This window comes from Dermacentor andersoni, chromosome 1 (genome assembly GCF_023375885.2).
Source record: "Dermacentor andersoni chromosome 1, qqDerAnde1_hic_scaffold, whole genome shotgun sequence".
NCBI lineage: Eukaryota > Metazoa > Arthropoda > Arachnida > Ixodida > Ixodidae > Dermacentor > Dermacentor andersoni.
The window spans coordinates 399,412,647-399,556,825 of record NC_092814.1 but is presented as its reverse complement, the minus strand read 5'-3'; the positions used below and the strand labels follow the sequence as shown (position 1 = coordinate 399,556,825).

At 47.9% G+C, this 144,179-nt stretch overlaps 1 protein-coding gene across 1 annotated transcript; it reads right to left on the bottom strand.

Moving 5' to 3' along the window:
* Nucleotides 1-64,249: 64,249 nt before the first annotated feature.
* Nucleotides 64,250-143,686, bottom strand: LOC126518596 (uncharacterized). Its single transcript, XM_055064938.2, has 8 exons — nt 143,600-143,686; nt 143,259-143,306; nt 138,272-138,401; nt 133,586-133,672; nt 120,021-120,168; nt 105,138-105,267; nt 95,486-95,542; nt 64,250-67,300 (listed from the first exon to the last, which is right to left on the bottom strand). Exons 4-8 carry the CDS (start codon nt 133,670-133,672, stop codon nt 67,195-67,197), a joined length of 528 nt encoding a protein of 175 aa, XP_054920913.1. The 5' UTR covers nt 138,272-138,401; nt 143,259-143,306; nt 143,600-143,686; the 3' UTR covers nt 64,250-67,194.
* Between the last annotated feature and the right edge of the window lie 493 nt (nt 143,687-144,179).

Below are 144,179 nucleotides of genomic sequence, written 5' to 3'. Positions count from 1 at the left end.
CTCCCCTCTCTAGCCGCGTAGGACAGGCGCGCACGGCCTCGCAGACGCGTGACGCGTAGCCAAGCGCGCACGATTAACCGCGTGTGGTTGGACCTTTAAGCTTAATTCCGAATGTTTTTTTTCATTCTTCTTACAGTGTTTTTATAGTGATCGGTCTTTAGAACAGCACGCACACAGACATACGTCGAAAAGCGCCACAATGTTTTAACTAAGTAATCGCTTTGATGCTTTTCAGGCCCTCTACGTTCACCAGTGGGCGCAAGAGCGTGAATATTTGGGGCACGATAACCAGGGATGGCTTTGGATGTGCAGCGAAGCCTGTAGAGAAATAATGAATCAAGGCATCCCTCCCAGTGTGCTAGACGGTCATTTTCCGGCCGCCTACTACTGGCTTCAGCAAGACTTGTCGCCCGTCCATACGTCGCGCGCCGTGCGAGCGCATCTAGAACTTGGCATCATGACACTAGATTGGCCGCCATTACGAGAAGATATGAATATTATTAAAAACGTTTGGGGGATAATATAATTCAACCATTCAAAGACGCTGCACCATCACGCAAGTTTTGACGAATTGCGTGCTGCGATTGAAGAACACTGGCAGACCCTGGAAATGAACCCCGACATCGTTCCAGCACTCTACGACTGCCGCGCCGTGTTGCTAAGGTCGTCCAATCTACCGGAGACTTTTCTTCGAATTGAGTGAGCCTACGAAAGCACAGAAGGAAGCATTCTTGCTTGTGTAAGTTCAACAAACAGCAAAATAAAGTTGTATTTGTCACGACTCCAACGCATCTTCATCAATACGTCATCGCGGCCGCATGCATGAGAATACAATAGAAAAAGCTAAATCTTCTACACTCAGGGCCGCAGATCAATTGAGGTGTCATAACACGTCTATATTTTCTTTGCGAAAACAAGTGTAAATAAATAAAACAACATGAGCCATTTCACCCTGTGGAGGTGGATGACCAGCGAAGATGTGTAGCACACGACAAACAGGTGACAGAATTTTAAAAAGGTACGAACATATTTAGTTTTGATCAGTGGTCTTCGTGACGAAAGGTACGCACACACGTTTATTTTTATACATTCGGGTTCATTCGTGTTATACATTAACGTTTTCATTTCGCGATATACTGAAGCAAGGAACTTAGACCGAAACCACAGCCCCAACTGGCAGTGGGCCAGTGCCGCCAGCGCCTTCGCAGAGGAAGGGGCAGTGTGGGAACGCTATCATTATGAGCGGCATCGGAGCCAGCCGTGGAAGGCGCGATCAGTGGCACGAGCACGAGGGGCAGTATGGGGAGGCTGGCATGATGAGTGTCAACGGAGCTAGCTGTTGACGCCGACGAGGAACGCGCGACCAATGGCACGAGCGCGTTCGCGCGGTTACACCGAGGTACACGAACGAGCCAGCTGCGGAAGAGCACGACGACGAACGCGCGAGCAGTGACGCGAGCCACTGCTTATGATTAGTGTTTGCTCGCACACATGAAGCTTTCACGGAACCCTAGCCATGAACAGCTTCGCTGTAATAAAAACACAAAATAGGCAGTCGATAACAAATATCAAATAAAGGCCAGCGTGCCCAGCTGTAGGCGTTTGTCGACTTCTCGATGGTCATCGTGGCTTTAAGCAATTATCTGCGATAGGCGTCCATAAGAAATGAAAAATAAAAAAAAATCAACGCCTCTTCCAGTCCGTGAAGATGTTCGAACAGCGAAGCTGTGTTGCATGGAGTGTTACACCATGCAAGTCAAACTTCGCAAGCAGTCTGTATTGTAAATCTTTTGTTTCACCATTATTTCACCTCATTTCCGCTTTTGTGTCCTTCACGTGGTGAGCATGCTTTAGGAGTGCTTTTCTTACGGTATTTTCAGTGGTTTCTATTTTTTTTATTTCTTGCGCCTGAGGTTTCTGTCTGCCGTGCTCTGGCGCCCAACTTGGGGTCGGCCCTACGACGACGAGCCAACTCTCGCTGACGCTCGCGGTGGCAGCTCAGGGGTGCACACTACTCGTGGCCTTCCCATACTTGTAATGTGCGGAACCACTAACACGCTCAATTCATATCGGTCGCGAAAGTTGAAACGAAAAGCAGTGGAAAACCCATTGCCACAGGCATCGACGTGCGGCAAACGATTGAAGTGCGACTAGGTGAGGTGGCGATAAACAGTGAAAACCAGAAACTCAATAAATTTCTTTCTCTAACCTTTTTAATTTTAAATGTGACAAAATAAATTATCAAGTTACTTTAGGGTAATTTTGGCGTTTCGCTAAATAGTTGACTGCCTGATTTTTTTATCCATCGCCACAAATAGCGGGCAGTTTAGTCTGCGAATGTGGGCTTGTGTTTAGTTTTGCGCATTTTTGGGTCAAAATGGCGTCGCTCACTTTTGCGCAGTGGTTTCGCGTTTATCGTCCATAGGCTATTTCCCTTGCTATTTCTTTGCATACGTGTTGTTTTCCTAGCGTGACACTTCACTGAAACTAAACTAGCTCACAGCAGCTGTACAAAACCGTTGCTGTGACTGCAGACTGCTTTTGCTGGCGCACGGCTGGCGTGCTGTGATGATGATGTATGGGGTTTTATGGCGCAAGGGCCAGGTATGGCCAAAGAGCGCCATGTCTGTGGTAATGAGTTTGCGGTGTAATTATGATTACTATGTAGTTGGTGTGACGTGGCTGTAAAGGGGCCTTAAAATGTACGCTCTAAAGTGCGTAAAATCTGTATAATAAAATTATGGCGATGACGTATGACTTGTACTGTGAACATTTAGATGCATTTAAAAAGAATGATACGATAGGTAAAATATTCCAGATTAAAGGAAATGCCAGAGCACTACTGCCTCCTTAGAGCCCTTGAAACACACAAGGGCCTGGAGGCATGTGCTATTCAAAACAATTATCGCAGTGGCATCCTCTGGGGAGAGGAGGCGCTACGAATGCATGGGACTAATAACATGTAAGACCACATCTCTGAGGAAACCTAAGACTGTGTCTGTATTAAAAGCGGTTCTGGACCAAGAAACATTGCAGGATGAAGAGGAATGTGCTGTCGGTATGCTAAGGAAAAATGTCTCTTTCTCTCAGATTCCGCTTCCCGACACTCCAAGAGGACGTGGAGTACGGTCAGCCTCTCCCCGCATCTACCACAGGTTGGAGGCTCACTTCCGGTGAGCAGAAAGTTATGGGTGCCAAACGTGTGTCCTATTCTGAGGCGACAGAATAGGACATCTGTTCGGCGCCATTTTGTATTCGAGGGCCAGAATCCTAACTGTGGCTTTATCAGGTGGACCTTATTATCCGTTTCCGCGTCCCACATGTGTTGCCAGTGGGCTCGCAGCTTCCTTCGCAAGAAAGGCCTCAGATCTGTGACAGGCACCTCAGCGGTAGGGTTAGCGGCTCGCGATGCGATTGACGTGGCCATCTCGTCCGCCAGAAGGTTGCCTTCGATTCCTGTATGGCCAGGTATCCAGCACATTATGATATGCTGGTTAGATGAGTACGCATTACACAAGACGGAATAGAGTTCATTAAATACGGGATTTTTATGTTTGCTGAGTGTCATTAAGGCCTTCACGACGCTTAGAGAGTCTGTATAGATCGCTGCTTTTGGAAGTTCTGATTTTCTTATATGCTTCACGGCAGAGAGTAATGCGTAGGCCTCGGCCGTAAAGATACTTGTTTCCGGATGCAGTACATCGGATTCCGTAAACGATGGGCCGACGGCTGCATAGGATACCCCGGCATTTGATTTCGAAGCGTCTGTGTAGAACTCTGCGCAGGAGTGCTTGTACTGTAGTTCTAGAAAGTGCATCCGGATTTCGGCCTCAGGAGCGTGCTTTGTAACTTTTATAAAGGATATGTCACATTGTATCACCTGCCACTCCCAAGGAGGTAAGAGCTTGGTTAGGTGGATTAAGCGATGCTCGAGGAGTGGGACATGCATTTCATCGCTAAGGTCCTTCACACGCAGCGAGAAAGGCTGTGTTATGGAGGGGCGATTGCTGAAAAGTGTAGCGCACGTCATATCGGTAACGGTGCCAAAACATGGATGTTCAGGATTAGAGCGCACTTTAAGCAAATATCTAAAACTGATGTACGATCTCTGCAGGCGGAGTGACCACTCATTCGATTCGGCATATAGGCTTTCAATCGGGCTTGTTCTGAAAGCGCCCGTGGCTAAGCGGATACCTAGGTGGTGAACAGGGTCTAGCATCTTTAGCGCGCTCGGGGCGGCAGAGTTGTATACCACGGCACCGTAATCTAATCGTGACCGAATCAGGCTCTTATAGAGATTTATTAAGCACTTCCTGTCACTACCCTACGTAGTCTGGGATAGAAGTTTCATTAGGTTCATTGTTTTCAGACATTTTTCTTTAAGATGTTTAATGTGGCGGACGAAAGTGAGTCTGTAGTCGAGTATGACACCTAGAAATTTGTGTTCTTTATTTACAGGTATCTGTTGTCCCGCAGTTCTATACAAGGATCTGGGATAAGTCCTCTCTTTCTTGTAAAAAGAACACAAGAGCTTTTGTAGGATTGATCTTAAATCCATTCCTGTCTGCCCACATTGACACTTTGTTCAGGCCATGCTGTACCTGTCTCTCGCATACTGCGAGGTTACAAGATTTGAAAGCTATTTGAATGTCGTCCACGTAGACAGAGTAAAATATGGCCGGTGGTAATGAAGCACGAAGTGTGTTCATCTTCACGATAAAGAGCGTGCAGCTGAGCACGCCTCCTTGGGGTACACCCGTTTCTTGCGTAAAAGGACGTAAGAGTGCATTGCCGACTTTTACACGGAATGTACGATTGGACAGATAGCTTTCTATAATGTTAAGCATATTGCCATGAATGCGCATTTCTGACAGGTCTCTTAAGATTCCGTAACGCCACGTTGTGTCATACGCCTTTTCCATATCGAGAAATATCGATAGGAAGAACTGTTTATGTATAAATGCGTCCCGGACATTCCCTTCAACACGTACAAGATGATCGATTGTGGAGCGCCCTTCTGGGAAGCCGCACTGATAAGGATCAAGCATTTTGCTCTGTTCAAGGAAATGAGTGAGTCGCCGATTTATCATTTTTTCAAACACCTTACAAATGCAACTTGTGAGGGCTATCGGGCGGTAACTTGCCACTGAGGAAGGGTCTTTGCCTTGTTTCAAAACAGGGACCACAATGGCTTCCTTCCATGCGGTTGGAAGGTACCCTGAATCCCAGATGGTGTTGAAAAGTGTGAGTAGTGTAACTTGGGTGTCATTGTGTAAGTTTTTGAGCATTTCATACATGATTCTATCAGATCCTGGTGCGGAGCTCTTGCATGCGCTCAAGGCAGCTCTCAATTCGGCAATACTAAATGGACGGTTGTAAGGCTCATTCTCTCGACATTTTCTTGTTAATGGCTTACGTTCTTCTATTTGTTTATATTTAAGGAAGGATTGCGAATAATGATTTGAACTTGATACGCTCTCAAAGTGCTCCCCAAGTGAGTCTGCCTGATCTTGCAGTGTATCGCCCTGTGTATTTACCAGAGGGAGTGAGTACGTTTGTCGACCTCTAATTCTATTTACCCTGTTCCAGACTTTGGCCTCATCTGTAAACGAGTTAATACTCGATAAAACGTTCTGCCAACTTTCTCTTCTGGCCTGCCTGCGGGTTCTCCTGCCTTGAGATTTTACTTTCTTAAAGTTGATAAGATTCTCTGCAGTGGGGGAAGCGCGTAGCAGCCCCCACGCTTTGTTCTGTTTCTTACGAGCGATCTTACATTCGTCGTTCCACCACGGGACACGCCGTCTGCATGCCAAGCCACTTCCTTCAGATATGCATTTTGATGCGGCATCTATTATGAACGCTGTAAAATACTCCACAGCCGCATCAATTTCTAAAGAAGACATATCAGCCCATGAGATGCTAGATAGAGTTCGAAATTTCTCCCAGTCGGCTGTATCTACCTTCCACCTAGGAGCTTGTGGGGGAAATTCGTTTTCTTTAGATGTTCTTAGCAGTACGGGGAAGTGATCGCTCCCGTAAGGATTGCTCGTAACTTCCCATTTGAGTTCGGGCAGTATGGACGCGGAAACTATACTAAGATCTATTGAAGAAAATGTTCTGTTTACGAGAGAATAATATGTGGGTGCCTTTTATTCAGCAGACACGCACCAGAAGAGAAAAGGAACTGTTCAACAAGACGACCTCGCGCATCTATACGAGAGTCGCCCCACAGGCAGTTGTGCGCATTGAAATCCCCAAGCACAACGTAAGGTTCTGGCAATTCATCTATGAAGGACTGAAATTCATATTTAGTTAATTTGTAATGTGGGGGTATGTAGAGCGAGCAGACAGTGATAACTTTGTTGAGGAGAACAGCACGAACCGCCACTGCTTCAAGGGGCGTTTGTAGCTGCAAACGTTGACACGCTATGCCTTTCTGAATAACAATGGCAACACCGCCCGATGATGCGAGAGCATCATCGCGATCTCTGCAAACGTAACATACTGTAGGAGGAAATTTGTGTGTTCCGATTTTAAGCGTGTTTCCTGTAGACACAGCACTTTTGGATTGTGTTTGTGGATGAGTTCCTGCACGTCATCAAGGTTTCTAAGAAGACCCCTGATGTTCCATTGAATTATTTGTGTATCCATATTGGAGGTCAATAGGTGCTGTGTGTGCAGAAACAGAAGTAGTGATTATGGAAATTACAGAGATTAAATTAGAGAGCCCTTTCGAGGCCCTGTAACGGGAGTTCTGCCCTTTCTGGAGCGTTCGACGGAGCCTCGCCGCTCCTTAGGCGCTTGGTGCGCCTTGAGGATAGGTGTTGTGTCCATTGCCTCTAGTGAGGCTCCGGACACGTGCTCTTGCGAGCGAGAAGTTTTCAGGGTGAGTCCCGCCTTGGAGGGCAAGACCCCTGCGCCCACCAGCCCGGAGGTCGGTGGGGCTCCCTGAGGGATTTGGCTGCGCCGGCTGTTGCCAGCGCTGGAAGGGACCTGGGAAGTTGAGGCAGCCTTCGGGGTCGATGGTCCTTTCTCCTCGGTTGACGGAGCAGCGCTAGCTGCAACCGCCGCGGGGGCAGACGGCGTAACTGCCGACTCACTGACTGCGGGCCGGACAGCCGCCGGAGGCCGTTGTGACGCTGCCCCCTGACGCGTCACATCGGCAAAGCTTTTCTTGGGCAGGTATGAAACCCGCCTGCGTGCCTTTTTGAAGGTGATATTTTCCTTGACTTTAATTGTAACAATTTCCTTTTCTTTCTTCCAGGATGGGCACGACCGCGAGTACGCGGCGTGCTCCCCAAAACAGTTTACACAGCGGAGAGCGTTCTCACAAGTTTCAGTGGTGTGTTCTTTGGCACTGCATTTAGCACAAGTTTGGCGGCCTCGGCAGCTCTGCGAGCTGTGGCCGAAGCGCTGGCATTTGAAACATCGGAGTGGATAAGGCACGTAAGGCCTGACACGGAGCTTTATGTACCCGGCCTCGATTGATTCGGGCAGGACACTTGAATTGAAGGTGAGAATTAGGTGTTTGGTTGCAATTTCTTTACCATCGCGCCTCATCTTTATTCTTTTCACATTAACAACATTTTGCTCATTGAAGCCCTCTAGGAGCTCTGCCACTGTCAGCTGAAGCAGGTCATCATCTGAGACAACGCCGCGTGTAGTGTTCATAGTGCGGTGCGGAGTCACTGTCACTTGAAAGTCACCAAAAGACACTAGATTGGGTAGCTTTTCGTATTGTTTCAGGTCACGGAGCTCCAAAAGGAGATCTCCACTTGCCATCCTTGGTGCCTTGTAACCTGGACCAAGAGCCTCAGTTAAAGACTTCGAAACTAGAAATGGGGAGATTGTGCGTACTTGTTTATCTGATTTTTCTGAATGAATGACGTGAAATCGTGGAAAGTTGGGTCTTTGTCGTCCAAAAAACTGAAATACATCTTCGGTGCGCCCTCTTTTCTGAGGGCGATCTGGGAGGGGAGGGAAGGAACTAGCCATAGAATAATGTAATTTTCGGCAATAACGCCAACCACCCACCGTGGAGCCCTACAAGGGGACGCTACAGGGACTGTAAAAAACAGGTCCTGTAAGCGCCAGCTGTACGTTATCACTATAACCAAATATGAGATACCCTAGGTTGGCTATTCACACAAGGTTAACCCTTGCTGCCTGGAAAAATTGGAAGTGAGTGGAAGCTAGGAGAAGACAGGAAAGATGGAAAGTGAGGGAAAGACGAAGGTTGGAGGGAGAGCGAGAGACAGGAAAAGGCAACTACCGATTTCCCCCGGGTGGGTCAGTCCGGGGGTGCCGTCTACGTGAAGCAGAGGCCAAAGAGGTGTGTTGCCTCCGCCGGGGGGCCTTAAAGGTCCGAACACCCGGCATCAGCTCAACCCCCAGGATCCCCCTTTCCCCGGACACGGCTAAGCCGCGCATGGCTACACGCGGGAGGGTCCAACCCTCGTGTGCTCGGGTACGTGGTGTCGCCACACACCAAACGCCTGCTGACGCAGACGCCCCTGCGGGGGCTGGCGTGCTGTCGCCTTTCGTGAGGGTGAATGCGGCACCTCAAAGAAGATGATGATTTGGAATTTTTATGGCGCAGGCAGCCGTGCAGGCTATAATGCGCCAAGCACATGTTTCTCGAATTAGCTTATTTGTTTAAATGTGATAAAGTGTTGTAAATGGCCAATAAAAATATTAAACCTGAAATGTTCTACAGTTTATGTAGGGTTCCTGTGGATTTTATATAGTTAAACGTATCTTCATACGGCACGAGTGGTTCATAGCTCAATAAGAGCATGGGGTGGAAAGGGATTCTTTTTTTCGTAAAAAATTTTGAAATATCTTTGTCTCGTAAGAGCGTAGGTTAGGGCGTGTTGGTATTCCATAACTGAGGTTTTTTAGCGCACGAAAAGGGACGAAAGACAGTGGCGAAACGAGGACACAGCGCTTTGTCTCCATTTTTCTAAGCCGGGACAAGTTATTAAAATGTATAGCACGTTTAAAAATTCACCGCAGTGTTGACATGTTGGTTGTGGTTTGTTATTTATTAGGTAACTATGGGTCAGCCTTGTGTGGCCAATTATTAAGCGACATAACATCACCTCGTAAAATCTTTGTGGCGACAAGTGCGCCATTCTCGTGAAACAGGTTTTATGCAATGAAGTTTATGTTCTTGCTGATCCCAGTTTCTGCCAGTGTTTTACAACTGCTATATTTAATGTGGCTTTATAACCTTGCCAAGGTAGCCCAACATAATGTAGCTCCAAATCTTTGGTACCGGATGCCATAAAATCTGCTCTTTCATACCCGGGGATTCCTCCATGACTAAGAATCTAGCAGAAAGTGACGTTTAAAGCTCTCTTATGACATTTCGTACATTGATTTTGTATTTTCCTCAGTAGATTATTTCTAGATGGTACCCTAGATGCGACAGCTTGAAGAGAGCTCAAGGAGTCACCAAATATGACAGATTGGTCATTTCCTCTTTTCAGGATGTCTTCAAGAGCTAACGAGATGGCATAGAGTTCTGCAATAAACAGAGTAGCCTGACTTGGAAGTCTCATTTGTTTTTCAAATTGATTTGATGTGACTGCAGCGCCTACATTATCATTGCTTTTTGATCCATTTGTAACATATTTCATGCACAAATTAAATTCCGATTCTATTTCAAAATATTCACTTAGTAAGGCCTCACTTGGTGAAGACTGTTTCCGGTTTTTTGTTAACCTGAAGTCGCATTGCGCATGCTTCATCTCCCAAGGAGCAAAAAAAGGTTCATCTTGCAAGAATTGTTTTCTCAGGTCGTAAGATAGGTCCGCATTCAGTTTTTGGTACCTGATAAAAAAGGAAGGAATCATTGCCGGTGTGTTGCAAAAATGTGTTTTAAAGCGCGGCGTTGTAAATAGTAGTCTACAAGGATGCGTTCAACAGGACAGTACCCTCATTAGGTATATGTTTCCAAGAAGTAGTCTTCTGTGTTCCAAAGACAACTGGTTGGTTTTTGCATAGAAGCTCTGTATGGGAGACGTACGAAACGCGCCGGAACACAGACGTAGTCCACGATTATGCACGGGGTCAAGGACCTCTAATGCTGACTTTCGAGCTGAGCCATACACAAAACATCCGTAGTCCAATTGCGACCGGACAACTGCATTGTATGTGCGAAGCAGACATATTCTAGCTGAACCCCATGATCGGTGGGATAGCCGCTTTATTATATTTATGGATTTGAGAGATTTCTGTTTTGCACACGTGTGTGCGCTTTGAAGTTAAGCTTCTTGTCAAAGATTACACCAAGAAATTTGTGTTCATTCTTTACTGTGATTTGCTCCTCTAATATGTAATTTTGGGTCTGGTGTGAGCCTTCGATATTCACTGAAAGGTACACATATTGTTTTTTTCTGCGCAAAATTTAAGCCCATTTTCATTTGCCCATCGCGCATAGAGTTTATGCCCAACTGGAGTTGGCACTCGCCATATTACAAGAGGCGCAACAAAGTTAAATGTCATCGACGTATCAAGAATACATTAAAAAAGACGGATAACTGTAGTTATCGAAGTTCAGTGTTTGACGGAAGCCCGTCTGGTCGGGATGAAACATGGTTAAAAGGTAAACAAAAACCCGGGGCACTTCGCCAACCAAATAAAGATTTAAAAGAAAAGAAGACGTTTCGGCTCCCACACTGGAGCCTTGTTCACAGGTAAAATAAAGGTGCTCGAGCAGCTCGCTTAAATAGTCTTGAACACGTGACGCAGGCAGCGCGCATACACTGACGGCAGATTTCCATCGCTCCTGTTCAGAGTGTGTGGCGTAGTCTGAATCATGAGCGACTCAAGATAAAGGCGTCGAGATAGCCCTTTTTCCCTGGCAAGGACACGTGCCTTCCCCCCGTCGATTGCGTGGCCGCTTGAAGTGGCATGCTCAGCCAAAGCACTGGATTTCACATTTTCTTTTTTCACGTCATAATTGTGCTGTTTAAGACGCCTTTCAAAGTCACCAGTTTCGCCAATGTACACGTAGTCGCAATCCGCGCATGGGACAACGTACACACCTGGGAATTTTTCTTTTGGTAATTTGTCCTTAACATTGACGAGTGATTGCCGTAGTTTCTGGTTTGGAATGCGTGCCATTTGACCATTGTATGAACACAGAATACGGCTTAGAGCTTCACTTGTGGACGGGATTTATGGTATTCCGGCGCGCTTTTGACTAGAGGCAGCATAGGGTAACTGCGGACGTGCCATTTGTCGTTCGACAGCAATCAAGAAAGAGCACGGGTAACCACAGGCTGATAGTTCCCGCCGTACCACGCTTACGTCGGCTGCGTAGTCTTCTTGTCTCGTGCAGATTTTCTCCGCGCGTCGTAGAAGCGTCGAAACCACTGCCCTTTTGTGAGAAGCAGGTTGCAAGGAGCCGAAATGCAAGTAGCGTCCTGTGTGAGTTGGCTTTCTGAAAACTGCGAACGACAAAGTAGGCCCCTTTCTTTCAATCAGCATATCAAGGAACGGAAGCTCGCCGTCGACTTCCTCTTCTACCGTGAACTGGATCGCTGCTTCCATGCTGTTTAGGTGCGAAGTGAACGACTGAACTGCTTCTTTGTGAATGATGCAAAAACAGTCGTCCACGTAGCGAAAGAATGCCTTCGGAGCAGGGCTGAACGAAGAGAGCGCTCGACTTTCAAGTGCTTCCATCGTCAAGTTAGCGGCGGTTACCGATATAGAAGCTCCCATAGCCGTTCCGTGGACCTGTTTGTAGAAACAATTTTGGAACGTAAAGCACGTGTTTGATAAACAGAACTGTAACAGCCGAGCCAGGTCCGGTGCATCAATGGGCGATCTCTCGGGTAGAGTTGCATCCGACTCCAGAGCGGTACTGCATACATCCACGGCCAGTTCCGTTGGCACGCTAGTAAAAAGCGATTTCACGTCAAAAGAGACCAAGATGTCGTTTTTATCCAGTACGACGTCACGGACTTTGTCCATCAAGTCGTAGGAATTGCGTATGTGAGTGGCACGTTGTCCGACAAGGGGCGAAATGACACGATGTAAAAATCCTGATATCTTGTGTAGGGGCGAACGCGTAAAATCTACAATTGGACGCATGGGAACGCCTGGCTTGTGAACCTTGGGGAGGCCATAAAGAGCAGGGGCCGAACCATTATGACAAAGTAATGTGAAGTACAGGGACTTGAGTTCAGGGGGCACCACACGAAAGACATCGGCCAAAAGCTTCTGGTAGTCTCTTTGCACCTTGGGTGTTGGATCCCGGTCAAGTTGAACGCACGTATTCGTGTCTTCTAACAGCGTCAACATCTTGTGGGAGTAGTCGACTTTGTCCAACTGAACAGTAGCGTTCCCTTTGTCTGCGGGAAGGATGACGACCTTGCAGTTGCCGCGAAGCCTCTTCACCGCTTGACGCTCTTCTGAAGACAGGGCCGAAGAAGGGGGGCCCGCAGTCTGGAGAGAACAGACACAACACGAGTGCGGGCCTCATCACGGTGCGCGGGATCAACTTGGCTAACGGCGTTCTCCACGGCACATACAAACTTCTTTTTATCCCTGGCAGCTCCGGCGTTGAAATTGAGGCCAAGGCTGAGGACCGAAAGCTCAGTTTTGTCTGGTTTGTACGAGGACATGTTAAGAACCGTGCACTTCCCTGCTTTGCGCTGAACGTCGCTTGGCTGGGCTTGAAGTCTGCGAATCTTGTTGTCGTGCGACAGATAATCTTTCCGTGCACGAAGGCTTGCTTGAAAATTGGCATGTAGCTGTACGCTTGCGAAATCGTTAGGCAAGCGAAACTCTAGCTGACGGCGAGCAAAGAAAGCTTGGTTCTCCAGAGTTCTTACTTTTTCGCGGCAGTCTTGGATCCGTGCTTGTAAGAGTTGCCACTCAGCTTTGGCGATGACGCTGAGATCAAAGCGTGTCGATACAGGTCTTCCCAGACGTAGTGAACGAGGGATCAAACCCAGAGTCTTGCATTTAGAGTTAAACTTGAGGTGGCCGCGGAACGCTGCCATTCGCGTCGACAGTGATACAAATTGGCGAATCTGCTGAACGATCCGTTGGCCATACGCCTGACTAAGGTTAATGAAGTTCAGTGTTTGACGGAAGCCCGTCTGCTCGGGATGAAACATGGTTAAAAGGTAAACAAAAACCCGGGGCACTTCGCCGACCAAATAAAGATTTAAAAAAAAAGAAGACGTTTCGAGCGCTCTCTTCGAGACGAGTCGAGCGCTCTCTTCGTTCAGCCCTGCTCCGAAGGCATTCTTTCGCTACGTGGACGACTGTTTTTGCATCATTCACAAAGAAGCAGTTCAGTCGTTCACTTCGCACCTAAACAGCATGGAAGCAGCGATCCAGTTCACGGTAGAAGAGGAAGTCGACGGCAATCTTCCGTTCCTTGATATGCTGATCGAAAGAAAGGGGCCTACTTTGTCGTTCGCAGTTTTCAGAAAGCCAACTCACACAGGACGCTACTTGCATTTCGGCTCCTTGCAACCTGCTTCTCACAAAAGGGCAGTGGTTTCGACGCTTCTACGACGCGCGGAGAAAATCTGCACGAGACAAGAAGACTACGCAGCCGACGTAAGCGTGGTACGGCGGGAACTATCAGCCTGTGGTTACCCGTGCTCTTTCTTGAATGCTGTCGAACGACAAATGGCACGTCCGCAGTTACCCTATGCTGCCTCTAGTCAAAAGCGCGCCGGAATACCATAAATCCCGTCCATAGTGAAGCTCTAAGCCGTATTCTGTGTTCATACAATGTTCAAGTGGCACACATTCCAAACCAGAAGCTACGGCAATCACTCGTCAATGTTAAGGACAAATTATCAAAAGAAAAATTCCCAGGTGTGTACGTTGTCCCATGCGCGGATTGCGACTACGTGTACATTGGCGAAACTGGTGACTTTGAAAGGCGTCTTAAACAGCACAATTATGACGTCAAAAAAGAAAATGTGAAATCCAGTGCTTTGGCTGAGCATGCCACTTCAAGCGGCCACGCAATCGACTGGGGGAAGGCACGTGTCCTTGCCAGGGAAAAAGGGCTATCTCGACGCCTTTATCTTGAGTCGCTCATGATTCAGACTACGCCGCCACACAGGAGCAATGGCAATCTGCCGTCAGTGTATGCGCGCTGCCTGCGTCACGTGTTCTAGACTATTTAAGCGAGCTGCTCGAGTACCTTTATTTTACCTGTGAACAAGGCTCCAGTGTGGGAGTCGAAACGTCTTCTTTTCTTTTAAATCTTTATTTGGTCGGCGAAGTGCCCCGGGTTTTTGTTTACCTTTTAACCACTGTAGTTATCGAGTTGAGCTTCACTAAAAATAGTGTAAAACTTAATACTCCAACTTGCGGCACTCCATTCTTCTGTATCAAACAGAGAAAGTTGCTCCAAACATCACCTGGAAAATTCGGTCTTCCAGATAGCTTTTGATTATACCAAACATGTGCCCTTTTATCCCGTATCTGTGCAAGTCCGTTAAAACGCCATGTCTCCACGTCGTATCACACGCTTTTCATAAGTTAAAGAAAACGGAGACGTGATGTTGCCTTTGGACGAAAGATTCACGGATTCTTGTTTCTAACCTGACTAGTTGGTCGATTGTACTGCGATTGGCTCTAAAACCACAGTGGTACTGATCAAGTAACCCGTTACTTTCCAAAAGGTGCACAAGCCGTTTGTTATCCATTCTTTCAAATGTTTTTCCTAAACAGCTGGTTAAAGCAGTGGGACGATAACTGCTCGGGTCAGAGCGTTCCTTTCCAGGTTTTAGAAGTGGTATAACTATCGCCTTCTTCCGTGCTTTTGGAAAGTATCCTTCCGCCCACAACCTGTTGAATAGGTGAAGGATTGTGTCGTATGCGTTCGTGTGTAGGTGTCGCAGCATTTCGTAGTGTATGCTGTCCGGATCTGCTGAATGGCTCTTCCCTAAATTGATCGCATCGAAGAGTTCAATTTTTGTAAAAGGACAGTTATAGGGCTCAGTACTATTCAGTGATATCCGAAGATTTTCTTTTCTGCAGTGGTCTTTATCTTAAGAAACTCATGAGTGTAGTGAGCGTCACTCGAAATTCCAGCAAAGTGCTCTCTAAGTGTATCTGCTTGCCCTTTAAGATCCGTTTCCTCGTCAAATATACGGAGCGTGTATTCTGTATCAACACCGTCAATATTTCCCACTTTTAAGTCTAATTTAGTTGTTGTGCGAGTGTTTATCGAGATCACATATTTCACCCATGATGTTCTTCTTGCTATCCGTCTTTCCCCCCAAGCCTGACTGCACTTTTGCTTCAAAAACAATAAGTTTTCTAAAGTTGGGTACCTGTTTAGTCGAGAACACGCAGTTTTGTTTCCTACTAGCTTTATCACATGCGTCATTCCACCACGGTTTTGGTCTACGTGGAAGCTTCCCTTGTGAAAGTGGTGTGGAGTTTTCAGCTGCATCTAGAATTTGTTTCATTATCGCATCACATAAGTCGTCAATATCGAGTGCGATGACATCGTCAATCGCTATTTCAGAGCTTTCCAAAAAAAGAGCCCAGTCTGCTTTACCCAGCTTCCGTCTCTGTCTTCGTACTGGCATTGTTGGAGGCGCGCCAATCGGCTTGAGTACTATAGGGTAGTGGTCACTGCCACGTGGATTTTCCCTCACGTCCCAAGAAAAAAACACAGCAAGTGACGGCATGCCTCCGGAGAGGTCAGTGCTTGAAGTAGACTGTGTTTTCGCAATAAAATATGTTGGCTTTCCATCGTTGAAAATGTACGCATTGCAGTTGTCTAAAAATTATTGTACCATTTTCCCCCTCGCGTCGGTGTGGCTACTTCCCCAGATGTTGTTATGAGTGTAAGGAGGTTTATTGGACGAGTCCAACAAACAGGCGGTAGCTCTGAACGGGAGTGGCAGGAGAACAATATGCTGGTGTTCGAGCGCCGATCTCGTGCCCTCCGCTCTTGATGATGATCGGGATGTCATTATCTTCCTTTATTCATTACAATTGCCCCCGTCGAGAAAGGTGGAGCCATCCTGCCGATCTAACAGGTGGGGACAAGAGGGTCGAAGTACGGCTTGAGGCGGTCTACGTGAACAACATCACGTCCACGTCGACGACGGTCGCCGTGCAGCGTAAGAGGTTCAATGACGTAGTTTACGGGCGAAGTACGCTCGACGACGCGGTAGGGACCATGATAATTTGGGAGTAGTTTGGACGACAAGCCAGGGGCGCAGGGTGGTACAAGCAGCCACACAATTGCTCCAGGAGCGAATGTTGCGGCAGGAGAGTGGTCATCATCGCGAGCGTTTTTCTGGCGTTGTTGGTCGGCTGTAGTAAAGCGCTTGGCTAGTTGTCGGCAGTGTTCAGCGTAACGGGCGGCTTCCGACACGGGCGTGCACTCTGAGGCATCTGGTGCGTATGGCAGCAACGTGTCGATAGTGTGCGTCGGCTGGCGACCGTACAGAAGGAAGAAGGGGGAAAACCCGGCTGTGACTTGCGTAGCGGTGTTGTACGCGTATGTCGCAAATGGAAGAACCAGGTCTCAGTTTGACTGATCAGATGCAACATGTGTCGCAAGCATGTCGCACAGTGTCCGATTAAACCGCTCAGTGAGACCATTCGTCTGAGGGTGGTAGGCAGTACACGTCCGATGTACAATGTTGCACTGGTGGAGAAGTGCTTGGATTACATCAGTGAGAAATACGCGCCCACGGTCACTGAGGAGTTCGCGAGGAGGACCGTGTCGAAGCACAAAACGCTGGAGGATGAAAGAGGCGACGTCCTGTGCTGTCGCCGTGGGAAGAGCAGCGGTTTCGGCGTATCGTGTAAGGTGGTCGACAGCAATGATAGCCCATCGGTTTCCCGCCGTGGTCAAAGGTAAAGGTCCATAAAGGTCAATTCCAACGCGGTCGAATGGGCGGTCCGGGCACGGAAGGGGCTGTAATGAACCTGCGGCAGGATGCGGTGGTTTTTTTCGTCGCTGACACTCGTGGCAGCCGCGAATGAACTTGCGGACAAAGCGAAACATTTCGCGCCAGTAGTACCTTTTGCGTAAGCGTTCATAGGTCTTGAAGACACCGCCGTGAGCACACTGCGGGTCGGAGTGAAAGGACGCGCAGATTGTAGAGCGCAGCGTTCTGGGGATAACTAGGAGCCACTTCCTACCATCTGGCGAGTAGTTGCGCCCGTACAAGAGGCCATCACGGATACTGAAGTGTGAAGCTGGCGTCGCAGTGTTCGAGTGGTCGAAAGGGTGGGTGCCACGGATAAAACGTCAAGAAGCGAAGCGATCAAGCGATCGTGGCGCTGTGCAGAGGAGATGGTGGCGACGTCCAGAGCTGACAATGGGTGGTCTATAATGGATATGGACGCAGTTTCGGTGGATAGTGGTGACCGCGACAGTGCATCAGCATCGGCATACTTGCGTCCGGAACGATATATAACGCGGATGTCAAACTCTTGAAGTCGAAGAGCCCAGCGGGCAAGGCGACCTGACGGATCCTTCAACGAAGACAACCAACATAGTGCATGATGGTCCGTAACTACATCAAACGTGCGGCCATATAAGTAAGGGCGGAACTTGGCAAGCGCCCAGACTATTGCCAAGCATTCTTTCTCGGTGACGCTATAGTTTGACTCAGCCTTGGTGAGCGTTCTGCTGGCGTATGCGACGACATACTCTGCGAACCCAGGCTTTCGTTGTGCTAGAACAGCACCGAGGCCAACACCACTGGCGTCTGTGTGCACCTCAGTTGCGGCCGTAGGATCGTAGTGGCGCAGTATAGGTGGTGACGTCAGGAGACGACGAAGGGTGGAGAAGGCTTGGTCACACTCAGAAGACCATGACGAAAGATTGGAAGCGCTGCTTAAAAGTTGGGTCAAAGGCGCAATTATAGAGGCGAAGTTGCGCACAAACCGACGAAAGCAGGAGCATAACCCTATGAAGCTTCGTAACTGCTTTAGAGTCGTCGGTTTGGGGAAGTCGGTCGCGGCACGTAGTTTAGCCGGGTCCGGAAGCACGCCGTCCTTTGACACGACGTGACCGAGAATTGTAACTTTTCGCGCAGCAAAGCGGCACTTCTTGAGATTTAGTTGCAGCTGAGCGGTCTTCAGACACGTCAGGACATGGTTGAGGCGTTCGAGATGGGTTGCGAAATCTGGTGCAAAGACGACAATGTCGTCGAGGTAGCAGAGACACATGTGCCACTTCAAACCCCGCAGAACCGAGTCCATCATGCGCTCGAAGGTGACAGGCGCATTGCAGAGGCCGAAGGGTATGACATTGAATTCATATAGACCGTCAGGCGTGACGAAGGCTGTCTTTGAAGGGTCGGCCTCTGCTAAAGGCACCTGCCAATACCCGGAACGCAAACCTTACGATGAGAAAGAACTCGGCACCTTGTAGGCAATCAAGGGCATCGTTAATTCTGGGTAACGGGTATACGTCTTCTTGAGTGACCTTGTTTAGGCGCCAGTAATCCACGCAGAAGCGAATTGATCCATCCTTTTTTTTAACGAGAACCATAGATGATGCCCACGGACTTTGTGAAGGGCGAATAACGTCGCGTTTAAGCATATCGTCAACCTGGTCTGTAATAACTTAACGTTCCGCGGTGGAGACACGGTAAGGGCGTTGCCGCACTGGCGAGTTGGAGCCGGTGTCGATGTAGTGAACAATGGTAGAAGTTCGGCCAAGGGCACGTTGGGCAACATCGAAAGAGTCGCGGAACTGGTAGAGCAGCTGGAGAAGAGCAGAGCGTTCAAATGGTGACAGTCTGTCTGCGATCGATGAATCGAATAGGTCGGCAGCTGGTACATCAGAAGGATTAAGAGCACTGACGACGTCGAGGTCGCGTCGAGCTGAATCTTGCTGCACGGAAAAAATTTGGCCGATATCAATGGGTTGCACACATCCAAGGGATTCACCTTTAAGCAGTTTGATGGGATACGGAAGAGGATTTGTGAGGCAGAGAGCGCTTGTTCCATTCGAAATAGAGAGGGTCGAATAAGGCAGAAGAAGTGGCTTCCGACTTAGAAGGAGGCGTGATGGTTCACAGAATGCAGCTTCATCACATATGCTGTTGCAGAACACGGGGAGCCAAACAGCTGCTGTCGGCGGAACTTCTGTATCTTCTGTTACGACTAGTTTGTGCGCAGCTTGATGAGCGGGGTTGTAGGACTGGTCACACAACGGGAAGAGCTCAAGTTCAGATTGGGCACAATCAATAACGGCGTGATTATACGATAAAAGTCTCAGCCAGGTATGATGTCGTGCGAGCAGGATGAAAGGACGATAAACTCAAGAATGTAGTGCTCTTTAGCGATAATAAGTCGAGCAGTGCAGGCAGCTATAGGACGAACAGGGTCTCTATTCGCTGTACGTAAGGGCATCATCTCAAGAGGCGTGGTCACCTTCCGAAGCTTGCGGCAAAGTGTGGCGTCTATAACAGAAACGGCAGCACCGGTATCGACAAGAGCATATGCACGGGTGCCTTCTACAAAAACTTCGACAATATTCGACGGCAAAGTTCGAGGACTTGAGCATTTCGACAGCGCAGTTCTTGCCTCACGAACTGCGGGGGCTAGTTTCCCTCATATTCAGGGGCTGGTCGACGCATGGGCGACAAGGATCGGCGACGGGGTGAAGGTGAGCGACGAGACGTGGGTTGCGGATAGTCACGTGAAGACGTGCTTGTTTGGGGACCCGGACCTTCATAACGAGAGCGGGGACGATCCATGTAGTTCTGCGAACGGGCGTCTGAGTATCCTGGCGCGCGACGGCGGCAGAATCGGGCGATATGACCAGGGCCACCGCATGCAAAACAGATCGGCCGGTTGTCGCGCGTTCGTCAGGGATTTGCAGTGTTGAGAGCAGCCCATGTCACGGACGGCTGAATCGGGGCTGCAGCATACGACACACCATGGGACGGTGAGGGCTGTTGAAGCTGCTGCCGCTTTACTACCTCAGCGTAACTAAGAGGCCCGGCGACAGGTTGCTGCTGAATGGGCACCGGCATGGCCTCGGAAATCTGTTCTTGGATGAAATGTCGAAGCACGGGAGCCAACGGGATTGGTCGCTGCCGTTGCTCCTGCTGTGGGAGCTCCTGACGCTGAGCAAACGGCAGGAGAGACAACCGACGGGCCACCTCCTCACGCACAAATTCTTTCATTTGTGCGAGAAGGTATGACTGGTCAGGCACGATTTCCAGTGCAGCGAGTGGTTGACTGTACGTGTGAGATGATCGTCGGGTGAGAGCCCGCTGCCTTCTCAATTCGTCATCGCTGTGGCACAGAGTTACCACTTCAGACACTGTGCCAGGAGACTTCACAAGAAGCATTTTAAAGACATCGTCGTCGACGCCCTTCATAATATGCTGTATTTTGGCACTTTCACTCATTGAAGCATCGGCGCGCCGGCAGAGATTGATTATGTCCTCAATATAGGCGGTAAAAGTTTCATTTGGTTCCTGTGCCCGTGTGCGCAGCCGTTGCTCGGCGGGTAACTTCTGCACGGCAGGGCGACCAAAAACGGCAGATATTGCCTCCTTTAAAGCGGGCCAGTTCTGAAATTCCGATTCGTGGTTCGTATACCACAGCTTCGCCACGCCAGCCAGGTAAAAGTTCGCGGTACTGAGCTTAGCAGCGTCATCCCACTTGTTGGGTCCACTAACTTTTTCGTAGGTCGACAGCCAGTCCTCGACGTCCTGGTCTTCCGTGCCCGAAAATACCAGGGGGTCTCGCTGGCGAACCGGGCCGGGGCAAACGGCGGCCGGGAGAGATGGCGGCGGTTGGGCAGCGTCAGCTTGCATGGTCGAGTGCAACGTACGGGATCGGAGTTCCAGGGTGCCGGCGATGTGCGTACCCAGCACAATCCACCAAATGTAAGGAGGTTTATTGGACGAGTCCAACAAACAGGCGGTAGCTCTGAACAGTAGGTCGGGAGAACAAGATGGTGGTGTTCGAGTGCCGATCTCGTGCCCTCCGCTCTTGATGATGATCGGGATGTCATTATCTTCCTTTCTTCATTACATGAGCATTAAAATCACCCAATAAGCACCCAATCACCCAATAAATCACTATAGCGACTCCTGCGGGGGCGACTGAAGACTGTCCCCTATCTTTGCGAAAGATACTATATCGGCGCAGAGGTTGTTTATGGCCACCTTTCAAATGAGTTTCTTGCAAACACATAAGAGAAGCCTCAGCATCCTCGAAAAGATCGTCAATGTCATCAATATTAGTTCTTAAACCACGGCAGTTCCACTACACAATAGTAGCCATACTTGATGATGTGGATTATTAACTACTTAACGAAGAAATGCTATGTAGAAAGTCACAAAGATGACATATGTAAATGAGCAATAAGCTTGCGAAAATGCTTTTTGGGTCACGTCTCCTTGGGAGGGGCAGTGACCGGAAGTCTACCTCTTTTTGCTTTCCAGGGGGGATAGCCTAATTTTCGGTTTGCCTACCAGATGTAGGCTCTTTTGTTTTATTCGTGTCCGGCGGACACACTTCCATCATATCACCGCCCTTTTGGCGTTCATAGTTGCTGGTGCTTGGTGAAGGTACCGTTTTCTTGGAAAGAAAGCGGTCCTTCGGCACCGACGTTGAGACTTTCCTGGCCTCTACCGCGTACTGACTGCCGCCAGCCCCAGCAGACGCATCTGGGCCTCTTGGAGATGGGTACGACGTGCGTCTGTTTTTTCTCTGGATGAGGGCTTGAGCGCTGACACCTTGTCCAGCAGCTCCACCTGGGTTCCAACTGACACCATTGGCGGCGCACGCCCTCTATGTGCAGCCTTTTGCGTAATACTTCTATCGGCAAACGCGACTCTCTTTTTGGTTTCAATGTATGGTATGTTCTCCCGTACCTTCAATGCAATCACTTCTTTTTCTTTTTTCCACTCGGGACAAGATGTGGAAAAGGCCGCGTGCTGGCCCACGCAGTTTGCACAACTCGTTTGTGCACGTTTCATCACCATGGTCGGGTTGACCGCATTTAGCATAACTTGCTCTTCCGCGACATGACTGGGATCCGTGCCCATATTTCTGACACCGAAAGCACCGGCGGGGATTGGGCAAATAAGGCCTCACTCTAAGGTAAAGGTAATCGGCCTTAACGGCACTTGGAAGCGCTATGGAGTTGAAATTTTATTCGTCTTGCAGCTAGAACACCCTGATCTCTCAAGGCTTCTTCGATTTCCTCGTCTGTGCATTTTAGGAGTTCTGGATCTGAGATCACACCCTTAGCGTAGTTCAGTGTAAGATGTGGCGAGACAGACACACTGTTGTCGCTGATGTTCTCAAGTTATTTAATCTGTATGCTATGCTCAGCCGTCATAACTTCGAGCAAGAGGTCTCCAGAATTCATTTTCTTTGCTTTGTAGGTCTGACCAATACACTCATTAAGTGCTTTGGGGATGAGGAAGGGGGACATGTCTTGAATTTTTCGTTCAGTTTCAGACGTAATGACAAAAAAATTTGTAAAGCTGTCACTAGGTTTATTGAAGTTGATTACGTCGGTCCGATGCCTTTTCGGCATCCGATCAGGTTTTGCTGAAGAGGGGGTTCTACCCATGAAAATACATATACGTTCGGCAGCTAAGCTGGCCGCCCACCATGGAGGCCAACGCGGGAGTGTTTTAAAAACCACTAGCCTTACGTAACTGTTACAACCATATGACCATGACCAAGGAAGGCCACGTCCATATGGTTAACCCTAGCCGCCCGGAAACTTGGAAGTGAAATGATGTAAATAGGAGACAGGAAAGATAGAAGAGTGAAAGGTAAAGTAAAAGATTGAAGAGGGGGACACGAAAAGGCGACTGCCAATTTCTCCAGGTGGGTCAGTCTGGAGGTGCCGTCTATGTGAAGCAGAGGCCAAAGAGGTGTGTTGCCTCCGCTGGAGGGGCCTTAAGGTCCAAACACTCGGCATCGGCTCAACCTCCAGCATCCCCCTTTCCCCGGACACGGCTAAGCCGCGCACGCCTACACGCGGGAGGGTCCAACCCTCGTGTGCTCGGGTACGTGATGTCGCAACGCACCAAACGCCTGCTGATGCAGACGCCCCTGCGGGGGCGGCACGTCAAAGAAACGCGAAGAAACACTGCGCTGTGTATGGCTGCAAAAGCAACCCTTTCACGGCTGGTGTCTCACTTCATCGCTTTCCCCTTGATTCGGCAAGGTGAGTGTTTGAACTGTTGTACGATTGTATTCGTGGGCTGTTGTAAAGTGCCCATCATACTGTGATACAATCTCACCAGCAGGTATAGAAGTGTGTCATTTGAGAACTATCAATTTAAGCGAATGAATTATTCCACTTCAATTAGCTCAATCTGCAATTTGTCACCAAAAACAGCCTATTGTAGTCTAGAATGGTTTTAATCAAGACATGTGAAACGTGGGAGCGGCCCGCTTCGTGAAGACTCACGACCTGCAGGACTTCATTAAAGTTTTACCATACCATACCATGTGAAACGTCATATTGCGTTTTGCTGTTTCTATAAGTAAATGCGATTTCAAGTTCGTATTCACGTTGGCTAAATCAAGAGAACGTTATTCGCGATGATTTCAATAAAAAAATTATTGTGAAGTCAACGTGTTCGTGCAGGCAGGCTTTCACATGGCTACTTTATTGTCATGTTATGTTACTGTCGGAGAAATGTTTGTTGCTTCTGGCAATTGCAAAGGTGCGATTAATATTACTCAAATATTAACCAAGTTACGGCATCCAGTAGATGCGGTAATTTGCGCGTGCGATATGAATTTTTTTACGAATTGCGTCGTTCTCCTGTTTAGAAGGCTGATGCAACTCCCGAACGTTTTGATCAAATCAGCACAGAGACATTGTTTGCGCCTTGTTTAATTATCTGAAGGCAATATATATTGCTTGCTAGAAACGTTTTTGTTTTATTATTTCAGCGTTCAGGACATGCCAGGTTGTTCATTCGAAGGCTTGAGATGGACGAAATCTTGTTTTTTTTTCAGTTTTCGCCAAGCTGGGTATACGCTAGCAATGTGTAGTGCTCGTGTTCTGTTCTGCTAGGACACGCTACAAGCAAATAGAGGAACGGAAGGTGTGACCGAACATCAGGAAGCATCATAACAAGTTGCTGTAATTTATTGTTCCTGACTACATTATTTTTAATGCTTGATGTTCTTGTTTATTTGCTCGTTTTTTTACCGGGCAACTACTTTTTTTTCCTTGACTGTAAGCTAGCAGTGCGCTTCTCTATTCAGGCTCAAATCCTGGGTCCTATTCTGTAACTGCCATGGCTTAGAACAGAAGACTCCAGCGCATTTGCGAGACAGAGCAGTTTGCTCCTTACACTTTAAGGAGTCCTCTTTCTTGCGGCTAGGTTACCTAAACCACGATGCATTGCACACACTTCTTGGCGGTAAAGGTAACAGCCGTGAGAGAACCAAGGTCTTGACTGTCTTACAAAGCCGCTCTTCCCACTTTGAGGGATGTGTTAAGAAACCCTCTTTCCTATTTAAGGCGTTGCAGGCGTTCTGCTGAACTATCTGTCTATCTGTGTCATTCTTCTTTGGTGGTACTATTTCTGATGAACCTCATGCACTCATCATTAATTCCTTCATTTCCCGTGTTTGCAGGTGGCTACAGTAGTTTCTTGCCACGTCTTATTCTAACCCACCACCTCTTTCACACTTCAGTCTACGTTGCCTTCTTGCGTGTTAAATCCTAGCTCCCAGTGTCCAATGTGAAGGTGGGCACACCCGTCACCATCCGTCCTTTTTGTGGAATATAAGCTGTTATGCGATAGTTGGCCGTCCCTTAAAAGTATTAGAAATAACGTTGAAATGTAACATGTCTCCCGAACACAGGGGGCAATGCCAGTCTAGGCTGTCTTTCACGTCCATTTTACGTTTTTGCCGAGGGTCTCTGTCACATTTTAATTTTATTTTCTTTAGTGATGTTTTGGCTCCTTACAGGTTTCCCTGTTCCAATCTCAATGCCACTGTCTCGTCGACTTCTCACTTTGTTCATGTTATCTCATGCGTACCCGGCGCGGTGGCTTAGCCGCTATGGTGTTACGCTGCTAAGCACGAGACCACGGGATCAAATCCCGGCCGCGGCGGCCGCATTTTGATGGGGGCGAAATGCAAAAAGAAAAAACGATCATGTCCCATGCATTGGGGGGCACGTTAAAGATCCCCTGGTCGTCAAAATTAATCCGGAGTCCCTCACGACGGCGTGCCTCGTAATGAAATGGTGATTTTGGCACGTAAAACCCCAGATTGAATTTTTTACCTAATGCGTGTCCTGCTGATTCTTTAGCAGGTACAGCAAGAACCAGTGGCGTAGTAACAGGGAGGGGCCGGGGGGCCGTGGGCCCCAGGTGCGAGCTGGAGGGGGGGTGTCAAATATGTCTGAAGACCCCCCTATTTCCGTCGGCTTGACTGCGCGTAAATGGTAAAGAATGCTCCGGCAACCAGCAGCCCGATCTCTAGTACCCGATGTTCAGTGTCGCAGAATTGTCGGCTGCAGCTAATCAACATCCTACGTAATAACTGCACGAATGTGTGGGCTAAAAATTTTATTTCCTAAGTGGTCGCTAAAGTATACTTGCCTTAGAGGAACGTTTTATGTGCGGTCCGCTTGTGTGGTGCGCTGATGCTCGGATCGGGCGTAGCTAAACATAGTTTGGCGATGTGGCTCATAAGTACCTCTTCTGTTCAGTCCGCGCTGTGAAGACGAACAAAAAGAGCAGCAATAGAAGGTCCCCCCTGTGGGCGCTGAACGAGCGCGCCCGGCGCTCGCGTTTACGGCGAAGCGTGCCTCGAGAACGACAGTGCAAAATTCACAGGTGCGGCCGTCTGCAGACGCGAACGGACTGCAACACTTTGGCACTGCGGCCGCCCCAGTATGGCAGTACCCAAAGAAATATGAAAAGGTGCAGCAGCGACGTCGATATCTCTATCCTCTCCATTGCAAGTGCAGACCAACAGTAGCGCAATAAGCTTTCGCTGGCACGGGCTTCATCGCGGCCTTCTCTTTTTTTGCATAGTGACGCCAGTAACTGACACAAAGCGTGCTCTATTCCATTCTTAACCTTGTGGCGGTGCCGCAGCTCGGATAATCACGTTTGCCAATAGCAGGAGGAGAACGAGGAGGAAACAAAGAGAAGGCAGGGATGTTAAACGGAAATGCGTCTGGTTGGCTACCCTACTCTGGGGGACAGGAAAGAAGGAATATAATGAGAGGGCTAGGGGAGGAGGCGGAAAGCCGGCGGTGAGCTCGCGCACACACGCGGAGGGCCTGAGCAAGTCAAAGGCGTTCAGATAGGCCAGTCGCCCTCAAGGATGACAAAAGTGCCTTGACAGCTTTGTGGGCCAGCGAGCGATAGGGACGGTCTTCAAGTAGCACCTGCACGGACAACGGCCGGTCGTCCAGTCGTCGCAATATTACAGATAATGTTGCCCTTCCCGACTGAAATTGATGACAGTGGCACAATAAATGTTCGATGTTCTCTTCGCCGCCGCAGACGTCGCACGCAGCACTGTCGGTCATTCCAAAATAGTGTACGCCTTCGTGAAAGCCACTCCCAACCACAGCCGCTTGAAGTACGCAGCTGTTTATTGTGCACCTTCAATTTATTTACACATGCATGTTTATTTAGCCTGCTCAACGGTAATATCACTGATCCTCCCAAGAGCACATTAAGGCACGGCTTTTGTCACGTACCACACTAACCCTCACAAAAGGTTTTTGAGCTGTGTGAATTACAGGCGTGACTGTGTCTATTTGCCAACGTACCGCCCCCCCCCTCTTTTTTTTTAAGCAGAGAGGGATAGAGGTGAGCTTTCAGGAAAGAGCATGTCCTGAATTCTTGGCCATTATCACCTAATAATTTTATTGGAAGAAGGGAATGCTGAAAACATGTCCTTTGTTGATTCATTCAGTTCCATGTACTCACACTTGTTTGTACGTGCCATCCCCACAGGACAAAGGGGCACTGAAACTATTTTGAATGTTGTGTACAAAGCCATCGAGTTGGTAGAGCAGGTGCTTCTGATCATCAAGAGACAGATTTAAGTGCTTTGCGTAAAGTTGATAACTTAATATTGGGTTTTAAACATCTGCATTGCTAAAGACCACAGCGCCACCACTTCTTTTGTTTTCAGCTGCCTCTGCTCTTTTTTAAGAGGAGGCTTTAGCTCGGCCCCAACTCCGAGGCCGCTTATTCAAATACATGTAAAACGCAGAAATGCTTTCCTAGATAACCCTTGGGCCAACTTTAATTAAATTTGCGGCATTTGACATAAATCAAAATTACGCTTCCAAAAGTCAATAGAATTTAATTTATGACCTGACATTTTTTACAAACATTTTTATATAATTGTGTGTTTAAAAAGATGGAAGCCTCAAGTTTATAAATTTGTCGCTCTGCATCAAAAATAGATATTGCCGTTCTGTAAAGCGCATCCATGAGAATACCCAAAGGAGACAAATTTGATACATTAATTTATATCTTACGTGAATTTGTTACAATGTTTAGAAGGTGTTGCAAAAGTGCTACTCACGTATTAGTGGTGGATTTGAGAACAATGTATAATACATGAAATTTGTCCGATTTAGATGTTATGTTAGATGTAATTGACAGAATTGCAATTTCGTTTTTGATTGGTGAGTTGGAGTTGTAAACTCGACAATTTCATCTGAAAATTTGCGATTTTTCTCAATTTTTGTAGAAAAACAACGGCCCATCAAAAAATCCGCTTCCTACAGTCAATAGATATTAGCTTTTAATTTTAAATGCGACAATCCTCATCAAATCTAGTGCCGCGGTTGCCGATAAAAACGATTTCTCCTGTCCCATGTATTTAGTTAGGAGCCCACGAGCTAAATCTTCCTCTAAAGTAAAACGAGTGAGTGATGTCACTCAAGTGAGCGATCCGATTGGCTCCCCATGCGACGTCATCGGTATGTTTTAAAGAAGCAGCCCCTTTAAGCTGAATTCCTGCTGTATCGTCTTATTCTGTGAACTTCCTTCATATTGTAGGCAGCTCACGATCATGTCGAGAGAGTAGTTGGTAGACAGGAAGCAGCAGAAACCCTGACCATGCGTTAAACTCGCGTTGGCGGGTTTATCGCCAATGTCAGCTTTCTTTGGCAATGTTTCATTGTCTTGTTAAATTACCGTAATGTAACTCAAATTTATTTTGAGATTAATCTTCATTGCTGCGCTTAATAAAAAGCAATTCTTTAAAACATACTTCGCATGACTTACTTCTGGCTTGCAGGCTCTGTGACTGTACCATGCCGCGGAAAAAGGAGCTCTCTGGCGCTCAAAACCGTCATTTGGCAACAGTGGGGAATAAAAGAACCTTAGTGACACTGAGAAAATAATTCCTAAGCTTTCTAGCTATTTTGCCAGGGACAAGAGCCCGGCCCGTAATCCGTCGACCAGTGAGGCCAGTGAAGGTGACCAAGCAGATCGTGCGCTCAACGAGACTGTGCTGAAGCAGACGCAAGCAAGGCACTCTCGTCTATGGATTTAAAGTCAACAGCCTCAACCAGCACGTTCAAAGAACCAACTTTATCGCACACTGCGATGAAGCCTGTTTCTCCAGGGATGAGCAGCCCGACCGAGACAGACCAGCCGTTGCTTGCATGTCTATGGATCCCGCTGACTGGATTCCCCTGCGCGCAGCCACTCCACTTTTGGGTGACACAAGCCCGGGATGTGTGTGAAAATGCTAGAAACATGCACCCACTAGAAGAGGTACTTTCAGCCAACTGACGCGGCACCAAAGGGCTATACCACCGCCACTTCAATAAATAAATTTTCTATGCTCACCGCACCAACGGCGAAGTAGTCTTGCGTGAATAGCTGCTGTACAGTCCCTCCAAAGGATCCGCATGTTGCTTTCCTTAAACTCTGATGTCGGCAAGAAAGGACCTATTTTCGGAGCCAGACGGGTTCCGTTCATGGAACAAGGCATATGCGAAGACACACGAGGAAAGTGCGTGTCATAGACAATGCGTGCTTGACCTGTGCAAGCGACGTTCTCTTAGAACCTCAGTCATTCGATCCCTTGAAGAGCACTACACGGAACGGGCAACTTACTGGAGAAATGTCCTTCAGCGCGTAGTTGCTGTTGTAATGTTTCTGGCAGAACGAGGGCTCTCTCTCTCAGGGGATCTAACGATTTAATCGGGTCTCTCTAGAATGGCAACTCCCTTGAGTGTCTTGAACTGATCGCCAAGTTTGATCCTTTCCTTGCTGGCCATATAAATATATTTGGGAACGCTGGCAGTGGCAAGACATCCTACCTCTCCTCAACCATTGTGGATGCTCTTGGAACTGAAATCCAAAAAAAAATCACTTGCGAGATTGTCAGGTACTTCTCTCTTTCGGTTGATTCTACACCTGATTCGAGTCACAGGGATCAACTTACAGTGGCAATTCGCTACGTCGCTAACGATGAGCCTGAACATTTTCTCGGGTTTTTACCCAGTCACAAAGGGGAAGATCTCGCGAAGTCAACGATCGACTTAAAAAATCTTGGGAGTTCGAAGGCTGTCGTGGCCAGTCATACGACAATGCGAGCGATATGGCTGGCAAATACTCCGGCATGCAGGCTAATTTGAAAAAAAATCAACCAGCAAGCAAATTTTATCCCTTGCGCTGCTCACTCTCTTAACCTGGTCAGGGCAGTTAGTTTTTTCGGGCTTGTACAGCGTATACACATTTTCTTTGCTGCGTCTACTCATCGCTGGGCTGTACAATAGGCTCGCTTGAAACAAAACGCAACAGCAATAGTCCCAAAGCAAGTCTCAGACACGCGGTGGTTAGCGCGAGCGAATGCAACGAGGGTTCTCGTGGCAGGCTCTAAATAAATCAAAGCCGCCTTTATGGAACTATCCAAAGATCATGATGAACTAGCAGATAGAAACGAAGCACGAGGCAAATTCTTTGCTGAAGGCAATGACAACGTTGGAAACCGCGCTGTTGGCTAAGTTTTGGGATAGAGTTTTGCAGCGCTTCAACGCCACCAGCAAGGCACTTCAGTGCCCAACACTGTCATTGAATGCTGCCGTAAGCCTGATGAAATCGTTGTGTGATTATGTATCCGGCTTAAGAGAGAGGTTCGCTGACGTTGAAAAGCTTGCGAAGGAAATGGCGGACAATGCTTCGTACAAAGCAAGCACCCAGTGAAAGCGAAAGCAATCGACACGATGCGACAGCGCTAGAGGCACGAGAACGCCAGAGCCACAAGATCCTTCAGCTAAGTTCGGCTGTGAAACCTTCGTCATGATTGACAATCTCCTGCACGCTCTCACAGCTCGCTTGAGCAATTACACCGAAGTCTGCTCGCAGTTTGCAGTTATTACAGATTGTAACTGCTTTTCCCCAGCGCAGAGGCGCCTGCAGGCAATCGACCTCGTGAAAAAGTATCCTTCTGATCTGGCTGGCACATTTCCTGATGAGCTTGAAACAGTTTATTTCATTTGCGAGCAACGAAGGCTGTTCTTCTGTTGCAGGCATGCTGAAACTTCTAATTCGTGAAAAGCTTGAAAGTTCATTCCCAGATGTTCATGTTGCTGTTAGAATTTTGTTTGTGCTTGATGATCACAAATTGCACGATGACTGACATCCGCCTCAGCAATTTGTCGCTCCTGAGCGTGGAGACGGGGATCCTTAGGAGGATCAATGTTGAAGATCTCGTCAACAGACTGTCCCAGCAAAAGGACCGAAAACGCTTGTAGAAATGTACATACCTTTCTTTTCGTGAAAGATGAATAAAAAGAGAAAACATGTTAATACGTATACACGCCCCATTTCAAGGTTAAATTTCTGCGAAACGCATAACCTATTCTACACTGTGTTGAAGTAGAACATTTTTGTAAAAATGTAAGGTTATTCCCCAATTTAGCAGAACAAAAGGCCTGTGGAATATGAATGTGCTTCCGTCTCTTATAAACGTGGATACTGCCTGCAAAAATGCAAATGCATTACCTGTTTAAAAGTGAACGATCTGTGCATAAATGAAAATATGTATGATTGTTTATTCGAGAGCGTTATTAAAAACATTGACCCCTTCTTTCAGTATAAACCAACTATACCGACAAATCTTAATGCTTTCTATGTCTCTTCGTCTCCTGGTTTAATTCTGATGACAATCTCTCCACGTGCTCCGCGAGAAAGTAGTCGCCCAGGCGATGTTCATAAACACTTCGGAGATTTTTCGAGTAAATACGGCATGTATTCTTTGTAGAGAATTCTAAAAAGCGTCAAGTCTCAAAAATGACGCGAGGGTAAAGCGGGAGGGGGGGGGGGGGGAACCCCTTGTTTTGTTTCTTTAACCGGGCCCTCAGCACTGATATTCCGGCCCTGGCTATGGACTACTTCCACACGTATTCTACTGGAAACTGCACTTTAACCCACCCATTTGGAACATTGCCTACGCCTTATCCATACACAACGTGCCTTGCTAAGCTCACCAAAGACACCGGAGAAACAAACTAAGAATCTCGTAATATCCCCTTCAATCACGGCGTACACGTTTGTAAACGCTACTTATTTTTTCTATTACTGTGCAATGATGGCAAGGAATAGATAATGGACATTAAGCTTTGAGTAAATTGAACATTCTGCTTTCTTAAAGTACACCCATTTCACTTCTGAGTGAAATGTATCGCTTCACACCATGGGTTTCATGAAGGCACTGCTGTCTGACGTTGGAAGTGGCACGCTTCGGTAGTAATGGGGAAAGATTATTTCTTCCCTTGTTGTAATGCTTGAAGCCGATAACTAACCCGTGCATGTAAGTCGAGCCGGTGATTCAATATATTTAATGAAGAATGTGGTGTTACTGACTGTGCAATAAATGAATATTTAATCACTGTGTAACTATTATTGGTCGCTATAAAATGCACAGAGACATTCATTCTCCCACCTTGCTTTCTATATGAACTCTCCAGCCTCCTTGGGATAAAATTATGTAAGTTTCACACATTTATCGACAGTCAATCGTAACTCGTGACTGAAGGTATTTCAGGAAAATACATGCAAAAATGAGCGTTTAGTAATTACCTGTGACACTTGCATTTAAAGCAGGAAAGTGAAAGCTTGCGACTCATTTCCCTTAAAATTTTCCTACCTTCACGAAATTTTTCGACCATATCTCGTGCGTTGTCTTAGGAGTCCAGGAAACATCCATACTAGCGGCAGTATGACACCCTGGAACGCTTAAATGAGTAGCATTCTACAAAGGTTGCAATGAACGTACACAGAATAAACATATATCGCTCGTCACTCGGAACATTGTTTCGTACGTTGAATAAATATTGTTACGGGTAGCTGAAGCCCAATGCTATATACAATTTATTTACAGGCACGCTAACGGAAGGCCAAAATGGCGACGCTATATCAAGCGGGCCCACGTCCTCTTCTTCCTCCTCAGTGCAGCCACACTGTGGCGGCTGTTCCGTAGCATCACCCCCGGCAGTAGAAGCACCGCCCCGGTGCTTAACCTACACATCCGCGGTTAAAGGTGTGTGGTATGGCTTTAGTCTCGCCACGCGAACGATGTCACTTGCAGCCGACGACGACGCTGAGAGGTCGGCGGGGATGACTTCATACGTGACATCAGTCAGTTGTCGCACCACACGGTATGGGCCAGTGTAGCGTGACAGCAGCTTTTCGGAAAGGCCCACACGTCGAATGGGTGACCAGAGAAGCACCAGAGAACCCGGAGTAAAGTGCATGTCGCGATGGTGGCAATCATAGAAGCGTCTCTGATGCTCCTGTGAAGCCTCGAGACGGGTGCGGGCGAGCTGGCGCGCGTGGTCGGCTTGAGCGATCGCGTCGCGGGCGTATTCAGTAGCTGAACGTTTGGCCGAGGGCAACAAAGTGTCTAAGGGCAACGCGGGTTCTCGACCATATAGGAGATAGAATGGTGAATAGCCAGCGGTGTCGTGACGCGATCGTCACATATGGTAAGTGAAGATCCCAATCGTGGTGGTCGGTCGCGACGTACTTCGAAAGCATGTCGATGATGGTCCGGTTGAGGCGCTCCGTGAGGCCGTTGGTCTGTGGGTGGTAGGACGTGTTGAACTTGTGCTTCGTCGAGCAGGAGCGGAGGATGTACTCGACGACTGGCGACGGGAAAGTTGCGGCCACGGTCAGTGAGTAATTGGCGCGGAGCACCGTGCACTAAAATGATATCATAGAGCAGAAAGTCAGCAACGTCAGTAGCACAACTTGTCGGGAGGTGATTGCGTACTGCGTAGCATAATCAGTAGCGACGGCGACCCATTTATTTCCGGAGCCTGAGAGAGGAAACGGTCCAAGCAGGTCTAGACCAACACGGAAAACGGGTTCCGGTGGGATGCCGACCGGCTGGAGACATCCAGCTGGAGGTGTGGAAGGCTTCTTTCGGCGCTGACAGGGCTCACAAGCGGCAACGTAGCGCCGCACGGAGCGGGCGAGACCCGGCCAAAAGAATCGACGTCGTACACGGTCGTATGTGCGCGAGACGCCCAAGTGTCCAGCCAAGGGAGCGTCGTGAAGTTGTTGGAGGACAGTCGAACGCAGGTGCGATTTAATTACGAGCAGAAGATCAAGGCCGTGTGGATCGAAATTGAGGCAGTATAATGTCCCCTCCTTAAGGAGAAACATCCGGAGAGAGGCGTCGCCAGGCGTTGACTCCAGATGATCGATAAGGACTCGTAATGAAGGATCGCGGCGTTGCTCGTAGTCGATTTCAACAACTGGGACACATAGAAAACGCAAGCGATGGCGTCCGCATCAGCCGGTTCGTCGACGGGGTAGCGGGACAAACAATCGACATCCTGGTGCAAGCGTCCCGTCTTATATACCACGGAGAAGGTATATTCTTGCAGGCGTAACGCCCAGCGAGCGAGTCGTCCCGTGGGGTCCTTAAGCGAGGATAGCCAGCAGAGCGCGTGGTGATCAGTGATGACACAGAAGGGGCGTCCGTACAAGTATGGACGAAACTTCGCAACAGCCCACACAAGAGCGAGGCACTCGCGCTCTGTGATTGAATAATTCCGCTCGGCGGGTGATACAAGTCGGCTGGCATAGGCTTATAACGTGATCATGTCCACGCTGGCGTTGTGCTAACACTGCTCCTATGCCGTGACCACTGGCATCAGTTCGAACTTCCGTTGAGGCAGACGGGTCAAAGTGGGCCAGAATTGGAGGCGTGGTAAGGAGAGTAGTGAGCTGGGAAAAAGATGCGGCATGGTCAGGTCCCCAAGAAAATGGGGCGTCTTTCTTCAAGAGGTCGGTAAGGGGACGTGTGATGGTCGCAAACTCCTTCACAAAGCGTCGGAAATAAGAGCACAGCCCTACGAAACTACGAACGTCCTTGGTAGACTTCGGAACAGGAAAGTTCGTAACGGCGCGAATTTTGTCCGGATCAGGTCGCACGCCTCTGGTGTCCACGAGGTGTCCAAGGACGGTGATTTGGCGGCGAGCGAAGTGACATTTTGACGAGTTCAGCTGGAGATCGGCGCGGCGGAACACGTCAAGAATCACTGAAAGACCTGAAAGACGGTCTAGATGCGTGTCAAATGTGGGCGATAAACGATGACGTCGTCCAGATAGCACAAACAGGTGGACCACTTGAACCCCTGAAGCAAAGAGTCCATCATTCGTTCGAAGGTGGCGGGCGCGTTACAGAAACCAAAAGGCATCACCTTGAACTCATGAAGACCGTCAGGGGTAACAAATGCAGTCTTCTCTCGGTCCATGTTGTCGACGGATATCTGTCAGTAGCCGGACCGTAAGTCGATAGAAGAAAAATAGGCGGCACCGTACAGGCAGTCTAGAGCGTCATCAATACATGGCAAAGGGTACACGTCCTTTTTTGTGATTTTGTTCAGGTGGCGATAATCTACACAAAAACGCCACGTTCCATCCTTCTTTTTGACAAGTACGACGGGAGAGGCCCAGGGACTACAGGAAAGCTCGATGATGTCCTTTGCAAGCATCTTTTTGACTTCCTGTTGGATAACAGCTCGTTCTGACGCAGAAACACGATATGGACGTCGGTGAATAGGGTTCGCATCGCCAGTGTTTATGCGATGGGTCACGACGGACGTTTGACCTAAGGGTCGATTGTCAAAGTCAAAAATGGCGCGATAGCCTTCAAGAACGCGGCAAAGAGCTTCAGCTTGAGCAGGTGTAAGGTCAGAGGTAACCATCTTCTCAATGTCGACGTCAGTACCGTGCGATGACGTCACGGTATGGGCTGAGCTGTGACGATTTTCCACTGTGAATGGCTCGATCTCATCATCCTGCAAAGCGCTAATTATAGCCAATGAAATCCCCTGAGGCAGAACTTGCGCGGTTAGCGCGAAATTGACAAGGGGAAGGCAGGTGCGGTTGCCAGTAATTTTTAGCACAGTGTGCGGCACGGTAACACCATGTGTAAGTATAACTGCCGGAATTGGTGCGACCACGTAATTACCGTCAGGTACAGCTGGTGAGGACAACAAGTCGACGTGTGTCACAGAGTGAGGCGGTAGGCGGATAAAATCCATGCAGCTCAAACGGCTTGGAGGCGGGTCCACAGGGTCGGCAAGAAGAGGCAAGTCAAGGCGAAGGGAGCCGCCCGAAGAGTCAATGAGGGCAGAATGATTGGAAAGGAAATCCAGACCGAGAATGAGTTCCTGAGGGCAATGCTCGATGACGGTGAAGAGAACGACGGTGTGTCTCTCAGCAATGATGAGTCGGGCAGAGCACATGCCAACTATAGCGACAGTCCCTCCGTCGGCGACTTGTACAACTCGGTTCGGGGCGGGCGTCAGAACTTTCTTGAGCCGACGGCGAAGAGCAGCACTCATAATGGACACATGCGCCCCGGTGTCAATCAACGCGCACACAGGAACATTGTCGACGAGAACGTCCAAAAGATTCTTGTTCGTGGGTAATGTGAAGCGAGGATTTCGTGCTAATGTCGTCATTGCAGCTTCTCCTCCAGAAGCTGCACTGTCTAGTTTTCCGGTCGGGGGTGCGGCGAGTAGGTCGGAGAAGGAGCACGGCGTGACGGGGGTGAACGAGATTGACGACGGGAGGGAGAAGGCGAGCGGGAGTAGCGGGGTCGTGTCAAAGGTGTCGCAGGGTCAGATGATGGAGCGGGCATAGAAGGGGCGAAGGAAAACGATGCGCTAGAGGGGCGAGGGTGGTAATCAGGAGAATAGCGTGTCGGAGGAGTCCAGCGGCTGCGGCAGTGGCGAGCGACATGTCCAATGCGTCGGCAGTTAAAACAGATCAGCTTGTCGTCCACGGTTCGCCATTCGGAGGCGTTGCGCTGTCCATAAGAGTAAGAGCGCGGTGGGGACGTGCGTGGAGAGAGAGGTTCCGAGCATACGGAACGAATGGAGTGCAGGCCGACGTTGGACAACTCTTGACGGACGACGGCCTGAATCAAGGAGATTGTCACCGAAGAATGATCAGGTGATGGGAATGAAGGGGCCGCCGGTTGTGCCGCTTCGACCTCACGACGAATGATGCGGGTCAAGTTGTCATGTCGCGACGGCTGGTGGAAGAGGTCGTCACAGGATGACGTAGCAGCTGTGTTGGGAAGTCGCGTGATGTGCTGGTATACCCGGAGGCTTTTAGCATGCTCAAGACGGCGGCACTCTTTCAGGATCGTATCGATGCTGGTGACGTTCGTAAACACCAGTAAATTGAAGGCGTCGTCAGCAATGCCTTTGAGGACGTGATTAACCTTATCGTCATCAGACATGGTCGGGTCAGCCTTGGCACAAAGGGCCAAGACGTCGAGAATGCACGACACGTAGGACTCGGTCGACGTCTGTACACGTGTGGCAAGGGCTTTCTTGGCATTGACTTGGCAACCGAACGGATTGCCAAAAAGGTCGAGGAGCTTCTCTTTGAAGAGATCCCAGCTCGAGATCTCCTCTCCGTGAGTTTGGAACCATGCAAGTGGAGCTCCGTCGAGGTAGAAAAGAACGTTCGCAAGCATAACAGTCGGATCCCACCTGTGACTGGTGCTGACACGTTCGTGTAAGTGGAGCCAGTCGTCAACATCAGGACTGCCGACTCCGTTGAAAACACCAGGATCCCGAGGGGGGGAAACGGCGACGTAGGTCGGGGCTGCAGGCGGAGACGGTTGTGTAGATGAAGTGCCGCCAGCAGGAGCCGAAGTTGCACTGTCGCCGTTGCGACCGCTGCGAAGCTCGATGACGGGTACGGGGAACGTCCACCTCCACCAAATTAATGTTACGTGTAGCTGAAGCCCAATGCTATATACAATTTATTTACAGGGACGCCAACGGAAGGCCAAAATGGCGACGCTATATCAAGCGGGCCCACGTCATCTTCTTCATCCTCAGTGCAGCCACACTGTGGCGGCTGTTCCGTAGGAATATAAACACCATGCCCCCCATGTCTTACCAAGGATACCGGGGGAAAACAACCAAATGCCATATATAACTTTAAAAAAAATTTGGATAAACCGACCAGTCAGTTACTGTTTTCAGAGTACATAGGCAATCTAGAGAGTGCAAATTTTCCATACACATCACCAAAAAGTGGCCCTCAACTTTTTTCAAAATACGAAGTATCGGCTGTGTTTGCTCCTGCCGGGAAACAAGTAATAGTGTAGCTCTTATTTAGAAATATCCTGAAAATCAAATCATCAGTCAGAACTAATACGTATATGTCTTTAGAAAAAAAAAGCAGGTCAGTGTTCTCTTGGTATTGAAATGGCTCTGCGAGTTCGACAAAGGTCCTTTTCATGAGCATATCTACTATAAGTCGTGATTACACAATTAAATTCTACAGTTATACCTGCAAGAGGTCTGATTAGGTTTCTGATGGTGATAAGATTCTGAGAATGCAGCGCTGCAAGAGACAGAGATTAAATAGTTCCGGCATTTGATAATCCAACGCTTTCTTGCTGTAAGGCACACCAGTCGTTTTGGCGTAGCTGATTATGATACCTTATCCGGAGCTCCCCCTCACCGCAGAATAAATGTAACAAACTGATTCTTTTTTTAGAATACGGATATAGCGGTCCCAATAAACTAGGCATGATGCAAGTTGCGCAAGCTTGCAGTTTGTTAGTGCATAACAAGCCTAGCGCCAGGCGTTATCCGCAACGCGAGCGTGTAGGGCGAATCGCGCGCGTCATCCGCTACAGGGCGTCAGGCACAAAAGACCATCGTCTTTGTGCAGGCACGGATATGTGTAGTAAAAAAAGCATTACTTATGTGGTCACTCTACTAAGAAATAAAATGTAGCTTCAGCTGTAGTTTTAAGGGACTTTCCAGCGTAAGCCGAAAATGCCAGTGCCCGCTTTCAAAAGAAGGGGAGGCGGGCAAGTGCCCCCCTTGCCCCCCAGTAGGTACGCGTATGGACAAGCCCTAGTTGTGGTGCGAGAGTTTAATGCCATCCACACCAGTTGGGGGTATAAGAACTGTAGGAAAGGCACTACATTATGGACCATCATTCAGAATAAAGGCCTCTCACTTATCAATGACCTCGACCACCCCACACGCATAGGTAACAGCACTCAGCTGAACACTAACCCACATCTAACCCTTACGAGGAACAACCACAGTCCAATAATCAGACATTGCTGGGTAGTGACCATTTCATTATCAGCTCGGAAATTCCCATTCACAACCTAACACAACAATCCAGACGTTCGACTGAAATCGTGGATTGGGACAAAATTCGTGTTATCAGAACCTCAGCCCCGGAATCAATAGCACATCTGGACTCATAGGGAAGTGTTTCTATCATAGAACGCTTGTACCTTTGTCTCGCTTTGTTTATTTCCAAACTCTGGGAGCTGCCGCTCCCTTGTTGCGGCAATGGATGAAGAAGCCCTCGAAGACCTTCCTGGAGCCAAGCCATCACGTGGGATCGCGTCCAGGAAACGTGGAAATGCGTCAAGTGACACGGACAGCGAGGCAATCGAGTTGTACTAGGACAGCGTCGACTCGTCGGACAACGATTTCACACTTGTCATGAGCCGAACCACAAAAAGAAGACTACTACGGAGGTCTTCGTCACCAAGTGTCTCCACCGTGAAGACAAAACTACAGCGCTGGCCGTACACTATGCTCTTCATGCCTGTGGACCCAGTGTCCAATCTGCGACTCCTAAACAGGCAAGTCCTTTCTGCGTTTCTTGAGGGAATCGCGCCAAACGAGATAAAGGACGTGAGAATAAACGCACGGAAGAATGTCTTTGCAGTAGATGTTCTACACCGTAGTGCACTGCAAAGCCTGCGGCACGTAACGGAAATCGACAAAGTACAAGTGCGATCCATGATACCTACAGGCTGCAATGGCACTGTCGGCGTCATTTATGATATCGATATATCTATACCAACCGACGACTTACCGATATTAATAAAGCCAACTACAGAAGGCACTCTTATCAAGCACATCACAAGACTTGGCAACACACGTTGCCTGAAGCTGTGGTTTGAGGGAGACAGCCTTCCCTCACACGTCAAAGTTGGCCACGTCCGCCATCCAGTCCGCCCATACGTACCGAAGCCCCTGCAATGCTACAAATGCTGCAAGATGGGACACGTAAAAGGTGTCTGTAGGAATAACCTCTGTGCCCACGGTGCGCTGAATCTCATTCAGCAGATGCCTGCCGCGTAACTGTGTTAAAGTGCCCTAACTGCCATGGTACTCATGAGGCCTCATCCAATGATTGCCCGCGGGTGAGGAACGAGCGAGCAGTACTCAAACGTATGGTACGGGACCATTCAACACACAGAGAGGCTGCCGCTACTCTCAGGCGACGACGACATCGCCACCGAAGAGCATCACGAAGAGTTACATCTACGGAAAGATATACAACATTTCCCGGCAAAGCGGCTACCGTATCAACGCCGACTTCCACAAAGACAGACACTGCGAAAACGAAGAAAGGGGCAAGTCGCGCACCTCCTGAAGAGTGGCCTACACTTCCACGAGCACAACCTGCATCAGAGTCGCATCAAATTGCGCCGCCCTCAATGACCTCACGAACCGCGGATGCGACGACGACTGAGGATCGCCAAGTCATAGTGATGCTGAAGTCACTTATGGACGCCATGCGCATTCTACAGAACAGCATGAAAACCCCGTCGGCACAGAGGGCACTGCAGGTGCTGGACACTTTGAGTCCGGTGCTTGCGGCTCTAGGGTAAAACTATGGCCCGAGAATTCCCATCGTTTCAAGAGGAGGTCAAGAATGCATCTGTCTTTCAGTGGAACGCCAGAGGGCTTAGGTCACGCATGTCCGACTTTAGACAGTTTGTTTTTACGCATCAATTTCCCATTATCGTGATTTGCGAGCCCAACCTGTCAGCTCCTATCAGACTGTCCGGGTATGAGTGCTTTATGTGCCCTACCCACGGAGAGTGCAGCAAGGTTGTTGTGTTTATACGCCGTGACTTGACTTATGTACATCACCCAGTGCCTCCTGACGAAGCAAATCAATACGTTTGCTTAACTGTGAAGAAGAAAAAGCTCACGTTCACAATTCTTGGAGCCTATTTAGCTCCAACAAGCCGTCTAGATTGTGAGCGCTTACGGGGAATTTTGACATCGACTCCACAGCCATGGGTGCTCACAGGTGACTTTAACGCCCACCATTACCTACGGGGAAGCTCCAAAGTGAACTCTAGAGGCAGAACGTTGGTGTCCTTTGCCTATGAACTTGAATTTTGCCTGTCAAATGATGGAAGCCCTACTTATCAGCGTGGATCAGCGTATAGTAGCTGCTTGGACCTTACCTTCGTTTCACGTTCGCTTTCGAGAAGAGTGCACTGGTTTTCGGATTTAGAAACGCGGGGTAGCGACCACATCCCAACCTATTTGAAGATCGAAGGTTTGACTAGCTCCAAGTCCTCCAGAACCGTCCAGTGCACCGATTGGCCTAAACACAAAATAATAATGGAAGACTGTTGTCGTGACGGCACCTCCCATAACCTACAGGGCACGATAAAAGATGCCATACAAACAACCACGCATTTGCTTTCGAATAGTTCTTCCCGCACCGATTTTGACATCGAACTAGCGAAACTTCAAGCAATTCGCTGTGGTGCAGAGCGAAGGTATAGACGCACGAAGTCCAGTTATGATTTGATATTGGCTAGACGAACACAAAAGAAAATACAGCGTCACATGAACAAGCTGGCTTCGCGACAATGGGTATCCTTTTGCGAGTCCCTGGATCCGCGAAAACCTTTGTCGCTTATATGGAGGACTGTTCGTGGCCTTCGCACAACCTCTGGTCAGCGCCACCCGTTTAAATCTCTGGCACTCCATCTACAATGTAGAGATATTGACGTCGCTGAATCTTTCTGCAGAAAGATTGCTGGCGAAGCAAATGCCGATGGAACGGGTACGGGAACGCTCGACCACCCACTGTTCTCACGTGATCCCCGCATGGAATGCCCTTTTTCTATGGAAGAACTAGAAGCTGCGCTGGCTTTGTGCGGGCGTTCTTCAGCGCCAGGGCCTGACGGCATTACATACCGTGCCCTGTGTAACCTAGGAGACCAAGCTCGGAAGGCACTCTTGCTCCTGTACAACGACTCCTGGCAGGCGGGTACGGTTCCACAAGAATGGAAGTCAACTTGCCTCATTCCACTTCTCAAAGCTGGCAAGTCGCCTTTGGACATTTCCTCATACCGTCCGATCGCTCTTGCCAGCTGTGTCGGAAAAACAATGGAAAGAATGATTTTAACACGTCTTGAATGGTACTTAGAGTACTATGAAATCTACCCAGATGCTATAGCCGGATTCAGACGTGGCCGTTCGTCAACAGACAACGTTGTTGACTTGATAACATTTGTGCAACACCAAAAGGCCTGTAAGCGACTATCTGCTGCTCTGTTTCTAGACGTTAAAGGGGCTTATGATAATGTCACCCATGAAGCCATCCTTAGCACGTTAGAAGCCGTCGGACTTGGTGGTAAGATATATATGTGGGTGTGCAGCTACTTACAGAGGAGACCATTCTACGTGCACACAGAAAATGGCCCGACATCCGAGCATTACGGTAGCCGAGGAGTCCCTCAAGGCGGAGTGCTTAGCCCAACTCTTTTCAATCTCACCCTGTGTGGATTAGTTCACAACCTGCCAAGCACCGTACGACTTTCCATCTATGCGGACGACATCTGCATTTGGGCATCAGGTGTGACACGACTTCAGCTTCGCGCTCGGCTTCAGAAGGCAGCCACAATGACATCTTGCTACCTTCGTGAACAAGGACTTGAACTTTCATGCGGGAAGGGCGCAATGGTGGCATTCACGAGGAAGCGAATGTCTGCTTACGGCGTATCTATTAACGGGCAACTTATACCATACAGCAGAAGTCACAGTTTCTTGGGAGTCGTAATTGACAGAGACCTATCTGGGCCTCCGCACGTGAATTACGTGAAAAAGAGGCTGACTGCTATCTGTCACCTGTTCAGGTTCCTTGCAGGAAAAAGTTGGGGAGCATCTATACAGGCTATGTTACAGCTGTACATGGCGTTGTTCGTTAGTTTCCTGCGATACAGCCTGCCTGCAATATCCAACACCTGCAAGACTAACGTGTGTACGATTCAGAGTATTCAAGCCCAAGCCTTTAAGATATGTCTTGGCTTGCTTACCACGCAGTGCATCAACGGCTGAAACCATTGCCCTTGCGCAGGATTACCCAATCACGACGCACATTACCGTTGAGACAATGCGTATGCATCTCAGGCATTATGCTAGGACCCCTTCCCACCACTTGGCGAGCCTCACTGCTGCAAGGCCCTGCTCGACATTTAGTGGTATTGTCAGTGCACATCGTTCGTCGTTTACTTCAGGGTACGCACCTGCGGCCAAGCCAGCGTTTCCTCCATGGTGTTTGAGCCGTCCACAAGTACATATAATGATTCCAGGTCTATAGAAGAAGACAGATATACCGGCCCTTGCTCTAAAACAGCTGAGCTTACTTCTTTTGCATGAGAAGTACAGCAACCACGTGCACATTTATACCGATGGATCGACTACGTCGTGCAGTTCTGCTGGTGCCGTGGTTATACCAACGCGAGGAATGACACTGCGGTTCAAGACATCGCATGTCACGACCTAAACGGCGGCAGAACTAACAGCCCTGCGTCGAGCACTGGAATTCATTGATTCTGAAAGACCTACAAAATGGGCTGCGTTCTGTGATTCAAAACCGGCATTACAGTGCACGCAGTCAGTTCTCCGACACGGATGCCATGACCAATTGACATACGAAGTCGCGAAACTTTACCATCACGTCCAACAAAAAGGTCACGAGGTCGTTTTTCAATGGGTACCTGGCCATTGTGGAATCAGTGGCAATGATTCCGCCGATAACGCTGCTCGCACAGCACATCAAGAAGAGCACAGCGTTCCAATTCCGCTTTCGAGGACAGACGCCGCAAGGCAGCTTCGACACCTGGCACGCAGTCTCACACTGAACGAGTGGAACTCGCCAAACTTACGACTTACACGACTGCATCGACTAAAACCTTCCCTGCAACTCCGACTCCAATCGGACTTCCTCGACGTGAAGCTACGCTTCTCTGTCGCCTTTGGTTAGGAGTTTTCATCACAAAGGCATACTCTACATTAATTGGAATGACTGACAGTGCAGCATGCGAGGTCTGTGGCACCGAAGAAAACATCGACCACCTGCTGTGCCACTGTCCACAATACACTCCAGAGAGACAAGAACTTGCCAAAGCTTTCCAAAAACTGGACAATCGGTCGCTTTCTGTGCAGGTGCTGCTGGAACACCGCCCCCATCGCCCGTCGGCCCATAAAGCGGTGAAGGCGCTTTTGTGCTTCTTAAGGACGACGGGCTTGTGCGACCATCTGTGACTTTTAATGCAATTTCTGTTGGACCACACACGTCAGCGAATTCACCACAATTTCCTTCTTTCCTTCCCTCCTCTCTCTCCCTGTTATCTTTGTTTCCCTTTCCCATTCCCCCGGTGTAGGGTAGCCAACCGGACGTTATTCTGGCTAACCTCCCTGCCTTCTACTTATCTCTTTCCCTCCTTTCCTGGACTCATAGGAACATACCTTAACCCAGGATGTGCAAAAAGCTACACCACAGATACCAACCCCGTCAGATACGTACAGACGTTGTGGACAGCCGCGTCCTACACCTATGGGAGACGCATGCTAGCATACAGAAACGATGGCTCGCTAACAGATCCCTCTAGCAGAAGATCGCAGCACTAATTAACGAAATAAAGGCTCACGCAAAGCATCTAGCTCAACAGAAATGTTGAGCTATGTGACAACTATGAGACCGAATTAGTGACAATCTATGGCTTAAAGATACTTGGACTTTCCTTTGCTGCCTGCTCAATCCCGACCATACTAAACCTAAAAGAAAGAACGTCCACAGGGTCCTACATAAGCTCCCCATGCAGGACCAAGAACCCAACAACTTAAGGACGCAATACCTCACCACCACAGAACGGACATCCCCACCCGAGTACATAGGCCTGCCCAACCCTAGATTACATGACGACATCTCACCATGGAAAATCGGGGCGGCCATGCACAAACTCCGACCATCAGCGCCCAGCGCATACAAAATCACGAACTACTGAGTAAGTTGGACGACCGTTCCATCCAGGCAGTCACGTCCCTCTTCAACGAATGCTGGTATAAAGGGGAACTCCCACCACAATAGACGCATGCAAAAGTCACGTTCATTCCGAAACCTGGCAAACCTTTAGACTTCAAATATCTCCGACCAAGTTCCCTGACCTCCTGCTTGGGTAAACTGTTTGAACACGTGATCCTTCACATACTATAAGAATACATCGAAGAGCATGATCTATTCCCACACACCATCATTGGCTTCCGCAGCTATCTGGCCACACAGGATGTAATGCTACAACTTTGAGAGAAAATCCTCCACCCCCGTCATGCCAAACGCATGAGGGCTATTCTTGCACTAGACCTCACCAAGGCCTTTGATAACGTACAAGATTCGACAATCCTGGATGCTCGATCCAAACAGAATGTTGGCTGCCGCACACATGCCTACATATCGGCCTTTCTGAGCCACCGTACAGCAGAGCTCTCTCTTGAACAACTCTCCTCAGACTCCTTCTCACTAGGCAGCAGAGGAACACTGCAAGGATCGGTTCTCTCTCCCTTACTGTTTAATAGTACTCTAATGCCCATGGCTAAGGCGCTGGCACAGGTACAGAACTTATCCCACTCACTCTATGCCGATGACATCCCTCTATGGACAACCATACGTAATGCCGGGGAAATTTATTTATTTATTTATTGATACTGCAATCCCCACCGGGATTTTAGCAGGGTGGGATACAACACATGAGAGAAAACACAACATAATGGCAAACAACATATACGTACATGCCTAGGTCACAGTCAAGAAAGAACACAAAAAAAATTTAAGCAAGGCATTTATCAAATGCGCAAATGAAACAGAGGAACACTCAACGCATATATCATATAGACAGTCACTATAAAATAACCAATTATGTTTCAGCCATCAAGAAGGGATGCGAAAGCTGACAAAGAGTCTGCCTGAACGATACAGCTGCTGAGGTTATTCCAGTCTCTGACTGTTCGTGGAAAAAATGAATACTTGAAAGAGTCATTATGAGAACGAAAAGGTGTTATTGTTAGTTCACGTCCTTGGCGTGTTGAATAAACGGAAGAAAATGTAATCCATTCGCTAACGTCAATAGAGGAGACACTCCAGGCAGGAGCGAAAATAGTGGCGGAACAGGCTGAAACAGTAGGCCTAGCTTGCTCTCCAACCAAATCTGAACTTCTCTTTCTACATCCCCCTAAATGTCGCACAGACACGAGTCCTCCCCCCCCCCCCCCCCCCCGCCTTCCCCGAAAATACAAATCCTCCTCTACAACCACCTCATCCCAGAAATAGACCAGGTGCGCATTCTGGGACTCGTAATACAAAACATTGGTAAGAACCAACGCCTCTTCAAAACTTCAGGCCTGCGCGCTGCCAGATGTCACGTGAGCAACGTCACATCCGGTAGGCGACCGCCTAGCCGCGCGCGAGAGAGCGAACCAAGCGCACCCCGTAGTCGGCGCAGCAGTGCCCGCGCTGGACCAGCAGCAACCAGCCCAACGTTGCTTGTATCGTTCTGGCGTGGTTTTGCGTTTCTGTACTGGGTGCCGCATGCATGCCGTAGAAGTGCTGCGTCCCGAAATGCCAGGGAAAGTACGACGAAGACTTGAAAATTTGTGTTATTTCCTAAGGACGACGCCCAGCGAAACAAATGGCTGCGTGCCATACCACGCAAGGACTACCAAGTTACAACTTCTTCAAGGGTAAGGATTGCTTTATTTAGCTTGTTGTGTACCTTCACGCGCGCTTTTACGGTGCACAAAGTTCATTGTCAGTGCGAACACAATGAGCGTTAGGCCTACAATCCGTTGCACCGCTGAGAGGGACGAGGCGTTGGAGGGACTCTTAGAATGCGCCCTACGGCTGACCGACGAAAATTGTCGCATTCATATTTCGCACAGAGGTGGCGTACAGCAGGTAGAGTTGGTTTTTACTAGTTTTATATCGTATATTTGCCAAATTGTTTGAGATTAATAATCAAATATGAAGGATGTCTTACAAAGAAAATGTCTAAGTAACGCCAGCTCTCGCCGTTGAGTCGAATCAAGAGCTCTGAACGTTTCGCTTGTCTGCTCTCATTCTTCTGCAGTTGGGAAGAAATAGCACTGCGCCTCAAGCTGTAGAGAAGTTATTTTTCAGTCGGACATCGCCGCAGACATCTCCGATCTACTCTGTCATGCAAGTGCGCTATCGATTTGCCGTAATAAAAAGGCTGACGACTAAATACTAGCTAAATACTAGCTAGTGATACCAGCGGTTTTTGGCGGGCCAACTGTTTCTGCTATCGGCAGGAAAAGTAAATTGGTCACGGAAGCGGATTGAAACCTTTTTCTTGAAACCAGACACATGGCCATTGATTCACGTAGTTGGTGACGCTAAGCTTCGTTGGCGATGCTTTCGGCTCTTGTCATTTGATCAATTCGGTGTTAAGTTGAGCAGCCGTAATATTTAGATTCACTCTCATAGTTTATTCGCTTAATCTGCCTGTTGTACGTTCTTCCATGCTCTTCAGCCGCTATGATTTTCGCGGAATGATCTTGCCGAGCTTAACGACAAGAATAATAGTGAAATAGAAGCATGCCTTTTCGATCTTTTAGCACACGCTGAGGAGCACATGTGTTTTCTGTGAAAAGTGTTCGTTCAGCCTGTGTTTGCATCTCGGAAAGAACCTAATTTGCCAGTACTAGAAAAACTACCTTGAGCACATATATATAATATGAGTACTATCCTTTCGGAGACACTATGATATCGCTTTCTGATACAGTCCCCTGTTCCCGTTTTTGCAGGTCTGTCCGCTGCACTTCCACGAGAGCTTTATTATAAAGGAGTCTGTATATCATGACCAAAGGACTGGAAAGGTTATCGAGACCACTTTGCCGGTACCACGACTGAACCCTAGTGCTGTGTCTTCACTATTCAAGAACTGCCCATCACACTTGCCCACACCAGTGTTCCAAAACAAGAGAGGAGCCACAAGATGGACTGCAGCGACTAGAGTCCTCCCACTGGAATCTCTCTTGCAAAGGCATTGGCGGATTCATTGTCATCGTATAGGACGGAAGTTGGCAGGTATCAGTTCCAGACTTTAACAGAGCTGAAGGCATGTCTGCAGGGATCCTCGTTGCCAGAGAAGTGGTCAGTACTGCATACTTCCTCGAGTGTAATGTTCCTGTTGTTAACTGGAGGCACCATACCAAGCATTGAAGCTTCTGTTGTGATCAGTGACATTATGGGCATAACTGTATGGCATCAAAAGGTCAAACTTACCAAAGTAAATGACTATCCTGTCCCCAGCAGAGTTCAGGATATCAGATGCATCCTAGAAATTTTAGAAAATTTGTCTAATTTTGAAACACAATCTATTATTCCTGAGGATGTGGTAAAAGCTGTCGACACCCTGCTCCAGGTTTTGAAACAGCAGCTACCAGTGGAAACTCTAAGTGTCCTTCAAGCGCTGAAAAAGCAGCTGGAAATAGTCACAATGAAAATGCCCAGATATTCACCCCCATTTGATGGTTATTGCTGGTCTTCTCTTTACAATATCACAACACGCTTACAAATTCCTGCGACACGCAAGTGTTATCACACTTCCTCATCCTGCAACCATCAGAAAGCTTTGTGCATCATGTGAGCTGTCACCGCAAGGAGAGACGGGTGAATATTTTTTGTCTTACATGAAGAAACATGTGAAGTGTCTCCAGCCTCACGAGCGCATACTGATATCGATGCTTGATGAAATTCACTTGAAACCATTCTTCGATTACAAGGGCGGCAATGTTTGTGGAGCTGCCTTTAACTCGTCTGACGCTGCCACGACGGCCCATGTTTTTATGCTACAAAGTTTGGTTTCATCTTTTAAAGAGGTGGCTCACATCCTTTCTGTTACAACTATTGACGCTGCTATGTTGCGTAACGCCACCTTTCAAGTCGTGACTGGTTTGGAGTTGCACGGGTACAAAGCAGTATGTATTGTTACTGACAAGAATGCTATCAATAGAAACACAATGTCAAGCTTTCGCAGTCCTCCAAAGCAGCGGTTTGTCTATCCACATCCCTGCGACCCGACGAGACCCGTTTTACATTGTTGACACAGTCCACCTCTTGAAATGTGTGCACAATAATTGGATAAACAAAAAAATCATGGCACCAATTTCTATTACCCAAAGTTTGATATGGCTATACGATTGACAGTGGTCATATCATGTGGGCTTCGTTTGAAGCACCCAGCAGACAACACAAACTGGAAGAAGAGTGTTTGTTAAAGTATGGCCACCAGCCAACCTCAAAAGCTTTGAATCCGTCAAAGTTAGAGCGGCAAAATGTGAAGATTGCACTATAAGTATTCAATCAATTTACTGCAGAAGGGCTTCTGGCGCATGCCAATGACATTTACAGAGCAGCAGAAACTGCGAACTTTATCAACATTATCGTTCGCTGGTGGTCAGTGGTAAATGTCAAATCTTCGAAGGGCTTCCAAAAACGTGACCATTTTCAAGAGCCAGTGGAAGCAATGGAAAATGACGAAAGAATCCAATTTCTTGAGAAGTTTGCGGACTGGCTAGAAATATGGATTGCACTACGTTTTGACAATGCCGTTTTCACTTGCGAAACGGTTAGTGCCTTGCATCTTACGTCGTGTGGGCTCATGGAATTATCTCGCTACTGCCTTGAGAAACTTAACATGCGCTACGTGCTTCTGGGAAAAGTTCAGACCGATCCACTCGAGGCGAAGTTCGGTCAATACAGACAACTTGCGGGCGGCTAGTACCATGTTTCTACTCGACAAGTGTACGAGTGTGAGGCAAAACTTCGTTCGCAAAATTCGCTGCCAGTTCTACCAAGTGAAGAACTCAGGCTTCCTCAACCGAGCACACGACAAAAGCAGAACTTTGATAAAGCCTTCAGCATTGAAGTCACAGATTCTGGCCTGGATGCTTTGTGCAGTCTTGATCACTGATCACTGGCTTCAAAAATGTCAGTGATCACGTATGTAGCTGGGTATTGTGCTCATGCTGGTTGTAAGGCACTGAAATGTGAAGAATGTAAAAGGAGCCTTGTCTATGAAAGTGAAGGAATCCCATGAAGAAAATAGCTTCATCGGCGCCCTTAATATGAGTAGTCTTTATTTTCCAGCACCAGTTGTTGTAAATGATGTGATGTTGCACATGCGGTAATAGAACAACTTTAAGGAACACTGCTTTAGGTTCTTGAAGTTGGAACACCAGCGAACTGCTCTGATATGCTTAACAACAGAGGTCTTACCAGAATTTGAAGACTTTGACACATGCCTGAATGGCCATAGACCTGAACAAGTCATCGATCTATTGCTGCATTCAGCAGCAAACATTCTTCTAAATAACATATGCAAAGGGAAAAGCGACCTTCTGTCAGTGTCATCTCATAATGCGGAATTCAAAAAAGGAAGCTAACTGTCATGTCCAAAAGTTACGTTATTTTCATGGCTTTCTGCTCTTTCCTGCACTTTTGCCTGGGTAATTTGCTGTGCTTTTTCTGTTTTTTGGGATAATTTAATATTTGCAGTTTAATACATCCCCAGTCAGTGTGTTGCTTGTATTTCACTGTGCATGTACGTGTTTGTATGTGGAGTGTTTATTGCTTTGATTTGCTTTCGCAGTGCCATATTTTCGAAAGGAACCAAGTTCCTAATTCTAGGCGCTTGCAATTATTTTCAACAAATATGTTTTGTGCTTATTCTGTATATTGCTCGAAGTTTTGTGTTTGCCGAGAAAAACGAATTCTCCTTCTACATGTATTTAGATAGGAGCATCCGACCTAATGTTTCCTCTTAAGGACGAGGTCCACCTGCAACGTGACCCCCCCCCCGAACGAAATTTCTGGCTACGCCACTGGTCCATACCCAAACACGCTCGCCGGGCTGGTACTCGACGAAGCGTCGTCGGAGGTTGTAGTGTCGGCTGTCGGTCCTCTGCTGGTTCTTGATCCGTAGGCGGGCGAGCTGTCGGGCTTCTTCGGCGCGCTGGAGGTAGGTAGCGACGTCAAGGTTCTCCTCGTCAGTGACGTGCGGCAGCATGGCGTCGAGCGTCGTCGTCGGATTCCTGCCGTAGACCAGCTTGAACGGCGTGATCTGTGTTGTTTCTTGCACCGCCGTGTTGTAAGCGAATGTTACGTACGGCAGGACGGCATCCCAGGTCTTGTGTTCGACGTCGACGTACATTGCTAGCATGTCGGCGAGGGTCTTGTTCAGGCGCTCCGTGAGACCATTCGTCTGTGGCTGGTAGGCAGTTGTCCTGCTGTGGCTTGTCTGGCTGTATTGCAGAATGGCTTGGGTGAGCTCTGCTGTAAAAGCCGTTCCTCTGTCGGTGATGAGGACTTCTGGAGCACCATGTCGCACCAGGATGTTCTCGACGAAAAATTTCGCCACTTCGGCTGCGCTACCTTTTCGCAGTGCTTTAGTTTCAGCGAAGCGGGTGAGGTAGTCCGTCGCCACGACGATCCACTTATTTCCGGTTGTTGACGTCGGAAAGGGTCCCAACAAGTCCATTCCGATCTGCTGTAATGGTCGGCAAGGAGGCTCGATTGGCTGTAGTAATCCGGCTGGCCTTGTCGGTGGTGTCTTGCGTCGCTGACAGTCTCGGCATGTTCTGACATAACGGGTGACGTCGGCGGTCAGGCGCGGCCAATAATACCTTTCCTGTATACTCGACAGTGCCCGGGAAAATCCGAGGTGTCCAGTGGTCGGATCGTCGTGTAGGGCGTGCAATACTTCTGGACGCAGTCCTGACGGGACAACAAGAAGGTAGATGGCGCGCACTGGTGAGAAGTTCTTCTTTACGAGTAGGTTTTGAAGCGAGAACGAAGACAATCCTCGCTTAAATGCCCTAGGGACAACGTCGGTGTGCCCTTCCAAACACTCGACGAGGTTTTTCAACTCCGGGTCTGCTCACTGCTGTTCAGCGAAGTCTTCCGCGCTTAAAATGCCAAGGAAGGCGTCGTCATCTTCGTCATCTTGCGGCGGCGAGTCAATGGGGGCGCGTGATTGGCAATCGGCATCAGAGTGTGTCACGATCCACCCCGGGTCGTGAACAAGGGAGGGCTTCTGACACCCTCCGATAGACGGACGCCCCGCAGCGTGGTGGTGCTGAATGATTACTGACCGGCGAGCCGCCGTGCTCGTCGGTGTTTAATGTGGCTCAGCGACCAATGTTGCCTGCCGAGCTTTAGCAGGCCGCCGAGCTTGGCGGGCGAACCAAGATTATGTCCGAGGGGGCGTCACATACTTGCTACAACCCCTCACCCCCAGTTTGTTTGTTAAATAAAAAACAAACGTCCAAGTTCAAACAAACGTCCAAGTTCACACTATGAGGCTCTGCCTTCACCCTAGCTGGGTCGACGGTGCCTGCTATCCAGGCGAGTAACGGTCTGGTGGCCTCCGCCGTCGAGTACTCCGCCTGGGCACCGGTGTTGACGGGTCGGCTGTGGCAACGCCGGGTGCTGCCTGAGCCAGCCTTGCTCCATCCGGGGGGTCCGTAGTGGTCGGCCTCGTGAGTGGTGCCGAGCTCGACACCGGTCCAACGGGTGCCGCACCACTGGCTACGGTTGCCGCCTCCGAGGTAGGTGGTACTCCGCTAGAAGCGACTGGTGCTGCCGCTAGTCCTCCTGCGGGCTGGAACTCAGTGGCAGTTGAGGGTGCTGGCCAGGTCCCGCGGCGAGGTCTGACATGGTGGGCGTGTCTGTGCCACATGGCCCCATCTGGCATGCGGACGAGCAGCGATGAGGCGCTGGCAGGAGACACCACCTGTCCGGCAGACTGTCCGGCTGCTGCTTGCTGTTCGTCCTCCCACTTCGGCATACACGTGCCAGGTGCCCAGTTTTCCCGCACGTAAAGCATTGTGCTTGAGAGAACTGGCACAGTGAAGGGGAGTGGGCACCACCACAGCGACCGCAGGTACTGCCCTTTGTCGCGAATTTGTTGACCGCCGCTTCCGCCTGGCCATCTTTGTCCGGGTGTGCCAGGACGGCTCCCACACCGTACGGCGACGCATCTACGGTAAGGACTACAGGCTTAGCAGGATCGAAATGCACCAGCACTGGAGCCTTGGTGATTAGCTCCTTGCTGCGCTGGAAGGCCTGGTCCTGCTCCTTCTTCCAGACCCATTGCTCACCATCTCGAAGCAGAAGATGGAGCGGCTGTAGATGCTGCGACAGGTTCGGCAGAAAACTCCTGTAGAAGTTGATGAGGCCCAGGTAGCTCTGAAGCTCCTTCTTGTTCTGGGGCTTAGGTGCCTTGAGCACCGCATCAACTTTGCGGGGAGCCGGGGCTAGGCCTGCCTGGGAAATGGTATGTCCCAAGTACTCAACGCTGGGGGCTAGGAAAACTTACTTTTCCAGCTTGAGCTTGAGGCCGGCGTCCTGTAGTCGTGCCAAGACGTTGTGCAGGTTCTGCAGGTGGTCCCCGTCGTCGCTGCCAGTAACCAGGATGTCGTCCAAGTACACCGCCACGTGCCTCATGCCCTTGAAGAGGTTGTCCATCTCCCTCTGGAATATGGCTGGGGCTGAGGCCACGCCAAACGGTAAGCGCGTGTACTGAAAGAGTCCCAAAGTTGTCGATATAGTGACATACTTCCGGGAGGCATCCTGGAGCACCAGCTGCTGGTAAGCATCTCTGAGGTCGAGCTTGGTAAACTTCTGTCCACCGGACAATGCTGACCAGAGATCTTCAATCCGGGGCAGCGGGTACTTCTCGACGGTAGTGACGGGGTTGATGGTAACATTGAAATCCCCGCAGATTCTGACACTGCCATCTCGCTTGAGGACTGGCACGATGGGAGCGGCCCATTCAGATGTCTTTACGGGCACCAGGATGCCCTCTCGCTGCAACCGTTGCAGCTCCTGGGTAACCCCGTCCTTCAGGGCGAACGGCAGTGGGCGAGGCTTGAAAAAGCGTGGCCGGGCTCCCTCAGGTACATAGATGCCAGCCGTCGTGCCGGCAAATGTGCCCACCCCTGGCTGGAACAGGGACTTGAACTGGGTCAGGAGGCTGGGGACGTCTTGCACCAGACCGCACCAGACCGGCTTGTGGTCACAGACCACAAGCCGCTGTTGGGGCTGCTGGGGCCTGACAAGGCAGTTCCTGTGCAGGCATCGCCTCGAGTGGTACGCTGGGCCTTGAGGCTGGCAGCTTACAGCTACCAGCTGGTTTACCGTCCGGGAAAGGACCTGGGACCTGCTGATGCCCTGAGCCGCCTGCCCCTGCCAGAGGTGCCTGATGCTGTTCCAGAACCTGCTGAAGTGTTCATGCTGGAACACGCGCACCCGGAGGTGCTCTCCAGATCTGCGGTATCTCAAGCGACCAGCCGGGACCCAGTCCTGTCTCAGGTGGTCAAGGCGGTGTCCCGTGGAGAGGAATTGGGGCAGCAGGCCTATAGCCACAAGGCTGCTGAGCTGAGCTTGCAGCAGGGCTGCCTACTGTGGTGTCCGAGGGGGCGTCACATACTTGCTACAGAGTGTTTTCGTCCGTACTTTTAGGTTACAGTGATATTATATTCTTGCAGACTTAGGCTCCACCACGCCAGCCGTCCTGAAGGATCCTTTAAATACGCTAGCCAACACAAGCCGTGATGGTCGCTGACGACTTTGAACGGCCTACCATATAGGTAAGGGCGAAATTTGGCTGTAGCCCAAACGATGGCGAGGCATTCCTTTTCGGTTGTAGAACAATTGCCTTCCGCTTTTGACAACGGCCGGCTAGCGTAAGCTATCACGTGTTCATGTCCATCCTTTCTCCGGACTAGGACAGCACCGAGGCCTAGGCTACTGGCGTCAGTGTGGATTTCGGTATCGGCGTCCTCCTCGAAGTGCGCAAGTACGGGCGGCGACTGCATGCGTCGTTTGAGTTCTTGAAATGCGTCGGCCTGCGGCGTTTCCCACTTGAACTCGACGTCACATTTAGTTAGCTGTGTCAGCGGCTCAGCGGTGCGTGAAAAGTCCTTGACAAATCGCTTGTAGTCGGCACACATGCCAAGAAATCTACGCACTGCCTTCTTGTCGACGGGCTGCGGGAACTTGGCGATGGCAGCTGTTTTCTGCGGGTCGGGGCGGACTCCAGACTTGCTGATGACGTGGCCTAGGAACAGAAGCTCATAGTAAACGAAGCGGCACTTTTCTGGCTTCAGAGTACTTGATGATGACTTGATGGCCTCTAGTACTGTCGCAAGCCGCCTAAGGTGATCGTCGAAATTTCCGTCGACGACGTCGACGTCATCCAAGTAAACAAGACAGGTCTGCCACTTCAATCCTGCTAACACCGTGTCCATGACGCGCTGGAACGTTGCAGGCGCCGAGCACAGTCCGAATGGCTTGACCTTGACTTTGTAGAGGCCGTCTGGCGTAATGAAGGCGGTCTTTTCGCAGTCTCTCTCGTCAACTTCTATTTGCCAGTAGCCAGGCTTGAGATCCATCGACGAGAAGTATTTTGCGTTGCAGAGCCGATCTAATTCGTCGTCTATCCGTGGTAGGGTGTATACATCCGTCTTTGTGATCTTGTTCAGTCGACGATAATCGAGGCAGAAACGTAAGGTTCCGTCCTTTTTCTTCACCAAGACAACAGGGGATGCCCACGGGCTTTTCGGCGGCTGGATGATGTCGTCGCGCAGCATTTCGTCGACTTGTTCTCTTATAGCTTCACGTTCTCGCGGCGAAACTCGGTAAGGGCTCTGGCGGAGTGGTCGAGCGCACTCCTCGGTGATTATGCGATGCTTGGCGACTGGTGTTTGTCGAATCCTCGATGACGTCGAAAAACAGCCTTTGTATCGTCGGAGAAGACTTCTGAGCTGCTGTTGCTTAATCACGGGGAGACTTGGATTAATGTCGTAGTCTGGTTCGGGAACCATGGTCGTCGGGGTAGATGCGGCGGAATACGAGAGGACAAACGCATTAATGGTTTCCAGAATTTTCTCGATGTACGCGATCGTCGTGCCCTCGTTGATGTGCTTTAACTCCTGGCTGAAGTTTGTCAGCAACACTTTAGTTTTCCCTCCATGCAGTCGAGCGATCCCTCTTGCGACGCAAATTTCACGGTCTAACAGTAGACGTTGGTCACCCTCGATGACGCCTTCTACGTCGGCAGGTGTTTTGGTGCCGACGGAAATGACAATGCTGGAGCGAGGCGGGATGCTGACTTGACTTTCGAGCACGCTTAAGGCATGGTGACTACGAGGGCTCTCCGGCGGTATCGCTCGATCTTCCGACAGCGTTATCGACTTTGACTTCAGGTCGATGATTGCGCCGTGTTGGTTCAGGAAGTCCATGCCGAGAATGACGTCTCGTGAGCACTGTTGGAGGATAACGAAGGTGGCAGGGTAAGTCAGGTCATGAACGGTAATTCTTGCTTTGCAGATTCCAGTCGGCGTGATGAGGTGTCCTCCAGCGGTCCGAATTTGAGGGCCTTCCCATGCAGTTTTAACTTTCTTCAACTGGGCGGCGATGTGTCCACTCATTACGGAGTAATCGGCCCCTGTGTCCACTAAGGCGGTAACTGCGTGGCCGTCAAAAAGCACGTCGAGGTCGGTGGTTCTTTGTGTGGCGTTGCAGTTAGGTCTTGGCGTCGGATCACGGCTGCGTCGTGTTGAACTGAAGCTGGAACGTTGCGTCGTCAAGTCGTCTTTCTTCGGTGTAGCCTTGGCTTCCTGACTTCGTCGGCACGGCGGCGTGTCGTTATTATGTCGTCGAGATGGTCTCTTCGGCGTCTTCGTCGGCGGCGGAGGATCTTCGTCAGTTCGACGAACAGCAACCGCACCTCCATCGGTTGCTGCTTTTAGTTTTCCGGATATGGGCTCGCAGACCGGCCCCGGGCTGGGCCAGTGTATGGTCGGCGCTGCGGTGACAGGTAGCGGCCTGGTGAACGGGACGGTCGTCGAGGGCTCCATTGAGTGGCGGCGAGGTAGTCGGCGATATCGCGAGGTCGTTCGCCAATCTGTGGTCGCGGCGCGTTAACGGCGAACCCTCCCAGTCCCATTTCCCGGTATGAGCCTCGGCGGTAGACGTGACCCGCTTCTCCGCAGTGGTAGCAGAGTGGGCGGTGGTCAGGAGCGCGCCAAATGTCCGTCTTCCTCGCGTAGCGGCGCTGGGCGACGGGCGGGCGTAGAGTTACTGTATATGCTACCAAAGGTAGCATATACCTGCGGTAGCATATACAGTAACTCTAGGCGGGCGTGCTGACGGCGGCGGCAGTGGACGACTGAATTGTGGCGTTAAAGGTCCCTGGCGCGGTCGTGCAGGGGGGCCTTGGGGGCGGGCGACGGCGGCGTAGGTCGTCGCTTCCGGCTGGGGCTGCGGTGATTCTGGTTGCAGCTCAGGAACTCCAAGGGATCAATCAAGCTCATCTTTGACGATTTCGGCGATTGAGGCTACTTGAGGCTGCGACCTAGGGTACAACTTCTGCAGCTCTTCCCGTACGACCGCTCTGATAGTCTCGCGCAGATCGTTGGTGGCCAGTGATTGAATTCCTGTGTAGTTGGTAGAGTTCGTGCGGCGGTTGAATTGCCGGTTCCGCATTTCGAGTGTCTTCTCGATGCTGGTAGCCTCGTGAATAAACTCTTCTACGGTCTTCGGTGGGCTTCGTATCATTGCGCCAAAAAGTTCTTCCTTCACACCACGCATGAGAAGGCGGACTTTCTTCTCCTCGGGCATATCCGGGTCGGCGTGGCGGAACAGACGGTTCATTTCTTCCGTGAATATGGCAACGTTCTCGTTAGGTAGCTGCACTCGGGCGTCAAGCATGGTTTCGGCCCTTTCCTTGCGCACGACGCTTGTAAAGGTGCGTAGGAAGCCGCTACGAAACAGGTCCTATGTTGTAATGGTCGACTCCCGGTTCTCAAACCACGTTCTGGCGGCGTCTTCTAAGGCGAAGTATACATGCCGCAGCTTGTCATCGGAGTCCCAGTTGTTGAAAGTCGCGATTCGTTCGTAGGTCTCCAGCCAGGATTCCGGGTCTTCAGTAGCTGCTTCGTGGAAGGTTGGTGGGTCCCGAGGTTGTTCTAGGATAACGGGGTTGTCTTGACCACGATCTTCTTTGTCGTCTCAGGTAGAAGTCCGTGCTCTGGGGGCAGTCCTTGCAGTCTGCGGCTAGCACGCTGGTCTTGGGCAATGTTGGTTCTGTCCTCGGGCTTCGGGCTTGGATCGCGGCTTTGCGGGGGCGTTCGGTACATGAACGCACAAGCACCTCCACCAGATGTCACGTGGTAGTGACTGTGAAGAAAGCAGCGAAACTGAGAAAGACGAAACTAGCGTTTCATTGGGCGAATTTGTGCCCTCAAAAACAGGCTACACTCAAAGAACGGCGACAGCGGCGAACGCAGTCGGCGATCGTCGAAAATCTCATCAGCGGGTCAAGCGCGTCGGTTTTTATACAGCAGTCGAATGTTCCAGACTAATCGTTGGGACCCGCGTGCCTTCTACAAAGTTCTACACCATTCGCGTCACGCGATGTAATCAGATAACACAAGGTTCGGCAACAACAGACAGCGAATAGAAGCATCGATAACTTTCCAGAAACTTCGGATACATGCAGGTGCGTCCCGCGCTGTGCGATAACATTTGTTAGGTGGCGAAACGTGGTCGCCCGATAAAGATAAGTACACGTGTCAATATGAGTCGCTCCAATACCTGGAGCCTTCTCAGACATCCCATCGACCCCAGTAAATCAAAAATGCAAGCGAGTATAAACCAGGTGAGAGCGGAGCACGGCTTCGTAGGCACAGATGACGAGCTCATTAGAGAGCTCCAGGAGACATATCTTGGAAAGGCAGAGAGAGAGAGGTGTTTAAGGAGTACGAGGGACCTCCCAACCCAGATCTCGATGCCCCCATCACCACGACAGAGGTTAGAGCTTAATAACCTCAGAAAGAGATCGGCCTCCGGTCCGGACGGGATAACCAACACAGCTTTCAGAAATCTATACGATAAATCTATCATCACACTAACCCAATACATGAACCAAGTGTGAGAGAAAGGAGAACTTCCAAAGACATGGAAACAGGCGGACGTAGTCTTTATTTCAAAACCAGGCAAAGTACCCGTCTTGAACAACATGCGACCAATCTCCTTCACCTCGTGCGTAGGGAAATTGATGGAGCATGTTGTTCAAACGAGACTGACCAGGTACATGGAGGAGAACGATCTCTGGCCGCATGAAATGTTTGGGTTCAGGCAAGGGCTCAGTACAGAAGATGTCATGCTCAGCCTTAAGCATGACATCCTAGACCGATGCGACTCAACTGACACCAAGGCATTTGACAACGTTAGCCACAAGGCTATCTTGGCAGGCCTCGAATAGGTAGGTGTGAGACATAGGGCATATGCATACATCAAAGACTTTTTGTCACAGAGGGAGGCGAATATAAAATTTCTGGATGTAAAGCCCCCTCCTGTCACACTTGGGAGCAAGGGGACCCCGCAAGGGGACCCCGCAAGGGTGGGCGCTATCACCCTTCCTATTCAACACAGCGATGAGGGGTCCCCCGGCGGAACTCAATAAGATTAAATCGATAAGATTTAGCACTTACGCGGATGATATAAACATCTGGGTTAACAGTGGGAGTGACGTTGCCATCGAACTTAAACTACAGATAGCGGCGGATACGGTGGAAGAGTATACGGCCAGCAGAGGCTTGGCGTGTTCGCCACAGAAATCGGAGCTATTAATCATTGAGTGAAAACAACACAGGGGACACGCTGGGTGCAGCAGACCCATAAATGTTTTCGTAAACCGAACTGAGGTTCCCAAGGTGGAGGAAATCAGAATTCTGGGCATGTATATCGAGAAAAATGGATACAACCTCACGACAATCAATAAGTTAGAAGGATACGCGGCTCAGGTCACAGGGATGTTTAGCAGAGTTGCACTCAAAGAGGACAGCCTCCTTTAACTTATGCAAGCCTTTATTACCAGCCAAATAGCGAATGCCACACCGTATTTTGTGTTTAAAGAAGAAGAAAAAGAGAAAATAGGTGCGATCATTAGCAAGAGCGTTAAGAGAGCCTAGGGCTCCCAAACTCGACCTCGACAGACCTCCTCAAAATAAGGGTTCACAATACGCTAGTTGAGCTCACTGAGGCAGTACGAGTGTCTCAGTTGGAAAGATTAGGCCAGTCCAAAACAAGGAGAAAAATCTTGGAATGGGTAGGAATCCAATGAAACAGGGGTGCCCCCATTGGAAAGCAGAACATTCCGTTGTACGTGCGCAAACGCTTCCAAATTGCCCCCTACCTAAAAGTATGCATCCTATCTACAACAAAGAGAGGAGAGCTCACAGGGCTAAGGCTCTAGTAAATAAACTTAAAAACACACCGGTGCATAAAGTAGCGTACGTGGACGCCGCTTGCGGCACTGAGCACGTGCTGGTGGGCGAGTTTGTTATGCATGATTACAAAGAATATTGTTTTTTGGCGCCTTCTTTGTAATCTTGAGGCAGAGACGGGGCTGCGGTATCGACGGTAGTTGATAGCGACGGGTACATTAAAGGGCCCCTCACCAGGCCCCATAGCAAATTTTGCTTATATGCTGGAAGTTTTTACGTGTTCTCTAGGGAGCGTTCTGCCGCGAAAAAAATGTTTCAAATCGGCTCATTAATAGCCGAGATAGAAATATTTCAGTGCTGCGAACCCATGATTTCAGCAGGCGGGCTCCACTGCCAAGCAAGACGCCCTCCACTCGCCCCGTCTAGCCTACGCAAGCGAAATTCCTTCCCTGCGTTCTCCCATACCGGACCTGGAGGATCGCGTGACGCATACGTCACAAGCCCCGCCTTCATATATTTTTTTTCGCCTGGCTTTTCTTTCCGGCGCTACGCACTTCCGCCGACGGCGTCGCGCGCGATCTGCTGTCTCGTTCGCGCAGCGCAAAATTTTGTGCACTGTGCACAAGGAAACATGACTAGCGGTATAATTCAGTGCTACACCAATACTGAGGCAGAACAAGTGGATCGCGGAGCATGATCACGCGCTGTAACACTGTAGAAAATGGCATAGTTTCAGCACCTGCGCACGTGACCACACGACCGTGGGAACAAGCAGACGAAGCGGAAGTACATCTCTCTTGCTTCGGTGCGAGGTAAAACAAAAAACACGCAGACATTGCGAATGTTTCTGAGTTTTGTTATTTCTCTAAACTTCAATTCGTCAATTCAAGCAACAGATCGCACAGATAACAGATCGTCTTGAATAATTCTCGAAGTCACGTGTCACCACGAGCGACGTCACACTGCGGACACGATTACGTCACCGTCCGGCTTGGAGCGCGGCGGCCGCGAGAAGGAAAAACGGCGTTCGGTTTGAAATTTCATGTCTATCCGCGGCGCGTAGCGATGTAATAGTTTGCAGACACAATCGGTTATCGCGCAATGTATGCTCTGCGCTTCTCAGCTCAGAATGGCCAGACCTGGTGAAGGGCCCTTTAAGATAGCGTGCTCCACGTGCCCGAGGGACCTGTACAGCCGAGGAGGTTCCAGTAGCGCTCCCTTGTGCGGGTACACAAGCGGAAGTCATATTATTCTATAGCAAATTAGCTGTCCCAAATTTTAGTAAAGGAAGAATCTCGGAAGAGGCCCTCCAAATTCTACTCAAAAACCCTCCTAGGAGGTACATAACTTTTATTTGGGTTCCGGCCCATGAAGTAGTCCCAGGTAACGAAGCCGCTCCCGAGCTCGCCCGAGCACTCTACCACCGGGCAACTCCAGAGCAGCCAGTTCCAGGGATCAAAGATAACATTATCACGTACAGGGAAATCGTAGATCATTACAAAGCCGAAAGAAGGATCTTTCCGCCTATGCATCGGTCTCTCTCTCTCCGGAGGACGCTCGCATTTGGCGGCACCTCGAGGGAAACAATTATACATCATCATATTGGATCTACTTCACTCAGACGAAGGAGTATAACAGCGCCCTCTGCAAAATTTGTAAGGAGAAAGGCACGCTAGGCCATGTAATATGGGAGTGTGCTGGCTTCTCAGGGTCCAAGGAAAAGATAGACAGTAGAGAAGCCTGGAAGACCTTGCTCCAGAGCGAGGCCGAAGGCGACCAGCGTCGAGCAATCCACCTGGCCGTTGATGCCGTGAAGACTCACCGTCCTCAAGGCGCGGGGACTGCTTCGTCCACCCACCCTCCCTACGTGTAGGGTAAGAGGCGGGCACCCCAGCTCGGTGGAATAATAGTTTTCAATCAATCAATCAATCGCCTATCGCTTTGATTGCGCCAGGCGCTGGCAGTGGAGCTCCGCGGAGTGCTGCCATAGGGTGCCTCGACGTCAGCACCGCGTCGCGTGGTATCAAGGCACCCTATGCTGCCACGGGCTTCCGTGTTCCCGCTAGCAGTGGCTGCGCTTGTTCATATTCTGGCGCACCGCCAAAATGGCTGCAGTGAAAATGCATGTTTTCTTCACCAACGTCATGCACAACGGGAGGGCAATGGTACACTGCATCTGCGCAGTTTTCTCTCTCAGCTTGCGAATGGATTAGTACTGAACAGAAACAGTGAACCTGGACAACTATCTCAGAAAGGTCTTCCACTGGTCAAGAAGGCCCTCAGTGAAATTCCACGAGACGTGCGAAAGGACGGAACACAGCAGTGGCCAGTTTGGAACGAGCGCATAAACAGGTGCAGGGCATGCAAAGGGAGCAACACCTTTATTTCTTGCTCGAAGTCCCCAGACGTACGTGTGCCTGAATAAAGAAACTGTTTTACACATTCCTACCAGGCTTAAGCCACCTACCGACCAGCCTGTTCGGACCATTGTATATCACTGTATGGCTTCTTGCAATAGAAAAACATCTTGTAAACGCAGCTATGGTTTAGTTCTCCTTAAATATTATGTTCCATTTCTGCCTAGTGTTACAATATGGTTGATAATAAAAAAAACATTACTGAATATGTTCACGGTGTCTGTATCTATATTTTTGTTTAAATCCAAGTATGCAGCTTGTTTTGCCGTTTTCCTTACGTTTTCTGGAAGTGGGGGGGGGGGGGGGGCGGAATTACTGGGTTCAGAAGTTTGCATACAGTAAGAGAAAACTTTCGGCCTCAAATTCGACACCTATGAAGCACTTCCAGATTTGTGAACTGAGGTAATTCAAGAAAATTTCCATTCTAGAGGAATGGTACTTAAAAATTAGGCAGATACATTTATCGGTCCATTCAGTGTCTCTTAAAAATGTGTTGAGTCTATTGTGTGGTCCAACTGCTTTCTTTGTGTCAATATTAGTAGAAGGAGCTCTGGTGCTGCGATCGTTTAGCTGCCATTCCAATTATGGGTAGTTAGTGTACTAAAATGAAGGTGGGTACTCAGTCACCGGCACGTGCAATGCATTGCTTTGAAGTTGAGCGCATACAGGTCCCGGATGTAAGCGATGGCGCTGCAGTCACAGGGGCTGTATGGTACGCATTTTGTTGAAGCCATTGTAGTGCAAATAAACACAAAACAGATGACCAGACACCACGTGAGCTACACTTTCGTGCGTTTTCGTTGCTTTCTGGGGCGACAGAGCAGGATCTGCTTCGTGGCTACAGCCGTGCGGAGTGATTTTCTGCAGTCTGATAATATAAAAGATTCTGCTAATATGGAAGCGAACATGCTTTATAAGTAAGCTTTTTATATATATTATATATAAGTAAGCTTTATAAGTAAGCTTTATAAGTAAGCGAACATTTTATAAGTAACCTGTAAAGCAGTTGCTTGGATGTATCAGACTGACCAAAGTATATTTAGTTTCTGAACTTCTGCGTGCCCGCCACCTAAGCCTCAGTGTGTCTGAACCATCTTATCTAGTAAAAAAAAGAAAAATCATGCCACTGATATGCACTTTTATGGTGGATTTGCATAGCAGAAAAAAGTGCAGAGCAAAACATCAATGAAGTAAAAATGCAAGTGCCGAGATAAATGAGCATTCGGCTCTAAGCTGTCAGAACATTTGTCTCATACTCATCACAGCCGGCAATTCAGCGGCTACACCAACATGCAACTAGCCCGTCTACAAGTGTTGCTCAGTAGCTATTTCAGTAACTACTTCCGAGCACGGAATTAGCAGAGTACGGCCTACATTTTGATGGAGGCGAAACGCAGAAACACCTGTTTACCTAGATTTATGTGCTCGTCAAAGAACACCACATGGTGAGCGTCAGTCTGAAGGCTTTCCTGCGCATTCTTTTTAATAATAAACTGCCTTATTCAATCAGTTTCCTTTTTCATTCTATTGTAGAAATCATGCCTTCAAAGTTCTTCAATATAGCATGGCTCAGCACAAATTGAACGGCCTGGATATTTTGGTTATTGCTGCCAGGTTAGCTACCAAATTCGAGAAACAGGAGCGTACACACTCATAAGAGGTTTATGTAGCTTTTACAGTCGTCTTCACAGCCCATAGACCTCAGACTCTGCCCAGGCGGCGCTGCGGAAAAACCCGTGCACCAGCGCCCCCATCGGAGCGTTGGCGCGAACTGGGTAGTGCAAGGAGAGCTGTCCGCAAGCGAAGGTGCATAGGCCACAATGGACCCTTCTCTTTCGTTTGTGTTGAGGCACGGTTTCCTAAAAATCAGGGAGCTGGAAAGCGTCTTCCGCCCATCCACGCTTCGGAAAGGAACCTCAGCAGGGCTACGTACGTGTACAATATAAAATAAAGTCTCAAGTTTTATTTCGGCGTGCTGCAACTCGCAAGTACAGAGAGTATCAGGTTTGTCTATAGGCATATCAGCATAAAAATCTAAGCATTTCAAATTGGTTCATGTTGAATATGTCCTGAACGCAAGACTTAAGTATCTCCTATATTTTTATGTATTTTATCGTAATGTTTTGTCTCGCAATTATGTACAGAGAGTAAATCCTTTCATAGCATTTTCCAGGGCAGCAAACAGAAAACGTTTTCCAAGGCAGCAAACAGCGTGCGATCATAACGAAAGAAAGCTTCCTACAGTGCCTGCGCGCTGCATCTTTCTCGCAGGAGCTACAGCATCGCTCGTACCTTAATTTGAACTTTTCGCAGACGCTTCGAGCAACAAGCGCGCACAAATAAATGCAAATAAACGCGTCATTTTTTTTCTTTACACACGTGCGTTACTTCGCAATTACTTGTCCAGTGATCCTACAGCAACTTCATTGCTCACATTTGAAAAACGCGTGTCGAGCAGGCTCAGCACATTGCGAAGCGTGCTTGTTGTATCGGCGCAGGACATACAAAATACCGAAAGTAGAAATGAGCTCGCGATACAACGATGCTCTAGAACAGGATTTTGAATTCATAAACGAACCAAAATGTTTGGTTAAGCTGACCTGCCAAATCTCTCCCTTCTACTTGTTGAGTCAAGCGGAGGCGGACGTCTGTTAAAATGTGGAGATATCCATGGCACATAAAAGGATGGTTCGCAACGTTGTTTTTTCGGTTACCAACGAAGTGGCGGCTGCATATTCTTGAGTTTCCGCTTGCTTACCACGGTCCTCCGTCAGGGCTACGCAACACAATTACAGAAGAACAAAATTGTCGCACTTTCTCATGCGAGCCGCTGTGTTGTGGGGAATGCAAGTAATTCGATTGCCCAACAGGTTGAACGGCCCGTATCCAGCGCTCTCGCCTTTCCCCTTCATACGATCGCGATGGAAATCAGTAAAACGGAACGTTGTTCATCCGTCCTTCACGTTCATGGCAGTTTACAACACAACAGTAGCGTCGATTGCGGAGTTTCTTCGTAGCGCGCGGAGCTATCGCGGTTGCCGTCGTTTGCGCCTTCAGTCTGAAAAGTGGGCCAGCAAGCGCTTTATGGCAGTTCGGCGGCGTGTCCGACTAGCTAGAATTTCATAGCTCTCTGTCGGGGTGTTAAATGCGCAAAACGCTCGCAATATGGACCAAAATCTAGTTAAATCGTTGTTTCGCAGTCACTAGCTGCAAAGGCAACTTAGCAAGGGAGTCTAGCTTCGCACTACTCAATTACAGCCTCTTCGCACCGGTAGGTGGCGCTACGCGTCTTGCCAAACTCCAGAGTCTGACGTCCATACGCCTACAGTGCAATCTGGTGCCTTCTGCATAAAGCGCCTCAAAAGTGAGTGCTCCCTTAGTACACTGCCCTTATCTAAATAATGTAATATGTGGATTTGTCTAATATTTGTATTTGTGTTCTGACGTTCTTGTGGCGAAATTTATAAGGCTTTGACTTTCTAAATTGTCAAGCAATAAGTTTTCTGAACACAGAAAGGCAATTAAGTCTCTACACAAATGTATAATCTTTCTGAACAGTCGCTTTTAAACCACACTATTTTGTTGAAGATGACCAATTTGCAAAGGCACTTAAAGCCAGAAAAATTAAATTTAGGCAAATCCATGCACTACTATAGTAGTACTAATCATTTCATACTGGGTGAACCGCCACACAGGTATATGCACCTCCATGCACTACTATAGTAGTACTAATCATTTCATACTGGGTGAACTGCCATACAGGTATATGCACCTCCCAGACACGAGCACCAGCAGTCCCTCCAGGAACTTATGATACTAACTCTAGCAAGCGTTGGTGATGGGTACTCAGATAGGCATCTATTTCGGGAAATTTAGGTATGCCTGACGTCACGCTGCTTATTTTGCGATGCTCCAGTCAGCGGAAAAATGCATCAAATTCGTTTACTGCCTGTTCCGACCTAAAACTAGCACTGGCCTAATTTTTTGTATGAGACAAGCTTTCCTTAGTGATGCAAATGTCGGTTCAGAAACTGACTTGCCCCTCTTCTGAATTTATGTATTGGTACATCAGCAGGTAGTCCAACTAAAACCCACATGACATTTTCACATTAAGCGTTCTCGCACAGCCATCTTCAGCACAATCACAGTAAACTCTTCTCTCACTAAACGCTCTCATACAAGATGAAAAGAAAGTATACAAAAATAGAATGTTTTCCTGCTCCTCTAGCATTAAACGGATCAAAGGAAAGGAGAGGTCAGGGACCTTGCGTCTCTCTGCATGCGATGTGCACAAGTTGCACATCCACGCAACAAACAATGCAGTTATAAACAGCAAGCACATACTAAAGCCATCAATACCACCTTCAGACTAGCATACCTAACACGTGTACATGTTACTGCTGAACCACTGCTGTGATTCATAGTGTTGAGGGGAAAGCCTTTCTTTTCATTTTTGGTATCACGAATTCCGTAAGATCTAAATTTTTACCTAATGCGTGCATGCCTGCGCAATTTTCATTCGACTCGGCATTGCATAGAGAACCATTCGAAACTTATTGACACTGAAGCATCGCATGTCTTTTTTACATTCAATATAGCCAGCAAAATACCAAAAATTCCAAACCACAATAATTCATCAGTAGGACTGGAGAAAAATTACGTAACACCAGGTTCACAATATCTGCTTTTAGCGCTGCCACAATGCACACACTGCGACACTGGAGCTCGCAGAAGACATTTTTTTCTTGCAGCCATAGCTGCCAACAACTTTATTAAAAATCCATCTAGCAGCCGCTCAAATATAATGTCCACAATGCACAATAGCACTGGCTGCAAAAAATATGGGCACGGTATGCAACACTTGTCAGAGGAGCTTCAGGACTTGTATGCCTGCCGCAAGTGGTTCAAAACCGCATCGATGGGATTCGCTTGGAACTGTGGGTGGTTCACAACTCGCTCCAAGTGCTTCATGTCCTTCTCCCTGCACAGAGCAAGAGGAAGGCATGCCTGGCACACTGATCGAAGCACAACAGGATTCACGAGAAAGGCCTAAGAGGACTGCACCTCACTTCCATGGCATCTAGAGCATTGGCATACTGTATAGGGTGTCCCAGCTAACGTTAGCCAAGCAGTCCAAAAAAACAAAGATGTGAAAAAAAAAAACGGTCTATGATACAATTACAGTAAGACCGGCGCTGTTCAGTTATCATGGGTCTGCGAAAACTTTAGGTCTCTAAATCCTATCTTGCACCATGTTTAATTTTTTTATCGTTGAACAGCTTGGCTTACATTAGCTGGGACGCAGTACATGCGGTGCCTCGACATCATACCACGACTGCTGGATAAAAAAAAAAGTGCGGCCTGCCGCATCAGGCGGGCTGCAATGGGAGCGAATGTGACAGCCGTAGTTGCATTCCCGGCTGCTTGACAGGGCCGAACGGCGCTAGTTGTCGGGGATGGGATGTGTCGGCTTCCACGGGCGACGGCGTTCCAAGCGTGTTCCTGACGCATTTTCTATGCCGATCCCAGACAACATTCCCCGAGTGGTGGCACCGCGGCAAATGAATGCATTTTCGATGCATGCAGAAGGTAGCATCTTTTTTTTTTAGACCCAGCGACGTCATTATACATTTCTGTACAAGGTACAAACTCCCAGCAAACGTTTATGGTGTAACTCGCCATGTCACAGTGTCCATAACATACATTTCCAAAATCCGTCGGTTCTTCGTTTTTACTCGACTGCTTCAACCAATGTTCCATAACAAAGGCAGTTAGGTATAATAAAGTACCAAGCTAAACAAATCATTGCTATATGACAACAACCGACAGATTTTTCAGACCCAACAAAAACCTAGCAGTCCTGGAAAAAAAATATGTTGATCACACGCACTGCAGCAATCAATATATAGCGAAAAATTCTGAATCCGATATCCAATAGGCTATGTAATGGTGAGAGCCTTATGGAAAATCATCCACGTCCCTGAGTTAACCTTTTTTGTTGTATGCCTCTTGACAAAATGTCGGGATGGACTGGCAGGCCGACAACGGGAAGCAGTTCGGATTGCTGTGGGTTGCCACAGAGCTAGCCGTTGCCAACGAAGCTGTGCAAGGTGATCAGGATGGTCAAGTTTTGAAGCATGAGAAGTTTCCAGCAAAGTGGCATACTACGACCACTTACAGCGCACGAGCAGGGACAAATGGGCGGATGGTTCAGCATATATAATATATTCATGGTTTCATCACTGTAACTTGCATTCACCCATGAGAGTTCGCTCTAAACGATATGGCTCCATATCTCGGGGTCCGCGCTATCGTATGGCGTAACCTCCAGAATGTCACAGAAGCAAAAGAGACTGTCCAAATTTTAGGGCAAAGCAGACGACAGTGGATCTTCGAAACGCCAACGAGCACAGGACAGCTCAGCTGGTAAGTCCAATCATTTGACTTGTTGAACCTCGCGTGAGCCATCTGCGTACATTTCTTAATGAGATGGCCTCGCTGTGGTATACTGTAAACATGTTTTCACAGTGACTTAACTGTCGCAAATTATGCCAACTATTCATACTCACAATGCAAATGTTTATTGCACAAAGGAGCATGTTCAACTGCAGTCACGCGTTCTGCACGCATTCGCCATGAGGGTTGGAAAGATTTTAAATGGCTAACATAAAGCGACGATGAACGCGGGTGCAACATTCAATTCTGTTTAAATTTTTGCTTTAAAAATTTGCCAATACGGACGCCAGCGTGCACACCACATGTAAATACAGTGCTTGCTTCTACATTGATGCCTGCATCACGGCCGCGCTTGGGTACTCAAATAACACATGTACAGAGAAGACACATATACAACATTACTGCTGTATGTTGTCATCTTCCCTTACATGTGCCATGTAAAAACATCGAAGCGATAAAACTAAAGATATGTATAGTTTCTGGTGCCAATGCTCGATGTGTTCTCACTACATATTTTATGTATTATAACTTATATGCAATTTTCGTTTAGAGCCCACGTCGACGGAGCCGATAGCTCTGCAGACCGGTACGACAGTGCCCGACAATGTCCCAATCAAGGCTCTACAAGTACCAGAACTTCGGTGGACCCTTCCTTGAGTGCCGATGGGCTGGCGTCGCACCAAGCAAGCCGAGATCTTGGATACATTGCCGACGGGACTATCGACCTGAAGGTACTGTGTGATGACTAACGCTTGGCATTTTTGAAATATCCGTTTGTTCCACCAAAGCAAGCACACCTGCTCACGCAAACGGTGCCGAAATGGAGATCACCAAAAACGGCTCAGCTTTCGAAGAGACTGGCTTGAAAAGCACAGTTAGCTAGTTTACAGCAAACAGTTGAACGGTGGATTGTGCAAGGTCTGCATCCTATTTCCCCCAAAGACGCAGCGCTCTTCTTAAAACAAAAACATCTTCGTCAAGATGGCTTTCAGAAACCTGTGCAAGGCGTGTGGGAAAGAAGGGTCCCTCCATTCTCATGAGCTCAGTGTTGCTCACAGAGATGCAATGATGTAAGCTTCTTCAGATCAGCGCTAGGAAACCTACCTAAATCTATCCCCACTGTTGTTTCTAAAGCAAACCGAACACTGTTCAAAAAGGACTGCACATGCTGAGAAGTATCGTGGAAACAGTTCTCTTCTGCGCCAGGCAAACAACTGCCCTTCGGCACCACCACGACAACTCGTCAAGCGATCACACAAACAAGGGCAACTTCCTGGTGATTTTGACTCTTCTAGCTAGGCACGATCCTTCGCTAAAGCAGCATCTCGAGGAAGCGCCATGCAATGCCACGTTAACATCCAAGACTACTCAAAACGAGGTGATCAGCATAATGAAAGATCTGATTCAAGTAGAAGTTGCAGCGCAGATTCGAAGCAATCGGATATTTTTCAATCATGGCGGACGAAGTCAGAGCCATACGCCAATCATGGATTTCTTGCTTTGTTTGCGGTTCGTAGATTCTTCGGACGACATTCAAGAGGTTCTTTTCGGCATTGTTGAGTTCCAGCGCACAACTGGAGCATCAATAGCTGAGGCCATACTGGGTTCACAATTTAAGCATCAGCTGGATGTCGCGTCGGTTCGCGGACAATCGTACGATGGAGCATCATTGATGTCGCCAGCGCGCGTCAGCACGCAGGGGCGAATTCCAGAGAAATACCCTTTGGATCTGTACGTGCACTGTCACTTTCATCGATTTAACTTGTGTGTCACTGTAGCATGTCGACTTTTAAGCATCAGAGCTGCCCTTCACACTATCAACGAGGCATCTCGTCTTTTTCGACGCTTCACCGAAACGATCCGCCTTCTTGAAGTTCATGATTTCTCAGTCTGGCAGCGCAGTAACAGGAGAGTTAAGGGGCTCTGCAAAACAGATGGGTGGAATGGCATATTGCTTTGAAAACCATCCATACGCTTTTCGTATCCCTTGTAGACTGCCTTGACGCAATGGCAACATCAGAGGCTCATGGCTTTGACAATGACCTCTGGCAGTTCAACTCGAGATCAGTTTCCAATGCTTTGGGCTTATCTTGCAGCTTACAAACGTCCGACCTGATCGCGACGTTCATAATGCTCAGAAAAGTATAGGTCTTTTATCAGTCAAGTAACAAAATTTCAAAAACAAGATGGAGACACTGTTGACGCCTACAATACGATCGACGCAACCATCGCTCGTCTCAAGTCTGTGCGTGAACAAATCGACACAGAGTTCTGCAGTTGGTTTCAGATGGTTGAACAGCTTGCTAAATCTGTCGACACAGAGCTCACGAAGCCACAAATTGCGGGCTTTTAGCGTAACCGCACGCACATGGCATCGTTGGATGCTAGCAAATACTACCGCCTTAACGTTGCTGTTCCCTTTCTCGATCATGCCACAAAAGAAATGGACACTAGATGCCCCAAAATCGACTGAGTGAGGTTTGCGCTGCTCCGGCTCTTGCCGTCTGCTGTTGGCTCAGCTGATTTTGAGAACCTAAGACAGGACTTGCTCTTTTGTGAAAAGATAAGCCGTCACCGTCGGCACTCATAATGGAGCTGAGAATGGTAACACTTTTGGGAGCGAGATGAATACACTGACAGACAGCACAATATTGGCAGTTTGATCAAGTCCATGGATGAAGACGTGCTTCCGAACATCAAAACACGCTTGTGAAATGGCGGGACCTTACCATGTACGAGCGTCGAGGCAGAGAGAAGCTTTTCTGCCTTGCGCCGTACTATGACTCACACGATCGACGATGACAGATGAACAGCTGGCGGGTCTCCTGACGAGCCACGTCTAGCAAAGCATGGGCACTGAACCAGAAGTCTCAAGCAATTTTATCACAATACATCGCCGTAAGAAGTTTCAGAAGTCTCGCTACGATTAAGACCTGATGGAAACTCTACCACTCTACTACTGAGAGCAACGCACATGTTTGTAACTGTGTGAAAGTTATAATGGTGAAACCGAAGATAACTTAAAAAAAGTTACTCTTTCCGGTCTTTGCTTCAGTGTTGTGCAGTGCTTTGTTTCTTGGCCTAATCGGGCTGGAAGGTTTCGAGAAATGCTTAAAGGGAAGCTGAAAGGTTTTCCAGAAAAAATTAGTAAAGAGCAGTACTCCGTGGTTTTCAACCCTCTGAATTCAAATATCGCATCGAAATTGAGTGAAAGAAAGCGCAAACATATTTTATTTCGACGAAAAGTGCAGCAGTAGACACGCCCAGCTCGCGCGCCTCGTTTCCGCCTGTGATTGGTCAAGCGCCTCGCGACGTCAACAATGGTGTTCGTCCGGACAGACTGCTGCCGCTACACACGAAGCACGGTGCAAAGTAGTTTGGTGGTGTTTTGCCGAGACGGTCATGGAAATTTTCGAGAGCTTGCGTTTCCCTGAAGAGTTCGGCGTTAAGTCCAAACTCTACGAGAGCGATTTTGCGCACGACTGTGACGGGCGACAGCTTCGAGCGACAAAACGGGCCGTCGCTTGAACAAATCGCTCGGTGTTGTCGCTCGATCGCTCGTTTCTAGAAATCTAGAACTCATCGCTCGTCGCCCCGAAATGCTATGAGCGACTAGCCAATTGTGCGAAGCCGAAACTGGATGTACATAACTCAAATACTGCTGTTTGTCGAACGGAACGAGCAAACTATTGAATTTTACACGTGCAAGAGTAAGAACCTAGTGCAAAACCTTCAGAAATATTTTATGCTCCTTCAGTTAAATACATCAACTTAAGTTGATAAAGCATGCGTCACGCTAGTTTCGGCGCGTATATTGCTGCCCTCATTCCGGGAAGTCGTCGCTCAAAGCCGTCGCTCACGTGGAGTTCGGCTTGCAGACGACGAGTGAACGCGACAGCCATCGCCTCGTTTGTAGCGCTGTCGCTGTCACATGCAAGATCAATTGTAAGGGTTTTAAACTTGTACATACTACACGTACGTACATACTACACGTACGTACATACTTGTACATACTACATGTACAAGCCGATTGCGAAGAGCCGGCCTCTCCAAGAAGCAAAAAATGCTGGTGCAAGCACTGCTTTCCACGCGAACGAAGGCGAAGTGTTAGCATCTCCTTGTGTTGGAAATGTTCTTTGGCGAGTATGTTTTTTGCTAAGCTGCATTCAGCGTTCCAGTGAGTAGTTTCCGGGCAAACAACTGTAGTGTTATGTTCCTGCATGCCTCCTCGTAGAACGTAAGCGGTGATGCGATTTTCAGGATTTGTGCGCTGCCCCAAAGCTGTCGGCAATCTACACACAGACGGTTTAAACGCTGGAAAAGTTTACCGGCTGTTGTAGCACGTGTAGTATAGAAGCTTCATCAGCGCGCCATCCGCACGCTACTCGTAACCAGTGAATTCCGTCGGCTACGTGAGATGGTCGGTTTCTTATGTGTGCGAGAGAAGGGGGAGTGCAGCGTCTTGGCGTGAGCAGGCTTTCCAACACATGCAAACTTCACGCTTGCACTGTGTTATGGTAGCTGCATGCAGGCTGTTTCACAACACACGTGCGAATAGAAAATTCGCGGCGCTTGGCGATGAAACCTGCGTCAAGGGTGGGCGATAAATATGCACCTTCCGTTCAGCGTGCTAACTATTTTTTTTAGGAGAACCCAAAGCACGCATTATTGATAAACTCCGGTAGTAATCGTCACGGAAGTAGTTAGAGCACAACACTTGTTCTTGAGCGCTTGAAGTTGTTTCGCTTCACCGCAGCCTCCCACTTAGCTGAAAGCTTCTTGTCTTGCAGGAACTAATGGAACATCGGAACATCGTCGCGGCCGCTGGTGTTCGTGCAAGCGTAGGCTGCACAGAACGCCGGCATGATCGGCCTACAAGTTCAAATGATGCTGCGCACGTCAACTACCACTCCTATATACACACAAATAAAGGAATGTAGGGTCGAGCGAAGCAGATTTGGACGGCACGCACGCAGAAATAAGCCCGGTCAGGCACGGTCGCGGAGGCTGCGAAGGAGCGGAACACCAGTGTTGACGTCACTACGCTGCCGTTTCCGGTCTCCGCTCGCATCGTCAGCGTCAGCAGCAGTGCGCGGCGCTCGACGGGGGGCGCAGCTACAGCGCAATTTTAACCGACGATTGCGTCGCTCCTAAGTGAAAAATCCCCCCCAAAATTTTACCTTCATGGTTTATAAGGTTCCCGCATCCGCATATGAGCGTCTTATTGAATTCGACAGACTCTTCAGCTTCCCTTTAAGCCTTGCGGTTACACGTTGGGGTGTACATGTTGCGTGTTTAAAATTATTGTGTGTGTGTAATTATTTTAGCAATTGTTTAAATGGATTTTGGATATCAATAATAAAGTAACCACGTGCACCTCAACCGTCCGGTATTGAAGTGTAGTAACGGCTTTGAGACTTGAACTTTTAAGCATTGTGTAATCAGTGCCGCATTTCAACACTGAAGACATAAAGCATTTGTGTTGTCATATATGCGTGCATGTGCGTGTGTCTAATGGGTCTTCTTATTTAGTAAAAAATATGGGGTCACTAAGAAGCTTTGCAAAACTGTCTTTTTACGAATGTAATCTACATTATCTAAGCATTTAAAAAATAAACAAAATACTGCCATGCGCGGCCTATTTTGCCATCAAAATGTGACTGAATTTAGAGACACCACTTTCTAGGTACTTCGAAAGAAGAGACGTGCCTGCACTTTTGATCATGTTTTAAATGACGACACAGGCCACGCATGGCTGTAATTATTGTACTCTCCGCATTCTTATAACACGCAGACTAAGCAATGGCCATAAAATATACTATCTCGGAAACATCCTTATAAGTGACCCTTCAATAGCGTCAAGCACCATCTCTCGTCTGAAAGCATGGACGCCAATTTGTTTGGGTGTGGACGCCCCATACTCAGTTGCACGTTGGGCTTGCTGGTATATCATGATGGAGGCAAAAGGCGTAGCGCATCAGAACCAGGACAAAAGAAGAACACAGACCGCACACACGTTTGGCGCCAAACGTGTGTCGTCTGTGTTCTTCTTTTGTCCTGGTTCTGATGCGCTATGCCTTTTGCCTCCATCCCATACTCAGCTTTAGCTATCAGACTTCCCATAAGCTGACCCCCCCTCCCCTCCCCCATCGGAAAAATCCTTTACCGCCCCTGGGTGCAATAATATCAATCAGTGGCAAGCTCCCTGGGGGTCTGTTATCAAACGCCTCCACAACACTGCGACAACTCACAGTCATCGATTGCACCATTGCTTAGAAAACAAAAACGATGACGCGGACACTGCCATATGAATTGCAGTGAACGTCCACGAATTGTAAACATGCACTACTGCTAAACAATGGGCCCTCATTGATGCCAGATTAATTAATAAATAAATAACGAGTACAATCAACTAAAAACGTTGCGTTATCTGCGGTTTTTTTTTAATTCATAATTTATTTATTAGTTCAATGGCATTTTCGTTCAAGGGCATAGCTATCCGCACAGTCAAAAGGGAAACGCAGAAACAAAAGTTTTCATGCCATGAGACATATGCATGCATAAACGAGGACGCTCATGCACCTTTATTCTAAGCGGTAACAGGAAACAGACGTGTATAACCTCAAAATAAACACTAGAGTTTAATATTCAACAGCGCCTATGCTCCTTGCACACTAGAACCAGTGGGGCAACAACGCAACTAGCGCAGTCTCCAGTACGAGCGAGCGAATTACAGCGAGAACCAGTGCCATAGCAGTAAAACCAGCATCTCGTCTAATGTGACCCAGCTCATATCCAGCTATCTCACTGGTGTTCCAGTGACTCCCAGTGATTGCCAGCGTCCCCAGTGCGATCCAGTGTCAAAAAACGCGCGGGTTTCACACTGGATGATGCTGGTTTTTGCCATAGGAATGTGTCTGTGACGCGATCGTGTGTGATAACAGCAGAAAGGTGATAACGATTACCGATTTATTGTACTCCTGCCCGGAAACACTACAATCTGTTCCTTTCCCACCTGGGTCAATTCCGAAGGTACTGCACTGAATAAACTCTGTCTACCCGAAGGTGCAATGTTATGTATAGCGCCTCAAGGTGCTAGCTGTCACAGGGAAGGGTGCAGTAACTGGTGTGCTCTTCTCTAATTGTTGCTGTCAAATGGTGCACACACAAAGAGCCTCAAAGCGCTATTGCTTGCCCTAGGAAAGGGTAAGATTGCTATTCTCTCATTCTAGACATGCCTCTGCGGCCTAATGGGTAGAGTACCAGACTACTGAGCGGGGGACCTTGATTCAGATCTCACCACCACATGGGTAACTTATTTGAATAAGCGCCGTGTGAGCCAAGAAAGGGGCATATCCAGCAACCAATTGAAAAGTACCTGGTAAGAAGCAAAAAAATGCTTCGCATTAAACAATTCCATGTGGTGTAAAATACACGAAAGAAGAAAACTTATTACGTGTACATCGCGGCAATACACCTGCCCACAATCCAACCAGTTGCGGCGTGGAGGTTAACTAGACGATGACGTTAAAAACGTGGGGAGACAGCTGAAGAATGCATCACATTCAGTACTATTTTACTGCACTTTACTCCAGAATGCTCGCTAAGTACTTTATGCTCGGTCGTGCGCTAAATTGTGACAAAATTAGCCAGCATTTTCGCTGTTTCACGTCTATTGTGACAAAATTAGCCAGCATTTTCGCTGTTTCACGTCTCGCTTTCTCAAACATGCGTCGTCGGGCAATATGCAAATTCACGCAGAGTTACATATGGATAGTATAAGGATCCCTTCTCAAACGGGATATGGTATGCCACCAAGCTCATTATTTCTAGTCTTGTTCTGCGCTTATTATCGGCCACCCAACCGTGCCAGCTATCAGCCTCGGAGATAGTCCATAAATTTAGTTGGGATCTTCCGAGACGTGCCACGTTTTGCCTTTTAAGCGCACAAATTTACGGTTAGTGTTAAGCCGCTGTCAGGAGAGAGCGTGCGCACATCATCGCTAACTACATCTTCAGAGACCGCCTATGATACGGTGACAGCCAGCCCACTGGTTGTGGTTAAAACTTGTGGCTGACAAATCTGAAATGTCCAAGTCTTATACACCCAGGCACTGGCATCATTCGACGAGCACGTACTAAACATAACGGTGCCTCGTAGTAAATGAATGCAGCACACACAAAAAAAGTATCCTATTTGCATTGCTGAACATGACAGCATTAGCTCTGGTTGCGACTGTAAGCACGATGCAAGCAGAGATCGCCTAGGAAATCTCCAACAACGCTCCACGATCGAACCAGGCCTGGCCACACACACAAAGCTTAAAGGTTGAGGAACAAAGACGAGAAGGAAAAAAATTACATCCAGCACGCTTGTTGGAATTTAAGTCAAGCGAAGCTTTGTTTGGGTGATAAACGAGTGTTCAACCCGATACTTATGTCCTTTACCAAGGTTAACGCAAGATCACGGTGAAGGTCACATGGAGGTCTTTCGAGAGTTCAAAGCAATACTTAACGAATCAAGCGGGCTGTCCTGCAATTGTTCAATGCAATGTTTCTTTAGGGCACATCTGTATGAAACATATAATGTATTCTCCTTAGAGATAAGGTTTTGCAGAGATACAGTCATGACAGCCGTAGGGAGAAGTCACGCTGCTAGTTGCTCGGCATCACACGACGACCCGTTGACTACTAGTTCGCAAGTGCGAATGTGCGTGCTCTGCAATTTTATGAGTACAGCACATCGTGTCCGCTTCGTCGGCTTCGACAAGATTGTCAGCAGCTCATAGGCGCGTTGGATTTTCTCAGGACCATGTGTGCATGCCTTCTGTGCAGAACGCGGTGTTTTTACAGGTTTTCCTGGTGAATTTTCTCAGTGCTCCTCCTGGATTTTGTGCCAGTGACTGTTACGATCTAAAAGCAGGATAAGAGAACTTCCAAGCCGCTCCCGCATTCCTGCGGCGAACTGCTTCAGCTTCGTGAAGGTGTCAGTATACAACCCACTGGACGCTGTTGTGAGACATGTTTGACGAACAATACACGGTTGTAAAGCGGCGGTTGCTTGCTCGATGCAGCTTGACCACAGACCACGACAAGATCAAGAAACTCCTGGAAGAATGCGTGTTACAGCTGCTCCTAGCCGCCCAAGTCGACTGTCAAACGAACCAGCTAATTGCTGGACCATTCAATAAGCCAAGATGCGCGTCAAATGAGACAAGTTTGAACCCTCCTGTCAACGACCTGTTCCCTCCCGTCTCTGGGAAGTGAACCGTATGTGCCTGTGGATACTTCTGGCATCGTGTTTTGTGAACTAAATGCCAGTGTGATTCCATGCGCGCTAGACCTTAAAGGGCCACTCACCAGGTCTGGCCATTTTGAGCTGACAAGCGCAGAGCATACATTGAGCGATAACTATCATGTCTGCAAAGTATTACATCGCTACGTGCCGCAGTCATCTGAAATTTCAATCCTAACGCCGTTTCCCTCTTCACTTGCGGCCGCTGCACTCCAAGCCGGACAGTGACGTAATCGTGCCCCTGCGCCTACGTAATCGTGTCCGCAGTGTGACATCGCTCGTGGTGACATGCGACTTCAAGACTTATTCAAGACAACATCTGTGCGATCTGTTGCTTGAATTGACGAATTGAAGTTTAGAGAAATAAAACACACAAACGGAATGCCTGCGTGTTTTTTGTTTTACTTCGCATCGAAGCAAGAGAGATGTACTTCCGCTTCGTCTGCTTGTTCTCACGGTCGTGCGGTCACGTGCGTAGGTACCGAAACTATGCTGTTTTCTACCGTGCTCCAACGCCGTGATCATGCTCTGTGATCCGCTTGTTCTGCCTCAGTATTCGCGTAGCACTGAATTATACCGCTAGTCATGTTCCCTTGTGCACAGCGCGCAAAATCGTGCGCTGCGCGAGCGAGACAACAGCTCACGCGTGATGCCGTCAGCAGAAATGCGTAGCGCCGAAAAAAAAAGAAGCGAGGAGAAAAATAAAGGCAGGGAAAAAAAATTTCACAGGTACCACTTTTGCATGTTGGCCTTCAAATCTTGTAGATAATGGTGTGAGCAGCCTGGAGTGTGCCTGAAGAGTAATGCTAGTGTGTCCATTATCATATTGTTGCTGCTGGGAGGATGACATCTTAAGCACATATTTTTCATACAACACAAATGTTTCCATCTTTCCCCTTGTGGCTCAATCATAGCAGACCTGTTTACTTTTCAGTTACTTTGTTTATTTTTGTTACATATCAGTATTATGTACTATCAAGTTAGTGGGAATATAAAGCTATTTGATGTATTCATGGAGAATCCTAGCCGATCCCTCGTCCTGGGTACGTGCCATCTGTCACAGGCAACAGTCATACTAGTCTCTCTTCTTGTGGTAAGAGTATCCCAAAGCCCATTTTGTATGCTTAGAGCAGTTGACATTTAGACATCAATGCCAGCTCACAAAGCATCTCGCACGGCAATCAGCCAGCCACCTCCGCAGGTGGAAAATTCTGCAATTTCCAATCATACCGTTTCTGTTGTCCTTGGCAGAGATTTTGATTGTACACAGCGGGTATAAATTGTAGGACCATAAAAAAAATGTGACAGTGGCCGTATATGGTTGAAATTACAGTAGATTATGACCAGCATTAGCTCAAGCCCGGCTAATGGTCTGCGGTATGTAAAAAATTGAAGTGCTGGTTTTCATATGCTATAGCTGCTGTGTGCATTAAGCTTACAACTGCCTTCTTGGCAACATCACCCAGGATTGCCCATTCCAAACACTCTGTCACATGCACTTTGACAGCACCTGCTTTGATCTACTTAATTGCATGTTAGTAAAGATGGGTTTAGCTCATGAAAGACTGACTATGCTGCATTGGAATGGAACCAAACCATTCTTGAAAAGTTCTCGAAACCAGCCTAGCAGGTTTCGAAAAATTTAATCTGACAAGATGACTATATAAATGTTATTTGAAATAAGTGATTCAGTGCTGACGTGGTTTGGGCATGCATTTCAATGTGCTTGGCCTTCATAATCTCTAGTAATAGTGATCCTGCCAAATTGGCAAGGGTCTTAAATGAATTTCTCAGCTCAACTATTTTGTTGTTGCCCTATGTTATCTCTATAGGAAAAGTGCACAACAAAACTCTTGTGCCGTCCTGTTGTCTTAACACCCTATAATTGCCTTAGGTGTAGGGCCATTTGATATTCATCAATACAAACACAGGATTTAGATGCCTTTAAAGACGGGTCCCTCGTGCTTACATGCACAGGAGCACTAACATTAAACTTTTGCACTGAATTTTTTTATATTAATCTGGTTGCACATCGCATCTTTTATGACCACACCATGCCACTGAAAGCTGGGTGTGCTTTGAGCGATTCTTAATGTGTGCCAGGACCTGCTTCACTAAATAAGATTTTTGACCCCTCAAACATCTAAATTAAAATTAATTCTGGTGTTCGATAAGTCACAACCGCAATACGATTACGAGGTATGCCATAGTTGCGGACTCCGGCTCAACTTTCATTGTCTGATGTTTTTTTATAGTGCACCCACTCCACAATACACAAGCATTCTTGTATTTTGCCCCCATCCTAATGCAATCGCTATGGCCAAGATCGAGCCCATGACCTCAGCAGCACAATGCTTCTCAGACATTTCTTTGCATTTAGCACAAACTGAGTCTACATTACAAGCTTTTCTACTGCCACTTCTCATGGAACATGGAGCATCACCCCCACATTCCAAGTGGCTCCTCCCATCACACGTCAAATGTGCACCAAGACAGAAAGGAACGACCAATGTTGTGCAGGGAAGTCCAAACGTGCTCGGTTCTCAATGACCTGTACTGAAGGCACTGGACAGTGGGCGTAGTGCTTGTGAAAGAGAAGACGACGAGAATCGCTGGCTTCCCCGTTTCACCATAGTGCCGACCTGCCTAAACCTAGCGCTACAACCTAGAACTAGTGCTGCTAGGCAAACACCCCGTTGTCTTTGGTGGAGCTGCTGGGTTTCTCTTCGACATCCTGGAACTCCGCAGTCAGACGCTACCACCAGCTCTTTCAATAGATGAACCGGGACCGTCCCAGGCTGCTGCTCCCGTGCCCCCGCCCATCGTTTGCTCTGGTGTCATCCGGCAGCGCGATCCTGCCATATTTAGCAGCACAGATGACCACAACGTGGAAGACTGGCTCGCCGAATATGACCGTGTAAGCACCTATAACAAGTGGGACGACCACGCCAAGCTCACAAATGTCATCTTTTGACTGACGTGGCAAACCTATGGTTTCGCAATCATGAAGCCGATCTTACCACCTGGTCGGCTTTCACGACAACTTTGGCAGAGGTCTTCGGCCATCCCGCCATTCGCCGACTTCGCGCTGAGCAGCGCTTGCGTGGTCAAATTCAACACCAGGACGAGACTTTCAACAGTTATATTGAAGACGTGCTCTCGCTTTACAAGCGCGTCAACACGTCTATGGATGAAGCAGACAAGATCAAGCACGTCATGAAAGGCATCGATGACCATGCCTTCCAAATGCTCGTCGCGAAGAGTCCCCGGACGATTGCCGAGGTCATACAGCTCTGTCAGCAGTACGACGAGCTGCGCAAGCAGCGTGCATCAACACGCGCTGCTCAGCAGGACTCCGCGGATCTATCTCCGTTGGATTTCAGCCGCGATGCTGCCGACATCTGTTTTAATGCCAGAGATAAAGCAGTTCATTCGTCAGGAAGTCGCACGCCAGCTCTCTCTGGCGAACGGCGCACCCAAGCCGTCGACAACCTTGGCTCCTTCACTTCGTCACGTCATTCAGACGCAAGTTGCCGCGGCGCTACCATCTGCCCCTCCTCCGCAGCCTGCAGCCGGACCGCTAACTTACGCTGACGTCACACGGCCTTACGCTCCTCCGGCTCCTGATGCCTACCTGACCACCAGCACCTTCCATGTGCCGCCGCCACCTTCGCGTCTGATTTTCGTCCCTTACTCGGACGCTGGAACCCCTGTTGTCAACCCGTGGCGTACACCTGATAACCGGCCAATATGCTATTACTGCCATTTTCCAGGCCACGTAGCACGATTCTGCCACCGTCGCAGCCACAGTTTACATGACGGTGGGGGCGCCTCAAGCTACAGGCCTGCTCGACTTCCGCGTCGGGACCCACCTAACCTTCCTCCGGACTTGTCCTACAGTTGCCACCCCTTCGATTCACGCCTGTCGCCTTCCCCACGTCGCCAATCCATTTCCCCGATGGTTCGCCGACCCAGCCAAGCCCGAGAGGAAAACTAACAGTCGCAGTTCCAGAGGCAAGAACTACGTTTACATCAAACATTTCAAGGCCTCATTCTGCCCCGGCGAAGGAAATTGAACTGTCCGTAGACGGCATCACCGTACACGCACTTATCGACACCGGAGCTGCCGTTTCTATTATTAGTGAAAAGCTTTGCCGCAATTTGAACAAAGTGACCATTCCCCTTACCTCTCTTTCTCTGCGTACGGCAACTTCACATCGCATTCAGCCTTCAGCGTCGTGCACAGCCCGGGTCGTCATTGAAAGTGTTATGTTAACGAATTTGTCGTTCTTCCTTGTTCCTCGCACGACGTTATCCTTGGATGGAATTTCCTATCTGTCAATCAAGCTCTTATCGACTGCGCTCGTGCTGAACTTACGTGCTTTGACCCTGACGACCATTATTCTCCTAAAGTTGTTGCCGCCTCTGAAATCAATATCAAACCTTTCTCCGCCACTCTGGTCCCTGTGTTAAGTAACTCTGCTGCAAACTCATCTGTTCTGTTTACGCCGTCGGCCACTTGTGCGCGCCGCCGAAACTTTCTGCTTCCGTTTGCTGTCGTCACTTTTTGCGAAGGTTCTACTGCCCTTTACGTGTGCAATCCTTCCGCCTGCCCATCTTCCCTACTCCGCGGCGAGTGCCTGGGTACCTCTGAACTTTTCGATTGTGCTCTCTCGGCCACCATGTTTGGTGATACGGAATCACTTCCGATTTGTGCCGTCACTCCTCCCGCCGCGACCGATGCCCCTGTAGACGTCTTCGCTCGTGCCGTCGACGCAGAACTCACACCTGCGCAGCACACAGAAATCATCAAGCTCCTCCAACGTTTTCGTGCCTCATTTGACATTGACCAACCATCCTTGGGTCGAGCGTCCGCAGTCGTTCACCGTATCGACACCGGTCAACAAACACCATTGCGCCAGCGTCCATATTGTGTGTCGGCTGCTGAACGCCGTATCATCGACCAGCACGTTGACGACATGCTGGAGCGTGGCATCATCCAGCCCTCTAACAGTCCATGGGCATCTTCGGTTGTCCTCGTTAATAAAAAAAAGATGGCTCCATTCCGTTCTGCGTCGACTATCGCCACCTTAACAGAATAACGCGCAAAGATGTCTATCCTCTGCCATGCATCGACGATGCCTTGGACAGTCTGCAGGGAGCAGAATTCTTTTCCTCGCTGGATCTGCGCTCCGGGTACTGGCAAGTGCCAATGGCCAAAAGACAGCTTTTTTAACACCTGATGGGCTATATGAATTTACCGTCATGCCGTTCGGCCTCTGCAACGCGCCTGCCACTTTCGAACGAATGATGAACACCGTTCTTCGAGGGCTGAAGTGGAAAACGTGCCTCTGTTATTTAGATGACATTGTGTTTTTTTCCACCGACGTTGCGTCGCACCTCAGCCGCCTTGCGCAAGTCCTTGCGTGCCTCTCCACTGCAGGCCTGCAACTAAATCTGAAGAAATGCCACTTCGGCATTCGCACGCTTACCGTTCTTGGCCACGTAGTTTCAAAGGACGGTATCCTCCCGGACCCCACGAAACTTAGCGCCGTATCAAAGTTTCCTAAACCAATCACCATGGAAGAGCTTCGCAGCTTCATCCGCCTTTGCTCATATTTCCGACGATTCCTCCGTAACTTTGCCTCTATCATCGCCCCCTTGACCCAGCTTCTCACCGGAAGTTCTGACCTCTAAGCCTGGACCCCGGCATGCCATGACGCATTCCAAGAACTGCGACGCGTTCTCACCTCTCCTCCAGTACTGCGACACTTCGATCCCTCTGCTCCAACTGAGATCCATACAGACGCTAGCAATGTCGGGCTCGGTGCTGTTCTTGCATAACGCAAGGACAGCTTTGAAGAGTACGTCGTCGCGTATGCCAGCCTCACCCTTACCAAAGCCGAGGCAAACTACTCGGTTACTGAGAAGGAATGTCTGGCCAACATTTGGGCTATAGGAAAATTTCGTCCTTATGTGTACGGGCGTCCATTTGACATCGTGACTGACCATCATGCCCTATGCTGGTTATCTTCACTAAAAGATCCAACTGGTCGGCTTGCCCATTGGGCATTGCGCCTACAAGAGTACGACATCCACGTTGTTTATCGCTCAGGCCGAAAGCATTCAGACGCAGACGCTCTATCCCGGTCACCCCTGCCCTCTGGTCCTGTCCACTCGTCTATTTCTACGTGCAGTGCCTTCACCCTCAATATTTCCGACATGCCATCAGAGCAGCGCAAGGACCCATGGATATCTTCGCTTATTGACTTCCTGTCTAGACAGTCGCCAGCGCCGATCTCTTCGACGCTCCGTCGTCAAGCCGCACACTTCATCATTCGGGGTAACTTGCTGTACCGCCGCAATTACAATTCGAGTGGCCGCAAGTGGTTGCTTGTTATACCCTGACACCTCCGCTCCGACATCTGCGCTATGTTCACGACGACCCACAATGCGGCCACGCTGGTGTATTAAACACATAATCTCGCCTCCAGCTTCGGTACTACTGGCGCGGTATGTACCGTTTGGTTCGCCAGTATGTCCGGTCATGCCTCATATGCCAAGGACTTAAGACGCCAACTCAACATGCCTCCGGCCCCTTGCAACCCTTACCATGCCCCGCGCGCGCGCGTTCGACCGCGTCGGCATTGACTTATACGGTCCGCTTCCCAACACTCCAAGCGGCAACCGCTGGGTTATTGTTGCTATCGACCACCTTACGCAGTACGCTGAAACTTCAGCCCTTGCATCTGCCACAGCAAAAGACGTCGCCAGTTTTATCCTTGAACACCTGATTTTACGCCATGGAGCACCTCGAGAATTACTGAGCGACCGTGGTCACGTATTCCTCTCCGACGTCATTTCAGCATTGCTAAAGGAGTGTCGCATCATTCACCGCACCACCACGGCATATCATCCTCAAACTAATGGGATGACAGAGCGTTTCAACCGCACCCTTGGCGACATGTTGTCCATGTATATTTCACCTGACCACTCGAATTGGGATCGCATTCTGCCTTTCGTCACCTACTCTTACAATACCGCCACGCAAAGCACCACTGGGTTCTCCCCTTTTTTTCTCCTGTACGGACACGAACCTTCATGCACTATGGACACGATTCTGCCTTACCGACCAGATGCTTCGGAGTGGACGACTGTTTCTAGAGCGGCTGCTTACCCCAAAGAATGTCGCCAGCTCGCTCGTTCGTTCACATCCCAGGACCAGTGGCGCCTAAAGCATCGCCACAATTCATCCACTACGGCTACGTGCTTTGCTCCTGGCTCGCTGGTCTGGTTGTGGGTGCTGTTGGAATCTCAGCGCTGACGCCCGTTATTGCAAATGGGTCGCAAGCCCCAAGGGTAGCGTTGGCCTGGTGGCCTGGGGCACAACTGGAAGCATCCGAAGGTCCCGGCAAAGCATGAGTCGACTGGTAACAGAACAACTTGTTTATTCTAACATCGCAAAAGAGCGGGCGGTCAGGTCGACCGAAGTGGAGGGACAGGAGAGCACGTAACTCAACGGAAGAAATCGGAGCCTCTCTCTTGGCGTCCGGGGGCAGCTGCTCTTATACTTTCGCAGTTGAGGGCAAGAAGGAAGGCCTCGTGACGAGGCCACGTGACGGCGGGCACGGACACGCTGAGAGACATGTTGAGACGAGTGTAGTGACGCATCCGCCAACCCGGCGCCGGTCAGACCTCCTCGCTTCACACTTGGGGAGCTCCTCTCCCCGGCTGCCGCGCTTTGACAAGCGTGGGCACACACACACACACGCACACATGAAGACACGTGGCACTGAAACACGCCTGGACGCGCTTGGCGGGGAGGCTTTGCGGCAGCTCCGAACGGGCCAAAATGTCCGCCGCTTTGAACGAAGCCCCGGCGTCCGTTGCATCCGCGCCGGCTATACCGCGCGCCGTAGGCGAAACGTAACAGTGCCCTCTACCCCTCCAGGCCTTTCCTCCAAGCTGCTCTCCAAGTACCACGGTCCTTATCGGGTACTAAAACAAACATCCGCGGTCAACTACCTTATCGAGCCAATGGAAGCGTCTTCCGACCAGCATCGTCGCAGCCAGGAAATTGTCCACGTCTCCTGGCTCAAGCAGTGCCATGACCCCCGTGTTCTCCTACCCTTAGGTCGCCAGGACGGCTCCTCTTTCGGCAGGGAGTGATTGTACTGAAGGCACTGGGCAGTGGGCATAGTGCTTGTGAAAGTGAAGACAATGAGAATTGCTGGCTTCCCCGTTTCGCCATAGTACCGACCTCAGTCACCTGTTTAAGCCTACCGCTACAACCTAGAACTAGTGCTGCTAGGCAAACACCCCCGTTGTAGACCTAATAATGGCATGGCTTACTCATGAACAACTGGAGCATGCATCATTTTTTGTGACCTACCATGCAATGATGTCACCAGATCATGAAGCCACGCTGCCTTTGGCACATTTTTAAATGTTTGCATTAAACATATATTTGTTGTGCATAGAAGAAATTTGAAGTTTCATGGTGTAATTAACTGAATGACAGCTACACACGCATAAGAAAAATTTGTGCCAGGACTACTTAAACTCTGCAGTGAAGCATTTTTGTTACATAAAAACAGGGCAAAATTATCATTGCTAATTAGATATTGTACTCTTTGTTAGTAAGTTTATTGTTTCTTCGTCATTATAAACGCAAATAGCGTTCTGCATCATCGATCTTTCACGTGACCTCTGGCCTGGATTTTAAATTTTTACCGGTATTTTCGAGTGCACGGCGGCACGGATTCATCCGTTCGTACACTCAGACTGGCTGCTTCTTTGTTTTTAAAACTAGTTTCTTGCGCTTCGATGTCTCGCATTATCTAACTTGGGGTGAAGTTACGTGTTTGCAAGCGAACATGTAAGCCCGGAAGTTGGGTTACGGTCGTGAGCCATTCGGAACACGTCTGCATCGAAACGGGAGCTGGATTTTGCTGCGGGCGGCTGACAACGGCAATAACGGTGAGTCGTTTAACACCGCTGCTTGAATCGTTATATAACATCCCTCTCAATACCTTCCAGGCGGGCACAAGTTAACGAACTAGATCCTGCATTACATATGGGCAGTCAGGATCTCAGTTGCTGTTTCCTAAATAAACCTTTACTTGCGAGGCTGTCGTTATACACACACAAGCAGGAAAGAAAGAGCGATATCGGAACGCGCGTCTCATTTTTCATCTTATTGTAGCCGTGGTCGTAGGTGACTGAGTAGCCTTATCAATATACATATTAAACTTTTTTTTCGAGTCCGCCGGCAACTTCTTTCGTCCACAAAACCGAATAATCCTTTGGTAAAATGAAGTGAAAGTACAGAATTTAATGCATTAAACAGTTGCAAGCATGATAATTCACCCATATTTCGTACTTGATGGTTCCAAATGTTCTTGCTGTTCAGTTTGGATTACCGTAGGGCATTTATTTTCGCAGTAGTGAAGCGGTGCATCACGTTCGTGCAGAAAAATAATGCATCAGTTCTAATAGCTTCATGACTTTCATGCATTTGCTTGTGGAACCAGCAGTGTGATCTCTTCTAGTGTATAAATGAACGCACAAATGTTCTCATTTGTGATCTTAATAATACATAAGCTGTTGACATGCATTGTAGTTAGGCAGACATCAATTTTATGGACAATAGCAATATTTATTTAATACGCTGCTTAAGCACCCTAGAACAGACAGTGTACATTTGCATGTGTTCTGTAGTCGCAAATCATTACAATATATATGTCACCCTTTTTGCATTTCATATTGCAAAATTTTGCTTTTTCAATTTCTGATTCAGTCAAAATTTCTTTTCCAGACATGCAGTAATGAGGACGGCACCAGTATAAAGCAACACACTCCACGCACTAAACAGAAGCTGCTGCCTGCTACAACAAGGTCGTTGTGTGGACGTTGGCTACTACTACAGTCGCCGACCGATTTTCCGGACTCCAAAAATTCGGACATGCCCGATTATTCGGTCAGCTTCGCAGCACCGCCGTTCTCCCCATAGACCATAATGTATAACAACTGCCGAAAGTTCGGACACCTTGCAACCTCTCGTCTGATTTTTCGGACACTCCTTGAGCCAACTCGATCGAGGGCATCATGCACCGACTCTGACCGGCGCATAGTTCCACTTGCTGAACGCCATTTCTGTTTTGAACAGAGCCTCCTTGCTGCCCCACGAAGTGGCGCTACTGGAACTCCCCGCTCATCATCATCATTTCTGCCTGGTTCGATAGAGTGGCCGTACAGCAGTTCCGGTTTCAGCTTAGTAAGCCATGTCAAGACAATCCAGCACCTGATTTGTTTCTTTCGCGCACGACGCTGCGAGCAGGCCGCGTTTTTCGTTTGTGCTACTGGTGTCGGCACGGTGGTGTTTGCTTTGTGTGCTGTGTCGAGGTTTCGGTGTTCCAACGCGGCGTACAGAAACATCGCGTCGAGTGTCTAATGGCGCCGACAGTGCCCGCGCAGACTGCGCTGGGGAATGCCGGCAAGCGGGTGCCGGGAGGCCTAAGATTTGTCGCCTTCCGATGTGCTCCCTACTGACGCGGAAAATGTTCTGCCGAGACCTGCGCAGTGGTTGCATTGCGATTCCGGACACCGTCTCATTTGACAGTTTCACAGGTGCTGACACTGCTGTACTGACATGCGCAGAACTCGACGACGGCGAGATCATTCGTCAGGTTTCCGCTGCACCCATTCTCTATGCTGTACCGCCGGACGATGACTCCGAGTCGGAAGATGACGCACCATGTGCTACGCTGCCGTCGCATGCGGAGCGTGCACAAGCAGTGACTGTGCTTTCAGCCGCCTATAGTGACCGTGCGACCCTCTCCGAGATTCAGGCTTATCTGATTGCGCGTAAACGGAACAGCGTGCAACGGCGCACACACGATTTCTTCAAGCCTAATGCCGAGCCCGAATAAGTGCGTGGAAATAAAGGATTTCATTTTTTTTTCTTAATCTGCTTTTTCGGACACCTGTTTATTCGGACATTTCCGCAGTCCCCGTGAGGTCCGAATAAACGGTCGGCGACTGTACAAGGTAAACAACACGTGGTGTTCAGAAATAAATATGTTTGATATAAGCTGTATTGGCTTGGTGTTTGCAGCAGATATGAATGTTTGTTCATATTTATGGTTCGGTATAATTGGTTCGAACATAAAAGAAAACACACATGAGTTTGGCTAATCTGTGCTGTATCTCATGTGTCACACCGTTCTGCCCCAACAAAGTCTATGCCAAGCACATCTTGGTCATCACAGGAGCTCCTATCTGCACCAACAGGAAGGGGCTGGGAAGCAGTCTCCCGCAGCAAGCATTCGCTCCTGCAGCCAGCACAGCGACATAGACTCCCAATTTTCATGCACCGTGATTCATGCTCCCCGTTCACCCTTTCCTGCTGCAGCCATGGGCATATTGTGCCTCAGGCCTTTTTCGGCCGTGATTAGGCATGAACGGAGACCAGCATACGTGCTTACATAGACTGATGCGTATGAAGTTGGTAGCCACATGGTTGGAAAGGCCCGCAAAAGTAGCCGATGAAAGCGATGCCCACGAAAGCGACTTGTCCATATTGAGACAATGTGAGACACCAAGTGTGAGCCACACATTAGCGGCCCCCGAAAGAAAAGAAACGTGCAGGTTGGAAAGGAGTGAACGGCTAAAATCCAGGGTAGTCCATGTCGCTGTGTAGGCTGCAGCAGCAGATGCCTGCGTCACCTGATTGCTTCGCAATGCAATTTGGGCATTTTTAACGGCGACTGTCGCTGCAAACAGGTGGCACACTGTCCAATCTGTTTCCGCTGCTGGTTGTCGCTCGTTAACCTGACCACCACGTGTGACGACGACAGTGAGCCGTTTACGAGCTCGCGTCAATGATTCCAGCGTATCTCGACACGCACAATTTTATTTCTGCTATTGCACAAGAATGTACACTGCTTGGCTTCTGCCAATAAAGTCGCACGTTCCGTTCACTCACTTGTGGCTTGTTTATATGGGCGTCAGTAGAGGCTCTTGGCAATTAGAACGCACCAGCTACGCGGCAGCGAAGGCATTGAGGCATGCCGCATAGCCGGCAGGACAAGCACGGCGCGTACCAGCGCACGCGACCGGCGAAAAGCGGCCATATTGGATTTTGTTCTAAAAAAAAAGTGTACTTCCGCTTCCGGACTGAGCAACGTCATCTGGCGTCCACCTAAGTAAGTTCCATGCGCTGCCGCTGCTTATTTTCGAACCACTGTGAAAGGTACAGTTTCCCTTCTCTAAGTTGGTTCTTTATTCTATGGCGACGCCATTTTGCCTGAACCATCGCTCAGCGTGGACGTGATCAGTCAAGATGCCAAAGCGTGCACGGAAATTCCGTACAGTGCATAAATTTGGAAAGCGTAGAAGAAAGCGCGTGGTGCAGCGAAAAGATGCACCGGAACTACCAGTGACGTCTGACGACCTTATCGGACCGGCGGACTTGCAGACGCCGCGGAACAGCGGTGCAACCGAGGAGCTGTGTGCAGCACAACGGGAAGAGGCGATCGTGACGGCTGACGGCGTTGGCGCTCGGCTTGTGCTACAGAAAACGTCGGTGCCGCTCGCGATGTCGACGGCGCACCGTGAACATACAGCGAACATCCCTGATTGCGGAGCGGCGGTTGTCACGGGCGCGTGTGCTACGGAGATGTGCACTCGGCCGGACTGCGTGAGAATCGACACGGCGTATTTCACGGTGGTGGAGCGAGATCAGATCGAGCAACAAGCACAGGAAAAAATAGCGGAACTCTCCTCAGTTTCAGCGACGGAGCGCAAGGTGAAGTGCCTAACAAGTGAACCTCGTCTGGAAAGTGCATCGACAAAAACGTACACCATCGTCGACCTCGACATTGTAAACTGTTTACTAAAAGTTGCTGGTTGCCGAGTGTGCCGCGGAGTGGTGACTATCGAGCGGGACTCGCGGGAGTACGGCATTGCCGTGAAGCTGAAAGTTCTGTGCAGCAACTGCGGCGAAATTGACACGAAATGAAGCTCACAACGAGTTGGTGGCACTGCCAATTGCAATCCTTTCGAGATTAATGTTCTCGTGGCACGTGCCGTACAGAGCACGGGAAACGGGCAGACGGTGCTTAACGATATTTTTGCCGCTATCGGAGTTTCGCACAGAGGCCTTCACAACAAGACCTATAAGCACTATTTGAAATCAAAGCTAAATCCAGCTGCAACAAGTGCCTGCACTGAGAATATGGCTAAGTGCGCCACTTCAGTGAAGAATGTATACCGAAGCCTGAATTTTGGAAATGCAGGTAATATTGCAGTTTCTTTTGATGGCACTTGGCACACTCGGGGACATTTTTCTCACATTGGAGTGGCCACAGTGATAGAGCTTTTTTCAGGTTATGTTTTGGACTACGTTGTCCTTTCGAATTTCTGCCTTGGCTGTGAGCTTGGCTCTAAAACCAGAAACGCCAGATTATGCTCACTGGAAGTCGCAGCATTCACGCCAAAAGAACACGCCTTCCAAGGCAGGCCAGATGGAGGTGGAGGCAGCACTAATTTTATTTCAGCGCTCGCTTTCCCTTCATGGCCCGAGGTACACAACCATGCTCTCCAATGGTGACAGCAGATCATACAGTGCCATTGATGAAGCAAAAGTCTACGGCTTCATACCTGTGGAAAAGGAAGACTGCGCAAACCACGCATGGGAACGGCGCTGCGGAATATTGTGCAGAAGCAGAAAGGGGAAAATGGTGAGCGCATCAGTGGTAAGGGCCGCCTGACAGAAGACCTCATAAATAAGCTGACAAGTTATTATGGTTGGGCGCTCAAATCACATTCGGGAAATGTGGATGGGATGCACACAGCAGTGTGGGCTACATATTACCACGTAACCTCAACTGACGAGAAGCCCAACTATAGCTTTTGTGCCCACGGCCCTTATTCATGGTGCAAATATAATGCAGCAATTGCAAAGAACGAGCCCCCCCCCCCCCCCCCAAAAAAAAAGCAGATACAATCTGCCATATGCTGTAAGCAATGCACTGCGGCCAGTGTATGAGCGCCTCTCTGATAAGAAGCTCTTGCAGAGATGCCAGAGAGTGAAGACGCAAAATGCCAATGAATCGCTGCACTCGATCATTTGGAGCCTGGCGCCAAAAGAAAAGAATGCATCACTGTTTGCTGTTGAGGCTGCCGTGGCAGAAGCTGTTATGCGGTTTAACCTCGGAAGCCACCAGTCTAGCTCGCACATACTCAGTGAGCTGCACGTGCAACAAACTTGCACAGGCAGTAGGCGAGCATCCGAGAAAGACAGCCGCCGTGTGGCCAGCGCAGACAGAAAGCGCACATCATCGGCAGCATTCCAGGAAGCCGTCAAGAAGAGACGCAAAGAAAAGCCTGCTTCTGACTATTCTCCAGGAGTATTCTGATTCATTGTAGTGGTGAATTCTATAATTTTGTCCCATAAAAAGTATTTTTCACATTGCTAAATGTTTTTTGAGTTTTTCTCAGATCATGATTTTCGCACGCGCGAAGATTTGGGATGTGCACTGTGTCTCTGCTAGTTCTTCGATTTGCACGATTATTTTTTTTTCCTGAATGCTAAACAGTCAAAGAGTGCAAGAAAACTATAATATAGTATGCTAGTGCAATGCAACTTTTTCAAATCTTGCAAGAAGTAACAACAAAATTTTCTTCCAAAGTTGCTAATTCAAATTTTGATAACTTTGGCTAATATGTAGATAGAGATACAAAACTTTATATGTGCACTCTCCAAACATTCAAAAACATACCCAGTTAATTTTAGGTCTCTCAGTACAATAAATTTCTTGAAAGTCACATCCCAAATTTATAATACTAAAGATTGCGTAACTTTCTTTTCATTAAACACAGAAAAAAACTGATTACATATTTGCAATCAGCTCACTAAACTGAATATAAGCTGTAACTTTCAACTCTCTTGAGTTAATAACAATAAAGTTCTGCTCGTGCACCAGGTCCCCCTTAACCGAAATAGCGCGAGATCGCCCACTTACCTGTCAAAAACGTAACTCAGAGAGAGTGCGATGAAAGGGGAAAAAACATGCAGTATTTATTCACTTCGCATGACAAAAGTGCTATTTTTGTTTGAAGCCACGTCGGCCTAGCAGCGACGACAGCAGCCTCAAACTAACTGAAGCTGCAAGCCAGCTTTTCAGCCAGCCCCCTCTACTTGGCAAACACTCGATGGCAGATTCCTCATTGGAGTTACGTACTCTCCGTGCACACACGCGGTAGAGCTGCAGAAGTCGCGGGGCGCCTTTTTCATTGAGGGGTGCTGTTCTCGTCACGACGATTGCATTCACGAGGCTGACATAACGCGCAGCTTCTACCCATCGGGCCTGAATCGCCCTTGCTGTAGCTTTCCTTGTCGTCCTCATCACTGTCGGTAGTCGACACTTCGGCAACAACAGAGGCAACAATGGCGAAAAGTCAAACCTCGTAGCCGACATCTCTTTGCGGTCGCAGCAGCGCCGCCGAGCAACTTCTTCGCATTCCAAATGCCACACACCAAAGTCAACAGCAGATCCCTGTTGCGTGCCAGTGCTGACTTCTTCGTGTCACATTCGATAGCACGAACGATGTCTAATTTTTCTTCTATGCTGAGCACCCGGCGTCTTTTTTATTCGAGCTTTGGCATGACGCGGATCCTTGGTTGCACAATGCCACAACACTCTCTGACACGGTGCCGAAATGATGTTGATGTTGATGTGGCTTCACGAGCAAACACGCAGGGCATGTGGAGGCCGTTGTTCCGATCTCTGAGGCTTCTTGTTCTGCCGGGCCACCTGATGATGATAACGCACTGCCGTGTTTGCACGACAAAAAGTGGAAACGCTACGTGTTAACCGATACATACACAATAAGCTGGTACAGTTTATGCGGATACAAAACTAATTATGTTCAATGGCCGTTCAGTTGGGGATTCGACTTCACTTTTTAAACAAAACTACCATTTAAGTGGGTACGGTTTAATGAGGTGTTACTGTACTTTGTTTTAATAAGGCACATTCTTTCAAGCATGTAATTGCTACCATACATGAATGTCTTTCACCATCTGGTATCTGTTTCTACCACTGCATACTCTCGAAGGGTTAAAATAACAACATTACCCTGAAACAGTCAAAATTCTTGCGGGAGAACTCTCTGCACCATGGGCAGCACACTGCGATGGCCATTGCACTGCCACAGAAGGGCGAGAAGCCACCTAACAAGACGTGTCATTTTCCACATAATATGCTTGTAATACTATGGCATAATGCTGCAACCAGTCATATAATGAATTAAAAATATCTCTCCATAGCACAAAGGCACTATGGTGCAACTCCTTCCCCATTCGTTTCCAAAGAAAAAACTATGGAGGCACATAAGAAATTATTGTGTAAATGCGAGAGCATTACTTATCGGCGGGCGTGTTACTGAGTCAAGTCACTGTGTTGAGTGTTGCATATATGAGGTCGCAACAATGCAAGACGACAAACTGCATCTCAGCCGAGTTCTCATTGAGGTAGTGTTTCCCGCACATTGCATTGAGTGTTCTTTCTCGATGACACCACCTTACAGTACAATGACACCCCTTTGCCAAGCGATGACAGTACTTTTCCAGGCATAGTTCGTAGGTGAACTCCACCTCATACTCCGGGGGGATGTCATAGTCGTCGTGCGACGGGTACCTGAAGGTTGCATCTTATTCGCGTCACAGCCCCTGGGCTCCAGCATCTACGGGTCCAAGTTGATTGACAGCAGCATGGGTGCACATTGTCTTGCTGCAGCCGCTGAACCTTGCCATGCTCGCTCCACAGCCGCTCACTCTGCCTTTCGCGGGGGCTTGGTTGGTGAACTTTTTTCGCTGCTGTAGCTCACTTGGCATGTTTCGCTGCGTTGTGATGGTCTCATACTTCGTCGGCAGTGAACTGACACCTCTGGCTACGTTTTGCTGCCACGCATAATGACGTAGACGTGAGCAATTCAATTTCAAATGATGAAGACCCCATAGCGGTGGCGCAACTCCTGTGATGTGCCATCTAGTGAATTGCCCACCAGGCAGAGCGCAGCCGCGTGCGCTGTCTCAAAGATATTCAGCCCTGTTGCCTGTTGCAATGGTTAGCGCGCTCGCCTACAGAGCAGTAGCAGTGGGGCAGAAAATCGAATCCTCACCAAGGCCACTTTTTTTTTTTTTTAGTTAGCTGAAGATGACGTAATTTGTGAGCCGTTTTTCTACCACGGCTTTCTTATCACAGCAGGGTTGCAGAATGAGCCAAGTAATGCTTTCGCATTTTAAAAAAAACTTGCAGGTGACTAGAGAAAGCTAGCTTTTGGCTTTCACTCAAAATGTCCACTCCCAAGGTGCACAGCATTCGAGCAATAGACGTGAACAAGACTCACAGTAACTTATTGCTTGCTTGGAAGCTCTTGGATGCCCGAGGCTTTCGTCGTGTCCTCCTGAAATGTAGTGAGAGATTCAGCACAAAATTAAGGACTTCCCTAGAGATGCTACAGTTTTGGAAGCAGATAATTCCATGACTGAGATTCACTGCACAAACATTTTTAAACTCCATATCAAGGACAGGCTTACTCCATGCAAGGAATTTAGCCAGCAGGACATGTCAACGTGTTTTGCTCACAAGAAACCAGGAAGCAAACTCTTCGAAGCGCACCTCCATTAAAAAAACAAGCGCCAGGATGGTAAAATGCTCGCATGAATTCAAGATGATGGATTCGGATCAATATGACACTTGGAATATACTACAGCCAAGCAAGGTGACAAGATTCTCCCAGGTGTGCAGGCAGAGACAAACTCCAGGAGAGCCCCAAGTAAGCAGCATTGTGTCATGCCTTTGGTTCTGATACTACTACTCCGACAGATGTTAATACGATATATTAAGGTCAACGACCAATTGACTATACAGTACAACCTCGTTATATTAAGGTCAACAGCCAATCACTTACAATGTCCAATCTAACTATAACTAAATTGCAGCTAACACTAAAATACCTTGGTTATATCTAATATTATCCCTTATAAAAGTATGCATTTATATCAGCAAAAAGTGCAGTAAAACCTCATTAATTCCAAGTCATCGGGACCACAAAAAATCTTCGAATTATGCGAGTTTTCGAATTAACCGAACACACAAAAAATGTAACCCAGGCAAAAAATTTCGCTTCAGGAATTTGCTACCTTTATTCAGCGATCTTTGGATTACTTAAAGTAATCAGAGATGCTGGTTCGCCACGTCCTGTAGTTCAAGGCTCCAGGGGTTATGTTTTCTAGTTGGCCAACTACGTGCAGCATTTGAGAATTTCCACCGTGGTACTCAACAGAACTGCGGACAACGTTGAGCGATCCGATAACTTCCCCAAGAGCGGGTGCTCGGGAGGGCTCGCTAGCGTCGTCGCTGTCATCGCACATGCTCGCACCAGCAGCAGCTTCACTCTCCAAGTCTCAGTAGCACGTTTGTTGATCATTTTCAAAGTTTAGATACTGGGCGAAGCCGACTGCACCGGATTCGCTATCCTCTGCGCAGAGTGCATTGATGCGGTCGCAATACTCGGCTCCTCCTTCATCAAGTGCACAGGAATAGTCAGCATCAGCATAGACTGTGCTTTCCTTCGAAAAGCCAGTATGTTCAAAACATCGCATGGTCAAAGTGGGTTCCACTTGCTTCCATGCATACACAAGACATATGGCCCCGAGGAGGTCGATGGAGTACTCCTTGCCATTGTCGTAGCGAAGGAGCATGCGCTTGAGCAGGTGGTGGCTGTAAATCTTCCTCGTGTAGTGAATGACACCTTGGTCCATTGGCTGCGAGATCAACATGGTGTTCGGAAGAAGAAATACCATCTTGATAGCTTTCACGTGTGGGGTGTCACCATGCGCCAGGCAATTATCAACAATGAAGAGTACTTTCCTGCCTGTAGCCACGAACTTGCGGTCAAGCTGTGAAACGTAATCTTCAAGTATTGCGCCTGTGACCCAGGCTTTCTTGTTGTGCTGGTAGATAAGCTCATCCCTTGGCGGCAGCCGTGCATATTTGAAGCAGCGAGGCTTCCCACTCTTTCCAACTATGAGTAGATGCAGCTTGAGTTTACCGCACATGTTCGCGCTGAACAGAACGGTAATTTTTTTCCTTGCCCTGTTTTCGACCCTTGACCAGTGTCCTTCGCTGCGAACGTTTTTGTGGGCAGCATCTGGTAAAAAAGGAGTGCCTCGTCAAGGTTGTACACATCGTCTGCACTATACTCGCTACACAACGGAGCCAATGTGCGTTTCTTCCAGTCGTCGACTACGCTCTCGTTTGCGCTGCCGCTCTCACCATAGATGGCTACGAAGGTCAAATTACTGCGCTCTTTAAAACGGCTGGACCATCCATTGCTACACTTGAACTCTTCGTGCCCAAGTTGTAGGCCTTCTCCCGCAGTATCGTTCCATTGACGGGAAGGTGGGCTGCGTTTGCTTTCTGCAGCCAGCGAAGTAAAGCTGATTCCACATCTTGGTAGGTGGGATCCTGTACTCGCAACCGCTTCGAAGAATATGTCTTGCTGCAGGCCTCCAGTACCGTCGACTTGTGCTTCAATATTGTGGACAACGTCGAGGGGCACGCTGTGCCTTTCAGCCAACTCGGTCTCGGAACACGTGTTCTCACCCGCTTCTTGGATCAAGCAGAATTCTGCTACAGCGTTAAAGTCTCATACTTTGGCATTTTCGCTCAATGGCACTTCTGCACAGTTCAGGAAAAAAAAACGCCACGCTAGCTGCAACACCCCTTACCACCGCACACAAAGAAACAGCGCAGACCGGCATTGCAAGCACACACGTCGCCGCAGGCACGAAGAGAGAATGGGCGAGCGGCAGCCAGTGGCAGCGGCACGGAACACGTGCTGATGCTGCGACCACTGCGACTGCGAGGAGCGTGCAGAGTGGGGGACGAGAGCACGTGACAAAATCTGGTATGCCCGCTGCGTTGCAGTGAAGCACGTCTTCTCTGCAGGCGTGCATTTCAGCGGGGCGTACCGTGTACAGATTTTTGTGCTAGCAGTACTACGGGTCAGGCGCTTCGTCTATAAATAATCGCGATTGCTATGCGGCAGCGTCTCGCAGCTCCGAATGGCCGTCGTTTCGTCGTGTTTGCGGTAAAATGGGGATCGGGAACTGCCACATAGTACCCCGAATCTTCGAATTAACCGGGTTGGCCTAGGCCGCCAGTTCAAATTATCCGGTCAAATTTACATTGGAAAATACGGGACCACAGAAAACCTTCGAATTATCCGGGATATCGAATTAATGAGGTTTTACAGTAGTTTGCGACTGGATCCACGAAAAAGAAGCACAATGCCATATATTGGCACCATAAGTCAATGACTGCTATTGCTAGTTGCTCTGAGAAATGTGTCAGTGGCAAAGAAATATTCTCTTAGCTGTAACTAATATTGCAATAGATCTTGTATCTCCAGTTCTATGGTAGGCCATCCACCTTGGATGCGGCAGATACAGTAGAATCTCAATTATATGAATCACTCAGAACAGTACAAAAATTTTTATCACCTGCAATTCGCATCACCTGAAAACGTAAAAAAATCGATATGATCCTGTTACATATAATTACTCGACACCGACATTTGCCACTGAGAACAAGAAATGACTCGATATAGTTACCCTTCTAGTTTACAGGTGAATACGTTCCCGCAAAACACGATCTTTCGGCACCAATGGCCAGTAAATCGCCAAACTGCGATCGCACGATACATTTTCTGGTTGCTAGGTCCCGTGTAAACAAGGGAAGCACGATCAAGAACAGCAGCCGCTTCCCTGCACACTCTGCTGCCCTTCTCACGTGAAAACGCCAGTGTGCACTTAGTTTCTCTTACTACACCAGCAAATCTTCTCCAGGGTCATCACACAAAGTATTCACAGCTATTGCCGCCAATCCTATTGCAACAAGCATCTTGACCCATCTGCTTCACAACCATTTCCATGGCTGCTTGAAGTGTACTGCACGCTTTTAAGAGACTCAAAAGCGCAGGCAGCGTCACCTTTCACTTTGCCGGCATCATATTCCGGCGTTGCCCATCAGCTCAATTTAATTTCAGCTTCCCGTCACCGTCTTAAAACACTACACAATTGCAAAATGACAATGTGCGCCTTGGGTCGTTTGGGCTTCACCAGCTCAACATGGGTTGGCATCTCATGCTGCAGCGATTCGTGCTGAGCAAGCACATCAAAACTTCCTGCTAAAGTGCCCTGCTCGGAGAAGCTGATGACACAGGACGAATTTCAGGAGCGCTAACGTAAGCTAGCCGAAGCCACAAGAATGGTGAGTCTCGGGCCGCTCGTGCACTGCCCAGCTCAGTGCACGTCGGTGCCTTGTGCTGCAACACTTGAAATTTAGCACATTGTAAGCCAATGGACCGGGACTTTTGAAAAATTCATATCCCGAAATCGAGTGATTGCATCACAGATTCTACTGCACTTGGTTCAAATCCCGGTGCTGCCAGAAAGCCACCAGCTTTTCTAATGGGTAGATATGTCCCCCAGGCCTGGTGTTCAGCTACTTGTGGAGGATTGCACTTTTGAAAAGGCACCCTATAGGGATTTCTAGGTGTGGTCTATGTGTGCACCTTGTTCAACGAAAGACTGCCCTGGTGCATCTGCTGCAGCTGTAGGAGGCAGACTAGAGCTGCCACCTGGTGCCTACTGGTAAAATACGTGCAGATGTGCTCCCAGCCTGGTGTTCAGCCATTACAGGACCTCAACACTTGGAAAGGGGTGTTTCTCCACACAGCCTGACAAAATCCCCACCTGTATTCACACAAAGGACAAATACCTCGCTTCGCAACAGGGAGTGCACATCACGTGACAATGTGATGCCTTTTCAGGGCCAAAGGGCTGACCTAGACATTGCCAGGGGATTGGAGACATTTTGCTGAGCTGGTGCAAAATCTCCCCTTTTGCCAGCGGACATAGCAGAGATCTTCCCGACTAGTCTAGCAACTTATCTCGCCACACTTACTGGGAGTACAGAGGGGACCGCTGCTTAGCGGGTGCCTGGCGGTCTTGTCCACTATGCAGTGATTGTTTTCCAGTGGCACGAACGCCTGCTGTTGACACTCGGTGAGGAAGCATCTCTGTTTTATGGTGCAGCTCTTCGGCACCCATTCCTGGGCCAGCATCCCTCGGCAAACTGTACCCATGCCACTGCTCGTGCATTTGTCTTCTACCACAGCTGGCTTGTAGGCGTCCCTTGGCGTAACTGCACGGATGTGCTCATACCACTGCTCGCACGGTCATTGTTATCGTCTTCTTCCACAGCTGGCTCCGATGCCACCAGCATTCCCATACTCCCCCTCCCTCTGCCAGTCGGTGCGGTGATTTTAGTCTCAAATTCTTTGCCTCAATATATTGCGAAATTAAAACATGTAATGAGCTGCACTCAAATTTTGCATCAAGGAGTATCGTAACCATCGGACAACTTTTTTTTCTTCATCCCACTCACCACAGCAGGTCCCATATGCCCACGTGTACACTTGGTCTTCAGAGTACACGCCAACATAACCATCTACCAAGATTGACATCCCCACACAGTCTGTGTGAGTGAGAGAACAGTACAAAGCATCATGATGGCTCCTGACGTCATATTCTCCGCATCAACGGCTTCCCCATGTGAATATCGCTTAATAGGTACTTTGGGTTGCTGCATGGAAAATTACTGCCATGGAAGTGGCCCAGACCCTACAATGACAGGCTTGTGTTATGTCCTGAGGGTTCGACGAGATTTGCATGGCACAGGTGCCTTTCCCAGGACCGTTAACCCCTATAGAAAAAAGTGCCGGGCCGAGGGACACCTATGCCTATTTGGATGACCGGTGGGTAACCAGCGGCAGCACGGTTTTGAACCCACATCCTCCATCTATGTTGACAACCACAAGTGCCAGCACCTCTTGACCAGCACCTCTTGTCAGCATTTGTAGGATGTAGTTGTCAATAGATTACAGTTGCCAACCATCTTTCAGACTCGGCAGGTCACCGTAAGTCATTCAAAACATTTGAGCAGCCAAGAGAAATTAATTTAAGGAAAAAACAATTTTGTTGTATTTTACTTTACTAGTATCCAGAAGTGTCAGTTGCACACTTTTCTCTGCTGGTCAAGCGTAATAAAGTATTTTGTAACCACAAATTTCATGTTCACTTCACATGCAGTGTCATAGGCATCAGCAACAGTTCATAAATTCAGTCCAAAGCTCGTGGAAACACACTACGTTATCACAGACTGCCAGAATTTTAGGTACACTTACAAACTTCCTCATAGCTGTCAGCTGCAGACCTATCTCTGACAAAGCACCATCAGATGAAAGCCTGCATGCATGAATTTCAGCTTCCTTCATGTTGACAATGTTTGGCTATTAGGCCTAGCAGTTAAACATGTTCAGGAAGCTGAGGAATTGCTTTGCCATGAGAACTTACAATTATACTCCCAATGCTGAACACAGATTATGCCTAAAAATCAAACAGACCTCCAATCAAAGTTTTGATTGCTCTAAACATTGACCACACAGAGCATGCTGTAGTCGCATGGCTAAATTTGAATAATGAAGTGCGCCCGAAAGATTGGGATCAACAAGATGGCAAGTGTATCGGTGAAGGTTGCAGATATCATCATCATCATCATCATCAGCCTGATTACGCCCACTGCAGGGCAAAGGCCTCTCCCATACTTCTCCAACTACCCCGGTCATGTACTAATTGTGGCCATGTTGACCCTCCAAACTTCCTAATCTCATCTGCCCACCTAACTTTCTGTCGCCCCCTGCTACGCTTCCCTTCCCTCGGAATCCAGTCCGTAACCCTTAATGACCATCGGTTATCTTCCCTCCTCATTACATGTCCTGCCCATGCCCATTTCTTTTTCTTGATTTCAACTAAGATGTCATTAACGCGCGTTTGTTCCCTCACCCAATCTGCTCTTTTCTTATCCCTTAACGTTACACCTATCATTTTTCTTTCCATAGCTCGTTGCGTCGTCCTCAATTTAAGTAGAACCCTTTTCGTAAGCCTCCAGGTTTCTGCCCCGTACGTGAGTACTGGTAAGACACAGCTGTTATACACTTTTCTCTTGAGGGATAATGGCAACCTGCTGTTCATGATCTGCGAATGCCTGCCAAACGCACCCCAGCCCATTCTTATTCTTCTGATTATTTCACTCTCATGATCTGGATCAGCAGTCACTACCTGTCCTAAGTAGATGTATTCTCTTACCACTTCCAGTGCCTCGCTACCTATCGTAAACTGCTGTTCCCTTCCGAGACTGTTAAACATTACTTTAGTTTTCTGCAGATTCATTTTTAGTCCCACCCTTCTGCTCTGCCTCTCCAGATCAGTGAGCATGCATTGCAGTTGGTCCCCTGAGTTACTAAGCAAGGCAATATCATCAGCGAAGCGCAAGTTACTAAGGTATTCTCCATTTACTCTTATCCCCAATTCTTCCCAATCCAGGTCTCTGAATACCTCCTGTAAACACGCTGTGAATAGCATTGGAGAGATCGTATCTCCCTGCCTGACGCCTTTCTTTATCGGGATTTTGTTGCTTTCTTTATGGAGGAGTACAGTGGCTGTGGAGCCGCTATAGATATCTTTCAGTATTTTTACATACGGCTCGTCTACACCCTGATTCCGCAATGCCTCCATGACTGCTGAGGTTTCGACTGAATCAAACGCTTTCTCGTAATCAATGAAAGCTATATATAATGGTTGGTTATATTCCGCACATTTCTCTATCACCTGATTGATAGTGTGAATATGATCTATTGTTGAGTAGCCTTTACGGAATCCTGCCTGGTCCTTTGGTTGACAGAAGTCTAAGGTGTTCCGGATTCTATTTGCAATTACCTTAGTAAATACTTTGTAGGCAACGGACAGTAAGCTGATCGGTCTATAATTTTTCAAGTCTTTGGCGTCGCCTTTCTTATGGATTAGGATTATGTTAGCGTTCTTCCAAGATTCCGGTACGCTCGAGGTCTTGAGGCATTGCGTATAGAGGCTGGCCAGTTTTTCTAGAACAATCTGCCCACCATCCTTCAGCAAATCTGCTGTTACCTGATCCTCCCCAGCTGCCTTCCCCCTTTGCATAGCTCCCAAGGCTTTCTTTACTTCTTCCGGCGTTACTTCTGGGATATCGAATTCCTCTAGATTATTCTCTCTTCCATTATCATCGTGGGTGCCACTCATACTGTATAAATCTCTATAGAACTCCTCAGCCACTTGAACTATCTCATCCATATTAGTAATGATATTGCCGGCTTTGTCTCTTAGCGCATACATCTGATTCTTGCCAATTCCTAGTTTCTTCTTCACTGCTTTTAGGCTTCCTCCGTTCCTGAGAGCTTGTTCAATTCTATCCATGTTATGCTTCCTTATGTCAGCTGTCTTACGCTTGTTGATTAACTTCGAAAGTTCTGCCAGTTCTATTCTAGCTGTAGGGTTAGAGGCTTTCATACATTGGCGTTTCTTGATCAGATCTTTCGTCTCCTGCGATAGCTTACTGGTATCCTGTCTAACGGAGTTACCACCGACTTCTATTGCACACTCCTTAATGATGCCCACAAGATTGTCGTTCATTGCTTCAACACTAAGATCCTCTTCGTGGCTTAAAGCCGAATACCTGTTCTGTAGCTTGATCTGGAATTCCTCTATTTTCCCTCTTAGCGCTAACTCATTGATCGGCTTCTTATGTACCAGTTTCCTCCGTTCCCTCCTCAGGTCTAGGCTAATTCGAGTTCTTACCATCCTGTGGTCACTGCAGCGCACCTTACCGAGCACGTCCACATCTTGTATGATGCCAGGGTTAGCGCAGAGTATGAAATCTATTTCATTTCTAGTCTCGCCGTTCGGGCTCCTCCATGTCCACTTTCGGTTATTCCGCTTGCGGAAGAAGGTATTCATTATCCTCATATTATTCTGTTCTGCAAACTCTACTAATACCTCCCCCCTGCTATTCCTAGTGCCTATGCCATATTCCCCCACTGCCTTGTCTCCAGCATGCTTCTTGCCTACCTTGGCATTGAAATCGCCCATCAGTATAGTGTATTTTGTTTTCACTCTACCCATCGCCGATTCCACGTCTTCGTAGAAGCTTTCGACTTCCTGGTCATCATGACTGGATGTAGGGGCGTAGACCTGTACAACCTTCATTTTGTACCTCTTATTAAGTTTCACAACAAGACATGCCACCCTCTCGTTAATGCTATAGAATTCCTGTATGTTACCAGCTATATTCTTATTAATCAGGAATCCGACTCCTAGTTCTCGTCTCTCCGCTAAGCCCCGGTAGCACAGGACGTGCCCGCTCCTTAACACTGTATATGCTTCTTTTGGCCTCCTAACTTCACTGAGCCCTATTATATCCCATTTACTGCCCTCTAATTCTTCCAATAGCACTGCTAGACTCGCCTCACTAGATAATGTTCTTGCGTTAAACGTTGCCAGGTTCATATTCAGATATATAAGAGGTAAATATATATAAGAGGTTGCAGATATATAAGAGGTAAATATAACAGAGGCTTCCGATTCCTACACGATTTGCCGTAAGCAGCCCCAGCCACACCGAGCCAGCTTGTCGTGCTACTCGACGTAGACCTGTTCCAACTTGCGCTTCTGTCCACCGCTGCTGGCACTCTGTGTATCCACGTGGACCTGCCTGCACTTCTCAGCATAGTGCTGACGATAGACCCTGTGGTCTCCATGCTGGTCCCAGACCTGCTGCTGCATCGCCGCTTTGGCCATGCAGCAGCTGGCTGCAACCACTGCACGAGTGACAGCTGCAGTCAAGCAAAAGGCCACTGTCGCCAGCGCCACGGCTGCCCAAACAAGGCACACCCAGAGTCGCCGCCGGGGGATGGGCCCATCCGTGCCCAGCCAGCCCAATGAACCCAGACGGCGCACGTGCATCCTAGGGTCAAGTTTCATTGCACACAAACTGTTGTCTGCCCAGACAGCGGTACAATGCTAGGCTGAATGCCCTAGACAAACACAAGAGACACCCACCCTGGCTTAACAGCTGTCCTCTCCACCACGGCGGGCAGGGCATCCACCAGGTTCTTGAGGTCCAGAGCTTTGGGCACACATGCTTTCTTCTTGCGGCGCTTGTGTTTTATGATCTTGCCAGCCTCAAGCTCTGAGTGGCACAAACACGCAGATGGCAGATTTACAATCATGCACCAGCAAGCAACACAAATACTGGTCGCATGGCAGCACTGCACAAATGAAGACAGAAGAAAATAGGACATACACTGCATACAGTGCATGTTCTATTTTCCTTGGTTTCTGTCTTCATTTGTGTAGCTACCATTAAAGTTGACCAATTTGCCCAGTTTCCTATTCTAAAGCACAATTGATTTCACATTCCAGTGTTCAAAACATTTCAATGCATCAAGAGGACAGCTGATACATCAAAGCTATGATACATAATAAATGATGACAACTTCAGTTTTTAATAAGATCTTTGTTTTAATACACTAGCATCAAGCTATTTGTAGTGCGAATTTCTGAGCGAGTAACTTGTTTGCCATCATCAGCCAAGGAAATCCATGAACGTGGTGCTCCAACCAAAACCTTTAAGCCTGCAAGTTATCAAACCAATAACCAACCTAGAAAAGAGTACCAATTTATTGTTCAATGTCTATTTACTTGAGATGAGAGAAAGCAATAGCCTGCCTCATTTGTTGGTTATGAATGTTACAAGTTACTCAGAAATTTGATGAGATTTCGTGCCACACGAGAGCTGTCACTGATGTGTTTGTTGATGCATGCAAAGCTTTTGGCACAACTGGGGTGGCACACAAGAAACAGCATGCCCACAAACAAAATATTATGCAGATCCAACACACATTTTTGAATTTATCTGAAGCAACAGCTTTATGAAGCGGTTAATGAAATGCTATAAATTTGCCCATTTCAATCCATTGTTTTTGGTGTAAAGGAAACATGTACCCACCCTGCTATGCAAATGCGACAACTCTTATATTGGCTTGTATTTCTTAATATAATTCTACAAAATTTAAATGTACCACCCGCTTCATGCCCATTGTGAGTATGTGCCATAGTGTGCAAATCATCGTCATCATCATCATGCGACTATCACCTCAAAGAGCTGGTTCACATTGGCACGCTAGAAGTATACGTTCGATTGTGGCCTAATGGCAAAGCATCAGGCTGCTGTGCTGGGGGCCCAACGTTCAATACAAGTGTTGGGTACGGAATTCGTGTTTCTTTTTTTTAGCATGATCAAGACAGCAGCAGCAATAGCACCCAGCCAGCAGCCACATAAGTCTAGGAGGATTAAGTTCTATCGCCAATTGCCCCTCGCACACGCACAGTGGCAGCAACACTTTCTTCTGGGCTCCTGTTCTTAAATCTCTCGAATGTCACAGCATTCCAGCACAATCCACTGTGCTGTTGTGCAGAGCATCAAGCTGCCATGTGTGGATGCTTCAGAGCTGGCGTGCATGTGTAGATTAAAATTGTTCACAGAGACTGTGGCATAACGGATTGCGCATCACACCATGTTAAAACAAACACTTCATCACCAAAATATACTCCTCATGGTGTGTGTCGCATACAATGCCCAGCTTTTCCAAGCGAAACAGTGAGAATTCCAAAATGCTGCAGGGGTCACACATGACAGCATAAGCATAGACGCAGGCCATACCTAGCACTCCAGCAATAATGTGCACTTTAAGATGCAAAAGAAATGCTAAATCAGTTAATAATCAAGTATTCTTTTAAAAACTCCATTTTCATTATATGCAAGGTAAGAGGTTGACTATTAGGAGAGAAAAATGAAGGTCAAACTTTCATGTTTTTAATTTTGCATCAAAGCCCCAGTGCTTGTATGTCTGTGTCGCATCATGGTTTGCAACTACTGTGACACAGTAAACGTTCTTGAATGTTGCTATGGCTTTTTTAGAATACAATGTAGTCCATGTTACAGAAACAGAATTAACTAGACCCAAGCAGACGCTATCAAAATTTATGATGCCACAAAAAGCTGGTGCAGTGACTTCAAGGTGGCATAACTACCAGTCTTTCATTTTATGCATCTTTTCTGGCTTATCAAGCTTCCTCGCATGGCAGTGTTTTTGTTTGGGGGGTTGTAGACATTATGATCGGCCTCGGAATTGGCGTTGCAAGTCTGAGCAATGCTTCCAACTCACTTTCTTCGGTACAGCTAATTGCCCTTTTTATTGAGAAAACTATATCACTTTTGTTCTCGGGTGTGGTATGCCACATTCTTGGATGGCAGCAGTGAAACTACAAACTGCAATAAGGCACGCTTGTCTGGGAAACTTGATCGTGTGCACCCATGGCCAATATGTTGAGGCTGGACAAGCGTCCATCTGGTCCTGGTTATTGCACATGGACGCTCCTCAAGATGGCCCAGGCAGAAGAGATGAGAACGAGGGGGAAGAGGCCACCGGAGAGTACCTAGTAGGCGCAGCGCGGCACAAGATGGCGCTAGCTGCTTCATGCGCATCGGCCACAGTCGCTCCGTAAGAAAGAAAAAAAAAACAAGCAAAGCGGCGTGGTGGCGCCCGTCCCGCACTCAGTCTCTCTCTCTCTCGCGATAGCAGGCTGACGCCACTGAAGCAGCATGCAACCAACGGTACAACACAGTTCGAAGATGGCACCGACAAAGCGCAAAGCTGTGTCGCTTGACACGAAGATGGATATTTTGCAGGACTCTCGACGCAGCTTCAAGTTGAGCGCCCTTGTGAAGAAGTATGAGCTCGCCCAGTCGACGATATCAACCATCTTGAAAACCGGGAGCACCGCGATTGTGAAGGCAAGAGCGGCCATGCCGATCAGCGGAAAAGGGTTAGAGACCTTTTGTACGCCGATGTTGAAGAGGCGCTTTGCCAGTGGTTCATCACAACCCGTGCGCATAATGTGCCTATAGTGGGCCAATACTTGCCACCAAAGTGAAAAACTTCGCTTTTCTTCTGGGACGCCCAAATTTTGAGCCTAGGGGAGGCTGGATTCAGCGCTTTAAAGAGCGACACGGAATCGTTTACAAAAACGTGGTAGGGGAAGCGGCGTCTTTGGACACAGAGGCAAAGCAGCAGTGGCTGCAGACAAAGCTGCCCGGCATGCTGGAGCGCTACGCGGAGAAGGACATATATAATTGCGACGAAACTGCTTTGTTTTTTCAAATGTTACCGTCGAAGACTCATGCTCTTAAAGGAGATCGATGCCCTGGCGGGAAGCACTCGCAACTTAGGGTGACCGTGTTGCTGTGCGTTAGCATGGACGGGAGCCATCGTCTCAAGCCTTTCATGATCGGGCGATCAAAGAAGCCAATGTGCTTTAAAATCAACACATCCCGGTCCGCTATCGCAACAATAAGAAGGCGTGGATGACCCGCGACCTGTTAAAAGAATGGCTGCTCGAGTTCTACAGTATAATTGAAGGCCAAGGAAGAAAAGTAGTGTTGCTACTTGACAACTGTAGCGCACACAGCGTTAACCTGAAGCTAACATCTGTCGAATTGATGTTTCTGCCTCCGAATACTACGGCAGGCCTGCAGCCGTTGGACGCCGGCATGATCGCCAACTTTAAAGTCCTGTATCGGCGGCGCATGCTGGAGTGGCTAATTTTAGCCATTGACCGCGCAGCTCCTGGCATGTCGGGTCATGCAGACGGGCCCCCTGACCTGAAGATCAGCCTTTTGAAAGCCATGCGCTTCGTTTATGGTGCATGGTATGAAGTAAAGCGGTCAACCATACACAACTGCTTCAAAAAGGCGGGCTTTGTGTGTCAGGACGAACTTCCCCAACCCACTGAGACCAACACGGTGGAAGCCGCTGACATAACCGAGCTCTGGGTGCTCGTTCCTACTGGTGACACAGGTAGTGCGTCAATGGAGGAGTTTTTGACTGCAGACAGTGCTGCCTCCTTCTGCGATGAGGCCACCGACGAGGCGATCGCCGAAGATGTGCTGTCTCGACAGACGGCAAAGTTGTGCGATGGTGGCGACGGCAGCAGCGACAGTGACGAGATTGACAGTAGCTCCTTGACCCCGACCACAATGTCCACGCAAAGTGCACTGTCGTCGATCGACTCCTTAATTGATTTTATGCATGCTAAAGGATTGCCGCCAGTGTTCGCGCAGCAGCTGGAATCCATGCACACCGTGGTTGTGAAGCTGAAGCTGCTGCAAAAGCAAGCGCAGATTTCGGACTATTTCGGCGCGCCTAACCCTTGACACGGTCATTGGCGCTAGAAATAAAGTTTGTTTTTCACAGCCTGCTTTCTACATCATCTATTCTTTAGAGCAAGTAGCGAATTCGAGTTCGAAGCTACAAAGGTACGTTCCGCGTCTTTTTTTTTTTATAACTGCAGTCCAGATATAGCGATCATCGGTTATAACGATCATATTTTTCGTCTTTCTCGATATCGTTATAAGTGGACTGCACTGTATAGGCTAAAGTAACGAACGGCAGCGCAACGTCCCAGTCGCGATGGCCATCGGAGACATACATGGACAGCATGTCAGTAAGGGTGCGGTTAAGGCGCTCTTAGACCGTTCGTTTGTGGATGGTAAGCAGTAGCAAGTTTGTGTTTAGTCGCGCACGAGAGTAGAATGTCATTGACAACTTTAGAAAGAAAGTAGCGGCCTCGGTCGGTGAGGAGCTGTCGAGGAGTGCCGTGGTGAAGGATGACATTTTCTAGGAGGAAGTCAGCGACATCGGTTGCACAGCTTGTCGGAAGAGCCCGTGTGATTGCATATCGGGTGGCGTAGTCTGTTGCTACAGCAATCCACTTGTTTCCCGAAACAGACGTAGGAAAAGGGCCTAAAAGATCAACACCTACACGGAATACATGGAAGAATGGTTCTGATGGTACATCAAGTGGTTGAAGGCGACCAGCGGGGAGTGCGGTCGGCTTTTTGCATCGTTGACAAAGATCACACGCAGCGACATAACGGCAGACGTCACGGTATGGACCAGGCCAAAAGAAGCGCCGACGAACGCGGTCATAAGTCCGTGACACGCCAAGGTGACCGGCAGTCGGTACATTATGAAGCTCAACGAGAAAAGTCTGACGCAGATGCTCAGGCACAACGAAGAGTCAGGCAGGGCCGTCCGGGCACATGTTAGAGCGGTACAATATACCATCTTGAAGATCAAACATGCGAAGGAAAGGATCGGGCGTCGTTGAAGTGAGCCGTTGAATAAGGTGTCAAGGAGGCGTCCAGACGTTCGGCTCCAATGTCGCAAAAAGCCGCCAGAGAGAGAACGGTGACAGGTATGCCAGCCGCAGAAACGTCAGGAGGGTCAACAGGATGGCACGACAAGCAGTCCGCATCTTGATGTAACCGGCCGGTCTTGTATACATCTGAATAGTTGTATTCTGGGAGGCGCAGAGCCCAGCGGCCAAGGCGCCCTGAAGGATCTTTGAGGGACGAAAGCCAACACAGAGCGTGGTCAGTGATGACTGAATTGGCGGCCGTACAAAGAGGGGCGGAATTTACCCCCTTCCCAAACGAGAGCCAGACACTCGCGTTCGGTGATATAACTGCTCTCCGCAGAGGAAAGAAGGCGGCTGGCGCAGGCGATAACACGTTCTCGCCCTTGTTGTTTCTGTGCCAAGATAGCTCCAATACTGTGGCCATTGGCATCGGTACGGACTTCTGTCGGAGTTGACGCATCGAAGTGGACGAGAATAGGCGGGGACATAAGCAGCCCAATCAGCTCGGTGAACACACCAGCTTGCTCAGGGCCCCAAATGAATGCAGCATCTTTCTTGAGCTCATTGAGAGGGCACGCAACGTTCGCAAAATTTAGGACAAACCGACGGAAGTAGGAGCAAAGGCTCAAGAAGCTGCGAACATCCTTGGCACATGTTGGCAGGGAAAGTCTGACTGACCATATTTTATCGTGATCAGGGCGTACACCAGAAGAATCGACGAGATGCCCGAGCACAGAAATTTCACGACGACCGAAGTGGCACTTGGATGAATTTAGTTGTAGCCCCGCCTGACAGAAAACAGATAGGATCGTCGACAGGCGCTCGAGGTGTGTCACAAAAGTCGGAGAAAAAACGATCACGTCGTCCAGGTAACAGAGGCAGATGGACCACTTGAAACCGTGTAGGAGGGCACCCATCATTCATTCAAATGTGGCTGGGGCATTACATAAACCGAAAGGCATCACTTTGAACTGATACAGGCCATCGGGAGCAATAAAAGCTGTCTTATCGCGGTCCATGTCATCGACGCCAATTTGCCAGTAGCCGGAGCGAAGGTCGATGGATGAAAAATATTGTGCTCCATGCAGGCAATCCACGGCATCGTCAATGCGTGGTAGCGGATAGACGCCCCTCTTGGTTACCTTGTTGAGGTGTCGAAAATCGATGCAAAAACGCCAAGTGTTGTCCTTTTTAACTAGTACAACAGGCGATGCCCATGGGCTGCAAGAAGTTTCGCAGATGTCTCGAGAAAGGATCTTGTCAACTTCATGTTGGATGATATGTCGCTCAGCAGGCAAGACGCTGTAGGGTCGCCGATGGATCGGGCTCGCATCACCGGTGTTTATTCGATGTTTTATGACAGATGTTTGCCTTAGAGGGCGTTCTCCAAGGTCGAATATGTCCCAGTATGAGGCAAGGAGGCAACGTAGATCTTCAGCACGCTGGGGAGGAAGGTCGGGAGCAATCATTTTTGTTAGGGCATTCAAGTCTGAAGGGACAGGGGGCGAAGCAAGAGTTGAACACGAGGAGCTGTCACAAGTTAATGCTGAAATGTGGTAGTCTCTGGCTGGCGTTATTTGCACCAGGGATATTTCGCGCAGGAGTACTTGTGTACAGAGTCCGAAGTTCACAAGCGAAAGGCAGGACGTGCTGTCCGAAATGGTAACGACAGTGTGAGGAAAAGCGACGTTATGCGAGAGCAGGACATCCAGATTAGGAGATACAATGTAGTCACCGTCTGGTACAGGTGGAATGGGGGAGACACCTATGTAGGTAACAGCACGGTGAGGGAGGTGAATATGCTCTGTGGAACATAGCCGTATCGCAGCACTACAGGTGGGTCAATAGCAGCAGGTAGAGCGAGTTGCACAACAATAGCAGAACAGTCTAATAATAATAATATTTGGGGTTTTACGTGCCAAAACCACTTTCTGATTATGAGGCACGCCGTAGTGGAGGACTCCGGAAATTTTGACCACCTGGGGTTCTTTAACGTGCACCTAAATCTAAGCACACGGGTGTTTTCGCACTTCGCCCCCATCGAAATGCGGCCGCCGTGGCCGGGATTTGATCCCGCGACCTCGTGCTCAGCAGCCCAACACCATAGCCACTGAGCAACCACGGCGGGTAGCAGAACAGTCTATCAAAGCGGAATGTGTAGACTGAAAGTCAAGTCCCAGGATGAGGTCGTGAGGGCCAGTGCTCTAGTACATAAAATAAAACAGAAGTACAATGTCTGGTGACACTCACGCGAGCCGAACACATGCCAATAACGGCTGGTGTTCCACCGTCGGCGACTTGGACCACAGGCGAATGGGCAGGAGTGAGGACTTTCTCGAGACTATTCCAAAGCTGAGCATTCATCACAGATACGTGCGCGCCAGTGTCAATCAGAGCCGTAACAGGTACACCATACACGTTCACATTAATGAGGTTCCGATGTGTGGGCAAGGTCAAAAGAGGATTTTTGCGTCCGGTCAGTTTTGCAGCATCCCCCTCCAGGTGCTGCACCCATTAGTTTTCCGGAAGGGTGCGCCGGAAGGAGCTAGGCGACGGTGATCGGAGAGATGGGGCGATCGGGAGAAGCGGCGACGTGGCGAAGGAGAGCGGCTAGAGCGGGTAGGACGAGAAGTGTTTGCTGGCTGCGTTTGCGGGGCAAACCGAGGAGCAGCATGAGGGCCGTGGGATGGGTGGTAGGACCAGGGGGTCGAATTCTACAAAGACTGGCAGTGACGTGAAATATGGCCGATACAGCCACAAGTGAAGCATATAGGCCTGTCGTCTGGAGTACGCCATTCGGCCGGGTTGCGATACCGCGTTGGGGCATTCAGGCTGCGGGTACGTATGACAGCGCTGGACGGAGTGTAGTCAGGCCGATTAACTGAGCAGACGTTGGTCAAGCCAACGTTGGCCAATTCTTGGTGCACGACGGACTGTATCAATGAGACGGTCACCTGGCAATTGTCAAGGCCATGGGTTGGGGTCACGACAGGAGATGCGGCTTCTATTTCACGTCAGATGACATGGAGGATGTCATCAGAGCGATTGGGCGTGGGCGGACTGCGGAGGTCTTCACAGGTGGACGTAGGAGCCGTGTTGGGAAGGCGGGGAAATGGCTGGGCAATGCGGCGACTCTCGGCTTCTTCAAACCGCCGGCATTCGGTAATAATTGCTTGCACAGTGGAAGAATTCTTGAAGACAAGGAGATGAAAGGCATCATCTGCTATGCCCTTAATGACATGTGCAACATTATCAGGTTTGGACATCTTCGCATCCACTTTGCGGCACAGAGCGAGCATGTCCTGGATGTATGTGAGATAGGATTCAGTGCACGTCTGGACACGCGAAGCGAGGTCTTTTTTGGCGGCGTGCTGAAGTTCGTCCTCGTGGGTCTGAAACCAGACGCATGCCGTGCCCACAAGGTAAAATATCAGATTCGTGAGCATGATGGTCTGGTCCCAGTGGTTGCTGGCGCTCACCCGCTCATATAGTTGAAGCCAGTCTTCAACATCAGTGTCGTCGGTGCCAGAAAATGTTCCTGGGTCGTGGGGTTGTGCTAGAATGACTGTGGGCATGGGTGCCGATGGGCCCAAAGCATCCTCGCCTTGAGCTGGCATTGTAGATGAAGCCAAGGAGCGCCCGCTGCATAAATCTGCCTTGATAATGATCCCGCAACCTCCACCAAAAATGTTACAGGGTGAAAAACAGTCAGACGTGTATTTACAGAATATTTACAATAATTATAGCAGCTGACAAGATGGTAGACAGTGCGTGAAGACCAGAACATTGTCTTCTTCCGACGATGATTAAAACATCTTCGTCAGCGTGTCACAATATATTCAAGGAGCAAAAGCCCCCATATTTCCTCTCTCGTACCCGCTCTTACTCGCGCATGCACGCACACATCCGGCATCTCCGGAAATGCCATGCCCAGCTGTACATACTAGCAATTGTAAATACACTTCCTGGATCCAAATACACTTCCCCACACTTTGCCAGTAATTTAGACTTAGTTGAAGGAGGGCGCTTCCTCGGAATGTTACGGTACACACAACCTGGACATGATAGCATCGGATTGTAACAACTCTGTTATGCGGAAACTCAAACACAAGCCCCTTTTCAAGCTGCCATTTGAGGTCTGTCTTAGTAGGAGCAGCGCAGCTCACTCGGTTCTTTGCCACACTATCAAAAAACAGAACCAGAAAGCTCGTCTTCGTGCATAGTGTATGCCACCAGCATTTCCAGGAAGACATTGCGGTTACATAAGCTGCAGTTCCCGGGAAGCCTGAGAGGCAGTCGGGGATCTTTGTATGCTATCGCATTCTTCTCTCTGTTAAAGATGAAGCTTAAGCATCCTCTCAGATATTTTGACTCCCCAATCTGCTAAAAGTTATCAAATCTGACAAAAAAACTCCACCGACGATTACAATACTCCCTAATGCGAAATTTGGGTGCAGCTGTATATGCATTTTCATTTCACTATATATCGGCTGGCACGGACAATCAGTCTTGTGTGGCACATTACAAGCGGAGAGAAATGTGGCACAACTGCCTCACTAATCAGGAGATCATGAGAAGAAGTTCGTGGCTGAAGCGTGGGCGCAATTCACAGCAGCCGCCGCAGACAACCTCCGCTCATGCAGCACTCCGTTTCCATACAGATGATGCACACTACTCTGGAGCCTTCTTGTAGCAATTATCGCCACAAAGCCCCTCGTGCACAGCATTACGCTTTTCATGCTTTTGGCATACCCTCCTTCTTTGCTTTCCTCCTCATGCTCTCTTCGCTCTTGCTGCTTTTTCTCATCCCCCCCATTGCACCCTCATATTGCACTGTGCTCGGTTCAGGGGTGGGATGCCAACGCTCGCCGCAGGTGCCTAAGAGCTGCACTATAATGGTCACAGTTCAGTTCAGATGGTGCACGATGTTGCTAGTAGAAGAATTCCAATGGAAATATTTACCAACACATAGAAAACCTGTTGATCGAACTGATCAATTTCTTTAGGCACATTAACGAAAGAGTTAACAAGCTGTGTATTTGGATTGCCCTGCCTGGATGGCAAGATACCGTAAAAACCGGAATATAGGTCGAACTTTTTTTCAAAAACCCATCGCGAAAAGTCGACCCTCGACTTATATACCGGACATTGGCGGAAAAACTACGGAAGTCTTGCAACAATGGGCAGATAAAGTAAACAGCCGCCTTCGCCATCGCCATCAGCAGCATGGCGGCGTGGCGACGCTGTGGCACCTGTGACACCGGCATTTTGCGTTTCCATTGTCGCAAAGTTATAATAATTAAAGGCTGCACTTTCATTTTGTTTCAAAATGAGCGGGAGCGGAAGCCGACGTCAATTGACCGTCGCCTTCAAGAAAAAGGCGATTGAGTACGCGGAAGCCCACGGCAACCTGGCGGCACAGCGCGAACTTGAAGTATCCGAAAAGAGCATTCGGTAGTGGCGGAGGCAAAAGCAACGTATTACAACTTGCAGCAACCAAAAGAAAACGTCATTTCGTGCCCGATCGCAGTGGACTGCAGAACTGGAAGGCAAGGTTGCGGAGTCCGTCCGCGAGCTGCGTGTAAGATCGCTGCCTGTGACTGCCGAATGCATCCGTTTGAAAGCGGTAGAGATCGCACGCGCCTATGGACTGGGCAGCGAGAAGCACTCGTCATCCGACTCTGATCAAAGGCGTTGCTCTGATTCGGAGTAGCGCTTGCGCACTTCGTGCCCTTCTGTGTACTGTACACCCGACGAACTTTTAACAGTATCGCGCGACCATCGACCCGCGTGTTTGTCAGCACCTTATCATCACGTCACGGAGCGGCGAAATAGCGAAAGTAAGGGCATGTGTACACATGCGCGTATCTCGTTTGTTTCGCTGCTCAGCGCCATTAATAAGGTGTTGACAAGCACGCGTGTCGATGATCGCGCGAAACCGCTAAAAACTTGGCCGGGTGCACATGCGAGCAGCATTTAAATAAATACTGTCACCATTGTGCAACCCCCCGAGTCGCATTTGTTTCAAGGTAAGGGTGTCATGTCTTTCGGTACTTTTGCCATTGAAAAGGATATTTTTTTTTTCATTTTGAGGATTCGTTAGTTGGGGGATCGACCTATATTCCGGTCCGACCTATAGTCCAGTTTTTACGGTAAGCTGCAGCAGATGCCAATCTAATACAGCAACACAAATGGAGCCTTCGACAAAATAAACACACACACTACACCACTCCCTTACGGCCAGAATGAATGTGCCATCGTCTGCACCTGTGCCTAATGTAAAACGAGTGCTACAAATTGTGTGTCCATCGCTTTAACCCTCCTCCGTACCTCAACATAGACAAGCAATGCAACGCAACACAACCTGAATAATGCCGTCTCACTATGGGACTTCCAATGGCTGATTTGTTTTCTATTGCATTCATAACAGCAACAATTTTTTGCAGATGAATATGTGCAAGTGAACTGGTTTCAAATTGCAATCAGTTACCTCCACGACACCACAGCACAGCAGCATAGTACGAGGGCGAATCAGAAAGTCTTTGCCCCTATTTTTAATTAGCCAAAATAAGGTACATACAGGTAATTACAAATAAGCAGAACCTCGTTGATATGTTCCAGTTACGTACATTTTCTCGGCGCCAACGTTCGAAACCCTGAACACAAAAAATTACCCAACAGAGTTACGCTCATTTTTTTACCGGTTCATACGTTCCCGGAAAACAATTTTTCAGCACCAACATTCAGTACGTCGCCAAACTGCTACCATATAATACGTTTTCTGGGCACCAGATCCCATGCAAATAAGAAAACGCTCGAGGCGCGTGTGATTGAAAACAGTGTTGGGGGTGAGGACTTAGAGTCGCCATCTGTCGGAACCGCCTCCCTTGCAATAGTATGAGGGATGATGGATAATGCAGTGCACTCTGAATAGGTTTGGCTTACTGCGCTCAATAAAAACCACGCAGCAGCCCTCCTGGACATTTCTCTAAGTACTCTCAAAATGAGGGGCGTTTTTTACTGTTAAAATAATCATTGGCAAACTGAAAGCACAGAATCGTTTACACACGCTCTCTCTTCACCGAATATGTGCAGTGAACACCACTGCACATGGTCACCGTGATGGAATCTCCTGAACCAGCTTCTTGCGTGAAAGGTAGGCAAACGGTGAGAGCAAACTGTGAAATATGTTCTTATAGTGGGCTGTCTGAATAACCGAATGGAGCATAACAGAATGAAACCTCAATGCAGCGACCAACTGTACATTCGCATGCATGTGCATGCATGAAAGCATGCATTCGCATGCTTTCATTGCGAGCGCATTTTCGCATTGTGCCGCGAGCTTTAGGCCACAGAATATGAGCACTTGACAACACGCAAGCAACCATTGTTGCGTGGACGCTATCAGAGTTGTTAAAAATAATTTTGTTATAGAGACTTCGATGCGCACCATGACTGTAATGTGCTGTCGCTACAATTCAATCTGCTTTTTCTTCTAAATTCTTGGACGTTTCAATATTATTTCTCAAGTTGTGTCACACTGTATATTTATCAATCTTCTCAGCGTGCAATTTCCCATTGCTTATTTTTGTAATCCAGTACATTAATTCATAACACTAACATGACCATGTGCCATGCTTTTTTTTAATGTGCTTCTTACCGCTCCCTTTCCATTCCAGCAAACTTGCCAGAATCTAGCATCAACAAGTTCATAGACCAAATAAAGCGTGACATTAGTGGCGCAGCGGGTGCGGGCAAGGGTCTCAGTGCATGTTTTCTGCTACTCGCTGAACATCGCAGTCTTGACGCCGTAGCAGAAATCTTCCTTACGTCTGTGCTTGCTGCATACCCGCACTACTATAGCCAATGGCTGTTTGCCGGTTCTAACTTTTGCGAGCCACGCTTCACGCAGCTTCTTGTCCTGCGGCTATGTGTGAATAAGGTCGACACCAGGCTCTGCTGCGTACGTCCAGCACTGCGGCACTGAGCAACAGGCTACCATGCTGCATGTCTCCAAAAACAGCCACTACCTATTAGTGCTTTCAGATGTTGTCAAGCAGATACGCAAGGCAAGAAAACCTCACCACTTAATCACAACCGCAGCACAGGTGGGACTTTAAACTTTCGATGTCAGTTAGCTTCTGCACTTCTGAAGCAGCCAATGCGGCCGCTGTGTCCACATGATCCCTCATGCCACGTCACGCCGACGGTGGCACCAGCTTTTCCAGTGGTGGAGCTCGACCCAATATGGCTGCCCGCCACGACAGCTTCAACCGCCATACTCACCCACCCATCTCACGTGAATACGCCGGCGCACTCTCCGTTTCTCGTTTCGGTAACAACAAATCATTTCCAAGGTCATCGCACGCTGCAGTCACAGCTGTCATTGCCAATCCCATTGCGATAAGCATCTTCGCCTATCTGTTTGACAGCACGTGGTGCCATCAGAAGCGTAGCGCACGCTTTCAACAGGCAATAACCGAAACATGCTGCCGTTCCCTGTTGCAGACTGCGATCTTATATGTTTTCTTGCCGCTAGATCCCATGTGAACAAGAAAAGGCAAGAGGAACGCACGATCGAGAACAGTATATAGCCGCCTGCCGTCAGACGTGGAAATGACGGCGCGCACAGTATCTTATTCCAGTACCCGCAAATCTTCACTCGGGTTGTCGCACGCCGCATTCACAGCTATTGCCGCCAAAGCTATCACGATAACCATCTTCACCTATGTTTTACAGCGTGCGGTGCGTAGTGCCATTGGTAGTGTACTGCACGCTTTTAGTAGGGGATAATCCAAACATGCCAATGTTCCCTGCTGCAGGCGGCGCGATGTGGGCATTACCGGTATGTTTCGCCTCGGCGGCATCCAGCGCAACCACCAGCTCAATTTCGTTTCAGTTTCTTGTCATCCTCGGGACACCACGCAACAGAAAACGCGTCTCGAGCCACCGGAGCACCGGCCACTAGCTCGACATGCGCCGGCGTGTCATGCTGCAACGATCCACGCGATGCCTCGCATAACATAGATGTCAACAATAGTCAAGTATGTCAAATTCTATAGTTACTTCGGACCGTACATTGTTTCTTGCAGCTTTTTCCAAGACGTATGAACAAGGTTCCACTGTGTACGTACTATTCTACATACCTTGCACTATTTTTCCACCTAGTCCCCACATCGGTTCAGACATTTATCCCATCGCAGCACTAAATATGAGATGCCCCTGTCGCCAGTCAGCAATGCACGCAGCCTCCCCGAATGCTCATTGTCATGCAAGTCTTGATAGCCCTTTTGCAAACTCACAATACCACCACTTAACACGTCCAAAAGTGAGACACCTTTCCCCTTATCTGGGCTGCATTTTCCCTGTGGATTTCAATGGGCATTCGTCCCTTGCTCTATAGAAAACAAATCACACTTTGTTGCTCGCATACCGTGGACGTGTGCCCCCCCCCCCCCCCCCCCCAGCCCAACCGCCATCTTCAAAAACTGACAGCAGCACCATGCCGCGGAGCTACCAGCAGATAAGGCTGGGCTGGTCCAAGAAAAGTCCACTTCTGGGAATGGATACATAGACTTTGCATTCATAGCCGTAATTTGGCTAAAAAGAAAAATAGGGGCAAAGACTTTCTTGCTCTTGTACAAGGCCTATGTGTGTAGAAAAGCACCAAAGTGCACTCACTTCTGATGAAGGCCTCATGACGCATATTCCTTTTCTCTTTCTTCGTCTTTGCCATCCCTGCCTCGGCAGTAGAGAAGGCTAGTCCTAACCTATGTCCCAGCTGTTCGCCAGTTGCACCATCCTGCACCTCTGGCTGGCCACCAGCAACCTGAAAGGCATGCACAGAACACAGGCATGAAGAGAAATTAAAAACAAGGCTTTACTAGATTTTTAAAGCTTTCCAAGGCTGCTTGCTAGTCGCGTCTCTGCTTCTTTTACTTGTTGGCACTTGGTGTATAGTCTAATCAGAAGTGCAAAATTGATGTCCTGCTAAAGTTAAAGCACTTAAGCTATGCAACACAGAGCCCTGACGTGCCAGCCTTCCCAAACCTGAGACTGTCTGAGGCACCTATTATATATATTGCGATGGGGTTTATTCTCGTTCACAACGTTGTGGAACGCTAGGTAAATCAAGGCACTGCAAGGGCTGTCCGAAGCACGGGGGTCGCTCGCGATCACGGAACGGCCCTTTGTCTTCCTCTTCAGACGGCACATACACAGGGGCGCGTCTGCTTCATTACAATGCCCCGGGAGCGAAGCGTAGCCATCCTGGCGACTCAGGGCATGGAGAAGATGAGCGGGTCGTAGTACGGTTTCAGGCGGTTGACATGTACTGTCTCTCGCCCACGACGACGCAGGTCTGGTGACACTGTGAGCGGCTCGACGATGTAGTTGACCAGTGAAGTGGCCTCGATTGTACGGTATGCACCGTGATAACGCGCCAGGAGTTTGGAAGAAAGGCCAGGAATGTGGGCTGGTATCCAAAGCCACACAAGCGAACCAGGAGCAAAGTTGTGCGGTGGTTGATGAGCACGGTCATGTCTTGTCTTTTGACGTTCTTGAGTCTCGCTAGTCAGGGCACGTGCCAGCTGACGGCAATCTTCAGCATATTTGGCGACTTATTTGGCAGAGACGAGCAGAGATGACGATAGCAGCACTAGTGAGGATGATGGCACAAGTTCTGACGAGTAGTCGAGTGGCCATGCCAGCTACTAATAAATTTTCGCTATGGAATGCGCCCTCAGGTATCCTTTTTTTTTTATCCTGTCACACGCGATATGCGGGAGTCTACTTCCATTTGAGTCAACTTACAATTGTGTAAATACGGTAATGTAGAAAGTCAAACTGTTTTACACCACTGTTAACTCTGCATGTTGCTCATCCTTGGAATGCATTAGGTTTGCTAAAGCGTCTAACACACGGAATTCTCACTGTATAAATATAACACCCCTGTAAGCCCGCACTGACAAATTGAAATATAGTTTTTTTTCCCCCGATCCATTGAATTGTGGAACCAACTTCCCCTGACATACAAAAATTGACATTTGATAATTTTGTTAAGGCAACCATTGGTTCTGTAGCTTGATTCGAAATTTCTCTATTTTCCCTCACTCACTCACTGGACGGCTTCTTATGAACCAGTTTCTTCTGTTCCCTCCTCAACTCTAGGCTAATTCGAATTCTTACCATCCTATGGTCACTGCAGCGCACCTTGCCGAGCACGTCCACACCTTGTATGATGCCAGCGTTAGCGCAGAGTATAAAGTCTATTTCATTTGTAGTCTCGCCATTCGGGCTCCTCAAGTCCACTTTCAGCTATCCCGCTTGCGGAAGAAGGTATTCATTATCTGCATACTAGTCTGTTCTGCAAATTCTACTAATAACTCTCCCCTGTTATTCCTAAAGCCTATGCCATATTCTTCCACTGACTTGTCTCCAGCCTGCTTCTTGCCTACCCTGGCATTGAAGTCGCCCATCAGTATAGATTATTTTGTTTAGACTTTACCCATCACTGATTCCACGTCTTCATAGAAGCTTTCAACTTCCTGGTCATTATGACTGGATGTAGGGGCGTAGACCTGTACGCTTCAATTTGTACCTCTACCTTTAAGTTTCACAAGACCTGCCACCCTCTCGTTAATGCTATAGAATTCCTGTATGTTACCAGCTAGATCCTCATTAATCAGGAATCCAACTCCTAGTTCTCATCTCTCCGCTAAGCCCTGGTAGCACAGGATGTGCCCGCTTTTTAGCACCATATATCCTTCTTTTGTCCCCCTAACTTCACCGAGCCCTATTATATCCCATTTAATACTCTCTAATTCCTCCCCTGCTAGACTCGCCTCACTAGATAACGTTCTAGCGTTAAACGTTGCCAGGTTCAGATTCCAATGGCAGCCTGTTCAATGGTGGCTTTAGCTCAGGAAGAGGACCTTAGTGTTGAAGCAATGAACGACGATCTTATGGGCATGATTAAGGAGTGTGCAATAGAAGTTGGTGGTAACTCCGTTAGACAGGATACCAGTAAGCTATCGCAGGAGACGAAAGATCTGATCAAGAAACGCCAATGTATCAAAGCCTCTAATCCTACAGCTAGAATAGAACTGGCAGAACTTTCCAAGTTAATCAAAAAGCCTAAGACAGCTGACATAAGGATGTATAGTATGGATAGCATTGAACATGCTCTCAGGAATGGAGGAAGCCTAAAAGCAGTCAAGAAACTAGGAATAGGCAAGAATCAGATGTATGCGTTGACAAAGCCGGCAATATCATTACTAATATGGATCAGATAGTTCAAGTGGCTGAGGAGTTCTATAGAGATTTATACAGTACCAGTGGCACCCACAAAGATAACGTGAGAGAGAATAGTCTAGAGGAATTTGAAATCCTACAAGTAACGCCGGAAGAAGTAAAGAAAGCCTTGGGAGCTATGCAAAGGGGGAAGGAAGCTGGGGAGGATCAGGTAACGGCAGATTTGTTGAAGGATGGTGGGCAGATTGTTCTAGAAAAACTAGCCACTCTGCATACGCACTGCCTCATGACCTCGAGCGCACCGGAATCTTGGAAGAACGCTGACATAATCCTAATTCATAAGAAAGGGGATGCCAAAGACTTGAAAAATTATAGACTGATCAGCTTACTGTGCGTTGCCTACAAAGTATTTACTAAGGTAATCGCAAATACAATCAGGAACACCTTAGATTTCTGTCAACCAAAGGCCCAGGCAGGATTCCGTAAAGGCTACGCAACAATAGACCATATTCACACTATCAATCAGATGATAGAGAAATGTGCGGAATATAACCAACCTTTATATATAGGTTTCATTGATTACGAGAAAGCGTTCGATTCAGTCGAAACTTCAGCAGTCATGGAGGCATTACGGAATCAGGGTGTAGACGAGCCGTGTGTAAAAATACTGAAAGATAGCTATAGCGGCTCCACAGCCACTGTAGTCCTCCATAAAGAAAGCAACAAAATCCCAATAAAGAAAGGCATCAGACAGGGAGATACGATCTCTCCAATGCTATTCACAGCTTGTTTACAGGAGGTATTCAGAGACCTGGATTGGGAAGAATAGGGGATGAGTTAATGGAGAATACCTTAGTAACTTGCGATTCGCGGATGATATTGCCTTGCTTAGTAACTCAGGGGACCAATTGCAATGTATGCTCACTGACCTGGAGAGGCAAAGCAGAAGGATGGGTCTAAAAATTAATCTACAGAAAACTAAAGTAATGTTTAAAAGTCTCAGAAGAGAACAGCAGTTTACGATAGGTAGCGAGGCACTGGAAGTGGCAAGGGAATACATCTACTTAGGGCAGTTAGACCTCAATAACTCTGGAACTAATAAACATATCTTCATGAAACTTTGCAGTTCCTCATAGTTCGGTGGTGTGAACGTACCCTGAAAGTTTCATCTGGATATCTTAAAAAATAAGGAAGTTCGGTCTCCAGGGTAGCCTCCCCCCTTAAATTGAGGATGACGCAACAAGCTATGGAAAGAAGAATGATGGGTGTGACGTTAAGGGATAAGAAAAGAGCAGGTCGGGTGAGGGAACAAACTCGAGTTAATGACATCTTAGTTGAAATCAAGAAAAAGAAATGGCCATGGGCAGGACATGTAATGAGGAGGGAAGATAACCAATGGTCATTAAGGGTTACGGACTGGATTCCAAGGGAAGCATAGCAGGGGGCGGCAGAAAGTTAGGTGGGCGGATGAGATTAAGAAGTTTGCAGGGACAACATGCCCACAATTTGTACATGACCGAGGTTGTTGGAGAAGTATAGGCAGGTTGCGAACGTAGTTCCCGCGCCTACTGGAGCACCCCTCGCGGCGGCGAGCTCGGACCCGGCAGGATACGATTGGCCCGCTTGCGTTTGGAAAGCCTGTCTGTGCACTGTTTCGCGCGTAGCTGTTGCCTTTTCTGAGCAATTCCGAAGTGCAACCCGAGCTGTTGCGTAGTGGGCTGCAACAGCACGTACACCAACTCACGAGGAAAAAATTTTTACAGGTTTCCAAACCGGCCGTATGAAGCAGAACGGCGTCAACACTGGATCGCGCTCGTCCGACGGCATAAGCTGTTTTATGTTCCGGCGGTTATGCCAAGTGCGTTAACGCTGAATTCGTTGCTTTTACAGCAATGATGGCAGCAACTGGACACCTGCAGTGCGTATACCAGGATATGCAGCAAACAAAGTACTTTGTTTCCTCACTGTACCGCAGTAAAGCCGTGGAACGCTTTCCCAATCCTCTCCCATTCAAACAGCGCTAGGGCTTGCTGAGCTACGAGGAGGGGTAGCAGCTGGCTCAGCTGGCATACACCCTTCTGCGCCCTGCATGTCAACTAAGGGGCAGTTGAGATCACCGAAATATTTGACAACGTGGTTTATTGGAACCTCCTTCGCACGCACTGAAAAAATCGCAGCATGAAAGTATGAAACTTCCAGTAACTCGGGCGAAAATATTTTCCCAGCGTAGTCTAACACAACTGGCAAGTTCCTCACCTTTTCTTGTGTTTGGGGAGAGCAACGTTAGAATACCTCGTGTAGGTCTTACGAGTCGTTCGTACGCCCTACGTTCTTGGATAAGATGTTTTGGATTTGCATTTGCCATCCTGTATGTACAGGGAAACTACCACGGCGTGCTTGTAGTTCCCTGCGATACCAGCACAGCAATCGCAGCTCCCCGCTAGGATTTGTCTGTTGTCGCTGATCTTCAAGAATCAACGTCACCTATAATTTAACGCGTACACACCGCAGATAACGAAGTAACTTACGCTGAGCTTCACGCATCTCGCTGGTGCGTTATTTTTCATTTGCGGAATACATCTAGCAGTCACTTCCGATCAGTGCGAGTTCAACACTTCCCTCACGTCGTAGACGTGCCCCACTTCAAGTAGACAACTTCCTTTCTCTAAATTTTTTTCACGAAAAAAGCTATCAAGATCTTGTAATTCCCGAAACCCGGTTAAAATGAATACCGGCACGCTGTTTCGCACCATCGCTACCGTTTAACAGGGCGCCAAAGACGCAGCACGAGCTGCTGACGCCGCGAGTAATCCTACCGCATTCGCGCAACTATTCGTCAGACGGCGCTAGGGGTCGGAAAGACAAGGCGCCACCTAGCACTTGCAACGTGCCCATGGGAGAGGCCTTTGCCCTGCAGTGGGCATAACCAGGCTGATGATGATGAATCACTGGTTGATGCCCATGATTCCTAAAACCATGTGTTATTCACTATGCTTATGTGCAAGTATATATGAACTGAGATCATTTTTTTTCGTAACATATTCCTTATACTAGTGCTTTGCTTTGTACCTTTGATTCGTGTACCCCCTTTTGCTGCGTGTGGCACCCTTAATTTTGTACCCCACTCCTGTGATAACCCTCTTAGGGTTGCAGTATGTATAAATAAAAAAAAATGTTCTCATGTCTGGCCCAATGCTCCAAGGAAAAGCCCGCGAATTCGCCAATGCACTTGAAATAACTGGGTTCGACGCCAGTTCAGGTTGGCTTTTTCGTTTCAGCCAAAAGAACGAAATAACTTGGCAGGTAGTCTCAGGTGAGGAAAAGGCTGGATTCCTGGTGCAATGATTGTTTTCTAGAGGTGGCTGAATCATACTCTGAAGACAATATTTTCAACACGGACATGTTTTTATCAGCTCCTGCCAGACCGGACGATGCACTTTAAAGGGCAGTAGGGCAAAGGAGGGAAGAAGTCGCATCTTCGCATGAAAGTCCTGCTTTGCGGCAATGCAACAGGCACAAAGAAAATTAAACCACTCGTCATCGCAAAGCCTCGTTGCATTAAAAACTTCATGTTGGCACCGTACGACTACCCCGCCAACAAGCGAGCCTGGATGACCAGAAAACTATTTTCCGAGTGGCTCATCAAACTCAATCAAATGAGGAGGGATGACCAAAGAATTCTACTGGTTGTCGACAACTGCTCTGCTCACATTGCGAATGTTCGCTTGGAGTTTCTTCCACCAAACAACACATCCTTGCTGTAACCCCTAGACCAAGGCAGAGTGTGAAGACAGAATTTCGTAAGCGCCTTATGCTGCGGTTGATTGTCAACCTTTGCCTAAAAGAGCCGACTGCAATCAATATTCATCAGGCAGCGGAAATGCTCACAGGAGCTTAGCTGAACTTCAAGGCATGCACCATTAGCAACTGCTGGCAAAAAGCAGGGCTCGTCAAAGCACCTGTGCAGCTTAAGAGATGACCCAGAGGTGGCTGACAACAACCCAGGAGACTTTTGGATCGAGGTTGCGGAACTGCTGCCCACTGTCTCTTCCTTCGATGACTACGTGGAGAGCAACAGCGAAACACTAACGGTGGTAGACCTGACAACCGAGGAAATTGTTAATTGCACTCGCGATGTCTCCAGTGACGATGACGAGATTGTGTCGAACAATTATGTTTTAAATTATGGGGTTTTACTTGCCAAAACCACTTTCCGATTATGAGGCACGCCGTAGTGGAGGACTCCGGAAATTTCGACCACCTGGGGTTCTTTAACGTGTACCTAAATCTAAGTACCACGGGTGTTTTCGCATTTCGCCCCCATCGAAATGCGGCCGCCGTGGCCGGGATTCAATCCCGCGACCTCGTGCTCAGCAGCCTAACACCATAGCCACTGAGCAACCACGGCGGGCAACAATGATGTTTTAGTGCACATGAACAAAGTCTGCGCTCTCATCGCTCGGTGCAATGACATACCCAATAAGGTATTGCGCAAAGTGGAAGATGTAGACATTTCTAATCGGTGGTGTGTGCTGCACGTGCCAGAAGAAAATCACTGATTTATTTAAATAAAGCAGCTTTGAAGAGAGTGAACCATTTTTATTTGAGAGTATGCTTGTCTACACACGCATCTACTGCCAAGGTGCGTCATTTTTATTCCTAGGTTTGACCACTGGCTCATACCCACAAGTTTTTCATTACAACAATATTTCAAAATAACCAACGATTTCCGGTAGTCCTAGGCGATTCATTATATCAAGATTTGACTGTACCTGCCATGGCACTATGCTTGTCGCATGAGGAATTTCAGCAACGGTGTTGGTGTTGCACCTTGACGATGCAGGCGGAAAATGGGGAAAGCTTTTGGAGCTTATCAGCGCTAGATGTAGCTTCATGTTCACAGCTACCGTAAAAACCGGAATATAAGTCGAACTTTTTTTCAAAAAACCATTGCGAAAAGTCAACCCTCGTCTTATGTACCGGACATAGGCGGAAAAACTACGGAAGTCTTGCAACAATGGGCGGATGAAGAGCCGCCTTCGCTATCGCCATCAGCAGCAGCACGGCGTGGCGACATTGTGACGCCGTATATTTGTGTTTACATTGTCACAAAGTTACATTGGTTAAAGACTGCTTTTTCACATTTTGTTTAAAAATGAGCGGAAGCCGACGGCAATTCACCGTCACCTTCAAGAAAAAGGTGATTGAGTGCGCGGAAGCCCACGGCAACCTCGCGGCACAGCGCGAATTAGGAGTATCCGAAAAGAGCATTCGGTACTGGCGGAGGCAGAAGCAGCGAACCAACAGAAAACGTCATATCGTAGGCGGACCGCAGAACTGGAAGACAAGGTTGCGGAGTTCGTCCAGGAGCTGCGTGTAAGATCACTGCCTGTGACATCCGAATGCATCCGTTTGAAAGCGGTAGAGATCGCGCGCCTCTGGACTGGGCAGCGAGAAGCACTGGTCATCCGACTCTAGTTTGGAAGACTCTGATCAAAGGCGTTGCTCTGATTCGGAGTAGCACCTGCGCACTTCGTGCCCTTCTATGTACTGTACCCCTGGCCAATTTTTAACAGTATTGTGCGACCATTGACCCGCATGTTTGTCAGCACCTTATCGTCACGGCACAGAGCAGCGAAATAGCGAAAGTAAGTGCACGTGTACATATGCGCGTATCTCGTTTGTTTCACCGCTCAGCGCTGTTAATAAGGTGCTGACAAACACGCGGGTCGATGGCCGCGCGATACTGTTAAAAATTGGCCGGGTGCACAGGCGAGCAGCATTTAAATAAATACTGTCACTATTTTGCATGAGTCGCATTTGTTTCAAGGTAAGGGTGTCTCTCCATTGAAAAAGATTTTTTTCATTTTTTAGAATTCGTTAGTTGGGGGATCGACCTATATTCCGGTCCGACCTATAGTCCGGTTTTCACGGTACTTCCTGTCCGGCCAATGTATTCACTACGGTGTGGTAAGTACACAGCTGCACAGGAGGAACGCTGGCGTGCGTATGCACAACGCTCATGGCATTTGTGGAAGCCAGAATGTTGCCCTGGCTCGAGCAGAGGCTATTGAGCAAAGTGAAAGAGTGATCCATCTTATTACACCAGGGTGTAACGAGATGGAACACCAGCTAGGCCGGTCTCATACCCTGCACGAGAGCAACTTGGCTTTGATGTTTTTGCAGCTAAATGCACTCTGCGTCTCAATGTAAACCTTCTAACCCTCTATATGTGGTCCATGCGCATGCGGCAATACCGTGACAGCACAATGGCAGCGGCATGGGAGCCCCTTCAGCCCCTTTTAGGGGGTCCACTGCAGCTCAGGGCATAGGGGTAGGTAGAAACAATGTAGAAAGTGCAACAAGAGAGGCTAACGCCAATAGAATGGCCACTAGGAGGTCCAGGAAGAAAACTACAAAAAAGAAATTTAACACCAGGATCGGGTACATAAACATGCAAGGCGGTAGAAAGAGAGCGAAGTGGTTAGAAATAGAACAGCAGTTAAAGGACAAAGAAGTAGGCATGTACGCGCTATACGAAACACATCGCAGGGATCTAGAAGACCCACCGTTTATTGAAGGCTACGTCTGGGAAAGGAGCAACAGAAAACAACGGAGAGGAAGGGAGGAGGTGTACGTATGCTCATACACCAAGGAACAAATTGGCAAAGAATAAAGTCAACTTGCAAAGAACATGTCCGGGTATCAGGCACAATTGCCGGTAAAAAGACATGGCTAGGAGTAGTTTATTTAGGGACAGGGGACAAATACAGGCAAGATAACAAGGATCTAGTGAAGTGTCTCAATGACGATATAAAGCAGTTTGGAGAAGGTGCCGATATTATTCTGCTGGGTGACATGAATGGCCACATCGAGGATCTGGATGGATACACAGATTGTAATGGGAAGTTGATGCTAGACTTCTGTGAGCGACACAACCTAGTTATAGTAAATAGAGAAATAGAGAAACTAAGTGCGAGGGACAATCACGTGGGAATCCCGTAACAGGAAAACGACCATTGACTACTGCTTAATGTCGCAGGGGATGTATAGGAAGCTCGCAATAATGAAAATAGATGAAGAGGGGAAGTACAGCCTTGGAAGTGATCATAAGCATATTAGTCTACAGTTGGGAGCCCTGCCCAAAGAGAAATGCAGAAAAGTCAAAAAGAGAACGCAAAAATAAATGACGAACAAATAGTGCAAATAGCGGCCGGCATAGAGGAAGCAATAGAAAAACATCCGATGGAACAGTCGAATTATAATCAGTTAGAACTACTCATTAGTATAAAAATAAAAGAAGTAAAAGGAGTACACGGCTGGAGAGCAAAGAGGAAGCCACGAAGTTGGTGGAATAAGGAAATTAGGGAGGCCATCGAACAACGACGGTTGGCATCACAGGAACACAGAGAAGCAAAGAGGGCACAGTTATCTGAAGAGGAAATAGGCCAAAAATGGGAATATTATCGCCAAAAGAAACAACAAGTGCAGGTCCTCGTCCAGGCAAAAATAAAGCAGTCCTCTGATCGCTGGCTGGCTGAAGTTCGCGATGCAACTAAAGGGGGGTCAAGAAAATTTTGGTACCATATAAGCTGGCTGGGTAAAGCGAATCACAGAAAGCAGGTACAGATTCACAATGCCGAGGGAAATTGTTTAGAGGGAGATGTCACTGTGAACTACATTGGTTCAGTTATAGCCGAGTCATTTAGGAAAGACGATAGGGTAATCGCCCCAAATGAGGAAGCAACACAGTATAGCACAATAGAGAACAGATTAGAACTGACCAATCCTAACTGGAAAAATGCGGAAGCAAATGTTCCAAAAGGCACGTCCACAGGGATAGACGAAATTCCAATCAAGTTAATTAATGAACTTGGCCCAAGAAGCAAGGAAACGTTGATGAAAGCATTGGAGGCAGTCATAAAAAATAAGCAAATTCCGCACAGCTGGAAACAGAGTAAAATGAATTTGATTTATAAAGGGAAAGGCGATAAGACGAACATAAAATCCTTCCGACCAATTACGATAACATCAGTTATACATAGGCTGGTAACGCAGGCAGTGAAATTAAATATGCAGTCATGGGTAGAAAGTAATAGAATACTCGGGGAACTTCAGAACGGGTTCAGAAGTGGCAGGCGCTTAGATGATAGCCTGGTCGTGCTTACCCAGTGCATAGAAATAGCTAAGGCGCAATATAGACCTCTGTATTTAGCCTTCCTGGACATAAGCGGTGCATAGGACAATGTGAACAGGGAACTCCTGTGGAACATATTAAAAGATAAGGTATCAATCACGAGGCAATTGATTTTCTACGGGAAATATATCGAGAAAATAATGTTGAAATAACATCGGAAGGAATTAAGAGTACGACAACTGTCGAGGTACACAAAGGATTAAGGCAAGGTTGTCCTCTATCACCGCTGCTGCTCATGCTTTACATGATAAGTATGGAAAGAAGGCTACAAGGAAGCAATCTAGGGTATAATCTGTCGCACAGATTAGGCAGAAAGGTTGTTGGGCAACGACTACCGGGTTTAATGCATGCGGACGATATTGTACTGTTAGCAGATAGCCAGGGAGATTTGCAAAATCTGGTAAATTACTGTGGAGACGAAGGAGACAGTCTAGGTTTCAGTTTTAGTGTAACTAAGTACGGTGGGATGTTTTTCAACGATACAGCTGATCAGGAGCTTACAATACAAGGCCATGAAATACCCCAAGTGGCCGAATACAAATATCTCGGGGTATGGATAAACAAAGGGCAGAGGTACACGGAAAAGCGAGAACAGTCTGTCACAGCAAAAGGCAAAGAGATGCCAGGATAATGAAACATAAGGCATTGTGGGGGTACATGTATGAGGTACTGAGAGGTATTAGGAATGGAGTAATGGTGCCGGGGCTTAGTTTTGGGAATGCGGTCCTGTGCTTAAGGGCAGAAGTTCAGTCGAGACTAGAAGTAAATGAGAGAGCTGTTGGAAGATTAGCACTAGGTGCCCACAGGAAAACCACAAACGAAGCAGTACAGAGGGATATGGGCTGGGCATCGTTCGAAGCACGGAAAGCTCAGAGTAAAATCCTATATGAAAAACGCCTGAGGAAATTGGACAATAACAGGTGGGCAGCTAAGGTATTTGAATACCTATATAGAAAGAGCGTTGACTCACAATGGCAGAAAAGAACTAGGAAGCTAACCAGTAAATATGCCAGACACGAGGATGGAGAAAGACAGAGCATTAAACGACAGGTTAAAAACGCGGAAGGCAAAAATTGGATAAATTCAATGGAAAAGAAGCATAGTGTTGAACTATATCGAGACTGGAAACAGCAGATCAGGAAGGAGGCGTTTTATGATAACTCAAGAGGCAGTGCCCTACTCTTTGAATCTAAGTCAGGATGTCTTAGAACGCGGAGCTATGAAAAGAAATTTAACGAAGAAGAAGACACGTGTACTGTGTGTGGTAAATCTGCAGAAACAATAGAACACCTCATACTAAAATGTGACGATATCCATCCCGATGTCGATGCGGGCACAGTCACGTTTCCTGAGGCCTTAGGGTCCAGAGATAACAATAGTCATGTAAATAAATATGCGGTGGAAATTAGCAAAAAGAGATTGGAGGATTGGTGGCTCAAAAGCAGAGGTGACATAAGGTTAAAAGTGTAGGAAGACGTATTTAAAGAAAATGGCTTATTTGAATCAATTCCAACACAGTTAAACAAAAATAAGCTGAGCATAGTGGCAACTGCCATCACCCCGTTTCAAAGGGGACGCTCCTACCTTCCATCCGTCCATACATCCAGTGTCCTAATTGCTGTCGCAATAAAATGGCTCTTACGGTAAGAAAAGGCATAAAATTATATGTGATGCTAAAACAGCTGAAGTTTCACATACGCCTCTTTGAGCTTGGGCGCGACTGAAGGTGGGAAATGCACTGCCCTGCTGACCCCAGAACAAACACATGCGCACATTCAAGGCCCACGAGGAACACTGCCAACGCTCTTGCAAGGTGAAAGCTGTCCATGTAAACTGCGGTGCCCATATAGCAATCGTCAATGGAATGAAATAAAAGAAGTGGTAAAATCACAAGTGCAACGAAACAATCATGTCAAGAGCAACAAAATTGTGCAATCTCAAAAAGTGCTAAGTCAGACTGTATATAGAGCGTTTTGTAGTACATGTATAACTTGTTTTTCTGTGAGAGCAGTCCTTGTTTTTGTAGCAACAAAAAGAATTAACACTTTTCCCAAAAAATATATATAAAATCGAAAATTATAACTTTTTCAATTTTGCTTGATAAGGTAATTAGGAGACAGTTCTCCCAACTTCTCACTTGACCTTTACATAGAATGCCTTGGATCTATGCCGAGTGCCAGCATTTGTTCAAAGGTCCAATTTAGGCTCATCAGTGAGCGGGATTAGGCATGGCCCACGGCTTCAAGCCCGAGGGCATCCCCGGCCCATTAAAGATGGGTTTACCTGGCCCAGGCTTTCGGGCAGGCTCATGCAGTGTTCTTATGCAATATAGTCACGAGGTACCACACTAGATGGCCTAAGAAGCCCCCCACCATCTGGGCAACCCATGCCGTGCCACCCGTAGACACAGCATGCAGCTCCATGGCTGGCAAGGAGCTAAGGAAGTTGTCTGGTTAACAGCAACTGTTCATGCAGAAGTGGAGATGAGGTAAGGCTGGCACCACACTGCTGCACATCTTAACCCTGAAACAGACTAGTAGTGCAGCTTGAATCATTCTCAGTCCTGCACATTTTGGAACACCATTTTTACCTGGTTTCAATTAATTTTGGTCTCTGCAGTAGATGCATAACACATTACGAGTATGCATCGTAACCCCTGCTATATGCCTTCAGCTATTTTAAAGCAGCCTCTAAAGTATACTTGGATATGTGCATGCACAACTCTGCCAAGTATTTACAAAGTGTTTACACCTGCTGCAGGCCACCCATGACATGAATACAAGCGGGACATACATACCACGGGTTTGGAATCTCCTTTCTTCACGTGAACAGGCTTCTTGTCACCTGGGTTACACTTGGTGGCCTTCAGCCTCGCCTTTCCCATCTGCATAGTGAAGAGAAAAAGACTTGGTGAACAGCGGGCATTGACCTGTGGCTTCAGATGCCACTTTTCCCCGGCTAATGTAGCTAAATAATACAGTACCAGAATAACAGTTATTAGCATACACTGATCCAAATGTGCACACACAAAAATAATGGTACTGTATTATAACAACAACAAGGAAGTTATACATCAGCATAGAAGCTAGTTAAATTCAACACACCTGAGAAAGCCTCCGAAGCAATAAGAGCACTCAACAGGTGAAGGCGCCAGAAGCATTGCATGAAAGGCATTTGTTACAGTGCAGACATGTTGCAGGGATAGCAGTAGAAACATCCATCGGTTAAGAAGAAATGAAACTTCAGTAACACATAATGCAGTCCTTCAGAAGTGCGCAAGTCTGCTTGCCATCCTTTCTTAAAAGGCCAATAAAGAAGATATTCGGCTACAGTCATGGAATACATTTCTAAAATGTCAAATGGCTCACACTTGTGCACAATGAAGACTTGGCTTCATGGAAGAGATGAAAAAGCAAAACATGAGTGATCATGCAACTTTGACAATCTCACGAGCGACAGAATGTGCCACTATCTGGTTGATGCTAGTTAGCATATATACTTGAAAATAGATTGAACACGAACATAGGTTCACCTCTGTACAGGGTGTCCAAACTATCGTGCACCAAGACTTAAACATATGCAAATGTCATGTAGCCGGACAGAACCAAGGTAATGTTGTATGCCATCATTTGGAGATACTCAGATTATTTTTTGTATTCTACCTAATTACATAGTCCTAATTCATCAACTCCTTAAATATTATAATTTCATGAAAAGTGTCAATGAGAAAATTGTACAGGAAAATGAAAAACTCCAGATACAGCTTCCTGTTGCTGGATACATGCTACATAAAAGTGTTTTTCCAAGCATGAAAGAAGCATGCGAATACACGCAAAGTGCCTCGAGCAACCAGTCGTGCAGCTATTCAAGCCAAAGTGGTCCAGCTGTATCTTGTCCTCAATTTGGTGTACACACCAAGAAATGATCACCTCCATATCGCCATAATGGTAATGAAGATGCTTACTTGTGAACACCTTATAATGCCACTATAGATAAGCTTCATGTATCAATAAAACTTGGTGCTGGGCTAGTTGGTGATGCATTCTTTAAAACTGATGGTAGCGCTAAAAAGGACGAACACACGGTAAAACGACGACACGACGAGGTTTTTTTTAGCGTTTCCTCGTCGTCGTGTCGTCTTTTCACCGTGTGTTCGTCCTTTTTAGCGCTACCATCAGTTTTAAAGAAAGCTTCATGTAGTAAACAAGAAACCTACGACATCTTTGCCAGCACACAGGCCCATGGACAGAAAAAAAACTTGTCACAATTTTTCGTTGACTGGCTTCAATACGTCACCATAGTAATCTGCGGTTATGCTTCTTTTCCTGTACGACAATAAAAAGCTCAGGACCAATAGAATGATGCATGCCTGTCATGGCCTGGAGCAGGTCTATAGGAAGAGAGTCACTGTAATTAACTGACGCTGGCCTTGAGTGCTTCATAACCGAAGAGTAGCTTCATGCAGCAACAATAAAAAGGCAGCAGCCTCGTGGTCTGTCACTGTCCTGCCCATCCAGTCTTGCCCCATCCACAACATTGCAATAATGATAATCATCTCAACATGGAACAAGTGGTATCGCACATGGGACTTTCCCCTCTGAAATTCAGCACTCCAGCCAACTATAGGATATTTCACTTGTTTGTCGTCGCTTAGAGATACTCAGAATTTTTGCATTCCACGTAATTACATAATTAGTTTTAATTATTTATCACCTTCTCAATTATTATAGTTAGGTGAAGAGTGCCAATGAGAAAATTGTAGAGCAACATTAAAAACTCCCAATGCAGCTTTTCGTTGCTCAATACACGCTACATAAAAGTGATTTTATGAGCGTGAAAGATGCCCGCAAATACATGCAAAATTACAGAGCGACTGGCCGCTCAAAGCACTGCATGTATTCACGGGCATCTTTCATGCTCGGAAATGCACTTTTATGTAGCACGTATTGAGCAACAGAAAGCTGTATTGGGAGTTTCTCATGTTGCCTCACAATTTTCCCATTGACACTTTTCATCTAAGTATAAAAATCGAAAATTTATTAAGACAAATTATTTAACAGGGGACAAAGCAAAAAAATAATCGGAGTATCTCCAAGCGACAGCATACAATGTTACCTTGGTTCTGTCCAGCTATGTAGCATTTGCATATTTGTTAAAGTTTAGCCTAAGTGAAACACCCTGTATAATCTTGAAGTGCAAGCACTAAAAGCAGTAGTGGCTTGAGGGGTCCTAATGTAGTTCTGTTCATGAGGCCCTTACATTCTTTACTAAAACCAGTCATTTCCCCTCAAGACACAGTGCAGTCGGGGAGAGAAAGGACACAGCGCAAAAAAGACTGACACAATGTCGCTCGCTCTCGTGCTGCGTCCTTTTTTCCAATGAATCACCAACAAGCCCAAGCTTCCATGCGAAGTGCAGTCGGGGGCCGTATTTCAGTTCAAAGAAAATAATTTACCGCATGTTCTGGTAAGCACAGCTGGTAAGTCAGCTTCCAACAGATCACAAACATTACAACTACACTCAAGAGTGGTGGTAAATAGTTTCTGGGCGACCACTCGCTAACATGCATCTGTTGAAAGTACACATCGTGACATCTCACATTCACAATCATAGAATCCCAACAACTTCAATTACCTATATCAGTATTATTCAGAAAAGCAATATCCGGTACGAGATGCAGTCGTGGAAATTTACTACGGAGTTGCATTTTCCTATGTACTGCAGCCTAAAAACAACTTCATACCTAGTTTTCTATGCTTTTAAAGGGGCCTTGACTTTTATAACTAGTTACTGAATGACATCACTAATATGTCGTCTCACGACGCCCCTGCCATAAAGCTTTCTTTTTTTTAATCCTTTAAGCACAAGCAAAGTTAGATGTACTTGTCAGACCGAGGAGCAGCTTTCTCCTATCATTTCCACTAGTGCACAGGAAGCCCCACAGGAGAGAGAGCAAGAGGGCAATGCCCCACGCTAAGGTTGAATGCCTCAGGCAAGATGGCTCTTGGCGGCAACCCCGTGGCGGCCACGGTATCTACACTTCATCTCAGAGGTAACTGCAACAATGGCACCAGGTTTTACATTCTCTGCTGCATGCAGTGCGATAACATTTGACTCACGTGTTCATAGGAGCCTCACCAGGGGATCAACAATGTTTTCTTGCTACATTCTAAAAGTATTTGAGGGCCCCTTTAACACACAGACCCATGTTCTAGTATAGCCAGACGTGTTTAGAATAGCACTTGTCCATCCATGAGTATGTATCTGCAATCTGCTGCCCTTATTTACCAGTTTATCTACCTCTAAAGAGGAAGTTAAAATATGGGCTGCTGCATTTATTTCCAGTAATTATAATTACCAATCTAATACAGCTCAAATTTATTGTGCTTCTCAACTGCCCTCATTGGGTCTCAGCATAATGGCGAGCCTTCATACTAATTTCGCAACAACTCCACCCTTGCGTCTTGAAGTCCTTCTGTCCAGGCCACAGAGCTTGCGTAACTACCTCGGCTTCAAGTGCATCTATAGTGGAATGGCTGTTTTTTATTATTATTTATTTGCACTCCTACACACCATCTGCATGTGGAACTATCTACCTGACATCTGTTAGTGAAGAAAAAAGAATGCAGTCATGCGAGTTAAACACATTTTTTTGGAGTGGTATCAGAAAACGGCACAGTATTTCACCTGGAGTGTGTAGACCTTATATACAGTAGACATATTTATTACATGTACCTACGTCACCCATAAAGCATTATTGTATGGGGGAGGCTTAGTTCCAACATAAAATTGGCGTATTGCTAAAACAGTAGTAGAAACAACAGGTATTAACATCACATAAGCATTGAACAGTCCTAAATAAAAATTCAACAAAAAAAAAAGAAGCACTCATAGAAGGAAACATTCATTGCATACAGCTTTGCATACCACAAGAGTAAAATTGTATACAATTGGCACATGACAAATTACGGCATGCAGATAATAAAGTGAATAAATGACTAGGCAGCTTATTCGTCTTCTATTGCATTAGGAAAGAGTATTTCAAAACGTTAATACAGCACTGGTACAGCCTTATCTTTTTAGCGTGATCTTTTCTTACTGAAACATACTGAGTGTTAATACCAGTCTTTAGCTATGCCAGTTTCGCTATTGTATATATGGTGTGACAATTTTAATCATAGAATTTTTCTTCTGTGATTAATATTGCTACACTAATAATTATACAATAGTGAAATTGGAAACTTGGTGCACAGCAGGATTCTGTTTCTGATGCAATGAAATCTTTCCCCATGTTTGTTTTCACCATACATGAGATGGAGAATGATGACAATTTACTAAACCCCTCAAAGCTCAAATGACTTGCGCTGTTAGCACAGATATGCAAATGCAGAGGAGAGTGGAAATAATGACGATTTGTGCTGCACCGAGACATTTGACACAAGGCCAGCAAAAATGAACGCACAGAAACTGTGCCACAACTCGCTTGGGAAACAGCACGGCAGGAAAGCCAGCTTGGTTGCCATTGGGGATAGGGTGGGTCCTGCACACAGCTTGCACAGCCCAGAGAGAAAGTTGTGCCGTGGAAAAGGTATGTGGCGCACCCTTGCGATGTCCTACACAACACCACGCCAGAACACCTTTCAGTCTCTATGTATGCCCCGAAAAAATGTATCATTTACATAACTAAAATAGCTGCCAACATTTCTAAACAGACTGGCACTTTAATGGGTGTTACTGTACATTCATCCAAAGGAAGATATTTAGAAATATTGCATGCATAGGTGATCCGTAGCTATGTATGAAGAACATGTCAGTCAGTACTCTTTGCATTTGACTGATTCATCAAACTGAGCCCACACAAACGCTCCCTTTTTACTATCAGTAGGTTGAACATCTTGGCGGGGCAGTGCAAATGACGAAGACACAAGGAAATATACAGGGCAGCACAAGGCCTTCCTTGTGTATTCGTCGTTTACGCTGCCCCATCACGATGTTCAACCACTACCAAGTTGCCCAAATGTTGGTTCTTCTATGAGTAGGTTACATTTAGGAGAAATGATAAAATGCCTACATGAATAAAGAATATTTCGATCGTGGATAGCTAAATGTGAGTGAATTTCGTATCTCTACTAACATACGTGAAATGAACACTGACCACGAAGCTCAACTAGGCCATCGTGCTATCAACGAGTGGCATATCCAGCGGGTGGCACACTGGCACATGCCAGTGTGCCACCCACTGCTGGCACTGGCACTTGTGCTGTTCACCGACCTTTCCAGAAGTTAGGCACAACAGGCTTGGCACCTGTGCCACGGCTGTGTTCTAGTGAAACGCACCACTCTCTGGGAGCACTGCCAGCGAATGACCAGTCGCTGGCAGAAGCGCACACAAGACGCCACATTTGAACAGGCAAGTTCATCGCCATAAACCTGTACAAATGCATGCTCATAAAAGTGCATACTCAGCATGTTGTGCTTTTAAATGCATAAGAACGGACAAGTTGGTACAGTTTTGGATAGGTATGGCTGAAAATGCAAACAAAAACTGCCAATTGAGGCAGGGCCAGTGCTCCCAAAAATTTCTTATTCAGAAGCATGAAAATTGTATACATCAAGTGAAGGACGACGAGGTGACAGAAAAGCACGGAAAGCAAGATGAAATAAAAGCATGATTCAAGTGCAGTTTAATGATGCTGTTGAATTGCTTACACACATCGAGCTTAATTAAAATGATTCAGCAATTTCCCTTGCTCTCATCGTACTTTTATGGACATAAAGAACTGATGTGCACTCAAGCAGTAACAAGGCCACATATCAAGCAATGTACCTACATATACAGACAAGAATGCCCTTAAAAGCATTGTAATGTGCATGCAGGCATATAGTGAGGTAGTGCCCCATCTTCTCACGTATAGCGCTACAAATCGCATGCTTTCTGGTAGAACTGGGTGCAGAAAATGTGCAACAGGAAGTTTTTTGGTGTCATGAACACACTAGAGCCACATTGTAAAAAAGGCCTATTGAAGACAAGTGTATGGTTTTGATAATCAGGTGTGATGAGGTAGCCTTAATGAGCTAAGTAGGATGCTACTAAATCAAGTTTCACTGTTGTGTATGTGTGCTGAAGACAATTCTTTTCACCCTTCAGTTGATCTGTAGCATGGAGCATGACTACCAATCGCCACATAACACCCAGGATGAATGGGAGCTGGAGCCAGGACTGGAAGATGAGGTGCCATCACAGAGAACTCAGCTAACAAACGAGAACCAGCGTCATTCTCGAAAGAGAAAGCTTACAGACAAAAGCAAATTTCAGCGGGACCTCCTTAATGAGCAACGCCTGCTTCGGCAGGCATTGGAATCGGCAACCAAAGAGCGGGTGCTCAGAGAGCGACAGATAAATGCCCAAGAAAGACTTCTTGGCCTGCTGGAGCAATATTTTAATAAAGATTGACGGGAGGTCACGTCCCGCATTTGTTGCGACCTACTGGTAATTTTTTCCTTGTACCTAGTGAAGAAACTGATGCAGCTGTTGCTCAGCTTACAGCCTCAGGGCTGCAGGTTGTTTGTGCATGATGCTGGAATTCTTTAGTAGTACAGAAGCATTCTTAACAGATGTTTTCTATTGTGAACATACATGCAGGGTTTCTCCGGAAAGTAGTAGGACTGAACTAAAGAATGTGTTTTCACAATTTTGACACATCGACTTAATAGTTTGCAAAATATGCCCGGTCTGCATCAACACAGCATTTTCAGCGACTTTGCCAATCACTGAAGGCTCCCTGGAATGCAGAAACTGAAATGCTCTTCAGCTTCCTCGTTACACCCATCCCCACCCCCCCCCTCTGTAAGCTGTTGCTCAGCTTACAGCCTCAGGGCTGCAGGGTGTTTGTGCATGAAGCTGGAATTCTTTAGTAGTACAGAAGCATTCTTAATAGATGTTTTCTATTGTGAACATACATGCAGGGTTTCTCCGGAAAGTAGTAGGACTGAACTAAAGAATGTGTTTTCACAATTTTGACACATCGACTTAATAGTTTGCAAAATATGCCCGGTCTGCATCAACACAGCATTTTCAGCGACTTTGCCAATCACTGAAGGCTCCCTGGAATGCAGAAACTGAAATGCTCTTCAGCTTCCTCGTTACACCCATCCCCACCCCCCCCTCTGTAAGCTGTTGCTCAGCTTACAGCCTCAGGGGTGTTTGTGCATGATGCTGGAATTCTTTAGTAGTACAGACGCATTCTTAATAGATGTTTTCTATTGTGAACATACATGCAGGGTTTCTCCAGAAAGTAGTAGGACTGAATTTAAAAAAATGTATTCACAATTTTGACAAATCAACTTAATATTTTGCAAAATATGCCCGGTCTGCATCAACACAGCATTTTCAGCGACTTTGCCAATCACTGAAGGCTCCCTGGAATGCAGAAACTGAAATGCTCTTCAGCTTCCTCGTTACACCCATCCCCCCCCCCCCCCTCTGTAAGCTGTTGCTCAGCTTACAGCCTCAGGGGTGTTTGTGCATGATGCTGGAATTCTTTAGTAGTACAGAAGCATTCTTAATAGATGTTTTCTATTGTGAACATACATGCAGGGTTTCTCCGGAAAGTAGTAGGACTGAATTTTAAAAAATGTATTCACAATTTCGACAAATCGACTTAATATTTTGCAAAATATGCCCGGTCTGCATCAACACAGCATTTTCAGCGACATTGCCAATCACTGAAGGCTCCCTGGAATGCAGAAACTGAAATGCTCTTCAGCTTCCTCGTTACACCCCTCCCCCCTCTTCCCTCCTGAAACAATTTGTGCCGCTCAAACACACTTCATCATGCAATGGGTCTCACTCAGTTATCCAGTTTGATGCAAAACTTCACTGCATAGCGCTGCCCTAACAGACGATTCATTCTGCAAATGACAATGCACTTTTAAAGTGTTCAGCTCTATGTACACTCCCTGAAGGCTTGCAGACGTCTGGTGCAACCGTAGCTAAGACCCCCGCCACCCAACCAGTGTAATAACATCTTCCTCCTTCACCACGTTGTGGGGGGAAAATAATCAGTCGTACTACTTCCCAGACAAACCTTGTATATTGTGAATATACGAAGTGCCAGCATCAGTTAGCGCACATCAGCAACGCACATGTATAAAAGGGACCACAAAACATGTTTTCAATCAATCCAGTCTCCTGTCATATTGATACAGAACTGCTCCTTTATTAAACAAAAATGGGAGCTGAATAAATGGGGTAAGACGTAATTTGTCGGAACTATTGGCTGTGCTACAGTAGAGCCGCCACCTGCTACCCACTGTGTTTACATGTGCTAGCAGAGCTTCAAAGGCGATCTGTGTTGTAGTGCAGCCTGCCTATAAATGCTGCTTTGCACTTTTGGGGTGTGTAAAAAACATCTGGTCTTGCACTGTTATTGCATTGTAAGGACAAGTCATTCAGCTTTCAAATTAATTTTCCTACTTTCTCTGCTACGAAGGAAAAAAATGTACTGCATGAGGATCATGATCGTGTGTGACATACCAGTTGCTAGATGCAAGAGACATAACGGGGAGCTGTTCAGCAGCTCCTATAATTCACTATTTACTGTGGAATTGTTAGTTTGACTGAAGGTAACAGCTATTATGGGCCTAAAGAAAACGTTGATAAAAGGCCTGTAAAATATTTGATACTTTTTCGCATCACTGTAATGCACACAATCGTGCAGGCAACTTTGTTGTTTCTGTGATAAAGATAGCTTGTGAAGCAACATGATGATCCCACTAACATGCTGTTATTCAGTGACGTAGCTACTTTACTTTGACTTAGAAACTGCTTCACAGTTCAGAGAATTCAAAAGGGGAAACAAAAAACGTGGATATGTACGCGTACAGTGGACAACGACGAGCAGCGCAGCAAACTGAACACAGCCCTGCATCACAAACTTTGGTGGCCTTCACGCTCGCTATATTATTCAACGAGGGCTCCTCGAACGTCTGGTTCGCTTCCGACGTGCACATCTGTAGAATGTTCAGGTTGCACATACGCCATACTTTCAATATCACTCTTGCAGCCACTGCTGTGAAAGAGAGTCTGAAAAGTGTTCACATATGTTGTGGAGCACACACAGGCCCTTATGATCATTGCCATATTCCTAATGTCGGCATCCATTTTCTTAAGAACCAGCCTAAATCGAGCTTTGAGCCTTCTGAACGCATTTTCAACAATCCTCCGGGAACTTCATCAATTATAATTATACGACCTGTGCCGATCATTCTCTCCAAAACTCTTGAAGGGTTTCATTAGGTTAGAAGTCAGCGGAAACGCCTGGTCGCACAGGATCAACAGTGACACCACAACTTCGCTGATTGTTGCTGTTGGGGCTTGGAACAAGGGTCCCTCAACCATATCGGCCAATGCTGACTGGCGGTACACATACGCGTCATGACAGTGCCCTGGTGAACCGACGTTCACGTACCTGAACAGGTACTTATGGTCGACCAGGGCGAGCAATACGATGCTGTACCTGCAAAGAACAACGTCATAACTATGAAGTTACAGAGAACAAGAAGATAAATACACGTAGCAACGAATTACAATTACACAGGTCACAGTGCACCACTAAGAATGAGCGTAATGACTGGTGAAATGTCAAAACGTGCAGCAATCCTAGCATTTATCTTTTAATTGCTTTGAAAACATTTAACGAAGGCAATGTTAAATATTAATCTTTCAACTTGGCGAAACGTCTTCATCAACTACAGCCATAATTATTCATCACGTCAACGATAACAAAAAGACCCATAGAGACATACTTACCAGCCTTTGTAGTTATAATAATCACTTGCGTGCTCCTTGGCGGCAATACCGGTATGTGACAGCCTTCCAGGGCCCCAACGCCTTGCGGAAAGTCACACGCCGCATAGAATTTTTACGTGCGCTGGCATGCCGTCCGGTGAAGGCATTTTGACCCATTCCTTTTCGAGGGTGGCAACAACAGTCGCACAAAATTCCTTGTAGATCATGTTCACGGTAGAACAACCAATGCCAAAGATGTCCACTACTGCTCTGTCCTCCGCACATGAGCACAGCTTATACAAGCTGGCCGCCACACGCTTTTCTAGAGCGACGCACTCGTGCATATTTGTCGCTTGCCGTTGCATTGCTGGCCGGCAGACGTCAACCAAGTATCTGAACGTCATTTCTGATACCCTGAACGACTATTTGAAATGCTGGCTGCCAAGTTTTGGTAGTGTTCTTTCGAACCATTCTTCATGGCGACGATAGGCCCAGACCCGTCGCTGAACTGCGCATCGCGATGAAGGGAGCGCCGTCAACAGGCGCTGACAGGTTGGCTATGAGATGCCGCCGTATATCGCGCACCTTTTTGCTTGATGCC

What these genes read in the sequence shown, in the direction of transcription:
- LOC126518596 (XM_055064938.2), bottom strand. Translation starts at nt 133,672, where the DNA reads ATGGGAAAGGCGAGGCTGAAGGCCACCAAGTGTAACCCAGGTGACAAG. An exon ending in AAGGAGATTCCAAACCCGTG is followed by an intron (nt 120,169 to 133,585) that starts GTATGTATGTCC and finishes CATGCCTTTCAG; the next exon opens with GTTGCTGGTGGCCAGCCAGA. An exon ending in CAAGCAAGCAATAAGTTACT is followed by an intron (nt 67,301 to 95,485) that starts GTGAGTCTTGTT and finishes TGCTCTGTGCAG; the next exon opens with GGAGAAGGACATGAAGCACT.